The sequence below is a fragment of the Ruditapes philippinarum genome, unplaced genomic scaffold (assembly GCF_026571515.1).
Source record: "Ruditapes philippinarum isolate M1 unplaced genomic scaffold, ASM2657151v2 ctg1839_1_1_1_1, whole genome shotgun sequence".
Classification (NCBI taxonomy): domain Eukaryota; kingdom Metazoa; phylum Mollusca; class Bivalvia; order Venerida; family Veneridae; genus Ruditapes; species Ruditapes philippinarum.
In genome coordinates this window covers 113,721-257,899 of record NW_026860628.1, presented here as the reverse complement: position 1 = coordinate 257,899, position 144,179 = coordinate 113,721, and the positions used below count along the sequence as shown (strand labels likewise).

Here is a 144,179-nt window from a genome sequence, read left to right as displayed (position 1 = left end):
CCCTAGAGAGAAAAAGAAGGGGAAAAAAGAACAATACTAAAAATGGAAACATATGGTATTGAGATGTTGATTGGAAGTATCAATAAGTGATAGGTAAAAATGCTTGAAAATACTATGAATTTGTAAGAGTATGCAGACTATGTTAGCTGTATTCCAGTTAGGGTCTAAATTATATGCTTTACGAGAAGTGAAGTATAACAATTTATAGCATCCCTTGTAAAAAACCAATACTCTATGCACATACACAATTTATAACAACAATATTGTAAATTGCACAATGAAAAATGCAAAGAACACACCACGATGGTTGAGATATAAACGTAAATACATATAAATACACATACATACATATACACACATATATCTATTTATTTACAAACAACACATGTACATCGCGCTCAAGCTTAAACAATTTGTAACATCCCTGTTTTGCGTTACAAACGCAAATCATGAAAACATAGTTACATGTACATTCATAGTGTGTAACGACAATAATTTGTACTGTGTACAATGCACGTGCATGAGCAATTTTTAACTTCCTATTTAACTTTAATTACAAATGTTACATGAAAATCATGCACAAGCATAAACAATCTATAGCATCCCTGTTTTATGTAATATGCGTGTTGTTTCGCAAATGTGACATGTATATCGCGCATAATCATAAACAAATAATAGTATCCCTGTTTTGCGTTACATACCCAAATCGTGTAAACATACACTAGTTACATGTATTTAAATAATTTTCAACAACGATAGTATTAAATTGTACTATGCAAAAATGCACAGGAGTGTAACACCCTTGATAATTAAGATATATTGTTAAGATATATACGTTCTTTTGTCATACTTAGAATATATGTACTCACTTTTAACAATGTATACGTACTCGATCAATTTCTAACATCCCTGTTTAATTGTTTCAAGATCCCTGTTTATTTTTACTTCAAACGTTACATGTACATCGTATACAAACATAAAACAATTAATAACCTCCATACTTTATGTTATGTAAAACACATTCCTCTATATACATTTGTACATGCATGTATACAACTCAAAGTGTCAATAAAAATGAAATTGAACTATGCAAAATTCACTTAGTGTAACAGTCAAAACAAAGTTACATTTTTTTCTCGTGATTTGGATAATCGTTAGACGTAGAAAAGTCAAGGATAACGGTCAAGTCGGCTTCAAAATATCAATAATGGGACGTAGATAGTACAGTTTGTTTATTTAAGTAACAACACAAATTCAGACGTCGAAATGATCTAGGTCACTACTGTTATACGATGAATTCTTTCATCCTTGTCTGTTGCTAATATGACACCATCTGCGGTCCAGCAACCGATAATTTTATGTTTGCTGACTAATGTTCTGGCCGTGTAAAACGCAAAACTACGATCTAGCTGTATACATGTTTTGACGGGCTCTATATGATCCAAATTTTACTATTATTGCTCTGGGACCACAAGGCTGATTCGGTCTCCCGACACGGTGACTACGGTCGATTTCAGACAGGTTCATGTTTACGTCTATTTTTTTTTACACGTATTAAGGATAATCTCATCAGTGTTTTCATTCGTTGGTTTCAGGTATACCCGTTATACGTAAATTGTTACGACGACTGTACTTCTTGGAAGAATCGGCAGCTAGCTTTAGTTGACTGACACTATATTTCAACTCATGATTCTCGTGTTTTAAACTCAGATTTTCTTTTTCAAAAAATTGACTTTTTCCTGAAGGCCAGTCAGAACACCATCAACAATTACACTGACAGACTGGCTAACTGCATCTTTGACAAGATGCGTAATTTCATGTTGAAAGGAGGACTTTAATACTTCTGCGATTTTTACAAGATCGTCCTCACTATATGAAAAGTTTGATGTATTGGTGTCGTCTTCCATAGTCTGCAGATCACGAGTTTTTTAGAGTCTATACTTTCATATATAGGTGATGACATATAACGTTTTTACTGATTTTAGTATCTGGTGTGGAATCTCAAGACATGGGTGAAAACCTTAGCACTGACCTGTCTATAATGTTTTTATTTTTATTTGTTAGTTATTTGCAAGTGCACTCGTACTGTTTTCTGTAGATGTGCTATTAACTATTGTAATTGTCGGAAGTCACTGGCGCGTAAAATTAACGTAAGAAAACTTTGTACATAAAAATGCATCAAAAACAAGCTTTTAAGCAATTTTAAGCAAAATCATACTTGACAGTTGAACACATTAATCCCTTTTTACATTCCAGCATAAATTTCAACCTCCAATATTGTCACTAAATCACATTATTTGCAGTTTTTCAAGCTCACATAAGAATCTAAACTTGCCGCCATGATCACGTGACTTGTTCATTTAAAAGCTTCCTGTAAGTTCACACCGTTTTTTATCAATCGAAATATTTGAAAATGGCAAAATATGTTGTTTTTTATTCACAAAACTAATAAATATAACGTAGAACATATTAAATAAGGGTTGTTACTTGCCGAAATACTGTACTCAAACCTTCACTTCCAACTTTGATCGATTATTCCTAGAATAAAATATACTTCCTTAATACACAAGCGGGACAATTTCGGCTGTTTAATTGGGTAATAATTATTGTATCTTGCAAAAATAATACGCGGACAATTCCCGGGTATTCCATCGAGCGTTTATTGAGTTGCAACACAGACTATGCATACATATAGCAGGCATCCCTGGCTCAGAATGTAAAACAACAGCGCAAACGTAGAGCCAGAATATTTTCGCGCATTGCTTGGCCGGGTGGCAATTTTTACTTAATTGAGACTTAACGGTATTTTATTCTTTCGAGTAACAATGATATAAGTTACTAAAACTTGACAAGGGCCTCACAAACTTGGGTCTGAAATTGACCTTTGAGTGTCTGTGGTTGTGACCATGACCTACATTACTCGGGGAAAGATTGACTTTTTGATTTTCATACTATGGTTGAGACTTTATCGTTACCCTTTATGAATAGTAAATGGTAAGGGTAAATTAAACTAGAAATGTGTCCATAGGGCACGGGTGCCCCCACTTTACGGACAGTATGACAGAGAGACAATGGAAAATCTACATGACACCCCATACCCCTATGTTGTTGGGGGCATAAAAACGACATTTTTCCAATGTTGACATTTTGATTTTCCCAACTGCAGATGCATCTTCCACAAGCAAACCCTAAAGTGAATAACTACATGATGGCCAACAGTCCTGTAATATGTCATGACTCAAGGTCAAATACTTTTAGTGTTACGCGGGACACAAGCAGAATATTCAGAATTTATACTAAGTCAACGGCAATAACTCTAACAAAACTGAATTTATTAACACGCAAAACTCCAAGTGCCAAGCTAAAAATGCCGATCAACAATCTTGTAAAGTTTGTTGATTCTAGCTCAAGCATTTTAGAGGTACACGTGACATAACATTTTGGGATGTTTTTCAACAAAGTAAGAGGTAATTGCTTTAAAAATACTAAACATATATACAAGTAAACCCCAACATGAACAACTACACATGCTGGCCAACATTTTCGTTACATGGAGGGCGTTCGTTGTCATAATTCCAGACATGTAAAGTGTTCCTTTTGAAAACTGCATTGGAAAATGCGAACTTGTATGCCTGGCATTATTACTGTATCCGTGTACTGCAAATATATGCCCATAAATCCAAACTTAAATTCGAAGAATACCGCTTTTAAATTACAAGTTTACAAGTATATCTAAACAACTGACCGGACATGAAAAAACAACAACAAATCTACATATTTATATCTTCCATTGTATATATTTCATAATTATGCAGGTTTGCATACTTATAACCACAGACAAGACAAATATATAGACAAGATGTTATACTCTAATACAGAAAAGTTTAAGAGTTTAAGAAAACGTGTATATATATATTCGTATTAAAACATGCAATGTCAAAAACATTTGTAATAATATTTAATACAATAAAACATAGTTAAAGTGAAAACATTTATATCTTTGACGTTTGAAAAGAATACTCCCAAAATACTTGTATGAAAACGAATATGCTTGTATATTTTCTTTGAAACCTTACTTACTTCATATAGCATCATGATATTGTGTCCCGGAACATTTCATTCTGAAAATTCATGTACGTTAAATAACAGAGACAGTCTATGAAAATTGTTCATAATAGAAAGTTTTAAACACCATGATTTTACTTTTTGTAAATTTTATGATATGACTTTATGAGTTTTATACCCTTTAAATATATAAAGATATCCATGTTTTGAAAAAAATGCAAAAGTTTTGAATATATGAGCCAAAAAATATCAGAAATTTTTTTTAAGCTATTTACGCTATATCTTAGATAGAAATATAGAGTATAAACATGCTACTGTCTTTTGATATTAATTTAATCAGACGAGGCTGATGTGGGCTGTAAGGGGTGAGACTTGCCGATCCCCTTTTGTTCACATCAGCCGAGCATGATAAAATAGATACCAAAGACAGTAGCATGCTTTTCTTTTTATCATGTTTCTCATAAAAACAGTGAAAATAAAAAAATGTTCTAAATAGCGAATTTTATAGAATGAGGCATTTTTGTCCACAGAAATAATCCTTGGAAACAATTTTCTCGGCCCTGAAACTCAATTTTAAATTGCTGCCATTTTTTCTATCGACACGAGTTTATTTTCTTTGCTAATAAATACAACATAACGTAATAAATGAAATTCTTACTTTTAAACATTGTTCCTAATATACCCCTTGGAATTATATAAACCTGACTGCATTTCTTTTTAAATGTAAAATTTAATAGTTTTCTATAATTTAAGTTTAATCAAAGAAAAGTCAAATCAGATATTAAACACAAGCTACACAAACATGCGTTTTATTATAACAAACAAATAACATATAACATTCTGAAACAAGAGGGCCATGATGGCCCTAGATCGCTCACCTGACCCATCAAACTCATCCAAACAATTACCTAAGCATTCTGACCAAGTCTCATGACAGGTGAGTCAAAAATGTGACCACTACAGTGTTAACAAGGATTATCCATATTTGAGCAGTGTTTTCTTACCCAGGTGACCCATATTCAAACTTGACCTAGAAATCATCAAAACAAACTTTCAGACCAATTTCCAGGATACTTGGATCAAAACAGTAGCAACTAGAGTGTTAACAAGATTTTTCTATTTTTAGCTCCGGTGACCTCATTTCACATGCGATTTCGAACTCATCCGATCAATTACCTAGGCAAGCATCCTGACCAAGTTTGATGATAATTGAGTCAAAAATGTGACCACTAGAATGTTAACAAGGTTTTTCCATATTTGGGCGGTGTGACCAAGTTTTTCATCCAAGATGACCCATGTTCGAACTTGACCTAGAAATCATCAAAACAAACTTTCAGACCAATTTACAGAATATTTGGATCACAACAGTAGCCACTAGAGTGTTAACAAGATTTTTCTATTTTTAGCTCCTGTGACCTAGTTTTTCATCTGAGATGACCCATGTTCAAATTTATCCCAGCAATGACCTAGACAAGTTTCCTGACCAAGTTTGATGACAATTGAGTCAAAATTGTGACCACTAGAGTGTTAACAAGGTTTTTCTATTTTTAGCTCCTGTGACCTAGTTTTTAATCCGAGATGACCCATGTTCGAACTCATCCGAGCAAGTACCTAGACAAGCATCCTGATCAAGTTTGATGACACTTGTGTCAAAAATGTGACCGCTAGAGTGTTAACAAGATTTTTCTATTTTTAGCTCCTGTGACCTAGTTTTTCATCTGAGATGACCCATGTTCGGACTCATGAAGCTATCACCTAAACAAGCATCTTGACCAAGGTTGATGATGATTGAGGCAAAAATGTGACCGCTAGAGTGTTAACAATGTTTTTCTATTTTTAGCTCCGGTGACCTACTTTTTCATCCGAGATGACCCATGTTCGAACTGATTTGAGCTATCACCTAGACAAGCATCCTGACTAAGTTTGATGATGATTGTTGCAAAAATGTGACCGCTAGAGTGTTAACAAGTTTTTTCTATTTTTAGTTCTTGTGACCTAGGTCTTCATCCGAGATGACCCATGTTCAAACTCATCCGAGCTTTCAACTAGATAAGCATCCTGACCAAGTTTGATGATGATTGAGGCAAAAATGTGACCGCTGGAGTGTTAACAAGGTTTTTCTATTTTTAGCTCCGGTGACCTAGTTTTTCATCCGAGATGAATCATGTTCGAACTCATCCGAGCTATCACATAGACAAGCATCCTGAACAAGTTTGATGATGATTGATGCAAAAATGTGACCGCTAGAGTGTTAACAAGTTTTTTCTATTTTAAGCTCATGTGACCTAGTTTTTCATCAGAGATGACCCATGTTCAAACTCATCCAACCAATTACCTAAACAAGCAGCCTGACACAGTTTGATGATGATTGAGGCAAAAATGTGACCACTAGAGTGTTAACAAGTTGTTTTTTTCTTGCTCCGGTGACCTAGTTTTTCATCTGAGATGACCCATGTTCAAACTCATCTGAGCTACCACCTAGACAAGCATCCTGACCAAGTTGGATGATGATTGATGCAAAAATGTGACCGCTAGAGTATTAACAAGGTTTTTCTATTTTTAGCTCCGGTGACCTACTTTTTCATCTGAGATGACCCATGTTCGAACTCATCCGAGTAACATCCTGACCAAGTTTGATGATGATTGAGGCAAAAATGTAACCTCTAGAGTGTTAACAAGGTTTTTTCTAATTTTAGCTCTTGTGACCTAATTTTTCATCCGAGATGACCCATGTTCAAACTCATCCGAGCTATCAACTAGATAAGCATCCTGACCAAGTTTGATGATGATTGAAGCAAAAATGCGACCGCTAGAGTGTTAACAACTAAATGTGAACGGACGACGGACGATGGATGACGGCCGACGGACAATCATCGATCCTAAAAGCTGACCCTGAGCATGCTCAGGTGAGCTAAAAAACATTAAAAGATTTAAAGGCAACTTTCAAGCACGTTCATGCCCCAGACAAAACTTTTTCTTAACTGAAGGACATATCCCCAGTGCCCCATAATTACACTCAATTTGTAAATGTTCGTTTTCCCATCCTAAATTTTGATACAGTCAAGTGGCCCTTGTTTCTTTGTCTAAGTGAACCACGTGTACTTATATAACTGTGCTTTATTTGAAAAAAAAAACACACTTTTTCTAAAATGTGTGCGTTACCTAAGATATCTCACTGTGCGTTATTGTCGATATAGCATATCAATGGAATCAAAGACAAATCACCGCACCATGCGATAAATATATTTTAAGCTCTCTATATGATTAAGTAGTATCTTCTTTTTGTTACAACTAATACAAAAGTGTACATGTACTTAATTTCTTAATAAATCAACACCGTTTGAAATCAAAGAGTGGCAAATCATTTTATTTTCCTGATAAATACATTTTATTTGCGACAAAAATGTCTAGATAAAAAGCCATACGTAAAAGACTGCCAATTATTTGAAAATAATTCTTAAATACAATTATTTTTTTTTTGTACAAGTCAAGAGCAACATTGGTATACACAATTTATCATTTATCTGCATAACATTATTCGAACTTTGATGAAAGCAATACTGATTAAAATAAATATGATTGGTCCAGTCTGTTTTACCATTATGTCAATCATTGAAACTATCTTTTTCAAATCTTTAGACTTCCTTAAATATAACATAATTTTGTTTTCATTCAACATTTTAACATATTTAAAAACATACAAGGCTTACAAACAAGTTCACGGTAAACAACTGCGTTAGGGATACTTATATTTACACTCAATATCATTTCACAGAATTTTGAATGCACTTTTTCTATTTCACTAGATGTATTTTTTTACCAAATCTTGGATGCAGAGATTAAGGTCAAACTTAGATTAGAAAACAATACAAAAGTTGGCGGAATTATTCGATTAAATTTATGTCTACTACATTTGATAAACAATATCATACATGTAGCTTCCAATGATGTTCAAACAAACTCTTCTTGATTGAGTGCAAATTAAAAACCTTTTCCCTAAGTAATAATTACAGTAACTGTATATCATTTACAATACTTTGTTTATGTCTTTAAAAGAAGAAATCTGCAGAAGTGAATATGAATTTCATTTCATGAATATAATATCATTGTTCCATCACAGACAACATAAAATTTGGACTTTTACTTATGTTATCAGGTGTGTACCCAAAGCTTACCACGTGAATATAATACAAACATGAAAAGTTATTTATTAACCTTATACACTACTGGTAACTAGATAGAAGAAAAACGTGTAAAATTCACTTCCTTGTCATAAACCAACAGAATACTGACTGGTGTTCCAAGTAAATAGATAAATAAATAAATAAAAAAAAGAATCCGATTACATACATTTGATTTAACTTTTTGGATGATTATATCTTAAACAATTTATTATATTTACACCCAATACTAAGGATATACAACTTTAAACAAAAAGCATCCCGACAAGCACAAGCAAGTACTGTTTTAAAATTCATAAAACACAATTTATATGCTTATTATGACTGATATAATTTTGTCATGATTAGTATAATTTAATACAATAATTGAGACACGTAAAGAACAATTGATCAACGGTTGACCTTTTTTTCTAAATCAAAATTGAGTGTCATAAACACTTTGTCAGGTTATTAGTTTTCTTGTCTTAGAGGTTGAAACATAATAACTTCAGCTATATCACAATATTTACGAGTATTTACATAAATTTCTTCACCATTTTTTAGAAAGTATCTTTCGTCCAGCTATATGGAAAATATCTACTTACAGCTACATATATCACTTAACTTGCATAATGATAAATCTAAAAACTCAACAAGACAATTATTTAAATAGGAGTTATTGCCATAGATTTCCCTGTCTTAATTGAACAACATTTATAGTACACCATCACCAGTTTCAATTTTATCATAATCATGCATAGTTAAAGAGAAATCAGATTCCTGATTTGTATAACATTTTCTAGCAAGTGTTTCAAGTTGAAACTTCCAAAAATACTTAAGTTTTATATTAGGAAAAACACTTTAAAATAAACAATGTAATAAATTTAGTAAATTTTCTTTAAGTAACAAATAAAAAAAAATAGTGAAAACTTTGTGATACATACATCAATTGGTACCGTAATTCATGAGAATTCGGTCGTTTTCTACGTTTTATGGCGTGACGCTGTCTGATCCATTATTGAATTTAACTTATTACGATTAGTAACACCTCAAACTTTTCAACACTGAAATGTCCACAACATTTAAAGTTTAATGTCACAAAGTCTTTCTACGATGTGAATAAAACATAAACTTATAATCATGGTATACACAATGAATTAAAGTTAAATAATTTTCATTCTTTACTATGTCGCAGTGCCAGTCAATGAAAAACTGGTCAAAGTATTTAACAAATGATTATTTGGATTGGTTGAAAACAACAATATGCGTTACAAAAAATAGTATTAAACAAAGAAAATCTTCACTTTACCAGACAAGGAATACAGAACAAATGTCATTCTAAAAAGTCGATAGAGTTAATTTGAACTTGTCCTGTTTGTTTATCTTTAGTTTTTACGGCAATTTCTGTGTCACCAAATATAAACCTTGTTCCGATTTCTCTGTCTGTTCCAAGTGAAGTATCTGGAATAGCTATTTCAAAATGGCCTATTTTCATACAACCCGGCTCAGTGATTAAATAGGGGTCAGGCGATGTTGATGCATATATTTTCCTACTGATAGTCCTTTGCTCGGCAAAAGTTGGGTTTGTGATCATTTCAATTTGTTCTTCCTCTAGTTTTACAGTCTGTCCAATTGTTATGTGTTTCTTGAAAATATCTGAACAGTATAACTTTCCATCAATCGATATTGTCTTGGTCGGCGGATGATTACAAGCACGAGATGTTTTATGCAAACCTTCCTGTCCATATGTGTACTTGCATATTCGCTCGGAGATTGTACTTGGCCGATGACCAAAAATAACGGCCCCTTTCAAAACAGCTAAACCGGCCCCGTCCGGTATAATGACATTATACCTTCTTCCAAATGTGCGCTTGATAGCATCTTGAAGAATATTTGACTCCGAAAATCCCCCAACCATAACAATAGATGTACATCCTCTGTTCATCCGTTCCCTCAATAACGACGCTAAATGCTCTATAATGCTATCTACCGATTGCGTGAAAAATGACCTAGCAATTTCAACATCAACTCTAAGTTTCCCGCTTACATATGTTACCTTTCCTTTGAAAGGTGATGATATCATTTTGTCCTTAATTGACAACCCAGTGGCATCTTTGATAGTATCAGCAAATGAAGGGGGTATACGAAAAGTAACCTTGTCTGATTGACCTGGTGACGTTTCGCGTTTTTTGACCTCAAACGTTCGGAGCAGATCAATATAGTCATCCATATGCTCTTCCTTAAACTGCTGGAATGCTTTTGGACCTATATAAATAGATAAGATATTAAAATGAGCAACCGAGCAAGTGCAACGCTCGCGTCTGTAACCTTTTCTAAAAGAGACATTTCAAATGTTTAAAAAAATCTTACAAAAGAAAATAGTTTATTACAAAAATTTTAACAATGTTGGTCTTTAGACCATACTTCATGCAAAAGATTTCTTTTAATTATACTATAATTAATACATTGTACTAATTTCAGAGCTATACATAAAAAACAAGAAAGTAGGTCACTAGATCAATATCCTGGTGTTTTATATCAAACTTCTGTTCTAACCCTGAAATTGTGCATATGGTCAAAATGTCATAGCTTTATTTAAAAAAAGCCACAGGATGTAATTCCATCATAATTTAGGTCAGCTGATATCAAAGTTCAATTTTACATTTAAAGCTATGCAAATTGCCGAAATTTCATGGCTATATATCAAAGGACAAGACAGTAGGCCTCTTTGTCATGTGATATCAAAGTTCAATTTAAATCTGAATCCGTGCACATGGTCCAAATTTCATACCTGTACATTAAAGGACTAGAAAGAAGGTCATATCATCAAAATCTTGATTAGCTGATATCAAAGTTTAATTTTGCATCTAAAAATGTGCACATTCCCTATATTTCGTAGCTGTTTCTGTTTTTACTATATGTACATAATGGAAATCAATGACAAAACCAACTTTGACCCTAAGGCTATAATTTGAATAATCTTAGTAGAGGTCCACTACGCAATGTTTCATGAAAAATACTTACTTCTAGCCGATGTCAATTAAGAAAAGATATTTTGTTTAAGTTTTTAGTAATCTAACTACATATAAGGGAAACCTATGAACCTCGGGCAAGGCCAATTTTCACCCTATGGACAATATTTGAACACCTTTGAATACTGTATCAAAGCTCTAAGCCTTGTACCTTCAGAAAAGTAGTTATCTTAAGTTTTTACTATATGAACGTAGTAAAAAATCAATGAACCCCGGGGCGGGACCAATGTTGACCCCAGGGCTATAAATTGAACAGTCTAGGTAGAGGTCCACTACGCAATGTTTCATGCAAAATATCTAAACTCAAGCCTTTTTTCAATTAAGAGAAGATATTTTTTAAGGTTTTACATTATACATATAACTCACACCTATGACCCCCGGGGACGGGTGCATTTTGACACTAGAGGCAAAATTTGAACAACTTTTGTACAAGACATATAGATGATATCATTTACCAATGACTTATGCAAAATATCTCTGCTGTATGCTTAGTAAGTCTTTACAAGAAGATTTTTAAATTTATTCTTAAAATTCCGTTTGGTTACCATGGCAACCACATTTCTGCATGAAATCAAATCAAATGCTTTGAACGACTTTGGAAACAATTCACCTAAGAAATAATCCTGCTTAAGTTAGTTGAAACTGGACTAGTGGTATTTCACATACATACATACATGCATGCCCCTCATCGCTGTGGGTTCGAATCCCGACAGGGACTTTAAATACTTTCATGTGAGGGAGCTATCCAGCTAGCTTACGGAACGGCGGTGGTTCTACTCAGGTGCCCTTTCGTGCCTGAAATAATGCACGGAAGGGCACCTGAGGTCTTCCTCCACCGGTAAAGCTGGAACGTCGCGATATGACCTATACTGTGTCGATATGACGTAAAACCCAACACAAACAAAAACATGCACCCACACTTACATACAGACAGACAGACAGACAGACAGACAGACAGACATACAGACATTCAATTTCACATCTACAACCGTGCACATGATCCAAAAAGTCGGTCACTTCGTCAAATTATCTAGGTCTAGGTCGCTTGATATCATAATTCAATTGTATATATAAAACTGTGGACATGGACCAAATTTCACAGTTGTGCATAAATGGACAAGAAAGAAGGTCATTTGGTCGAATTTTCTAGGTCAGATGATATCAAAGATCGATTTGACATCTGGAACTGTGCATATGATCCAAATTTCATAGCTAAGAAAGTAGGTCACTTCGTCAAATTATCTAGGTCAGCTGATATCAAATTTCAATTTTACATCTAAAACTCTGCACATTGTCCATTTCATAGTTGTATATCACAGGATAATTAAGCATGTTTCTTTGTAAAAATCTAGGTCAGCTCATATCAAAGATCAATTTTATATAAAAACTGTGCACATGAACAAAATTTCACAACTGTACATCAAAGGATAAGAAAATAAGTCAATCCGTGATATTTTTAGGTCAGCATATCATATCATATTTTAATTTTAGATCTTAAACTGTGCACATGGTCCTAATTTAATAGCTGTGCATTAGATTATCTAGGTCAGATATCAATCTCAACAATAGGCCATTTCGTAAACATCTAAAACTGATACCAAAGTTCAATTTTACATCTACAACTGAGTGCATGGTCCAAATCACATTACTTTAAGTAAATAAAGAGAATTTCGTTAATTTGACATTGCCTGTCAAGGTCATTTAAAGCTCTGGTTACATATTATTCAATAGTAACCTACCAAGAAGATGCGGATCCAATTATTTATTAATGGTTTGCATTCTTCTGGTGTGAGGGTTTGAGTACTTTGTACGGTGAAGTAATATGCTAAAATATGTCGTAAAAATAGATAGAAATCGTAGATACCTGCTATATCTGCAAGGAATTGTTCGTAAGCTTTGTCTACCATAGTTCCTCCCCAAGCCCCTCCACTAGCTTTGTGTAACTCTCGGAGTTTACCATCTACTATGACTTGATGAACAGTGATATCAATAGTACCCCCTTTAAAATGAACATTAAAATAAGGTTGAAATATCATTTAAATATTTAAAAATATCGAGATGAAATAATTGTCGGAATGTTTAATTATTAAAAAGCAATGTTGAAATGAAATTAAAACAACAGGTTACTTATTTGTATTAATATTTCTAAAATGAAGCATTACGGTGATCAAGGTTACAATGGTAAAAATAATCTTAGAGGCTATTTCTCTATTTGTCCGAGTGTTAAATTACAATATACATTTGCGTATACCAAATAAGAACAAATATAGCTTTTCTATAGTGAAATATCAATATTAAGTACAATGGAAACAAGTAATTCTTCAGGAAATGTTTCTTTCTGCACCTTTCAGGGTAGATAGGGATATAAATTGATTAGATTTCTATCCTATTATATTTTGATGAATAAAATATATAAATTAAAAACAGTTTGTCTTGCTTTTTTTCTGTCAGTCAAATTTTATTTCTCCTGAATTCCGATTCTTTTTTTATTAAAGATCCTGTACTACAATTTTTATGGTTTTATATCATAAATATGATGCTCAAATTAAGATTTATCAATTTTGTAAGTTCCAAAAAGATTTATTTATAAAGGTATTACAGAATTTAACATATCATGTTAATATTGGGAAATAAATACTATTAGAAATTTATTGTCTATAAAGTCTGAGTCAAATTTTTCAATATGAAATGAATGCATATATTTTAATGGATGCATGTAATGTACCCAAATATTTGCAGTACATATTTTACATATTTTTCGATGTTTAAAAGTTTTCTTATGATAACCCCGCATATATATATATATATATATATATATATATATATATATATATATATACATTATCTGTTTTTTACGAAATATATGCAGATATAAATGCAGATATATAAACAAATATAAAAAAATGAAATTTATAAATGAATTAATATTGACTTTGTGATTCATGTAATTTCTATCATTAAGAGGTTAAGTTTTAGCATAATGTGCATGTAATTTGACATGAAAACAAAAAGACAATACCTAAAGTGAAATAAAAAATATAACAAAAAACAACAAATTCTTACGCTTCAATTGAACTTAAAATTTTGATATTGATACGTATCACCAAACCGATGAATGGAAACAGAGTATGGGTTGATACTCAATTAAAAAAGTGTTCATAATTATAAATTGCGTGTTCGATCAATTTATATTTTCATGGTTTGTTGGGCATGACATGTTATCTTATTATTGTTAACATTTCGAGGGGTGAAAGCAAAAGGTTCTAAGTCACATTTTTTTTTTTACAAAATTCACTCTTTTATATATTTGTAACATAAACGCCCATATACATCTTATGTCAAAATATATTAGATTTAGTTTACTTATAACTGGGTGAAATGAAAAATTGTCCAAAGGTTCTAAGTGAAATTAACCTGTTTTTAAAAAGCGAAAAGGTTCTAACTGCAAATGGCAGTTAGAACCTTTTCGCTTTCATTGAGTATAAAATGTACAAGATTAAATAAAAACAACTCAAACTGCATTAAAATAAGTCAGATCAAAGCAATTTTGGAAGCTAAACCTATAATTGCATATTATTAAATAATATCACATAAGAAATTCATTAGTTTCAGAGTAGATGCCTTGATTTTGGAAGAAAACTAAAGTACTTAGAACTGTTTCGCAGTTAACTTCACTCATGAAATTATCGATTTTTAAAAAGGGAAACAGTTCTAAGTGTACAAGGCCAGTAATGATCACACACTATCTCAAAGGGTTTTAAGTGCCTGTGAGAAATTGTGTGATGACATTGAAGGTAGGGCTATAGATGCAGGTTAGAAATCTGATAATGTTACTGACACTTTAGCTAGTTGTAATAAATCCAGGGACATAATTGAAGAAGAAGCTTTAAGCTGTGGTCTCACATCCTGGCAGAGCCTTGGTAGATGTACGGGGATGATCCAGGAACATTACCGGTGTACATTCGTAACTTTGCCTGGGATGATACGGGAACATTCGGTATTCCACCCCGATGGATTAAAGTAATTAATATTATCGGGGAGATACGGGAAAGTATAGCCTTGCTGGTTTTATCCTTAGCCCTTCCGGGAACGACCGGGTTACACCAGGGAATCACTGTAGCTCTGCTGATTCAAACTGGAGATGATCCAGGGTATGATATTGCCAGTAGAGCTACAGTAGAGCCCCGGTGAATGCAAGCAGAGCCCAAGTGAATGCTGGCAGAGTCCCTGTGAAAGCAAGCAGAGCTGGTCTGGATCCATGCTGGTCACAAACGCACTATGTTGGTTTTGTCGTGACGCGGCTCATTTCATCTCTTCTATGTATTATTGCTACATGGGAGTGTCTCAAGTGTGTTACGCATATAATCTTAAAAAATTGTGCAAGTCATATGTAATGCACAATTTTTAAAATATATTTTCAGTTCAAATATATTCTGGGATTCTGTGTGTAACTGTTTATTGCAAAGATATTCTTGAACTTTGAATGAAGTTTCAGACAAAGTAGAGAATATTGTTCACTATTATATGATTTAAAATAGCTGTTATCTCATTGGTTCAAACAGTGGTAATCAGAACAAATTATAAAATCATATTCACTGGGTGTGGCATCATATTTACTGGCTAAATCGGATTTTCCCTATCTAAATTAGAATCAGACTCGTATTCTAAAGAACCATTTTTATTACAGCATTGGGATGCCAGATGAATTGCGTCATTTAAGCACATTTTATTAATGAACATTTTAAGTGTCATTTTGGCGCATTTTAGAATGGAACTATGTGCTAAGAATGACATAATTTAGCTGCTTATAATATTTAAGTTGTTTAAAAATAAATGCATACACTTTTGTAAGAAAATAGTTGTGGATGAAATGACATTAATTTCCATGAATAAATATCTTATTGAAGGTAACCATTTTAATTATGAAAGATTATGAATATTACTGTTTTATTTTGAATATTAAAGAATATGACAGAAAATGCAAGACAAGAGGGCCATGATGGCCCTGAAGTCGCTCACCTCGTAGGCTTAGCGCAAAACGGTTGGTTACTCACTTTTCCCCACAAAATAACATTTTTAACATTTTCAATGTATTTTGTGGTTATGCATATCCTCAGTAAGTATTTTAAATGGATTCTGAAAATTAACAAGTTAAATCAATATTTGTCAAAAGGTTGTATCTCAAATTGCTCTTAATTTTCAGCGCAAAATGGTTGTATCTCAAGTTACAACCTTTTTGCGCTGAAAATTCTGTGCAATGGAAGTAAATTAGCATTCTGTTTGTCTTATTTGAATCATCACATGAAAAGGAGGATATAAAGACAGTAGAAAAGATTTTTTGTTTTGATATATCTAAATAAACCTTAAATATTGTTAAAAAACCCAACTAAATTGTGATTTTATATTATCACATATTATCTTCATGAAATATATTTAAATGTATATTACACTATAGTTCAATCTCATAAATTAATTCCAATAAATGAAAAAGATCCACTGCCACAATCAGCAATTGTTTGATATTAAGTAAATGAAATAACTTTCATATAAGGACAATACAGTTTATAAAATGACAAGGTGGACAGATTTAGCCCCTTATGGATCGAAAATTAGCGCCACACTTATTTTTACAGGGCAGACAAACGTTTCCATATTTTGAAAAATAATGCAAGTACATGTAGATCTAATTCAGAATATCTTCAGTTTATGCTCATAGTAGCAAAACTGAAATTGTTGCAGGCACAAAGTCTGTTCATGGAAGGTATGTCAAGGCCACCTAGCTCAGACCCATAACGCTTCAGAAATGCTTTTATTTTTATTTCTCGAAAACTTCTAAATTTTTGTGTTAAAGTTACTCATGGCAAATTACCTGAACAATCTTTTCATCTTTTGCAATTTTGAAAGAAGTACAGTTACAGTGAATAAGTATTCTTTGTGGAAGTCAATACTGCCAGTGCTTTGATTACATTTTGCTACTTTTATGACAAATCATATTACATTTATCACCATTTTCTTCATGTTACAAGCATCTTACATTCTCAAAAACCCTATTATTATTGTGAATGGCTTAGAAAACTACTATAGTATATTATAAAAGTATAATTAAAGATAAGAGAACGGAAGGGAATATGGGACCAAATTGAAGGGAGGGAGGTGGGGGTGTAATCTCCAACTATACAGACTAAAGACAAACTTTGAAATACAATGAGGATAAACTAAAAAGGGAATGGACAAAGTGGCAGGAACCAAGACCATTGTTAAAATCCCCAAAGAAACCATTGAAGCAAATGACATACTTAAAAAGGAACCATAGAATGACTTGAAACCTTGAAACAAGGAAATAGCAAAAACATAGCTTAAGAGTTTATAATATGAAGCCTTTTAAAAGCTTCTTTCTTAAAATGTAGAAAAGCCTAAAAAAATCCATATTAAACTCTATATCACAAATTCAGGGTAAGACCCAATTTGAAAAGGACCATGTTTAAATATTATAAACATTCAGTTTTAATTCCACAATTAGTTTGTAATGACAATCTATGAAGTCTTTAACCCTTGACATATTGGAACAGAAAATGATCAGTTCTTGCCACAAGTATAGATCCAGGCCAGCCTGAACACCTGTGCAATAGGTTCAGGTTCTTGTACTGTGGACAGCTCAATTTAAGTACCTGTATATTGATTGATTGATTGATTGATTTGATTGACTTTTCCAAATACAAAGCAGGGCAAATCCATTACAGACATTCAGCAGTTTATTTTAAAAAAACAAATTGTTCACTAACAGACAGACAGGGGTATGTTTTTTTCAAACAATATTGACCGTGCACTCTTCATTTGACCCTATAGCCAGTAAATTCGGTAAACTTTTGATCTACTTTTAAATCTTTATGAATGTTTATAATACTGCTTTTCATTGGATAATCGTGACGTTTATATAGCTGCTGTCGATTCATAAAAAAACATTTTACTTTTTTCTCTAAAAAATAATGCTTGCTGTATTATAAATTTGTTATAAAGATTGTTGACAGGTTATATGGCCGTATATAAACGGCTGTTTGCAATAGAACCCTCGCCTAGCGGCTTGGGTTATATTTACAAACATCCGTTTACATAGGGCCATATAACCTGTCAACAATCTTTATATCTAATAATATAACCAGTTGTTAAAACTGAAAAAGATTTACAAAATACATTAAATACTTTCAAAACATATTGTGATCAATGGAAATTAAAAATAAATGTTGATAAAACAAAAGTACTTATATTTAGTAAAGGTAACATAAGACGAAACTTGAAATTTTATATTGGCAATAACCAAATAGAAATTATTAAACAATACAAGTACCTTGGCATTTATTTTACTATAAGTGGGTCGTTTATTTCAACGAAGAAATACATAGCAGACCAAGGAAATAAAGCATTGTTTTCACTTTTGAAAAAAAATAAACATTTAAATTTACCATACGAATAACAGATTGATCTTTTTGATAAACTGGTAAAGCCAGTTTTACTTTATGGATGTGAAATCTGGGGGTTTGGAAATGTTGATATTATTGAAAAAGTTCAATTAAAGTTTTACAAATATATTTTTAAACTTAAGAAATCAACACCTTCATACATGGTATATGGTGAACTTGGAATTTTTCCAGTTCGTATTGATATATACCAAAGAAATATATCCTTTTGGACGAAACTAATAAATTGTTCGAGCGAAAATACCGACAAACTATCTGGTAAGGTTTACAGCATGTTATATGAAATGGATACTTTAAAACTTAATTTATTGCAAAATAAATGTTTTTATGGTCACTTACAAGCTTGATGGTGGGTTTCATTAGGTCTTTAGTCATAGGTCGAAATATATTGGGTTCGAAAAAGCCGTACTAGTAAGTACACTAAGGTTATCGTTATGAGTAAGTACAATGTGATAATTGATGCTGATTAAGTCCGCCATTTTAGAAGAAGAAATTAATTCATAACAATTTTCAATAAACCCACCATCCACCCACCCACATTCAGTATTCAATTTTTTTGACAAGCTATAAACATCAAAAAGGTTTTGTGTTTTTTTTATAATTTTATATACAAATGATTTTTCTTTTCACTTCAAGATATGTGTGTATATTAATTTCATACACAGTTTTTAGGCAAGGCAATATTCTTAGAACCCAACCTTTGATAATTTTTCGGGATATGTGTGTATATAATTTTATATACATTTTTTCAGGAAATGTTTGCTTGCTTTGTATACAATTTTATGTTATATATATAAACTTTCATATCAGCATTGTTTTATATGTTTATATGTCATTTATTATTAAATGGCCATTTTCACAATTTTATGTTAGTTTTGATAACTTTCATATCAACATTGTATTTATATGTTTTTCCGTCATTTATTATTAAATGGCCATTTCAATTTCAAAGTGTAGTTGTTATTCTTGAAAATTATCAAACAGAGAAAACTTCTTCAGGCAAAGATACAACAAATTGAAATGTTGACATAAACAATGTTAAGTCCCAATGGATCGAAAATGTTAGAAATTTGTTATGTTCTTCAGGTTTTTCAGGAGTATGGTACTGTCAGAGCTTTTTAAATGAGAAATGGCTGATTGGGTCAATTTGCCGAAAGTTAAAAGATAATTTTATACAGAAATGGCGCTCTGATATACAATTAACATCAAACACGAATATTTACAAAGGTATTAAAACTGAGTTTGGTAGAAGTGCTTATATCAAGATTTTGTCATCTAGACGAAGCTTATCAATTATGCGTTTTTTACTAGAAATCATAGGCTACCTGTGGAAACAGGAAGATGGCAGGGTATACCTTCTTCTGAAAGAAAATGTTCCTTTTGTAATGCTGATGTAGGTGACGAATTTCATTATTTGTTCAAATGTCAAAAGTTTTTGAGAAAAGAAAAAAGTATTTAAAACTGTATTTTTATGTTAATCCCAATTTTTTCAAATTAGAAGAATTGTTTAGTAGTGAAAATAAAAGTTTACTGAATAAACTTAGTATTTTTATCGAAATTATATCTAAAAATTTGTAACACTGATATGCCTGGATTGCTTGTTTACTTGAAATTTTTTTTGCTATATGTATGTTTATTTGTAATATTACATGTATGATTTGGATATGTTTGTCATTCTCTATTTACATAGCACTTGTTAATATGCCGTCATTATTCACTGTAATTATTATAAAACGATGCTTATGTTGTTTACTTGATGTAAACCTAAGATGAAAATAAAAAGTTTGAAAAAAAATGGTCTTAATTAAGAATCCCTCTTAGCGCAAGCAATAATAAAGCAATAATAAAGACAGTGCTTCAAGACATTATAGACATTATAAACTCGTAGATTCGAATCCTGGTTTAGCCACTTTATTTCTTTTAATTTTAAAATTGCCCTTCTCTAATAACTCGTGCAAATCATTTTTTTTTTGTATATTATCTGTGTACTTTTTATTAACTACATCTGTAGTGTGTACGAGTATGTACTAAACCATATACGTTTGCATAATGTCACCAAGAAACCATTGAAAAATATGCATTCTAGAGAAAAACTTGCGATTGTCCAATGTCCGTATGTCCGAGTACTTACGAAAACATCTTGATAAAATAAAAGGAAACACCACACTACTTAAAAGTTATCCTAAAAGTAGATATATTCAAACAATTTCAAATTAATTCAATTCTTGCAATAATTAAGTAAAAAAAAACACAAGAAGTTTGACTTCATAACGCAGTGTTGGTTAGGAACCAAACCAGAGACCTTCAGATCAGTAGCCCGGCATCTATACAAATATACCTCACCTTACTGACATGTGAAGATAACAACTATATCAATATATTCTTTTAGTACAAGTGTTTATTCAATGACCTTTATGAAAGTTAATGGAGATCAAGGACAATATTGTTGGACAATATTACCAACCAAAATATGCCCAAAAGTAAAAGAAAATTTTTTTGTACAACTTCTGCAAATTTAATGTGAACTGGTCAGTGGGCTTAGGTAATTTAAATGTATTCTAAGATTTTATGAACTTCATAGAAGGAAAAAGTACATGTAATTGATATTATAACTAAAATTGCAAGGTATAACAAGTAGAAATTGATTTATCAGCACTCATCAATTTTAAGCTGTGGTCTCACTTACTCCTGGCAGAGCCCAGGACCAACCCGGTAAGTTACCGGGATAAACCGGGACAATCCCTAGTGAAATTATTGTTGCGGTCACACTAACCCCGGCAGCACTACGGTAATTCCCAACTAACCAACCAGGATACGCTCCAGACTATCCAGGCAGAGCCCAGGTAAAGCTACAGTTCATGTCGGTGCTTCCCCGGTCGATCCAGGCAGACCCCCGGTAGATTGAAAACGTGCGAAAATGATAACATTGATACATAATTTTTATTTAATATAATATCTTTTGTTCCAGAACAGTAATTCATGATGATTTTCTGAAAAATCCTTATGCAATACTGGATAGAAGGGAAATGGGAAGGGTTTTAATACAAACAAGTGCAATTCTTGCAAATTGTCGCGATTCATTTGAAATGAACTGGGCATTGCCGGGGCTGAGATCCACCTGGATCAACCGTAGCTCCATCGTCGTCCTCCGGGGCTCTGCCGGCATTTACCGGGGCTCTGCCAGTATTCACCGGGGCTCTACCGAAGCTCTACTGGCTATATCATGCCCGGGTCATCCCCGGTTTGTGCCAGCAGAGCTACGGTGCTTCCCCGGTGTAACCCTGGTCGTTCCCGGCAGAGCTTAGGATGAAGCCGGCAAAGCTATACTTCCCGGATCATCCCGGACCACCCCGGTGATATTAGATATTTTATTCCATCCAGGGTCGAATGCCGGATGTTCCCGGATCATCCCAAACGTTGCCGGCAGAGTTACGGTTGTTCCTCAGGTAGAGCCAGCGTAATTATCCTTTAAAACATTTTGAAATCTAAAAGATTTTGAATGATTTTACTAAAACTGAAGTCCATTATAATTTTATAATATCAATTGGGGTAAGGATTAAATGCCCAGGAGCTGAAAGGGTGGCTAAACCTTACTTTTTATTTTGAAATACATGTACATGTGTCTAAGATTTATACCATTCTATAGAATAACGTTTATAATTAACCATCAAAAATAATTTTAGCTTATCCCTTAATATATTTCTAAATAAAGTGGAATAGGCTATATTATTCTCTATTGAGGACATTCATTCTCTTCAAACTTATCACTGATTATTCTTACTTTCATTATTTTCATCATTCAAAATATGACTTGCACTTATTTTATAATCTTATTTTATAATGGCTACATATATTTTATGTGATTTAGAAGTAATGTTTTATTTTATCCAATTATTAAATCCTATAAAAAAGATATGAGTTTGAGATACTTCCGTTTTGCACAAAGAGAATAATTAAACTTGAACTTATTCAAATATCTTTTTTCAAAAAATAATTTGCTTCTTTTTTATTATTTTGTTTCTAATTCCTTAACTAAAATGTATATATTTTCCTAAAATAAAACATTTTTATTCATTAACAAAAGTTTTAAAAAGTTTTTTCATGCTCCTGTAAAATTTGCTTGAATTGAGTTACAACCGTTTTGCGCTAAGCCCGCGACCTGTATATAGGCCCTTCGGAGCGGGGCCTGTTTTAACACCAGGGCTTTTATTTGAACAAACTTGGTAGACACCCATTAGAAGATGTTTCATGCTAATCTTTGACCTCCAACTGTGACCTTGATCTTGAAGAGAGGCTATACGTTTTTGCTCATGACTCATCATCTTATTATTGTGAACATATGTGGCAATAGCTTCAAACTCCTTTGATCTATGAAGAAGTTATGGACCAGACACAAAATATACTCTATTACAGACTATGTTAATCTTTGACCTCCAACATGAACTTATCTTTGTAGGTAGGCGACTGGTTTTTGCACATGACACATCGTCCCATTATTGTGAACATTTGTGCCAAGTATTTTCAAAATCCTTCATGGTTAAGAAATTATGAACAGGACATGACAAATGTCCTCAAATAGACAATGTTGACCAGTAATCACCAAGTGTGACCTTGGCTTTGGAGGTAGGGGTCCAGTTGTTGCGCATGAAACATCGTGTGATTATAACAAATATTTGCGCCAAGTTATTTCAAATTTCTTTCATAAATGACATCGTTATGGACCAGACACGAAATTGTGACAAACGAACGGACAGACGGACGAAGCCTTTTTCTATATCCTCCTTTTTCTTTGAATAGGAGGGGGACAATTAAATTGTCACAGCGCTTGTTTCGAAACTTAGTTAAGTTGCGATTACGGTAGGGGTAGTAAAGTAATTTCTTCATAATATCTAATTGAAAGACATACCTCCAGCATCTAAGACAATATATTTCGTCCCCGGTTCAAATGAAGCTAAGGATTTATCTTCATGGCCTTTCTGAACGGGTAAATATCGACAGTAAAGGGAAGCTGCTTCCGGTTCAAGTGCAATCTTTAACTTTGATCCTTGAATACCAACGTGTTAAATAGTTTTTATTGTTGTTTTAAAAAGTTGATATTTTTAATGTTTTTTTAATAAAAAAGTTATTGAATTGACGCTTGATAAAGATTTTGTAGAAAAGTATTAATTTACCAACATGTAAGAGATAAGTAACTTGTACATAATTATGCTTCTTTTAAAAATATAATCGTTTTAACTGACTTGTTCCGCCGCTTCTCTCATAAACTGTTTTGCTCCATCATTCCATATTGCAGGCACTGTTAGAACCCATTTAATATCATCTTCTGTTAAGACATTTGTTAGTTGTTTGTGACAATCTTCTAGAAGATCTCGCTTCAGAAAATCAATTGCAAGTGAGAACACTGTTTTTGCAGGTAATTGTTTTCCTGTTTCATCTTCAAGCATGACGTGTCTTCGCATTTTCTAAATTATAAATATGTGTTTTTTTATAATCGAAACGGATGAGTGTTTTAAAAAGAATCTGCCGTTTCCATGACAATTCTATACCAAGCTGTATTCTAACTACTATTGAATTAGAAATAAATCAAGAGGGATATGTTTCATATCTTTACATTAAGGTGATTGATTTTGTGATATTGCATTTATCTTGAGATACTCCTTTAAAGTTATTTCAGTTTGTTTTCAAAACAAATGCAACATAATATTTAGAAAATGAACTTAGGAAGTTCTGTAAATGATTTCTTAATATAAATGCCAACAAATTTTAGCATAATATGTAAATTATAAATTTATCATTGTTAGGTCGTTTCACATTATATATTTCCCTAAATGTAAGACTTGTTATTTACCTATATTTAATGATGTTTGGATGTATTCAAAGTCGTGACATGTATGCTACAGAGCCATGTTAAAATTAGGGATTTTGTGTCAGGTATTTTGTGTCTTGATAATTTTAATTAATCACTGGCCAAATTGAGGAATGCATGATAGGCATTATCATTTCAATGGTTGGATGAAATCCCTGAAATGTTATTACATTTTCACAAACACACCTGTTTTATCGAAACAGGTTGACATTTTTATCTTGAGAAAGATATGGACAAACATAATTCGTGTGTAACAATAAAGACATCAAAGATGAATATTACGTTTCTTGGAATTGGTCTATGTATGATTTCGTTTTCAAGAAAAGACACAACTTCTAAAGAAACATTCCTGGATATTTAATACTAGTAATATTTATATCTCATCACACAGCGCCTGCCACGCACCGCTTAAGGTTCGAATCTCATCAGAGACCCTGGACTGTTTGGAAGCTATCCATAAAGCGTTCGGTGTGGAATGCATGAGCCAACTAGTGCCTCAATAATGTAGAGCTGGAAAGTTTCCACGTAAACATTACGGTGCCGGTAAGAATTAAAACCCAACAAAACAAACAGAAAAATTCGACATCACATTGCATGCAAATTCTAGCAAACATGCTAAATTAATGTAAACATATCTAAGTATGCACTATCAAAGAAAAGATTATAAAGATTACCATCTGATCATAAAGCATCATTTTAAATCTCCGGAAGTAGTACCATGGCTCGTGAGCTCCTTCTTCTGCAAGTTCCGCATACTTGGTCTCTGCAGCATATCCAAATGAATCCAACGTTTTCCCATCCGGTTTAATCAGAACACATGTTGGTGCTAGAAATGTATAAATTGATGGAATGAAATAAAACAGTAAACATGTATACCAAAAACATACACGGACACAACATCATTATCCTTGTTCATTATTTAAGTACTGCATAGTAAAGAAAACTCTTGGCAATTTTTAAAAGATAAAACAATTTCAATAACTCGAATAGTTTATTATTATTGATTGAACTTTTCTATAGTTATGAGGCATGGCATCTTCCTAAATTTTGACTTATGTCATTACACTATTAGAAATAAACTGTAAATGATGAAATATACCTTTTGCCGAGACGAGTTTATCGCCGATCCAATTTTTGGCGGAAACTTTTGTTGGATCCTTATCAAAGTCATGCTTGAAAGAAAATGCCCATCCGGAATATGTAGTTCCGAAATCAATCGCTGCTACTAGTACGGAACTCATTCTTCAGCCTTTCCTTAAAATAAACATTTATGAAGTTGTAACCTACTGTCAATGATTTGTATTAAAATTGGTTTTAGTAGTCATTCATCACAGTCCCAGTGAAGAGTGTGTTAGCTTTTTTCTGACACGGCTTGCTCTTAGTCTATGTTTAGTTCAATGGACTTTGAAATTGTTTCTCAATTAGACCAATTTATCAGAACATGATACATTGTTCATACAGTATTACATAAAGTTCACCAAAATATACTTAAATATTGCAAAAAATTAGTCATTAAAAGCTGTGTTGAACACCAATACAAGCGTATTTTTGTATTGATTGTTTTTGTCTGAGCGTTCGTGCGACATTAACATGAATTTGTGATTTTTTCAAATTAAGAAACGTCTGCACTTGTGTTCATACGACGGTAAAACTTAATGAAATTGAATTTTGAAAGACGATCAAGGTTAATAAGCCTGCATATCACTAACAAGCCGCCAAAAAGAAATATTTAAAAAGTAGGCAACATATCCTTGAAGTGATACAATAATCAAGTAGGAATACTAGAACTACACAGAAAAATATCAAATGGAAGGCACTAGAAATACCACAAACACAATAACAAGTAGAGTTTTTGATGCTAAAGCATCAAGTCTCCGGATAGAAATATGATTGTATTATCATAAATAAAAGAAAATATCAGTTTAATGGTTTGAGTATAATGAAAGGAGGAACAATAAGTTGAGTAATGTTTATTCATAAACACGTTGTCATGTACTTGCAACAATTATATCTTTCTTGCTATAAACTTTGTAAAAGAGTTTTATGCACTAAATTGATGTTATGTTATAATAAAACATCAAATTTGAAGCAAAATTTGTCAAGAAACTGTTATCATTATTAAATAAGCAAGTATTGTTTAGCAATATTTACCCGAGACTCATTAATTTCCGGGAGGTGTTTCGTTAGTTTTCATAACTTATTATGATTAATGTTAACGACTTTATTGTAAGTATAATTATATGTATATATCAATTAATACTGCTCGATGGCGTTGTGGTTAGTATGACGAAGTTGCATGTAACCTAGTAGGGGCAAGTTCGAATCTTGGACAAATCCTGTTTGTACTTTTCATAAAATGATTTTTATTATATCTTTTAACTGTATGAAACACATAAATTGATAAATCGTGTGTTTCATTTCTAGCACTTTTTTATTTCATAATTTTGATAAATGGTAAAGTTTTGCAAAATACAAAAAATATCATAAAAGAAAACATAAAAAATCACTTTATCGAACATACAGTCTTCAATTTGAAACTAAATGAAAATCTAACACCTTGTCATCGAGGCTTGTAAAGCAAGTGATATGCTTGTAATTCTACTTGTAATTCTACTTTATACATATACCGTTGTACCATACATTGAAATCCGTATGGTTTACTTCAGAATCCGATAATTACCGACAAATAATTACCGATCATCGAATATTTGCAAAGTGAATATGAAAATATATATGCTTAATTTTTGCATAAAACAATGAAATTCTACTGTAACAGTGGTGTCTGCATAAAAAAATATTCTTATCGAAAATATAAATAATTTAGTTGAAATCAATATTCCCGTTGTTACATTCGATATAGTTAACGTTTAATTGCCTTTCTGTGCGATAAACTATCAACAAAAAGATAGTTAATTAGTTTTTCTGTGTATCCAATACGACTCCGGCCCCCTACAGTCATACCGAGATTTTGTAATTATTCATACATAATTACTTTGATTTGCACTTTATCAGCTTCTATACCTTGTGCCAGCCATTCACCTGTATGTCTGTCTTATCAGCCATTTGTTACTATTTATAGATTTTATAACAATAAAATACAACGTGTAGTCACGTGATTCTTACAAAGAAACAGGGAGAAATAGTTTATAACTAAATAAAATAATAAAACAAGAATAGATATCATAAGATATAAACACCCAGATAATTTAAAGTGTCATTTCAAATATCATGCATGATTTCTTTATCATAAAATAGCAACGCTTGACACTGTGAAAAAAGTAAAAGTATCCCTAAATCCAATGACTTATCCATAGGGATACATCATTAATTCATTTTATAAAAATTGTAATGTTGCTTTTTAAGATGTCAATATTTGAATATTTCATTTCATTGAGCATCGTTATTGTATGTTTGAATTTTTGAGATTCCTGAAAATAATTGTAATCTTTGATTGTTGAGTAATTGATATGCTTTTATTTACAGATTTTAAGGCCTTCTCCTACCATAGGTATAATATTAAACAAATATAGTCGCCGGTTTCTACCGGCGACTTATTATGTCGTGCTGAACGATATTCAAGGATAAAACATATATTAACATATCTGAATGAATGTAGGGAGCGACATTTACAGCGACCTTTTCTTCTTTAATAATCAAATCATGAAAGAAAAGTAAAAAAGGCAATTTATTCCCCAAAGCTTGTTCCTATATTATTGAAAACGTCTTCATTAAGCCATTAAATAATCCCAATATGAGTGTCAAATTTAAGTTCTAGACAAAAAAAATCCTATCAAATAAATTTCAGATTGAACTGTTAGTGGACCCGGCATGTAACTTTATGTATCAAAAAGTAATTGACTGAGTATGAAATGTCAGGGACAGACGGGCACAATGATGAACGAACAAAAGAACACATGTAAATAAGAGCAAAAGTGATATGTTATGATCATTTAGGATCTTTGTATACTTTCCCTGTATCGATACACTGCATGATATTATTCGGCGCTTCTTTGTTTTTGTATGTACATGCATTACCGCTATTGAGTTTAAAACATGTATAAATGATTAACCAAAGCAGTCCTTTATTAATGTTTACAGTTTCATTGTTTATTATAAATGCCTATACTTGTATGACAGTACCAAACAATTTCAATCAAAAACTAAAAACATACATTATCATATTAATTTGATATTTCATATAAGAATAAAAAAGTGGCTTTCCTTAACCGTTACTTAGAATATGTTAAAATCTTAAATAATATTTACTGAATTATGTTGCCATCAGTTAATTATCTTTTTTTCATGTTATGCTACAAAAGTATATTTGGAAATGAGTGTTGTTTAATCAGAATTAGAAGGAAGTTAAGGCTTCAATGTGACAAAAACGCATTTTGTGCTACAAAAAATTGCTGTTATTTGTACAAGTAGTGTGTAACTCCTTTCAAAACAACTTATATATGAAAATGATTTGGCATGCATTGTAAGATATCTATTCAAAGTTGGCTTTCTTTATATATAAAGATTATCTATTCAAATAATAAGACGGTTTTCTTTATATAGCGGAAATCGATTTTAAACAAACTGTTCATCTCCACAGTAAAGTTTCGATTAATCTTTTGGACATGTTATAGGTAATTTATTTCCCTTATCGGTTTTAATATGAAAAAATGCCTACCAAATATTTTGAAACCATATCAATTACTCACGTTAGTTTAGTACAAATGTTTCTTATTAGTATCGTTTGTTTATACATGTTGTGTTATGTAAATACGTTGTTATTAATAAACATAAAGTATATTTTATCAATACTTTTAATAGTTATAATGGCATGTGTATTGCTAAAGATATGTAGTGGACATAATTATTGTCCGACTTTTATACTTTATACGCTTTAGCACCAAATAACATGACATAAGTGTAGCAAAATAACTGTACCTTTTGTTATTTATGACATTTGCCCTCTTACCATTGTTAAGTGCTTTACACAAATTTGTAATGATAAATTCAGTCATATGGGTATAAATAAATTGTGAAATGAAATTAAAAAAATCCGAATAAAAAATATAAAAAACAAAGCACATGATGTTTGAAATTCAAAAGTAAAGTAATATTAATTAATAAATGATTCGGCAAAAAAGAAAATGTTCAAAGATAAATTATTTAAAATTTGTTATATTTGCTGCTCTGAAAACAAAAAATCAATATGTTTTTTTAAATATCTCAAAAAATGAAACTTGAAACTTAAATCTCAAAAGTTTTGTTTGATCGAAAAGTGTAATGTCAAAAGCAGTTTTTTCCTCACTGACTTTGAAATTATTCCAATTTCAGTTTTTCAAGATCTGATGTTTAAATCTAGAAATTACAAATTTATAGCATTTTTGGATTTTAATGTTAAAAACCCAACATCATAGCAACTCGTAATATTCTTGGACATGCGCCATCATTATGTACTTTTAACATGATAAAACTTGCTCATTTGAAACAGAACGTTAGCTCTAAGGCTACACAGTTTCACTAAAATTGAAATATCAAAACCTTTGCAAAAACCTTCTAATATTCATAAAAAGTAAAACATATTCTATATATTTAAAAACGATTGATACCTGTCGAAAAATAGTTATCAAACTTTCACTTTCAAATTTAATTTGATTGTTAGTTCCTAGAATATATTAAACTTCCTGTCCGTAATTCACAAGCGGGATAACTGTGGCTGTTTGATTTTCCAACTGTGGAGTCAGTGATAATGCATCGGTCAGTTGTAAACCACAGACACCCGAATATCACACCAACCTACTTAATTGTTAGCTCTCAGTAGCTAGAAACAACCCTGTACAGTAAAGTCGCAATCAAGTAAAGATTTCAGGCTCAAATACGTCAAATATACATCTTAAGGTAGTACACCCCTAATGGGCACTATAAGGAACTGTAAAATTGACAACATAGGACAGTTATATGCCTTAAATGTCACCTGTATGCAAAATTTAAACAAAATTTACCGTGAGGTTTATGAGTTATGGACATTTTTCTGAACTAAAACTTTGCCGTTAGAAGGGCTTTTTTCAGAAATGAGGAAACTCTATATAATCTATAATATCATCATTAGGAAAACTGTTTTCCTATTGCTCATTGTTAAGAAGCAAATAATGACATTTAGGTATCAAATTGAACAAGCAAAATGATTGTTTTTAAAAGAAATGTTTTTAATATGTATAAAAATGTAACCCTACCCCACCCACTTTTAACACTTGTTTGACCATTTCCATGTGCAAAGAGCCTTTTTTAAAATATCCCTAAAATTTTCCACAATGAAGGGCTGTTTTCAAAGTTTGCCTAAATTTTATTAAATGTATATTGGTTGGTCTTGCAAAATATAAAATACTTTTACCGTGTAGTTTTATTTTATTAAACTTTGGAAATATCTGGTATCATATTTGCTATTAAGTTTGGCATTATTTAGTACATAAATACCTAAAAAAAAAAAAATAAAATGAAGCACTTTTTTCTTCCATTAGTGATCTGAGAGATTAATAAAAAAATTTTAAAAAGAAAAAATAAGAAAGAAAAAAAAGTTGCCCTTTCTGGTGTTTGAACCCACGCCCCTCAGTTTCAATACACTTTACAGTGATCCTAGCCTATTTGAATACTCTTCAAAGTGGAGATAGTGCATTAGGGGTGTACTACCTTAAGCCCAAATCAAACATTTGAGTGCACACTTACTGTTTTTATTTTTACACTTTACGGTGTCAAGCAAAAGAACATTGGATTTCCTTTCATATGGAATATAAGCCACATTGTGACACCATGATCGTTTTTTGTTTTTATTATAATAATTATTATCATAAAGACAGGGGCAGATACTGAAAAGGGTTGGCTGGTGGTGACATGTGGGGGTGGCAGATTTTGACAAAAATAGAGAAAATAACATGATTATAGATGAAAAGCGTGTTTTAAGCTTAATGGCCAACATCGGCAATCTCCTGGAATATTCCCCTAAGTTTATCACAATCTTTATTTTATACAGTAATATACTACAAAATACAGAATGAGCCCACTCTATATCACCAGCACCTTGTACATGCACGTGGTATGTATGGGAGGGGGTCCCCTCCCATGCAATGAGAAACAATTAAATCTGAGATTGAAAATAGTGATATTTCCTTGACTTTCTTATAGTTTTTTTTTCGTATATATATTCCGATCTTACACTGAACTAAACAAATATCCTCTATGTATCAATGAAAATAAAACTGATATTTCATTTTTTTGAAACAGGGTTAACATCAATTTGATATTTTTCACTGTTTTTAATTTAAGCACGTAAAGTTATTTCATTGATATACAGCGTGCACAGTACTGGAAACCAACGTAATAACGTGACATCGTAAATGACGACACGTTGTATTATAATTTGGTGCGGTTTTTATTTAGTATTATGTTAAAATATCTTTTTAATCGTTTTTTTTTTCCATATAATAAAAAGAAAATGTGTTTAGTTAAGTGTAAGATCAAAATATATTTCATCACGTGAACACCAAAAGTTCATATTTCATACTTGGCTGCGCACTAGAAAAATTATTATACTTAATATAAAAAAGAATAGAAAAAGTTACGTGACACACTTTAAAAAAATCTGAAAGTAAAGACCATACTCATGAAATGTACAAAATCTGAGATAGGAACTGGAAAACCATGTTCATAACCTGAGATTTTCATAATCTTACGTCTCTAACTACTACGCTTCTCGGATTAAAGTATCTTTATCCACTTTTATTCTTCTAAAATGCAATAAAAATACAAAATGTAATAAATGAAGAACTTGAAAAATCCAATATATCATAATGGTACGACCGATTAATGTAAACGTTATCGCGTTCGACTTATACATCTGTTGACATTACCAGTTGGGTTTCTTATCAAAAGGCAATAAATTACTACCAAGTACATTAGTTTATCTGCGATATAAATTGCGGTCTTGTTCATTTGACAAGTTAGATAACATACATGTACTTCCCTTTTTGTTTTAACTTTAATAACGCTCACCTAGTATGTACCTAGCTATGTTTCTACATGTTTTGATATCTTAAGATATGGTTATAAACAAACATATATCTGTTATCAAACACTTTAAATTTAAATCGCATGGTTTGCCAAAGATACATTTTAAAGAGTACAATTTAGAATCGTCTTACATGTACGCAAATGGTGCAGTCTTTTTTCTACTTGCTCGATGCAAAATTGAGGAAGATGTACAGGGTTAACATACCTCATAACTATGAGAAAAGTTTAATGAATAATAATAAACTATTTGAGTTTTTGAAATGGTTTAATTTTTAAAAAAATGCCAAGAGTTTTGTTTACTATGCAGTACTTTAATAATGTTAAAGAATAATGATGTTGTGTCCGTGTATGATTTTGGTATGCATGTTTACTGTTTTATTTCATTCCGTAATTTTATACAATTCTAGCACTAACATGTATTCTATTAAACTGGATGGGAAAACGTTGTTATATAATCTGATTCTCAATCGTACTCTTTACAATCTTATTTGATGATCTGAAAACAGAAAAAAATCAATATGTTTTAAATATCTCGAAAAATGAAACTTGAAACTTGGATCTTAAAAGTTTTGTTTGATAGAAAAGTGAAATGTCAAAAGCAGTTTTTTCCTAACTGACTTTTCATTTACTTCCATTTCAATTATGCAAGATCTGACGTTTTGAACAAGAAATTACAAATTTATAGCATTTAAGAATCTTAATGTTGAAAACCCCAACATCATAGCTACTAGCAATTTTCTTGGACATGTGCCATCATAATGTACTGTAAGCATGATAAAACTTGCTCATCTAAAATAGAACGTTAGCTCTAAGTCTACACAGTTTCATTTAAATTGAAATATCAAAACCTTTGCAAAAACTGTTCTAATATTCATAAAAAGTAAAACATATTCTATATAATTTAAAAAAGATTGATACCTGTCGAAAAATAGTTATCAAACTTTCAGGTTCAAATTAGATTGTTTGTTCCTAAAATATAATATACTTCCTTATTTCGAAAGCGGGATAACCGCGGCTATTTAATTTTTCAACTTTGGGGGCAGTGATAATGCATCGGTCAGTTGTTAACCACAGACACACGAATAGCACACCCACCTACTGTATACTTAGTTGTTAGCTCTCAGCAGCTAGAAACAACCCTGTATAGTAAAGTCGCAATCACGTAAAGATTGCAGGATCAAAAACGTCAAGCACACATCTTTAGCAAAATTAAAGCATTTGAATGAACACTTACTTACTTTTATTATTTTACACTTTACGGTGTCACTCAAAAGAAAATTGAATTCCTTTCATATGGAATATTAGCCACATTTTGACACCATAGTCGTTTTCTGTTTGTTTTTATAATAAATGTTATGTATCATAAAGACAGGGGCAGATACTGAAAAGGGTTTGCTGTGGGTTGACATGTAGGGGTGGTAGATTTTGACAAAAACAGAGAAAATAACAAAAACATTATAGATAGAAAGTGTGTTCTTTAAATTTGGGCCATCATCGGTAATCTCCTGGAATATATCCCTAAGTTTATCACAATCTATATTCTATACATTAATATACTACAAAATACAGAATCAGCCCACTCTATTTCACCAGCACCTTGTACCTACAACGGGTATGTATGGGAGGGGTGTCCCCTCCCATGCAATGAGGAATTTTTTAAATCTGATACTGAAATAGTGATATTTCCTTGACTTTCTTATGCTTTTTATGGTAGCCTTTTGATAATTTAACAACTCTTTTAACATTTTGTTTATTAATAATTTACATCATAAAGTTGCATTATTATTATTTTTATTATTATTATTATAATAATTATTATTATTATTCAATAAGGAATTTTTCAATATTTTAGATATAGGAAGAACATTACAATTTAAAAAATATTAAAGGCTTATAAATGCAACAGCCATGTAGAAAAGCTTATTAAAACAAGTTTTGTCTTTTTCGCCTTTTCCCAACAGTATTTCAGGCAAATAGGCGGGTATAATTTTCTAATCATCGTTCCTGGAGAGTTACACCAATACTAGACTACCTTCCACCGCGCTAAACTACCAAAGCATCTCACGGGGATCGAACCCACACCAGGGAAGTAACTGGATTAGAAGCAAATGAAAACAAACAAGTCATTTCATCTTACAATTAAGCTATACAAATGTGCTTAAAATGTCTCAGGAGTAGTATATGCGCCGGTTCTACCCCTAGCACTGCGCATGCGTGTCTTCCATCTTGGATAAGAGTAACTCCCGCTCGATAGAACTTCGAAAAACATTCCATTTGATACCCAAATTGACTATGATATGACCATTTGTAAGGAAGAAAAAGAAAATGTTCTGCATTAATTATTTGAGTTTTTTTACACGTTAAGGGTATATATTGTTGGTATCAGCATCTCAATTTTACGCGATTTTTGGTAGGGTGACAATCAGGACCTAGAAAATGATGAACCTGGACACTCATTGCAACAATTAATGTTATATACCAAAATGTTCATTAAAGTCTGTAGTATATGAAACCACCGGTATAAATTGGCAAAAATGATGGCGATCAAAGAAATCCAAGATGGTCGCCAAGATGGCCGCCATCATGGAAAAATTTCAAGAAATATTCTTTAAGCTATACTTTTATTGTAAATTTTGAAATTTAACAAATGGTATCAACCCTTTACATCATTTTAAGGGAGCTTGCATGATTCAAAACTTATTTTGCTAGTTTTCTGAATCAAGGCAGTGTCAAATTTAAGGATAAAGTGAAAAATAATAGAAGATACAGTTCAAAAATGTATAAATTAACACCAATTTCATTTAATATTTTAATGAAAAGAGATGCTTTACTATGACTTTTTTATATTCGTTTTGAATGAATCTTTATCTTATTTCAAAACCTATAAAAAAACATTATGAAAGTTCAAACATGTACATGCATAAAAGAGTGTAGAAACAAGCAGTAACATTATTTGTTAACTAAGTTCTTTTACGTGTATGTTGTACATAAACATGTTTATATAAATGTAAAATTCAGCAAAACCAAAACAAAAATCAGTGGTTCAATATGATAAAATTTAAGGGGTTTTCAATGTTATTCTCTACAGTAACTTTCTATACTTCTATGACACAGTGATTTAAAGAAGATATTGTAATTATTGTCAAACCACAGTCATTGTAACACTTAGCGTTTTTTTTAAATTTCACTATGGACAACCATCATCACGATTATCATTTGTCTCAACATTTGCCAACGATGGCAAATGGATTTGCCCTAGTAAAACCCCTTTGGAAGAACAGGCCATTATGGTACACGGCTATTCATTGCCCAAACAAACACGATCATCACTGAAAAGGTTAGAACAAGTATATACATGGTCACTCAAAAGTTCAGGTACGACTGAAGGTTGTGTCATAAGCTGTGGACTATATCCAAAGTTGATGAAGTGGAGGAATTATTGTTTTCAAAGATGAACGCCATACGAATAACTGAAGTATACAGTAAATAAAGAACAAAGCTATCATTTGTTGGAGGTCATTTCCTTGATATCCAGTTTTTGCAAAGAACCCGGGATGATCAAAGAACATTGAGGGAGGTGCAATGATGTCTATACCAGAGACCAACACACTTAAATGCAGCAGTGTTAGCATTAATTGGAAGTACAAGATCTTTCCTTAGGTCAGTTAGATTTTTAAGATCATTAACAGCCTTACACATTATCTGAAAAGCCTTCCTCTTTCCTATGCTACGGAATGATGAACATGTATCACAACCTTTAAGATAATACACAGAAAGTATGATACTTCACTGCTGTGAAGGCAGGACACTGAAATTTTTACTGTATGTACTGGCATATTTCTTGTCAGGTCTCTGTGCATACCTTTTCTACCAGTTGTTCATCTAATCCTCCTGCTGTATAATTAGTGGTTTTTTCATCAGGACAAGAAACTCATGACAGTTTTCAGCGAGATATCTAGTAAAGAACTTTGTAGGTGCTTTTTTGTCCCCCGCCTTTTCGTGTCCGGTCCATAACTTTGTCATTTATCAAAGGAATTTGAAATAGTTACGAGTATGCACAAATGATTTTTATAATAAGACGATGTGTCATGTGAAACAACCAGACCCCTACCTCTAGGGTCAATGTCACCCTTACTCATTCAAGGTCAACATTGTCTTTTTGAAGGTATATGTCGTGCCCGGTCCATAACTTTCTTATGTTTGAAGCGATTTTGTAAATACTTGCCACAATTATTCACAATAATGAGACGATGTGTTATGCGCAAAAACCACCAACCTCCAAGGTCATTATTAGGTCAAGGTCACACTTAGAGGTAAAAAATTAAGAGAGTCTGTTATATGGTATATTTTGTGTCCCGTCCATAACTTCTTCATTGATCAAGGGATTTTAAAAACATTTTGCTCTAATAGTCACAATGATAAGATGATAAGATGATCTGTCATGCGTAACACCTGTGTCAGGCGCGAAACATGGGTCCCTACCTCCCAGGTCACACTTAGAGGTCAAAGATTAACATGGTCTGTTATAGGGTATATTTTGGGTCCGATCTATAACTTCTTCATAGTTCAAGGGATTTTGAAAATACTTGGCACAAATAGTGATAATAATAAGACAATATGTCATACTTAACATCTGCATCCCTACCTCCAAGGTCAAGGTCACACTTAGAGGTCAAAGCTTAGTCCTGAGATCCATACCTCAATATTTTTAAATAGCACAATTTTATGCTTCATATAAAACTTCCCTGAGGCGGGAAAACTTAAGCTGTTTTGAAAAAAAATCATATTATAATAGACGGTGAAATATGATTTTCTTTTTCAGAACAGCTCTAATTACGTTTTGTTGATACATGTGACAAGAATATGCGCTGGGATTGACAACTATACAATTCTTTTCAATTTTAACGCATTTTGAGCTCAACACTCAAAGTCTCTGTGCAACAAAACTGTCTCACACTAAAACTAACAATATTTGTTTTTTAGACAATTTAGTAGGTTCCTTTCTACTTTTAATGGAAGTTCAACACCACTTGCAATGTTTAAAAGTTGAGAAGGTGGATAAAGATAAAGAAAATGGATCGATAAAGGTGTCACTTTCGAATACACTCAACATCTTTTTGACTTTGTATGGAAAGGTGAATCTGTGTGATGTTTGTTTGAGCAAGAATTATTGTCAGACGTGTAAGCCATGGCATACTTAGCAATTAATGGCCTTGCAAGAAACCAGTGAGAGAGCGCAAAGTCATTATGGGTTAGACCTATAATGCCTCAAGAGGATTCCAGTGCTTTATTTTCTTCAAGGATATACTCAAACTAAACATAATAAAAACATCCAGTACTTAGTTTAGCAACAAACTTGCCATCTTAACTCAATTGTAAATCTGTAATTCTCTAACAGCAAATAGGCCTGAATCTTGAATATATCTTTCTAATGGAAGAAAACAAGAAGGGCAAAAGTATTGATGTTGCATACTGATTTGCTAGCCATAACCCATGCATTGAAGATGCCAAATAATGTTAAATTGGTAAGGAAACCTTTGATCAGTAATCTAAGACAGTGATTAAACTACTCCTTACATAAACAATTTATTCAGAACATGATAAAAATTATTATTTCCCAAATTTAACATATTAAAGACTATATAATACGTTTAGTGTACCCATGATTAGCCTATACTCCATTTAATTGGGGTGGGGGGAGGCACAGGTACACATGCAATAAAACTGCTAAAATATAGAAAAGAGGTCAAGATAGAAAAGAGTTGATAAACTTTACATTTCTTTTCATAAATAATGCATTCTAAAATGATCCAAAAGAATTCATATCTTTGGAAATTAAATAAACTTTTCTTTATTTAACTGAAAAAAATATTTGCCTTGAAAATACCAACGTGCGTTTTTCATATTCTATCATGTTCCACGAAAGAAAAACCAACGTTAAATGTCGATTATAACAATGAATATCAAAGGTGAGCTTCAATTCATATCCAAAATTTTTCAATTGGTAGGATAACATGAAATTCCTGCAGAAATTTTTATTGTTAACCCACTGCTTAAAGCAAACTTTCTTGCGAAACTTCTTTTTTATCAACAAATTTTTATAAGTAAATACAAATCATGCATGTAAATTTGTTTTAAATGATATGTTTAACTTCGTACATTCACTACAGTGACTTGAATATGTGATAAATATTAAAAATGTATCCGATAATATGCAAAATTTTAGCCATGTAAAGTTAGGAGTGAAGTTCAGTATCAAAAGCGGCCATCTTGGCGGCCATCTTTGATTTCTCTGAATGCCATCATTTATGCCAATTTATGCCGGTGGTTTCATAAACTGCAAACTTTTACGAACATTTTGGTATATAACATTGCTTGTTGCAATGACTGTCCCACCTACCCTATTTTTTATCAGACTTTTCAGGTCATAGTCACTCTACCATTACTTTTACTCAATAAATTTGTGCATGACTGTATATGAAAATAGTAAATATTTCACTTCCAGTCACAAAAATGTTTATCCCTCGATGTCCAACTCATAAATGAAATGAAACTCACGATTTTTTTCCACGAGTCACTGAGCTATTTTTAGTCGAAACATTTCACCATTCATGAGCTATTTCATCAGCCCACACGCAGGTGTTAGCAAAGGAGGGTTAACCCCTTCCCGCACCTTCTGACAAATATAGCCGTCGGAAGTAACTCTTAACCAAGATGGCCGCCACGCATGCGCAGTGCACGGGGTAAAACCGGCGCGTATACTACTCTCGGGAATTTTAAAGGAATTTATCATAATAAACAAGGTTACTTGAATTCTGGCATGTTAACAGTATGAAGATACTTGGAAAGTAAAAGAAATAGCCAAGTTTGTAGTAATACCAGTTATTCTGCCGAAATTCCTTTTACATTATCTTAAAAAAAACTTGCCACTTTTTTTATTCCTTAAAATAACACTTTTCAATGAATTTTACAAAGGGCTTTGGCAAAGAAAATTAAGAAAAATACAAACAGTAAATGTAATGCGTAAATCACAGTTTGCTTCTACATGTACTGTTATTTTATAAATTAATCAAGGTAATCAAATATGCCACTTTAACCTTCAAGTAATCCAATCATGTTTTCTTCTAATGATCTCCAACAAACCAATTTTATAAGCGAGTCCTAGACCAAAAACGAATGATAATAATAATCTACTTTTGTAATCGAACACAACAAATTTTCAGATGAACTGTTATAAATTTAGTGCTCCAAGCACTTAAAACACAACACATTTTCATTATGATCAATATTTGTGTTATTCGAAACATTTTGTATCAATAATATATATTGACAGGACATGACACGAAGAGACGGACGCAATGGAGAACGAACGAATGAACACAAGTTAGCAAGAGCAGTAAAATTTTAAGATCATTTCTAGAGGCCATTTAGGTGAGCTTTCCCTGTATCGATATGCTTGCATCGTTTGGCGCTTTTTCGTTAATGAAGACTGGAGCTTCTTCGTTAATGTAGTTTATTCGTTTATTTAAGTCTCTTTCTCACATTTACAAATACAGCTAGTACATAAAATTCATATACATTTAAAAAACATGTAAGACCGATCAATTGAGATTTATAAGAGACATATGTAACCATTATCACATATTATTTGGCTACTTACGTATAAATCAGATAAAAAACTAGAATACTCTTGTTAATTTTATTTTTTTAAAGAAGTAAAAGAAAAAGTATGTATGTATGAAGCACTCCCTTTAAGCACTGAAAAGTTAACAGGTTAACATTTTATTAAAAAACACCTGGTATTAGAGTAACCAACAATTTCAAAAAAACAAAAACAATTTCAATCAGAAACGAAGAACATACACGGTTATAAAAGTACAGGAAAGAAATAAACTGTTTGACTGATGAATATAAAAAAATGGCATGCACATAATTGGCTTATTAAGTGTCTTAATTCATAATATTATCAAATCTTTAAAATTATTAAGTAATTAAAGTTGATATCAGTCAATTATCATTTACATTTTATTACATGCTTTTCGGTGGTTTATAGAAATATATCAGTAAAATATAAAACTGATATTACACTGTTTAAAACAGTGAAATTATCAATATGATAATTTTCAATGTTTTGTATTTTAAGCCCGTTACGTTGTTTCAGTGAAATACCAGTGTACATAGTACTGGAAACCAACTAAATGACGTGACATCGTAAATGACGTCACGTTGTATAAGTAATTTTCTTTTTATACGTTTCTTTGCATTAGAGAACCCAACTTATGGTCTTACTTTTCAATATAATCGCCTTTTACATCAATGCAATTTGCCCCCTGTGCTCCAACTTGTTTAACCCTTCAACATAGAATTCTCTAATTTGGTCGTCAAAGAACTCATTGACCGCTTCCATGACACCTTCATTGCTTCCAAAACGTCTACCACGAAGCTTTTTTTCAGTTTCGTAAACAGGTAGAAGTCAGAGTGGGCCAAGTCAGGAGAATACAGAGGATGGGGAAGAATTTCAAAGCCGCAGTCAGTTGCAGCAGCCATCGCAACTTGTGATGTGTGAGCTGGCGCATTGTCGTGCAGCAGAACGCTTTGAGTCAGTTTGTCCCTCCTTTTACGCACAATGTTTTGACGCAGACGTTTCAATTTGCCTGCATAGTACGTATCGTTTATGGTACGACCTTGCTCAAGACAGTCAATCATGATTATCCCCTGACTATCACAAAGAATTAAAGCCATCATCTTCCCTGCTGGTGGCGCCCACTTGAATTTTTTCGGAAGGGGTGAGCCAGGGTGCTTCCACTGCATAATCTGTATTTTTGGATTCTGGATCGAAATGATGAACCAATGTTTCATCCCGATCCTGTAGATAAAATCAGGTTCATCCTCGTAACGAGACAAAAGATATCTTGAAATGTCAAGCCTGATCCGTTTCTGGTCGTCAGTTAACTGTCTGGGGACCCATCTAGCAGAAACCTTTGACATGCCATAAACATCTGTCAGAATTGCCTGAACTGAACCAAAGCTTATTCCCACTTTCCTAGCAATGGTTCGTAGGTCAAGCCTTCTATCGTACATGACAAGATCGTGCACAGCTACGGCAGTTTCATCGTTCGTGGCCTCTTTTGACCGCCCATGCCGCTCTTCATCTCCAATGCTCTCCCTGTCCCTCTTAAATTCAGCAGCCCATTTATAAAGTGCTAAAAGGAAGGGGCTCCTTCCCAAGTGTATCCATGAAGTCTTCATAGATTACCTTGAAGGCGATTTCTTTCTTACAGAGGTACTTATAATGATTTCGGATCTGATTCCAACTTTCTCCATTTGGTCTAAATGATACACTCCTCTGATCAAAGTGTTTTTTATGTTTACTTATTTGTTAAACCCGGGTTTTAATTGGTAAGTAATCTTCAATAAAGATATCGGTATCGGACGTTTCGTGTGACAACTAATTTTTTTGGGGCCAAATTTTTTGAATCTTGACCCTCGGTAAACAAAACGTTTAATCTGTAATTTTATATGAAATTTTAAGCTAAAATGGCATGGTTTGCCAAAGATACATTGTATAGAGAACGATATAGAATAAAATTATATTATATGGGTGTAGCATACCCTTTAATGTTTGTACCTTTTGTTAATTAATTGCATCATTTTTCTTCTTACTTTACGTAAATATGATAGGAAATTCCGTCAAGTTTGTAGTGCAAAAAGCCAGTCATATTCGTGTCTGAGAGACATTGAAGTTTTATAGAAAAAAAAATGAAATAAAAAGTCCCAAACAAAAATTATAACAGACACAATCAAACCGATTCTGCAATTTTCAAGTAAATTTGTTGTGATTAATGCTTCCGAGGGATCACCCTTTAACCAGAATTTTTACAAGAAACAAGAGTTAAATGTTTCGATATTAATAATTGAACGCCAAGTAATATTATATTTATTGTTACCTAATTCGACAAAAAGAATAGGTAAATAAAAAAATGTTTTGAAAACGAAACAAACAGATTTTAGAGATTATTTTTTTTATTCGTTTTACTTGCTGATCTGAAAAACAACATAACTAAAATCAAAGCACAGAAGGCGCTGAATTTGTTTGGGTCTCAGAATGTCAGAAAGGTGAAGGGTGTGAGATTATAAACCTATTTGTTTTTGTATAGTGCCACCAATGCTTTCCAGCGTTTTAATTGTAATAAATTGGCTATAAGACTAATTGCAACACTGATTTTCAATCCAATGTTTATTTGACTTTAACAATTTGAAAAAAAAATGAGTTGCCTTAACTGGGGTTTGAACTCCAGACCTCTCGCTTCCTAAGCGAGCGCGCAAACCCCTCGGCCACGGTGAATATACATGTTAATGGCAAAACCATATTATTCTAAATTAGGGTTTGTAACGACGCTAACTGTTGTTTAACACAGATGTAAATAATCATGGAGCTTACTTTAAGCATGTATATCTATAAAGAATAAAACAATATTAGAAATCTTCGACCATTCGGGAATTATTTTGCTTGAAAATTAATGCGCCTGTCATTTGACCATCTGAACGCAGTAGTCTCCTCTGAATTTTTCGGCATTAGTGTACAAATAAAGGGAAGTAACCGCTTCAAACAAGCGGACTACTTTCGACAATTGCAATTAACAGCATTAGAGTCTGAAATTTTGCTACCATTACTTGTTTGGTCTGACGACAAAAACAAATAAAAATGTCAAATGGTCGATTTAATATAACTATGCTTATTTTTATCCCGAATATAAGACTTAACCCATAATCTGCTATATTTCTATAATGGATCTGTCTAGCCTTGAATTTGAAACAGTCCATTCAAAAATCATGGGATTTCAAAATCAAAATACAAAAATTGAGCTTCCAACAGTATAGAGCCTGGTCAGACTGCATGAATGTGCAGGCTGACCTGGCTCTATAGTGGTGGCAAAGGTTTATCATTTTTGGGTCCAGCAGGTTAAGGGTTAAAACTTAAGTTTTCAAAGTTGTATTTTATGTAGTGTTATGTCAAGTGGCGTCTGTCTTAATTCACTCAAAGCTGTGTTCTTACTTTGCCCTTATTAATCAAGATTAAACTTGCTTATTTAAAACGAATAGTACAATTTCATGTAATCGAACTATTAAAAACTGTCAAAATGAACGATATGGTTCTATTTATAAAAGAAATCACATGTAAAAACGTATTTCATACAAGTAAAAATAAAAGATTGTTACCTTCAAATCGTCGAATTCAATCTGAATCTTCAAATTTGCATCGATTATTCCTAAAATAGTAGATTTAACAAACAAGCCACAAACACGTAATTCAGTACTTATTTATTGCATACAATTCGGCTATATGCCTTCATCAAACATTATTTTAAATATATATAAAAATAGAATATACTCCCTTAATATACAAGCCGGACAACTGATACAATTGTACATATGCGAGTTATAATATAATGCCTCAATCATTTTTAACCACTACCAACACGACGCGAGGAAAAAGAATGGCTGACACACCGCATGGTTAAAAATTTGCCCAACCGGAACAGCCTAGTATGATTAAAACAAAATAGTTATTACCACGCCATGAGTTTTGGAAATATAAAACCAATACTTTGATGTTTAGTATTAAATAGAAAAAAGAGGAATCCCTAAAGAATAGTAAAATCGAATATGTTGCAGGCATGGTTTAAGTCATACCTTTTTATGTAGTTTATATAATATATTTCAAACTTTTGCCGTTACATTGAATCTTTATTTTAGATATTGTTTATTTTCTTAAGAATAATTTGCGAGTATATCAAGTGAATGCTCAGAGTAACGTAGAGGCAATCAGGCGAGTTAAGGCATCTGACAGATCTATAAGAGATGCAGGAAACTCAACAAAATGGAAGACAATAGTTTACTTGAAGTTTGATGTCAGAATGACCAAACAAAAGCCTTAAGAACAATTTGTCTCCGATGTAAGCTACGTGCAAGTAGGTAAATATCTCCACATAATACATGGAATTATCAAATTTCTAGTTTTTTTTATAACAGTTAATACACATTCTACTAATTCACTGTATATTATACGACAATATTTGTTCTTTGATAAGACTTAATTGATAAACTAAACATGCATCAGAGTAACAGAAACCAAGAGTCACAAATATATTTCTAAGAAAGTCTTACTTAATGCTTTCCCGCCAAAAAATCTATCATCTGTCGATATCGTAATAAATCGGTCATTTCCGGAACGTTATTTTTCACACTCTTCGGTATTCAATGTTTTTACAGTTTATATCCAGAATTTAGTACATAGCGATTTATAAAAGGATGAGTGATTGTAAATAATTTAATGCCCAATATTTCGAAAAAATAACGTTCCGGATATAACCGAATTGCTACGATATACGACGATGTTTTATTTGTTTGGCAGGAAACCATTACAGACTCCTTAATTGTAGAACTAAACCATGTGTTCCTCGGGCGATGCATTTAACAAGAAGAAATAAGTGGGGGTATATTGCTTTGCATTTTGTCTGTCGGTCGGTCGTAGACCAAGTGGTTTCCGATCAATAACTAAAGAACGCTTAGGCTTAGAAACTTAAAACTTGGTATGAGGATTCTTCATCCCTTATTGTTTTTTGGGTTAATATCACATTGACCTTGTAGGTAAAAGCGGTTTCCGATCAATGACATGACAACCCATGGGCCCTTGGCAGATGCATTTGTCTTTGCCAGGAGATAACCCTTATTGATTTTTGGGTCAGAGGGTCAAAGGTTAAGGTCACATTGACCTTGTATGTCAAAACGGTTTCCTATCAATAACTGGACAACCCATGAATCATTGACCTTCAAACTTCACAGATGCATTGTTTTTGGTCAGAAGATGAGTCATGACCTCAATGGATTTTTGGGGTCAAGAGATCAGAGATCAAGATCACATTGACCTTATAGGTAAAAACGCTTTCTGATGAATATCTCTCAACAACTCATGGGTCCCCTTACCTTCAAACTTCACAGGTGCATTGGTCTTGGCCAGTAGATAACTCTTATTGATTTAAGTGTCAAAGGTCAAAGTCGCATTAACCTTGTACGTAAAAACGGTTTCCGACCAAAAAAATCAAACAACTCAAATCGTCATAGTTGATATTTTCTATTAAACTAACAAGAGGGCCATAATGGCCCTGAAATCGCTCACCTGAATATAAAAACTCTCCATGAACAAGAATAATTTTGACAGGGCTTTTATTTGAACAAACTTGGTAAATACCAATAAGAAAATGTTTCATGCTAAATATGTAAGCTCTATCTCTTTGGGTATTTCAAAGATTTTACTTTATACATATAAGAAAAAAAAACAAAGACTCCCACATGTCCCAGTGGCGTGGCCAATTTTAACTCCAGGGCTTATATTTGAACAAACTTTGTAGACACTCACTAGAAGATGTTTTACGCTTAATATCTAAGGTCTAGCTCTTTGGTGTTTTTTTTTTACTATATAAAGAAATTTTTACTATATACATAAATTAATGACACTCAGGGATGGACCAATTTTGACCCCAGCACTTTTATGTTCTTAACAAACTTAATAGACACTCACAAAAGAAGTTTCATGTCAAATATCAAAGCTCAAGCTTTTGTGCTTTTCAAAGAAGATATTTTTTGTATTAACTATGTACATAAAAGAAAAACCAATGACTCCCGGGGCGGGGCTTATTTTGACCCAGTGCTTTTATTTAAACAAATTTGGTAGACATTCATTATAAGATCTTTAATGCAAATATCTAAGCTTTAGCTCTTTCGGTTTTTTAAAACAAGATTAAAAAAAAAAATTACTATATTTATGTATAAGGAAAAGCAATCAACCACAGGGCGAGGCCAATTTGATCTAATGGCTTTTATCTAGACACCCACTAAAAGATGTTTCCTGTTTAATATCTAAGCTCTAGCTCTTTGGGCTTCACAAGAGATTTTTTTAAATTTTTACTACACGTATATACATCTAAGAAAAATGGTTCCCAGGCGGGGCCAATTTTGACCCCAGGGCTTTATTTGAACAAACTTAGCAGACACTCACTAGAAATTGTGTCATGCCAAATATCTAAGCTCTAGCTCTCTTGAGTATTTTTTAAAAGAAGATTTTTTAGTATTTGTTTTGGTTGCCAGGGCAACCGGAGTTCTGAATGGAATTAAATTCTTAGAACAATTTTCAAAGGTAACCACCAGAGGAACATTCCGATGAAGTTTGGATGAAATTGGATTAATGTTTTTTTAGGAGATGTCGTTTATAGTAAATGTTAACGGACAACGGTTGTGCTCAAAGTTTGGTACTTAGTTTGTTCTTTCTATTGTTTTTAGTCATGCAAGAGAAAAAGTAGCCACATAAGAGCTTACTGAACATTGCTGAATGAATAGCATTGTTACCTATTGATCCCATTGCCACCTAAGTATCAATATTTTGTACGAACGGACGCAAGACGAAAAGCGCTCGCAAAAGCTCACCCTGTCACTTTGTGACAAACAAGTAAAAAATGCTTTTGGTATACACATTATAGATGGGAAGCATATATGTTTTACAAATATATCTTGTTGTTCAAATGGCGGGGAAGTTAGAATTGCTGACTGGTCGACTTTATCCGTCAATCTTCCAATAAACTCTGATTAACAATAATTGGCGAGGCGGAACAGCACATTTCTGTGCACGGTTCACTCGCTTGGTGATGATGCAAAGTTTACTGTACATGGAATAGTAAAAAAAGTCATTAATTTAAAGGATTAAATGGAATGAACCACTGTTCTAAGTATTAAATGTAACGTAAATGATATATTTTTACCGCTTTGTTCACCTAGATGATTTGTCGTTTAAGTATTTTGAAGCGAAGCATACGCATAACTATTTTGTAGACTGTTTCTTATGATTTTAGGCTTTTAATGCAATTCATTAGCTTCATATTTGATAGCAAAAATGGATGCCTCCAGCAATCATTCTCAACACTGTGGATAATATTCATAACCGTTTTACCCCGGTCTCATGTAACAAATTGGAATGTTTCCCTTTTAAACTGTGAAGTACTTGTAGTCATTATTGTCTTGTAAGAAGAAAGTTAAATTTTCTAAAAAATGCATAAGGTGGGTAATATAATACATGTTATCCGAACTCGGCAAATGTGATTTTTTTTTACATCTAACCTAAACGGTTGTGCCCAGGGTCTTTCAAATAGAATTTGAAAGACCCTGCTCATAATAACAAGGTAGAAAACGACACAGAATCAGCTTTTCAAGTTTAATGTTACATGATATTGAGGATACCACTGACATGGAACATAGCATAGCTCATAATCAAATAATACATTATCAACGCTTTGAAGTCACAGTATGACCTTTACAGTGTTGATATGCCATTAAACCAAACAAGGCAAATCAAAGAAACGAACTTATTGGAGGAGAACTATTCCAAAGTATAGTTGAAAGCTGTTGATGTAGAACAATAGCTATCTGTAAGACAGCCCGCTTCACTATTCTCAGTGCTTAACAGTAAAAAAATATGGCATAACTCATGTCATAATGTCATAAAGGTAACTCAGGTGTTATTGGGCCATTGCCCATCATATTACATTCTCACAGAGAACAAGTGTGTTTTCATCCCATGCCTCAGAAGTTTTGGAGCTTACACAAAAATACAACCCAAGTGTGATGATGATGATCCCTGGTTGAGTACAATAGCTCGCTCTTTTCATTGAATTGACAAAGTTATAAACAAATTTTGCTCACTTGGTTAAAGAGTAAAGAGATTTTTTACAGTTATGAGTTCTGATTGAAAAGAACAGCATTTCATTTCAAGAGGTTTATTCTGAATTGTATGAAATTATAATCAAACTTTTTAAGATAAACACAGTTCAAAACCATGTAATATCAAACTTGATTTATTTCAGAAGTATGGAAGGTAATAAAACATAATGTTTAATAATTACCAATAAAAAGTAGTGTTAAAGAGCCACAGCTATTTTAACAGAAATGTTAACAACTCTTGATCAAACAGATCCTTACTATATAAAATTTCTTAAAAGTTTGCACACTAATAAGCATAAATGTTAGACACAAGACTAAAGGAGGTGAAAGTTGCCAGTATAATTTGATATTCAGTAAAAAAAAAGAATACAAAGACAACAAAATATCGTATTTTCAGTACAAAATATTCTTCCTTTTCCAAACCTTTTACATAATAAGATTTCAAAAACAAGATATTTCAGTAGATTTCAACACAGCTAATTTTATCCTAATTATATTCATATCTTTCGTATTTGTTTGAAAATGTCACTCGATAAAAAAAAAATCATATAGAGAATGAACAGCCATTTTAAATCAAAGATTGATTATATCCATTGCACATTTACAGTGTTTATTAGCAGGCTGTTATATTAACTTAGTGAAGACAATTCTTTTCTTATTTCTTCCACTAAGTCATCTCTTGATACTTTCCTCTGAAAAAAACAAAAAATATATAATATTCAGTTTCAAAATTAATGACTAATGGATAAATGTGACATGTTATCGTTTTTGCTAGATTTGCTTCAAGATATAACCAATGTTCTTATCATATGCTGCTGGGACTTTTAAGTTTTGTCCAGAGATATATGTATCATATTTTTGTTGACTTCTATAATACTGTGAACTCACTTAATTTAGTGGGAATGAATTTTTGTGGTTTTATCACAAAGAACATTTTTACAGGTTCTTAAATTTGTGAATTGTTTATTTTTTTAAAGATAAAATGTAAATAATGTGATACAAAACAATCTTACAGCAGATGAAATGAAATTCTTTGGATCTTAAATTGGTAGATTTGCCTATCCACGTTAACCGAGAAAATTAGTTCCCCATGAATAACAATAATTTTGCAGTACCAAAGACACTCATTTAGAATCATATAGCTGCTTTTCAGCTGCACAGATTGAGGCAGGTACTATGGTGCCCCCTTAAAATTATTTCACAAAGCGATGACCCTGGTAGAATAACCAGCAAAGCTGTGAGCTAACAAATATCTTAATCACATAGAAATCCACATACATTGCATGATGCTCTATCCCTAGGACATGTGGCTGTCATGTCTAATGATGGCTTAAGACATCACAAAGACATTAAAGTACAAAATTCTGTACAAAAGTTTAAATTGTGAAAAAAGATAGTTGATTGCAAATTCTTAAAATTCCCTTTAATATATCTTTACTTTAAGCCATTTCAAATTACATGTAGCTCCAAATTCAAGGTCTATTATACAAAAGATTAAGAATTCATTTTTTGCAAGCTAATAATATATTACTGTATATTTTTTATGCCTCTTGTGACTGAGGGGTTGTCTTTAGTGGTTGAAGCATAAGAATTGCAGCCATCGTTTATTCCTTCATGATCATAAAAGGCCCCTAAGTGGGTTCGAATAATCTCTTAGCTCCAGCAGGCAAGGTTAGCCAAAATAATTTTTCCGGTTTTGGTGCTATTTGAAATCTATACTGTGTTGGTGTGCCGTAAAACCAAATAAACAAATATTTTTCCTATACAGAATAATACATACATATCTAATAATAATTGTCAATTAATTTATTCTGAAATACACATCAGTTATAAGCATGAAAGACAAGAAATATCGAACAACACATATGCCCCTCTTTCCAGCCGTTGACTCACAAAATTGGTAATATTGTTATAAAAACTTGCCATAAATGGGTACATGGAAGTGTTCAATTTTGGAAAAAAGAAAATTAATGAAAACTTTGTAATATATAGTAACCAAGATAATGAGACATTTTAGGTCCCTGTGACCTTGACCTTTGAACTAGTGACCCAAATCCATTAGGGGTCACCTAATTGTTATGATCAATCAATATAAGAAATATGAGAACTTTGTTTTAAATACCTTTGAAGATAATGAGCAGAAACCATACTATTCAAAAACCCTGTGACCTTGACCTTTGACCTAGTGACTCAAAAATCAATAGTGGTCACTATATGACTGAAATACTGTTGGGCAAAGGCGTAAAATGAAACAAACAAACAAACAAACTTACTAGATATGACCAATCAGTATGTGAAATATTAAGATTTTGTGATAAATAGATTTCAAGATAATAAGAGCAAAAACCATTCTGACATTTAAGGCCCCTGTAACCTTGACCTTTGACCTAGTAACCCCAAAATCAATAGCAAGCATCTACTAGTTACGACCAATCAAAATGTGAAATATTAAGACTATGTGATGAATACTTTTCAAGATAATCAGCAGAAACCATTTTGACATTTAAGGCCCTTGTGACCTTGAACTTTGACTAAGTGACCCTAAAATTAATAGGGGTCATCTTCTAGTTATGATCAATCACTTAGTGAAATATGAAGACACTGTGATAAATAGTGTTCAAGATAATCAGGGGAAACCATGTGGTCTACCTACAGATAGACCGACAGACAGACCGACATTAGCAAAACAACATACCCCCTTTTCTTCCAAGGGAGGCATAAAAATATATCTTACATCTGTAGTTTGCATGAAAGAAAATATATCTTAACAATTTGGCAACTTAATTTTTAGTACATTACTATGGTAACTGATTATATTTACCTCTGCTCTTGTTACTGTATTTTTCATGGTAACACAATTACTTTCTATCTCTGACTGACCTAATATGATGGCTATTGGTATTCCATTAGTTTCACAGTACTGAAACTGGTCCAGTGCTTTAGGATTCTTCTTGTAAGACTGCTCTGTCTGTAAAATATCAATATTGCCAAACAGTTAACAGTGCTACAAATTCCAAATGTCAAACTTAAGTTAAAGGGGGGTAACTGCTGTACAAACTGAAACACTGTCAAGTACATAAATTGTCTAGTGCACTAGATGTGAACTTCAAAGAGCACTTGAGGTGCTCATTGAACTGCACACCAAGTGCACTATGTGTAACTGTTTTGTGTGAATTCAACTGTAGCTACAATAAAGTGCTTGCCTTCATACTTGACAATATAGAGTCAGGTTAGTCTGCACTTCAATACAGTGAGACTGTTTACTATAGAGTAGGATACTCAGTTTTAGTACTTTGATGATAAAAACTCTTTCACATCAGCTTTAAATTCAAGGTCTATAATACAAACATACAACACAATACAAATTAAGCAATAACAACGCAAACAAAAGTTTAATATTCACTTATAATTTTTGAGTTTGAACACACAAGCAACATAATCTTGTGTTATTTCTTACAAATTCTACACAATTCTTTTATATCAACACATTTTAGGCTTTACCTTGATATTGAAATCCATGTTCTCTTAAAAAAAGTTCATTTCAGATAGCCATAACTTCTTCTGACAAAAAAATTAACCATGATATTTTACCTGTATATCAACATCTGTGCTCTTTAACAAAGACTTCAGTTATCCCCAATCATTAAGGTATGAAATATACCCCACTCCCTTACCTTGATATCAGACACCCCACTCCTTTACTTAATATCGTCTTCCCTACTTTCTTACCTTGATATCAGACTAATATTAATATTAATATCAACGCTCACCTAGACATCTTTCCCACTTCCTTACCTTGTTATCATACACCCCACTCCCTTACCATGATATCATCTTCCCCACTTCCTTACCTTGATATCATACACCCCATTGCTTTACCATGATATGATCTTCCCCACTTCTTTATCAGTTATCTTGATATCAGACACCCCACTAATATTGATATCAGTATCCATGCTCACCTAGCTATCATTATACCCCATTTCTTTACCTTGATATCATCTTCCCGACTCCCTAACCTTGATTTCATCTTCCCCACTCCCTAACCTTGATATCATCTTTCCCACTTCCTTACCTTGATATCAGCATCCCAGAGTTCCTGGCAGAGTTTCAGTCTGTGTTCAACAAGGTGTTTCTGAGCAGAGACAACATAGACCTCTGTTTCTGTTGTACGGACCTTTGTATTATTTGCCTGTAATATACAAGACAATATTACACTATACATATTCTATCATACACAATCATTGTTCCTAGTTTGCCACAAAGACCAGTTCAATTATTAAGCATTTAATGTTTGTTACTCTGTGAATAAATAAAAATTGTCTCCAACTCATATCTTATATAATTGTAAGACTTCTTTTAAACAAGCAGGGAAAATAGTAGACAATTCATTTTATTCGAAGGTCACCTAAAAACAACTTTCTGTGATGAACAAGAATGTTTAAAATATTAACAATCTCCATGACAGATAAATACATGTAGTTCAAAATTACCTTTTAAACTAACCATATGCTTTATATTTTGTTTGGATTTAAGGAGCACCATCACAATTTAGATCATATGGTGCCGAAACAGGAAAGATGATTTTGGCTAACTTTGGATGTTAAAACTTAAGCACCTGGGGTCAAAACCACCTCACCTTCTGGGCCTAAAAGATGCATAGACTCCAGTAATTCAAGCCCATTAAATCAATTCTTAAAATGACGCAGGGATAAATATTGACTGTAATTCTGATGCCTCAACCTATAAAGATGACACCTCAACCACAAGGGGATTTATATTTTGTAACTACCAAATTTCACAATCTTATCTATTAACTTTAACACAGTGTTCAGAATCTGGAAAAGGGTATTCCCTCTAAAGTAATGAAAGAACAAGATTATTTGAAATTTCACTTGGTTCATAAATTCTTATAAAGTTGACAATTTTTCAATTAAATGATAAAATCATACCAAAGCTCTTTGTTCCATGATGGCAAATATCCTTTCAATTCCTATACTAACACCAACACATGGTACTTTCTTCCCTCTGGCATCAAACATGCCTACCAGACCATCGTATCTCCCTCCTCCAGCCACACTGCCTACACTGACACACTCTTCTTCCTTACCTTTTGATGCTTCCGGTTTGTGAGCATAACCTAGGAAATATATAAAAACCCTGTATTTGATAATAAGAATAAAGAGACCACATGATGAAAACCTGAAACAATTACACTGAAATTTACATAAAAAATGCATATTGTCACCTTAGTGCAATAATATAATATTTTTTTCTAAATTTAATAGCAGTTAATCAGTTATTGTACTAAGGGGCCGTATAAGTGTGAATCTTAAGTATTATCTTTATAAAAGGTACCGTAATATCATTTGTGCAAGCTAAGGTTTTTTTTAGAATTCTGGTATTTAACAAATTGAATATCTTATGACTTGCTTAGCACATAGCCAGTGATTTTTCTTACTTTATTGGCACAGATACTTGGGGTTTGGAGCTCAAAACGCCTTTAAAATCCAAATAAAATGCATATTTGTCAATCCCAGCACATGTACTGATCATATATATCAAAAAAACTTAATATAAGCCGTTTTGAAAAAAAATCATATTTCAACATCTATAATAATACACAAGATAAAAATGTTCGCCGGAAAAAATCCGCACCCCTACCGTCATAATCACCATGTATTTTATTCCATTTCCAATATTTTCACATAATCCTTTGGTCCATCGACACAGAAGATATAATTCTTCACGATGATGGTCAATTTTAAACTTCAACGGTAATATAAACAACGCAACAGCCGAAATAAACATCAATATTATCGCCTTTTTTTTTCAACGACAAAATCTTTCGATAAATTCAATGGACCAGACGGCTATGAACGAAGCTATCCGATTATGTGGTTCCCAAACTTAAAAGCGCTGCGCATTTTGCACACGGCAAAGCTGGGGCCACATAATCGGATAGCTTCGTTCATAGCCGTCTGGTCCATTGAATTTATCGAAAGATTTTGTCGTTGAAAAAAAAAGGCGATAATATTGATGTTTATTTCGGCTGTTGCGTTGTTTATATTACCGTTGAAGTTTAAAATTGACCATCATCGTGAAGAATTATATCTTCTGTGTCGATGGACCAAAGGATTATGTGAAAATATTGGAAATGGAATAAAATACATGGTGATTATGACGGTAGGGGTGCGGATTTTTTCCGGCGAACATTTTTATCTTGTGTATTATTATAGATGTTGAAATATGATTTTTTTTCAAAACGGCTTATATTAAGTTTTTTTGATATATATGATCAGTACATGTGCTGGGATTGACAAATATGCATTTTATTTGGATTTTAAAGGCGTTTTGAGCTCCAAACCCCAAGTATCTGTGTTTATTGGAAGAGGCCTTAGCCTCTTGATTTTGGGAATTATCGCTAAAATTGCTGATTTGGGAAGTAAAAAGGCTAGTTTAAGTTCAGATTTTTGGGAAAACTTCATTATTTTAAAGAAAATTAAAGAGGCCTTTTCTCGGAGTCTGTTATATAAGTAGGAAAATCACTGATAGCATATCTTCATCATACCACAACATAGGAAAGAGAGAAAATATCAGAGACAATGACTTGCAAATGCCACTAATGTTATGACATTGGTAGAATGTCATTATACTGATAATGAGCATAATAGACTCAATGTCATCAATATCACGGCATCATTAATCTCGCGATATTTACATAGCGCCACCTAGCCAGTATTTACATCTGTCAAAGTTGACCTTTTTCCTGTTTTTGCATTAAAAAAAAGATATTAGCAGCTGTCATGAGTGGAATCTTGGTAAGTAACCCAATAATTAACTTAATAATATCTAATAAATATCAAAGATCACAAAAATATGTCCTTTTTTGTCTGAAAATACAGTTTTATAAACATCGTCTGTCACATTTAAGGGCTGTATGCCACTAAATATTATATACAGACAGCGTTTCCAGGTATGCAACATCTAATATTATTCCATCTTTAAAATTTGAAATATTTTATAGGAATACATCAACTAAATTTTTCCCATCCTTTTACATCATAAAGTTAATGCTCCTGCAATAACTATTTTTCACACTTTCATATTCTTTATTCAGAAACTCAAAACTGGTAGACGGAAGACCTACGATAGATTTAGTTTAATCATATTTTATTGCTTTTACATTTTATACAAAAACAGATACATTGTCACATGTAAACATACTACAAAACAGTAACAAGACATTTACAGTTAATACATGGATGTTATAGATATTATAAACAAGAGGGCCATGATGGCCCTGAGGTCGCTCACCTGTATATAGGCCCCCCCCCACCCCCGGGCCAATTTTTACCCAAGGGCTTTTATTTGTTTATTTGAACAGACTTGGTAGACACCCATAAGAAGATGTTTCATGCTAAACATCTAAGTTCTAGCTCATTGGGTTTTTTAAAAGAAGATTTTTAAAGTTTTTACTATACACATATAGTTAAAAACAATGACACCCCTGGGGCAGGGCTAGTTTTGATCCCCAGGCTTTTATTTGAACAAACTTTGTAGATATTTACTTAAAGATGTTTCATGCTTAATATCTAAACTCTAGCTATTTGGGTTTTTTCAAAGAAGATTTTTAAGTTTTTGCTATACACATATAAGGAAAATCAATGACCCCCCGGGCGGGGCCAGTTTTGACCCCAGGGCTGTTATTTGAACATACTTGGTAGACACCCATTAGAACATGTTTCATGCTAAATATCTTAGCTCTAGCTCTTTGAGTTCTTTAAAAGAAGATTTTTTAAGTTTTTACTATATACATATAGGGAAAATCAATGACCCCCTGGGGCGGGGCCAATTTTGACCCCAGGGCTTTTATTTGAACAAACTTGGTAGACACCCATTAGAAGATGTTTCATGCTAAATATCTTAGCCTTAGCTCTTTGGGTTCTTTAAAAGAAAATTTTCAAGTTTTTACTATATGCATATAGGGAAAATCTATGACCCCCTGGGGCGGGTCAATTTTGACCCCAGGGCTTTTATTTGAACAAACTTGGTAGACATTCACTAGAAGATGTTTCATGCCAAATATCTAAGCTCTAGCTCTTATGGTTCTTTAAAAGAAGATTTTTTAAGTTTTTACTATATGCATATAGGGAAAATCAATGACCCTCCGGGGCGGGGCCAATTTTGACCCGAGGGCTTTAATTTGAACAAACGTGGTAGACACTCACTAGAAGATGTTTCATGCTTAATATCTTAGCTCTAGCTCTTTGGGTTCTTTAAAATAAGATTTTTTAATCTTTTACTATATGCATATAGGGAAAATCAATGACCCCCTGGGGCGGGGCCAATTTTGACCCAAGGGCTTTTATTTGAACAAACTTTGTAGATATTCACTAGAAGATGTTTCATGCCAAATATCTAAGTTCTAGCTCTTAAGGTTCTTTAAAAGAAGATTTTTTAAGGTTTTACTATATGCATATAGGGAAAATCAATGACCCCCCGGGGCGGGGCCAATTTTGACCCCAGGGCTTTTATTTGAACAAACTTGGTAGACATTCACTAGAAGATGTTTCATGACAAATATCTAAGCTCTAGCTCTTAGGGTTCTTTAAAAGAAGATTTTTTAAGTTTTTACTATATGCATATAGGGAAAATCAATGACCCCCCGGGGCGGGGCCAATTTTGACCCCAGGGCTTTTATTTGAACAAACTTGGTAGACACTCACTAGAAGATGTTTCATGCCAAATATCTTAGCTCTAGCTCTTTGGGTTCTTTAAAAGAAGATTTTTTAAGTTTTTACTATATGCATATAGGGAAAATCAATGACCCCCTGGGGCGGGGCCAATTTTGACCCCAGGGCTTTTATTTGAACAAACTTGGTAGACACCCACTAGAAGATGTTTCATGCCAAATATCTAAGCTCTAGCTCTTTGGTTTGTTTAAAAGAAGATATTTAAAGATTTTTCTTTCGGTTGCCATGGCAACCAGAGTTCTGCATGGAATTAAATTCTTTGAACAATTTTTAAACGTGACCACCAAAGGAACATTCCTGTGAAGTTTGGATGAAATTGGCTCAGTGGTTAATGAGGAGATGTCATTTAAAGCAAAAGTTTACGGACGGACGACGGACGGACGACGGACGGACGACGGACGGACGCCGGACGAAAAGCGATCACAAAAGCTCACCCTGTCACTTTGTGACAGGTGAGCTAAAAAGCAAAAGGGTCGGGCCACAAGTTTTGACAACATTAGAGAATTGGCCCTTCCCACAACGTCTAACTTGTAGTAAAAAGATGTGCATAAATTCAATTGTAATTGGAATTCCATAAATGTATATATCAGCAATCAATATGATATTATTTGAGAAAATAGAATTTGATTATAAAAATTGATCAAAGACTAACAAAACTTGAATTAAAAAGTAATAAAGAAAAGGAAAAGAGAAAGGAAGAAAGAAAGAAAGAAAGATTTATTGATTGAATAAATGAAAGAATAAGCACCATGTAGGAGATTGCTGCCCAGTTCCTGTCCTCAGCATTTATATATAAGTTATGGACAACAATTTACAAGCGTAGTTGGAAAATTAGTCATTTTCAAATCTCCTTGAATACTTGATGAAATTTTGAACGTGAAGGAATAACATAATATTGTCTTCATCGCTAAGATGAGTGATACCAAAAAGCAATTTATGGGCACTAAGAGGGTGATAATCACGAGTATTGGTAAATAATGTTAGCCTTTGGTTTTTATACAATGGACATTTGAAAAAGTAATGGTCTGCGTCTTCAGAATAAAAACCGCATTCACAATTTGAATTGTCACGTAAGTGATTGTAGTGCAAATCAGCATTTAAATTGCTACACTTATTTCTTATACGTGTGTGGTGAATTTGTAAAAATCTGTCACCAGTAAGGAAATATATCGGAACTAGAGGCGGCGTAAAGATTTTTTTAATTTTGGTTTTGAACCTACCATAGAGAAAATTTGAAAAGAGCATATGAGGCTACACTCTCTTTCATGTCCGTATATAGAGCCTGAAGGGTATTTCAAGTGCCAGATTCTACCCATAGAGATAGAACAAGGCAAAATGTTTCTGTGGATTGTTTGACTGGAGCCAGCGTCTTTTCACTGAGGAAGAGGAGGAAAAGTTTGTTGACCATGTTGTTTACATGTCAACAATAAGTTATGGGTACTGTATAACTGACCTACAGGTTATTGCTGCAGGTTATGCCATGTCATTAGGGAAGAACTTCGGGTCAAAAGCAGGATAGAGTCAGGGATTAGTTTACTCATTAATTGAAAGATGGGATGATCTAAAGGTTGTTAAACCACAAAAACTGTCTTTGAAAAGAGCAAAGTTTGCATCTGAAGAAACTTTACATACATATTTCAGTGAGCTTAAGAGTGTTTTGATTGAGAATGATTTTATGAATTCTCCACAAAGAATATATAATATTGATGAATCTGGATTCTCAACGGAACATAAACCACCAAAGATTGTATGTGGTTCAAATATCAAACCTCAATCTGTTGTATCTGAGAGGTCAAAGACAGTAACAGTCATAGGTTCAGCAAATGCAATAGGAAATCACCTACCACCCTTTTACATTTTCCCAGGTGAACATTGGTGTGAAAGTCTGTTAAATGGTGCTGCTCCAGGTTCAGATGGGGCTATGGCTGAGAGTGGTTTTATTAATAGGTATTTGTTTGAGGATTACATGTCAGGTCATTTTGCCAAGCGTACTGGACTATCTAAAGGACCAGACAACCCTAAAACTCTAGTACTCTATGATGGACACAAATCTCAAATGTTCCTCACTCCTGTTAATTGGGCTACAGAACACAATGTGATACTCTTTGTCCTCCCACCACAAACTTTGCATATTACTCAACCTTTAGTTGTAGGAATTTTCGGCCCTATGAAAACTTACTACTATAAATAATGTAAATCATACATGCATTTTAATCCTTGTGTTTACGTCACTCGTTATGAAGTGGCAAAGTTAACAGCAAAACCCTATGCAAAGGCATTTTCACCAGAAAACATCTTTAGTGCTTTTGAAAAAGCTGGCATTTTTCCATTCTGTGCTGATATTATCCAGTCTGAAACTGCCCCAGCCACCATTTACCCGCAGGAGATAGAGAACATTGACACTCAAAATAATGAATCTGTAACTGTGGTGATGAAGTTGAAAAAGGTGACCAATTTTTAATGAATAAAAAGATCACTTGTGTTATTAAACAAAGACCAAAAAAGAAATTCAAACCACCCGTAAAAGTCCAGGGTAATTTGCTATCAGGCAAAGATATGGAAACTTTGCAAGACCTCTACACCAAGAAAAATGACAAACTGAAAAACATCTTCATATGTGAAAGGAAAATCTTGTCATGGTAACTCACCAAAACCATCCACATCTGGCATTACAAAGTCAGGCCGATCAATTAAACCAAATAATGCATCCTCAAATGATGAGTCAGATGACAATGATGACGTTTGTTGTGTATGTAGTTCTAAACTTCCCCCACAGCTTAGAGACTTTCCAGGTCTCATTAAATTTAAATTTGGGTCAATGTGATCAATGTGGGCATTGGGTCCATTTAACCCACTGTACTGATGTCAAAGGGTTAAGAAGGGCTAGTACATTCTATTGTGTTCACTGTCCTGAAGAGTAACTTTTTAACTGACCATTGACTGTGAAACATCAGAAATGTGTTATTGATGTTGTGTAAATTGGTGTTTGTGAATTAATTTTTAGAAATAATCTCAAGGGCATAGTTTTTATAATTTAGTACTCTTTGACCTATAATAAATTATTAATATTCAACCTGTAAACCAGTCTACTGCGATTTAACTGATGACGTCAGTATACAAACATTGCTGACACATGGTTATTTTCTGTTGTATTAAATGTGTTATCACATGAATGTTTTGTTGTTTCTTTGTGCAATGTAGCAGAAAATAGATAACAGTTACCGCTGATAACAATTATATATATGGTAAGTTGATTGTTTGTTTTCCTTATTATTTCAAAGCATTAAGAACCGCTTACTTAAAGGAGAACAGTATGATATGCAACAACTTAACTTAGTGAATTAACACATGGGAATGTTTCCCATATATAAGGACACAAACAACTCCTGGCGGTGAGCTTGCTTTTCACCCACAGGGTTTGTGTGCCTTTGGTGGCAGGTATGGGGGATTTAGTCAACTGGTGGACTATAGTTGCCCTACCCAATGATTTCCCAGGCCAAGTCTTTGGACAAGACTTCTTGAAGGGGAAAGTAATGTAACAACGAAAGTAGAATGTCATAATACTGATAATGAAAAAATTGGTGAATTAACATAAGGAAATGTTTCCAATATCTGACACAAACCACTCTTGGTGGTGAGCTAGCTTTTCACCAACAGGGTTTGTGTGCCTTAAAACATTACAGTATATAGCAAGGTTAGCCTGCATATCTTCACTCTATACTTTAGTTGCCTAAATGTAGCTATTTCATATTCAAATACCCCATATTAACAAAATTCAGTTCAAATTCAAGTCACACTATTTCATTCAACCCATTAAACATAAGAATTAGGTTGCAAATCCTTTTATTCTCAATTGCTCAGTATATATTATTAATATACTTAAACCTGAAGATGAACATTTTCTTAATTCAATGAAGAGCTAGTCATTAATATTAAAAAATAAATGAAGAAAGTGATAAAAACTACCTTGTAGACAGGCCTCATAGATGACACCTGTATAATAATCCAGTCCTCTTGCCAAACTCAAATCAAACACCACCTACAAAAATAGTCACCGATTTATCAACCTTTAAAATAACATGCACAACAGTCCTAAAGGCAAGATTACTACAGTACTTTTATTTTTCTGGGCTTTGTTTTAAAGTCACATGGATATAGGGTCACATGCCAATTTGTAACCTAGTCCAGAAAAATATTTTTGTTATTTCATGGGTATTTGTGGAACGTCAAAACTGTTGCCAGAGGTATCAGGGATGGCATTTGCCAGAAGCTGAAGGCCAAGGTCAACAGTTTCAAATGTCATCTCTGATACCGAGTGACAACAGTTTTGACTGTTCCACAAATACCCATGAAATAACTGTTTTATTACCTAATGCTTTGCAATCAAACTATAATGTATATTGCATAATAAGTAATAACATTTTTACAACTGTTTTAAATGTAAAATGTTCACTACTTAATCCTGCAGAGGTCTGATTTTCTTAAAACTACTACCGTACAGAGCTGAGCGACATTTAAGCAGACAGTGTTTACGTAAATACCCGATGACAGGGGTGAAACAGTTGAAAATTTTCAACAGTCAACAGTTCATTGCATAACTGCACATGCACAGAATTTAAGTAGTTCAATTAAACAGTTGTAAATAAGGAATTAGTATTCATAGAATGCATTAGGTAATAACAGGTATTAAAACAGACACTAACTCCCAGTATAGTAATGAACTTTTATAACCTATCTTGATATCCAAAAAATTGATAACAGACAGTTTAAAATATGGAAACTGGTCAAGTCTATTTCAGAAATTCTGCAGTAAAAGGTTAAAAACATAAATTTTGAAACAAACTAATTCTAATTGATTATCTGATAATTCATTTATCAAAACTCATATTATCACAGAAAAATTAGCATGTATATAATTAACTTGTTTTCAAATTCAGACATGAATATATGAATATGTTGAACAATTAAAATACATGTATAGGTAAACACTACTTATTAATTGAACAGATATTTGGACTATATCTCTGCAATATTACCTTGTCTGTCACTTTGTATAGATCACAGTAGGTAAGGAGAACTTTTAACTCTTCCAAGCCCTCCACAGCATCTTTTTGTTTAGCCAGACTCTCATCTTTCATCAGCTGTTCTATAGTATCTATACCACCTGATTAATAAAAAGGAGGCAACTTTTCCATAAACATTATCTATGTAACCTGATTAATATAAAGGATGCAACTCTCCTATAAACATCATCTACTATGTATGTTACATGATTAATATAAGAGAGGCAACTCTCTTATATTATGTTACCAGAGCTATGTAAGGGAAGCATCTCTTCACATTTTTCCTCATAGTATTTTAATGTGTCTATAGAATTGCATTTATGTTTATAGAAATTGCTTTGAACAATAAAACTAAGTTTAATCTTTAAACAATTGAAGCATATAACATTGTCTTTAAAACAATTGAAGCATATAACATTATAAGTAACACATAATATTATAACACCAAATGTCGATCCCAAAGCTGCTTTGATAAAACCACAGTCATGGCTTTATTACTTTAATATGAAGAAATGCTGATAGTTATTCTTTGCATTCATACACTTTAAGCATTTTGTTCTTTTCAAACATTTATATTTTGAAAATGTCTGCAAGAGTTTTTGGCCAGAATTCACTTCCCCTGTAGATTATTATGAACCTTTGTATAACTTTTCTTAAGTTTGACAAAGGGTTATGCTTACAACAAGAACATCGCAAGTGGTGTCAATGCTGAGCTGTTAAGATAACCACTTTTGACGAAAAATACAGCTTTCACAATTATGCCCCTTGTCTTCTAACTTTCTCTTGCCATGATAAGCAAGTATTCCAAGTTTAATTTTGACACCTTTGAATACTGGCCTACATTACAGTTTTTGCCTGACCAGTTACTATTTTTTCGAAGCAGACAAGCTAAAAATAGTTTAAAAATCATACCACTGAATTTAACAAAGTGCCCTATTTTATCAGCCGCTTCAGGACTCAAGCCTTTCTCATCGACCATCTCTGCTCTTACATCATCCCAAAATGTCTGAAATTTACGTGGAAATAAAACAACGTATATTCAAATCAATTAAAATGTTCACTTTAAGAAGGGCCATCATTGGAAATTGCTATATAGATGCCCTGTTGATTGTCAACAATCATTTCAACATTGGTTTGAAATATTAATATTGATTCACTTAAAAGTGTTACAATGAAGCAATAAAGAAATAAATTGTTTTATCCTAAATAACATCCTAGCATTTTTTTCTCTCTTCAAGAGCCTGAAATATATTCATTTTTGCCAGTACTAAAGTTATTAAACCCTTTCCCTGCCATGGTCACATGATGGAATTTGCAGCACAAACTGCAATGCTGGCAAAAATGCCACTTACACATGTTCTAGAATATGAATCTAATTCTAATTTCTAATTTTTAGTATTAGTACTTATTCATCTGACTCTATTAGTACTTATTCATCTTACTGTATTAGTACTTATTCATCTAAAAATTTCAATTTAAGAGCACATAAAAAATAAACAACACATTCTAAATTTCATAAAGGCACAAAATTTAATATCAAATGGCCTGGACACAAACTGACTACGAGTTATACTACATTAAAATATGTCGGTGACAGATTTAAACGTGAACAAAATTTTTATGGTAAAATAGTATACCCACTTTATCAAGTTTATCAACAGCTGAACATATAGTTCTGAATTTATCATCAGGTACCCCACATGCTGCAAACATTCCGTCCAACAACTTGCGGTGATTGATCTGTAAATATTTACACAATGCAATATTAAAACATAATAATTCTTATTATATTATCTTATTTTCAATCAATTTTTGGTCATAGTTAAGACAACTATTAACATTATGTACAGATCATATAAAGACTTTCAGCTTATAGAGGACCCAAGGCGATTTTTAAAATATTTGCTACAACTAATGAACTATAGATCTAATCAAGTTTGCAGAGTTAAAAGTTTTGTTCATCATATGAAAACAATTTTTAAAATAAACCTTACAGCATTAATGGGCAAAATTTTATTTTAGTAGGTATCCCTGATAATGTAGTCATGATTTTCTTATACATTAAATATTTAACAATTTCTTATGATAATATAACTAAAAATAAACATTAATTTGACATGAGACTGGATGGTATAACTGAAAGCAAATCATTTCATGAATGTTTTAAATCTGACTCATAACATTAATAAAAACATGCAACCTAGGTATAAGGGATTCAATGATGAAGACAACTCTGCAATTATACATATTTTACTGAAATATCTAAACTATACCCTAATTTTGAAGTCCCCTATATCAAGTTGTGTAAGAATTTCTGCTACAATCTTTACACACTCGGCATCTGGTAACATTACGTCATATTGCCCTGCTATATCAAAATCCTGAAACAAATAGACTCTGTCAATTACCATCTATACTGAATCAACTATTCATTGCTAGAAATGACTTTGTTCTGAATTCTTAAAGAAATCAATTAAGTATTCAATCCTAAACATCAATTAACTCATTAATCCTAGAAATTCATTCACTCTTCAAACCTAGAAATCATTTTTTTTACTCCACTATCCACCAATAAATTCTTCTATCCTAAAAATCAATTAACTCTCCTGTCTGAGACACTAAATTTACATTCATCATTTTTATAAGAATGTGATAAAAACTCATTTCACAAATTTCATTAATATTTTCAAATATTAATGTAAATTTTTATTTATAAAGTCAATTATATTCATTATAACATTGTTATAGCTTCTTAAATTGCCCCCCCCCCCGCCCATAATTTTCATAAACATGTTATTTTATCTATGAAATTATAAGTATTAAACATTTAAGCTACAATGTACTTACAAAAATCTATGAAAGATGAATATGAACTATCATTCATGTGTGACTCAAAAGTAGGAAAATTTATACAAGTATTTAACAAAAATAATAGTAACAGCACAAAAGTCATCTTCCGATATAATATAAATGATAATTTTAGCCATTTAAACATGAACGTTGAGAAACATTCTCTGTCATTTTTAAATCAATTAAATAATTTAAATATGTATCGAAACTCTATTAAGCAAAAGAAGAACATGTTCAAACACTTTCTGAATATTGAGTTTGGCATTTATGTCATCAGTTTAAAACATTTCTAAAGCAGAATACATACACATTGGTAAAATTCTCGGAATCTTCCTCTGGTCATGGCTGGGTTATCTCGTCTATATACTTTCGCTATGTGATATCTTTTAATAGCATTAATTTTGTTCATGGCTAGATATCTAGCAAAGGGTACCTGAATTTAAGGTCAAGGCAAAAAACACAAGAGCGGCAAAGTAATAAAGCAGTATGAAAAATGTTCAAATAAGTTTTATCATCTTATTCCTTTTCTTCTAAATAATAACTTTTACTTTGTAACTGATAAAAGAGAAGTATAACCGTATTACAAATCTATAATTTAACACTCTGCCTGTTGCTGTGATTTTTCCGCCCACATTCAATAATTTCCAAGCTAGGATTGACAAACAATTCATCAGCAATTTTAGCAACATTCTGATTAGCAAACTTTAGTGTCAGCAATAAGGCTTTTTAACTGTATAAACCTACATATATAGCTATGCTGACTGCAGTTTTTGAAAAATAATACTATACTTGCAAAATACCTGTATGAAGGCAATATGTTTGTATTTTTACTTTAAGAACAGAAGGCGCATGCACAGCATCATTGCCAAACAGTTGAATCATACTTGTGTAGCAGCATCCTATTTTTTTACCAGAACATTAATTTTAATCTATTTAATAATATGTAAATCTGTCATGCATATGAAAATAACAGTAACATTTTATGTTATAAATCTTCCATGAATCTACCGTTTTGAGCTTTAGAATATGGAAACAACATCATTTTACTGTTTATATATTTCATAAACATAATTCATTAGATAAAGCTTTATGCCCTTTCAATCAGATTCAATCAACTCTTAAATAAGTATATACAAATCATTCATAATAAATATTTCTTGCATATCAGATGGGATTATCTACTGTTTACACTGGTGCTAGAAAAACCTGTCTTACACCCCCCATGTAAGACAAGTTGTGTATTTTAAATGACATCATTCTGACATGCTTTTATGAATGAATTGTGTTCTTAAAATGAGGTCATTGTGCCGTTATGAATGAAGTTGTAAATTCATACACCACTGTAAGGAAAACGTGCTAAATGAAAATATATGTTTTCATAATTTCTTTTTGAAATATTATAATATTAATTTATTATATGCAAGAAAAAGAGTCAAACACCAGCTGTGGTAATAGGCAGGAATATCTAGCTCTGGGGTACCTGTTTAGCAAAAACTCAGCAGAACCTTGTTACCCCCGTTAACAGTTACCCTCAAACTAGATATTTCAGTCTGTATTGGCAGTTGGTGTAAGATCCTTAAAATATTATAACTTTATCTGTTACAATAAATATACAGACATAAAGGATACAGTTAAATCATAACGTAGTGACAATAGTTCTCCCCCTTGGTCCTTTAGATCATAGATTAGTTTGGAATCTTCTCCGTACTTTCCTGTTAATGTTTCCTATAAAAAACAAAATTTAAATGTTGTAATAAATGTATATTACTATGGTTATTCAGGGCTATCATCTATGACAACATATGTGCTAAGTTAAACAACCAATTTGATGAGTTCAAGGGGGATACTTTTATCTACAGACCAAAACTAGAACAGATTTTAACCAATGATATGGATTGCTAATCTGTTTATAATGAAAACATTGAATGTTATATGAAAAAGAAATGTAACATTCAGACATCTGTGGTCATCTTTACAATGATATTAGTTATATAAAGATTTTTGATACAGCATTTGTTGAGTAAAAGCAGTTTTAAACTAATACATACAGCAAACAACATTCTTTACCCTGCCAGCAACCTTTCAAAAGCTTTACAGCACAATTGCAGTATACTGCACCATTGTTTAATATTGTTTAAGTAAAAATTGATTTATAAATTTGCAGCAGCCATGCTTATCTCAATGCTTGATAATAATAGAATGAACATTATAAACTTTGTAAAATTGGCATCTCGGAGTTATGGGACCTGTGTCCATCATGTTAGATGATCAAAGAAAACAAGTGGGTGATTAACAATTAGCTTTAGCTCATTCTCTTAGGTAGTTTTGGAGATACCAAACTGCACCAAAAAACTTAAACAGACATTGACACAGACGGAGGGGTGATTACTTCAAATAGTCAAGCTTAAAGCTATGAATGTCACAATGCTAGTTGTCCAATTATTGAAAGTCAAAGTAAGTTACAAACATTTACATGTAGTAGTATTAACATATCTTTAGAGAAAGAAACCTTAGAAAAAAAAATCTTAGATACACAGAAATTTTCCTACAACTACACAATACATGTACTCTTATATTTTTGATACATGTATGTATCACCTTAGTAAAGTTCCTGTTATTAAAAGATGTAAAATATTGAAACATGTATATAATTTTCACTTCTTTGAAATGTGGCATAGTTTAACAATTCTATATCTCTGAAAACTTCAAACATTTTTATAAAGTTTGAAAAACATGTACGAATACTATTCTCAAAGGCTGCTTGCAAATCAATTCATTTTCTTCAACTTTTTACTGTTACTTGTATTATGGGGACTCTGTGGCCCAGCAGTTAGGGTTGCCTACTTCAAATCACTTGCCCCTAACCACTGTGGATTCAAATCCCATCAGGGACTACAGATTCTTTTGCATGAGGAAGCTATCCAAGTAACTTACGGACAGTAGGTAGTTTTACTCAGGTTGTCAATCATGCCTGAAATAATGTGCCAAGGGGTACCTGAGGTTTCCCTCCACTAATAAAGCTTGAAAGTCACATTATAACCTTTACAGAGTTGGTATGACATCAAATGAGCCCCGTCAGAACAAAACCAACATAATGGGTTTGCGACCAGCATGAATCCAGACCAGCTGATGTAGTAATCCTGATCAGACTGTGCGGATACGCAGGCTGGTCTGGATCCATGCTGGTCGCAAACCCATTATGTTGGTTTTGTCGTGATGCGGCTCAAATTAAACAATGTTTTCAGTTGTTATTTTTAAGAATAGATTACCTTTAATTCAAACACAGGAGTGTCAATGGTTTCAGCTCCGTGGCGTTTAAAACAGCTAATGATGGTTTTAAATACCCCCTCTCGTATAGACATCTGTACAGGGTTGTAGTCTCTAGTACCCTATTATACAAGGAATATGATATGAGCCGTGTCATGACAAAACCAACATAATGCGTTTGCGACCAGCATGGATCCAGACCAGCCTGCGCCTCCGCGCAGCCTGATCAGGATCCATGCTGTTCGCTTACAAACCTTATAACAAGTAGAGAAACTGATAGCGAACAGCATGGATCCTGATCAGACTGCGCGGATGTGCAGGCTGGTCTTGATCCATGTTGGTAGCAAACCCATTATGTTGGTTATGTCGTGACGCGGCTCATTTTAAAAACAAACCTGCATAAGTTTTCAGACACAAATATGATCTGTATTTTACTACTAGGGAAATGTTTTGTTCAGATAATCATTGTTTTTTTAAAGCATTTTACGAACATGCATGTTTTTTACTAAAAGAAAAATTACACCAGTGTGCTATTTTTGAGGATTTTTTTCATTTCTACAGCTTGCATAAAGTTGTATTCAGTGTAGGGAATTGTCCTCATCCTTCATTTCCAGATTTGTTGTATTCACAATTTCCCTATGGTCTTGTGGAAATATAATTTTACAAAATCAACCTCTAACAAAAACAATTTCAATTTTGCTATTTTGTTTTTAATTGCCATACATGTGAACTTTTATCAATGATGAAGTAGGAGATTTTTCTGCAAAAAGAGGGAGATTTTAGAGTTTACAATAAACAAAGAAGAAAGTCCTGACATCAAAAAGAGGAAGATTTCTTTAATTTGTGAAAATACGGCTGCAGAAAGTGGGAGTCTCCGGCTTTAAGTGGGGGAGTTCACATGTATGAAATGCTCCTTCTGGTCAAATATTCTCATTTTTTCAGCATATTAAATGTTTCAAGACTCAGGATGTATTGAAAATTTCACCCTCCATAATTTTTTGCTCCGAATTCAGAGCTCGATCAAATTAATTTGTTGAATATTTTAAGTAATGGTAAAAGAAACTTGATATCTGCAAAGAGATATGAGCCGCGTCATGACAAAACCAACATAATGGGTTTGCGACCAGCATGGATCCAGACCAGCCTGAGCATCCGCTCAGTCTGATCAGGATCCATGCTGTTCGCTATCAGTTTCTCTACTTATTATAGGGTTTGTAAGCGAACAGCATGGATCCTGACCAGACTGCGCGGATGCGCAGGCTGGTCTGGATCCATGCTGGTCGCAAACTCATTATGTTGGTTTTGTCATGATGCGGCTCATATAAATGTGAATTACCTTTGGGCATTTGAGGACAAATTTCTTGGGTGCTTCATCTCCTAACTGAGCTTTCAACTCCAGTAATTTGGCAACTTCCTCCGATATCTGAAAACAAATACATTTAGATAAACATAAATATACAATAACTATCTATAAAGCAACAATATAGATAGAGATAAATTTAAGTACATTTGTATATTGTCTGAAATCAACAAATGTAATAAATTCTCATAATTTTCGATAAAAATCCTCCCTGTTTTTCAAATCCTAGTATAGACACTGTATAGACAGCCTCTGCTAATGCTATGTACCATGCATGTTAAATTGAATTGAAATTTTATTTTTTCCATAAAACATGTGGGTAAATTTCATTCTCAGTTTTTGGACTTTGATTTTAGGTTTTCTACATTTTCTGATTTATCACGCTATATTTTCCCCTATATTTAAGCCACAGGTTGTTTTTAAAATTGTAAAAAATCACATAGACATACAGATATGTCATACAGACATACAAATATGTCATAAAATTAGTCCAGTATGTCACACAAACATACCCATATGTCAATACATCAAACACATTTGTCACACAAAATGAACTTTAACCAATATCCACAATATCTGAATATGTATACAACTGTTTCATCATCTTACGATAAAACACTCTTTTAGTGTGAAAAATCATTCCAGTTTTATAAAGAACTTAATCCAAAGTAAATTCACACTATTAAGCGATTTTCGATCAAGAAGAAAACCAACCTTTTTCCTGACAGCAGATTTGTCATTATCAATACATATTGTGTGATGAATATCACCACTGCCCTCCATTTTAGAAATGGCAGCTATATCTACCACGATATTTGACCCTTCCATCTTGATCCCAACAAATTACCCAATCAGTAAAAAGTACAAAAAGTGTATGTTTAATGATTGTTAAGTGTATCACTTCAACTCCGGTACACATTTGAACATAACATGATGAAATTTGCCACTAATTGTCCACTTATGACAAAATAATGACTCTTAACGTCTGGGAAAGGAACATATGCTCTAAATAAGAAAGTGATACCATTCACAGTGTCAAACTAGGTCAAGACATCCATGTCTTTATACTAGATTATCAGCATATTTCACACTATTACATCATTATCAGTATTACATCAGAATCTTATACACAAACAGTGTTTAAACTACGACATATTCAAAAATCAAGACACGCTAAATTTCCACAGAGTAATCTTTGACAATGAATGCTGGCACTTTCAAAGAGCAGAAAATTTAGACTCCATTTCATTATAAAATAACAATGTTACAGACTGTATATGGAAGTATTTGACCAACCAGTTAAAGGTAAATAGTAAAAGTTAATTTAATCTTTTTATAACCTATCTGCAAGTGTTTAAGTTTAACCCTGAACTATCTGAATTTCTTAAATGGACTTATCCAGTTTCTATTTTTGGAATGATCTATTATAAAGTGTGGAAATATCAGGGTAAAATGTCAGCCAGTAGTACAGGGTCTGGTCAGACAGCTTGGATGTCTGGCTGGCCTAGCTCCTTACTGGAGGCAAAGGATTATCACTATAATGGTCCTAGCAGGGTAAGGGACTAAGGGTTAAGAAATTATATGCTATTATTAAGACTACATTTTTTAACTGTATCAAACTTGTAAGCAACTTATTGTTATTATAAACAATCAACTGATGTTAATGTAAATAAGATGTTGTAATATACAAAAAAGAAGAATGGTGTTAACTTGTATTCAGTATTGGTCAAGAACACCCACTTATGTTAAGCTAGACTCCCACCAGGGTGAATTCTCTTTAAACTTTTAACAATATGCATGTTTCAGTGTGTAAATTTTGAAGAAACACTGTACATAATATTGTATGTTTATTTAAAATTAATTAATACAATGAAGTACAATTATAAATTAATAGCTAATAATAAATACATGTTAATCTTATTGGCAGGGACTAATCACAGCACTTTTAACACATTTTTTTAAAATTAACAAAAATATAAAAGCAATATTTTAGGAAAATATCATTCTACAGAAAAATAACATGCTAACAAGACTAAAAACATTTAAATCTTACAAGCACTTGCCATACAATGTACATCAAAATTTTTATCATTCTGCATTCCTTATTGACCATTTTAAATTTTAACTCAGATTTTCAAATATATCTTTTAAAAGACAAAAAAATATAAAAATTTCACATACCTGTGAGTCACAGAATGCACGAGTCCAGGTATGTGTAACAAGCCATTGAATGTGTAGGAAACGTTGATGAAAACGACACAAAGGCAACATCATAATATAGACAGTTGAAGGTACAGGGTAGATATGCAAATGAAGAATAAATCCAATCAGCAAATCTGGTGAAAATAACAAAAACGATACAGCTGTCTAACATAGACAGCTATTCTTTCTGGCTGTCTTTATAGATACAGCTTAGAAAATGCTTTAAATAGTAACAATAAAGATTTGAAAAACATTGTTAGCAAAATTATAATGTTTGACTACAAGTTCAAGACGTGTGAATTCATCGAGGCCTGATATCATTGATATTTCAGTGGCAGTAGCAATCAACTGATATATAAAACTCTTTTAACATCATATTCCAGACTAAGCAACAATGGATTTTGGAGTCTTCCCAAAATTGAAATATTAGTTGAAAGGTAAATGAATCGAAGAAATTGATGGGAAAAAAATGGAAGTGTGCAGTTTCTCTAGAACATGACGACAGCTGGTGGTACGACAGAAAATGCATTGCTAGTGAGAGTAGATCAGGAACATGTGACTATTTAAGTATTTGTAGGTATAACATCATCACTTCCTTATCTATTGTGTGTGATCTATGAAACATATATTTTGTATCTGTCAATAACTGGCTTTAATATAATATATAATATATCATTAAATGTCAGTCAGTATGTAATATGAATTCTGGGTAACTGAAATGTGCTTACATTTTCAGTGTAACACATTTATGAATATTCCTCTTAACTTTGTACTAAAACTTAATGGATGACCAGGGCTCTCAGTAGGGTCAGAATTTCACGAGTCAAAGACTCTGTGGCCAAAATTTTCACGAGTCACATTATGTTTTTCTAGTGTCATTTGACTACATTAATCATTTTTATGTTACAAAAATGACTGTATTGGAGGTCATTTTTGATGATTCCAAGGTCTAAATTGACAGAAAAAAATGCCTAATTATAAATGTCTATACCCCCCTCCCACCCCCCTTAAAAAAAACAAAACAAATAAAACAAAAAAAATGAATTGCTGTGAAAGAATAAAATAAGCAGCAGCTTTTCTGATTAAAATAAATGTATAAAATATAAAAAATTTTTATCTTTACTGGTATGCTATATCATATTAATTTTAAATACCAAAATGTACCAGGAATATTTAATGGAAAAAGAAATAACAAATGCACAGGTACTCCAAGTAAATCAAAGACGTATTATAAACCTTTAAAAGCAATCAATAATTGACACCTCAAGTATGTAATTCTTATCAGTTGTGTAGAGCTATTTTTAGCGCTGTCAAATTGCAGCCACTGAATTGTCGCGCTTCAGTGCACAGGCTATAAACAATTGCCGTGTGTAAAGCATTTTATACACAGCTTATACTGCCTGTTGACATTTTTAATGAGTGTGATTTGAACATATGTAGGATTTGATAGGTAATTAGGGGTGGATTTAAGGTAATTATTATTGCATAGCTGAAAATCCCATGTGGCAAATTGACTCTTGAGCAGATTTTATCACGTGTCAAATTTGTACATTTCCCAATTTTCACGAGTCAAAACCCGGATCCCCGTGTCAATCGAGAGCCCTGGATGACTTTTGAATAAGAATGTTTTGTACACAAAAGGCAACATGAGGGTGGAAGTTAATGTGCAGAAGTGTGTAGTAAAACTTTGTTAAACTATGCAGGTCCGTATTGCTAGCCAAAAGTTTTAGCCATATGTGACTGAGTCATATGACTAGCCTATAGGCACTGTTGAGGCATTTTAAAATAATAACCTTAAACAATAATGAATATGCAAACGTGTGTTTCTCAAAAAATATTTTATTGAAAATCATGAAATCTTTATTAATTACAATATTTTTTTAGCGTTTGTTGATTAATTATAAAGGTCCATGTAAAAATACCAATAGAATTAAACTGAAACATTATTAAAATAATTTTATGGACAATATAAATGTATTACATAAATTTGTAATAAATATTTAATTTTTTAGCTGGCATTGAGAATTTCAAGCTGGTTGTTAAAAGATGCAGCTCACCAGTTTTTAACGAATGCACAAGAATGCTATTGCATCAATCACAGTCTTTAATAATAAATTGACATTAAAGTCCATGGGTCATTTCCAGCGGTAGTTAGATTGTGACTAAGTATTTTTCATAAGTATAACTTGTAATTTAACACCTCACAAAACTTTTTAATTGAAGGTGAATTTATCTCTAAAGTAATAGATAAATCTGAAAGTTCTGATATATCCTGTCATTATTATTATAAATGGCAGGAGATCATAAGTCAAATCATTTAGAAAAAACAACATATATTCATTCTTTGTGAAAATGTAAATAGACCGCAAGTTACTGACTGCATCATTGCATTTAACTTTTTTATTGAAAAAATTCTGAATAACTAGCCTCAACAGTGCGTAAAGGTTATATGTATGTCACTCAAAAACAGCGACTCACACAGGCTTTTTTCCCTTCTATAACGGGGGCTGACATAAGGCCCCTTCACAATTCAAAATTGTACTTTTTTCACAAAGTGCCAGAAAAAATGTTTTTGTATAAATCTAAAACTGTCATCATAATTAAGCTTAAATATAATTATTAAAACTTGACATATGCAAGATGTCTCAGCCTCTGGTGAATGAGATTTTGTCAGGTTTGCATAATAATCTACCTTTTCTTGTGCAGCCTTTTCTGCTTTTAGTTTTCTCACAACTTCACCTTGTTTCTTTATTTCTTCTTGAATTGCAGCACGATCTGCCATTATTTATATATGTTTCAACTTTGTAAACAAAAAAGATGTCAGTCACTCAGTGCCGAGTTCTAGCGAAGTCGCCGGTAAACACTGGTAAAAAATAAACCAACTGTTAAAGTAAATTTTAGAATAGATGTGGTCAAAACACTTAATTGCGTACTGAAATCAAACAAGGTGTCAAAGTTTACACAAATTCACATTAATACTGTTAATATTTTCTTAAATATTCACAGTTTCATCACATTTCACTAGGTTGTAAGAGTGATTTCCCCTAGTACAGTGAGTAAAATCCGTTCAGTACGTTCTGTATCCGGAACGTACAACATTAAAACATAATCTGTAGTAAATGGGCTTAATTCTTAATTTCCCAATACTTGAAGAGATATGTACTGTTTTTGACTATAACGCAAACAATATCCAAGTCATTTTTTACATTTAAGCCATAGCCTACTGCAGTAATCATTTTTCAATTTCTTGTGACACCTTTTAAATTGTTCACTTTAAATAAATAAATAAATAAATAAATAAATAAATAAATAAATAAATAAATAAATAAATAAATAAATAAATAAATAAATAAATAAATAAATAAATAAATAAATAAATAAATAAATAAATAAATAAATAAATAAATAGACACGTGTATTGAATGAAAGATTTCAACGGGTCAGAAATTTCGCGGTATGATTAAAATACGCAACGGAAATTTCGACTTCTAGAAAAAAAAGTCTCATACGCTAGCTCTCTTGCATACACATGATGCATGTATATAATATATTAATCATTTAATTAACACTTAGAGTAACTTTTAATTTTCATGATGTCATGCAGTTTCTTAATTATGTCTTTATTCAGATATTGGATATGATAAGATTTTGTTAAAACCAGTGACGTGTGCTGACAAATAGAAATATATGAGATAATGAGATAAAATAAATGAGATTTCAGTTATTGCAACTTACTGAAACGTGTACATGTGCACACTTTCTGTTTAACTTTAATGTCTTTCCCCCTAAAAGATTCAAATACATTGTACAACCGTACGCGTTATGTAAGAGGATTATTATTTTACTAGGTGAATTTCTTTATTTTTATATGTAATTGCACTTTGAAATATAGCTCTTGAATCGCGTTTAACATTCGGACAGTTCATCATCAAATAACCAAACACTGTTTATATTTATGAACATCTCAATTACTATATGATTTCCCTTACTGTGTTTTCAGATTTCGTCTTTTGTGAATGGTTTTTGGCAAGGCGGGACTGGAAATATTTCTCCGAAATGTGTGTAACATTTTATGTAAGTTTGTTTGAAGCAATAACTTCAGAGAAAAAATTTAGATCAGTTGTTTAACAAATAATTTTTTTATCGTGTTAAATGATTCAAAAATTGAAACCTACTAAACACTTTGCTGAAAAACGTAAAAAAAAGATTTTCAATATAATGTTAAGTATATCTCTTAATTATCTTTTGCATGTTTGTTTTTTTAAATTTTCATTTTAAGTGTTCCAGTTGGCCTTTGTAAGAGTTATTCTGTTTAAGTTTATAGGCTTTTGGACATCAGTTGAGCTCCTTTAAAGTGACAGGGTCTATATATAGTGGAAGGCATAAAGACGATCACAATATCAGACATAACGACAAACCACGAAAGAATTATATATAACCATCATGTTGTTGGCAAGCGAGAGATACATTATCCGATATTACATATTTTTATATATAGGACCTATAGCAGATAATAAAATGTTTCTGAACAAAATTTTATTATCCATCATATGAATGTTCATACTAATCACTTTATAAATTTTGTTCAAGCAAAAATTGATAACAATAACCAAATGATTTCTAGTGTTTTATCAATGTTGAAAATACTTATGGAAAATATGCTGATTGTGGATCAATCCACTTTAACCAAACGTACATTTCTCTCAGAGACATAATTATACGGAGACCTGTGATGAACAATGATTCATAATATAAAAATCCGGAAACAAAGTGATCCCTCTGAAGCATTAATCACAACAAAATTACAAGAGAATTGCAGACCTGGTTTTATTGAGTCTGTACATGAGGGATAATGAATACATGCAACATTCCTCACGCCCCCTAGCACAGGCTTGAGCGGTACTCAATTCTCAACACTTTATAGTTCTGGCATCAATGATCCCGAAGGACCAGAAAAATATAACAACACTGAAGTAAGTACGGGGCAACCTTTTACAGCTGCCACACAGCACTTGACACCTGCTGTTGTGAAGTATAAAAATCCGGAAATAAAGTGATCCCTCTGAAGCATTAATCACAACAAAATTACAAGAGAATTGCAGACCCGGTTTTTTTGAGTCTGTACATGAGAGATAATGAATATGTGCAACATCTCTCACGCCCGTAGCACAGGCTTGAGCGGTACTCAATTCTCAACACTTAATAGTGCTAAAATCAATAATTCCGAAGGACCAGAAAAATATAAGAACATTGAAGTGAAGTAGGGAATAAAGTTTGTGATAATAACATTATTGTCATTTGAACAAGTTACACCACTTAAATAACCTGTTCTTGTATATTTGATATGATTGTCATGTTTTCACGTGTATACTTTTAGGCACCATACAACTTTGTCAATAATAATATGTGCATGGTCACCGCATTATTCGTCCTTAAATCAATGCATTTTAACTGTTTAATTTTTTAGTAACGTCGGTTGAGAAAGATTTTATGCGTTTACAACACAATGAAGGAAAAACCAACTACTAATCTGTTGAGACCATTGCACTTACCCAACCGGTATTTTTTGACATAGATTCGACCTTCAAGTATTTCACGAAATAGTATTTTATGAATAAAACAGAAAGTGAACAGTCTTCCATCAAAGGAAATGTTACAGTATCCCATGAAGAAATGAAACGTTCGCCTAGTCAATCAGATATGTCAATGTTTGTCTACGTTTTTTTTAAACAATACTGTTTTATTTTAATTCTACCACATAAAATTATTATATCAATATGAATATTACCATAATATTCTAAAACCTGTGTATTTAATAGAGAAAACAAAATGGTTTCAGAAAGATTTTAGACATGTTTATTTATGAAGTAATAAATATTGGTTTTATCATGGTCCATCTACCCCAGCCAGCCTTAGCCAATGCATATAAAACATACACAGAGTTGATCTAACGATACCCAATCTGAACTGTTGGAAATTCTGTGTAGCTGACATGTGTCTCTCTAAGACATGTATACACCTTGTGAAGGAAGAAAGATGTTCTTGTTCACTTTGAGGTTTTAAAGTACTCCGACTATTGTCACAAATTCTCTGAGCAACCAATACTGTTTTAATTAAATAGCAATATAATATTGGCAATAAATAATTAACGCACCTGCTCGGTTCACAAATTTAATGGCAGGAAGCGTTCAGCTATATTGAAATTAATATCCAGACGTGCCATTTAGGACGGAACAGGAAATCGCATAAAATGTTTTATATAGAAATAAAACCAAGCTAAACTGAGTTTATGTCATTTTACTGATATTTCTCAAATAATATCATTTTAAAGACATTCCGGAGACTCCAAATCCCTTTGCGTGTAAAAAAATATCATCTATTTTTATTTGATTAAAGTTTTCTTTTTTTGTCGTCATATGCCAGACGTATTGTGCAGAAAATAGCATTTGCAATATGCAAGACAATCAATTATTATGCAAATGTAATATTTTAAAAGAAAATATCTACTAAGAAATGGTCTTGAGAAACACTATACTTTTCAAAAGCAACCGGTAAATATATGTATTAATTTAAAAATTGAAAATGAATCAAAGTGAAGTGACATTAGTCAATAAATATCTTCTAAAGAATATTAACCACCGGTCATAATATTATGAACTCCCTCCGGTCAAAGTATTATGTCATCCCCATACAAAAATGACCCTTGCGAAGAATGGTGACCCCTTTAAATGATACCTCTTGACTTCCTGTAAAATTTACAGAGAAGAACTGAATATAAGTAGAATTTTCATTGGTCATTTTAAAATCACAATCTGAAATCAGGGAATCTCATTGGTCACTTTGAAATTATCAAAATAATATAAAGGATCTTTACACACCTAGATTTTAGTTAATTTCGGATACAAACTATATAGTTAAATTTCTCGAATATCTGAAATCTGTGAATCGTGCTGGCTTCCTCCAATTAAACGTTTTACAACATTTTCCACAGCTTTAAAAATATTATTTCTCGAGTAAAAGCCTTATTCAAGAAATTTTTACTTAAGAATTTACTTACTTTAATTGGCATTTTATAAGTTTTGGCTAAAATAACGAGAAACGGAAACGCATGTATATGAAATACCCATAGGCACCAAAATTAAAAAAACAAAACAAAAAAAAACAAAACAAAAAAAAACAAAACAAAAAAAAAAACAACAAAAAAACAACGCAGAACATTTCTGTTGATGAGATTAAATGATTTTAGATGTTTTCCATTGATATAATACTGTGTATATTAATGTGTACCTTAAAAGTCAGTGTAAGATACATTATATAAACATGACAGTTCCAGTTAGAAACATTAAATGCTATGACGAAACTCCAAAATAACCTATGCTTTGAAGCACTTTACACTCAGTATTTTAACAGAAAAGGGTCCTTTTTAACTATAGAATAATGACCGGGGAGTTACTTATCTTTAATAAAAATGACCATCGGTGATTATATATCTATGGAAGCATAAACCTGCCCTTTTTACTTGTGTCTTATGACTTTTGACTTGTGACTTGTGACTTATGACTTTTGACTTGTGACTTTTGACTTGTCTGTTGAACATGATAATTCGGCGCGATTTTGAATGAAATATGGCAGACAACGAGTTTTTACATAGATTATTTTTGTTCATTGAATTGTGTCAGTTAATCTTAATATAATCTACGTTTTAAGTACTTTTCTCGATTTGTTATAGATTGCGTTTGTTTAATTTAAATGTTGTAACAATGCGTCTGATCATCTTTCCTATAAAGTACCTATGAGAGTGTAACCTTTAGTTAACTATTGCTAAACAGATTCAGATTTATGTAAACTACTAAATTTCTTCACAATGTGCATTCTAAGTTATAGATATTCATGTAATTAAGCTTTGGGTGTGTATTATTAACGTACACACTGCGTACAATTATTTACTACATGTAGTAGCATAAGCTTATGCTATGCACCGTAATTCAATTTGTTATCGTTGTTGATCATCGTATGTAGTTTAATTATAATTGAACAACTTTTTGGATTTTATGTTGATAGTGAAATAAAGTAAATATCAGCAAAATCTTAGCAAAGAGGAGAGACAATGGTATATGTCCTTATTTTTGAAAGAAGGAAGGTGTAGTTGTATGGGTCGTTGTAAGGTCCAATAAAACGAGGGTAGTTCGAAAAGTGTTGTAACTCGACTTTTTTCTGGAAAAACTATTAGAGAATGAGATGTTATAAAAAGTTTTATTGCATTTGTTAGTCATTTATCTTCGTGCTTTACAACCATATTATGTCGCGAAAATCAATGCACGATGCATATCAGCAATTCATATCAGTAGTGGGTATGGTTTATATACTGGGAAAAAAATCGAATGGTTACCTGCAATATTTAAGAATGAAAACAATACGTAGTCTTCAACAGAAAGAACATTCTTTAATGTGCAAAACAAATCTTTATAATATCTTTATTGATTTTCCAGAAAATGGTCATGTGGCAATAATTTTCGAACATCTCTTGCTTTGTTTATGTGTTCCTTCTATAGTTTAAAAAATGAAACAATTAGTTTCAGAAATAAAAGTGAAATCTTTGAGGTCTTTTTCTTTGCAACCAAAAACACCTTTGCATGTACCTCATTGAGGAAGTTGCATGCCAATGTGAGACATACTACTGCCAATGATGCCGTGCCAACGTGCCAACATGACACAAAAATGCACCACAATTTGACAATTCATGAATTGGCCTCTGAGACCTTTGCCATAGAAAGAGGGACATGGGCGTGCAACACATCGTCTATTTATAGTGGAAATTTGAACATCCTATCATCATTTACTCCTTAAACAAAATGTTTTACAAAAATGTGACCTTTTACCTCTAAGTGTGACATTGAACTTGAAGTGAGGAATCTGTGTGATGCCCAATACATCTGGTAGAAGTGAACATTTTTGCCAGGTTATATGAAAATCCAATCATCAGTGAATGACTTATATTCGAGACACGAAACATTACACCACAATGTGACCTTTGACCTATAAGTGTGACATTGACCCATTGACCTTGTACCTTCAAACTTTATATGTAAATGCACCTTCATGAGTTCTACATACCACATCCATTATTCTGTTAATGGTCAAAAGGTCACATTGTGGTAAGTGCAAAGACTTTAAATGGTCATATAATCTAAGTGCTTTGATCTTATGCATTCAAACTTTCTAATATATATACACACTTTGGTTCGGTACTATGACACTCATAATTGACTTTGTTACTTTAAAATATGTGTGGCAGGCATTACTTACCATGTCGCATCATCATCTGCTGTTTGAATATTGTTGATGTTATCTGTTTGAAAACAATTTAAAGAGACTCGGATACTTTGTATTTTTGTTAATGAAACAGGAGCAGGCACGGGCGAACTTTGTTCTAGACATAGATTTAATTAAACTTGTCAGTTGACCTAAAGTCATCGTCATGTTGTAAGATAAACTAAAAATGATATATGTTGTTTGGATTGGGACTTCGCTGTCAAATTTGGTCGGACACATTGATTGATGAATTTCCAATTACATGTATATATTTTTAAATAGATTACATCAGCAATCTTACAACAGCATACGTGGGCGCGCCATGGTAATAAAAATCTCGAAACAAAGTGATCCCTCGGAATAAGCCATATCTGCAATTCTCATATTTTTATATGCAAAACACTAATGACATTGACTGTTCCAGTTTTGAGTTTCTTGTGATTAATCCAAAACACCAAGCTCATTATTGAAATATTTATTGCGAATACATGCACAAGTGTGTATATAAGTACGCTACTACTATGACGTTTAGCCATTTTATTGAATTTGAGGTGCGGACATTAACAAAAGTTGTATATATCAACATTAGAATGATATTATAATTGATCAAAAAACAAAAGAAATCACTGTCGATTATCAATGAGGATAGTCTATTAATGTTCCACAGAAAAAGGCTGTCTCTGTTTATCTTCCTAGCCTTGTAGGAGTACCGGTTTCTCCACTGGATAACAGACCGCTTGGTGCAGATATTTGCGGCACCAATGAGTGCGATATAGCGGTAGTTACCGGAATGGGTTCAGTAGTATCATCTATGTACATTAGATGGAGGGATTTTGAAATAATTTGGCACAAACGTTCACCATCGTAAGAAGATATACCCGGTATGCAGACACATCTCTAACCTTTAATGATAAAGGTCAATGTCAAGTATGGGTCAACACCAAATGTTGACATTTCAGACGAAGGCTGCTTTTGTCCAAATGAAATTTTGTTAAAACATCAAGGCTTTGGCTTAAATAATAAAGAAGTTATAACAGATTAGTTATAATCTGTCCAAGTGACCTTGACCTTCAACTCAGGGTTGCGGCTGTATATAGCGACACCTCGTCTCGTGATGGTGGACATTTGTGATAAGTTATTTCAAAACCCACTCATTCATATAGAAGTGGATGTTTAACCTCTAAGTGTGACTTTGACCTTCTGTGCGGAAATGTGTCTTATACTGGGACACATCTTATGATGGTGAACATTTGTGCTAAATTATTTCAAAATCATCCATCCATGTAGAAAGAACAAAGCGGTGATGAACTATTTCAACCCAGTTTGACAGTGTTGTGGAGACATAATTACATACATTTGTAGTAGCTATTTATATATTTACAGCTGTGTAGTCGTGTTGCATTGTCGTTTTAGTCGCAGGTTGTCTGCTAACCATACCAATTTATTGAGCTCGAAAAACAATTGCAATACCGTTTCAGCGTCATGTGCCATTTGTAAATCCGGTTTCAAGAGTTTAGCCAATTCTTTAAAGTCTTTATTTCTGTTCTTCGGAATTGAATACATCCGTTGACAACAAATTACGTCTTGTATATCGACATTTGTACCGAAATCTAGACTATCAAATAGTTTGGGTAAATAGAACATTACGTCAGGTTTTCCATAATTAAGCTCGTTATTCTTTTGGGGTCTAATAGCGTGAGTATTCCAGTTTTGAGCAATTCAATCAAGGTGTGTTTAAATTAGATCCATGAAGCAAAATTTCAGATTAACAGAGTGGACTGGGTCGAGTTTATCATATCGTCAAGAATCACGCAAGTCTTTAAAACAGCTGAGCCACCACTGTAAATCTTTTTGTCGTAAAGAGCCTAACCAAAGTTCAACTCGCTGATTGGAAGTACTTTTACAAATTATAACACTTCTGTGTTTTGCAAAAGCGTCAATTGCATTGTACCGAAAGAACTGTTGTAAAAGGTATACATCAGAGTTTTCTGTTCTAGCATCACAACGTATGATACGAAGTGCCTTTTCAATTGACTTCAGGGAATTTAAAAAAAAACTTTGAAATGAGGTATGGATTATTGTTTGTATCCGATACCTCTAGCCAGATCAGTCTTCTACTTAATCTATCAATAATACCATGGATACAAAATTCAAAGGGTTTTAACTTGCAATAACCATCTAAATGCCAAATATAGTTGGGATCTTTCGCACAATAAACACGCCTTTTGAGACGATAGGTTCTTCTCAGATCAGGTTAAAATTTCTAGGAATCTATATAATTGCCGCATTGACAACAAAATTTTATGTCTATTTAATAAAAATTCTAGAATCTAGGTGTATTTGAAACCAAGTTTGAAATATTAAATGATAAGTTCGGACCTCTGATTCAAAGTTTGCTTTGGCAAATACGGTAGGTTGGTACAACACACATCACCACATAAAAAGTGCCAAAATCATTGATATTATGAGCCCAATCTTCAATTTTATTTCTGTTCATCTATATCAGTATCTGTCAGCATCTGTAAAGTATATAAAAAATAGTGTTAACAGTCAGGATGATAAGTGCAAATAACAACAATATATCTGGTACTATATGTTCTATGTAAAGAAAAATCTAACATGAATTGTTCATGTTTTTTTTTTGTTTCAATCTTAAACTCGCATGTCAAGGGTTTGCTTTGGATAATACATAACATAATTTATTTAAGTATGATAGTGCAGAAAGATTGGAGCTTTCAGACACTCTCCAGAATCCCTTATAGGAACGTCAGCAATGGTTGTTTAGTTTTTTTGCCCAGTGAAGCACCAGCTAGCACAAACCTAGCAGGATTTAAACCTAGACTGCCAGCAAATCCTCCTATCATAAGTCAATTGTGTGAACCACTCAGTCAGCCTGCTACCCTGAGCGACACTATGCGCTAGCTAGCAAATTGATTAATGTGAATATATATTTTAAAATTAAAAAATCCATCAACCCTCAAATGTATCAGATACTATCTTAATTTACAGGATATGAACAGCTTCCACAGCCGTCATTAAAACAATAAATTGTAAGAGATACTACACGTGAGAGAGGTTTGTATAACACTTACATTTTGAATAAGTCAGGACAGCTGTCGACAATACGAGAAGCTCAGCAGCCTTCAAATCGCAGCTAATCCAGATGATAAAATACTATTTTAGAAGAGACTGTGTTATAAAACGCCTCAATTAAATGGGAAATTTGTTCTAGAATATAAAGCGTTTTCGTCTGCCATATTTCATTCGAAAACGCGCCGATTTATGTCAAACAGGTAAGTCACAAATCAGAAGTCAAAAGTCACAAGTCATAAGTCGCAAGTCATAAGACACAAGTTAAAAGGGCAGGTTTATGCTTCCATATATATCTCATTTTGTTAAGGAATATTTAACTCCCCAAGCATAATAATATAACTCCTTAAGATAAAGTAAAGTGGCACACTCTAATTGTGACTTTCTTCTGACCATCAAGAGCCCTCCAAGTATATAGCACGCACTAGCAATGGCAAAACAGCACTTTAACTTAGAGATAATTTACAAAACATATACTAGTATTTCATCCAATCGGACTAAAATTCAGATCTACTAAGTTATTTCTTGCGTAGCTTTAACGGTAATTAGGAGTTGATTTTAATCAGATAAGTATTTCATCAATTGAATAATGTTCAAATTTGTGGAAAACATGTAGAATATACAATCATGTTGTAGTTTGCTATTCTGAAATTTTAAAACTTACAAAAATACTGTTGAGTATTGTATTTAATCACATATCTGTGCCGATTTTCCGACTCCGTAAAAATGCTGTTCACGTCATTTGAGTTTTACAAACATAGTAAAAAGACGCGCTAGCTAAAATGTTAGCGTTTAACTATGGGCGCGTCAATGAAAAATGATTTCTTTTGCATCTTAAACAGTCCTTATTCTGGGTATGTGATGAAAATAATATTATATTCGAGTAGGGACATTATTTAATTGACTAAAATAATATTTTTTACTCGCCGGAGGCTCGCATGATATGTTTTTTCTTCTTCAACTCCTTCAATAAATTCAGTATTGAACCTACACTTATTCAATATTCTCTATTTCCAATACACAAACACTAATATCAAATAATGATAAATATAAAGTGAAAACATTTCTCTATTTGATTTGAAAACAATGTGGAGAACTTATTATGCTCATCTGAACAGTGAATACCATTGGACAAAATTGACAGTGTCGGTTAATGTCAGTAAAAAGGAATTTAAAACATCTGTAAAATGTTGTCCCGTACTTAATATTAATGTGGTTATATTTTCCTTTTGGATTGTTAATTCCATTTGTTTTACTTTTTGAGGAATGAATGCAGCTTAAACAGGTGCTAATGGGCTTAGGAAATGTTGCAAAGTTTTACTGAACAATCTCAATCAATCAATAGAAACAACAAGAACAGGATTTTTAAGTAAGTCAGCCCTCTCTTAAAATTTAAGTCTGCATATAGACATCAAACTTAGTTTCGTTTATACGAATTTATTTTAGTTCGAATGTGTTGGAAGTTTTAAGCTTATTAAAACACCCTCGATCCGGTTCCTGGAACCAACCAGTTCTAATTAAGCAATGAATGTTAAGTTTCTTGCTGAAGGAAACAACGGCTTGCCATTGACAGATTTTCAACACATGCGGTCACCAATCCTTAGATTACTAGACCGACGCGTTAACCACTCATCAACGCCGCCAATCAAAACGTCAACGTAGGTCAGTGGTAAGGTCAAGGTTACATAAAATCCAAAAAGAATATACGACTAATGTTTCGTTAACTACAGAAGTAGTAAATACATTTTTCTTCAGGGAATCAGTATTTTATAAAAAAAGAAGAGGTGTTAAGACATGTAAGATTAAACTCTGGTTCAGGAAAGCAATAATACTTTCGTGGCTTCGTGTCACATCTGATACAAAATATATAAACATGAATATCTTTGGCATTACAGACTTTCCTTGATGGACCAATACACTTTGAGGGAACATCCGGTATTTTGATTTGGTATGACGATACCGGACTCACAACAATAAAAATGACGTCATTTTGTTTGAGTCTTTTCGATCTTCTTGTTAAACGTTAACGTGACACATTATAAACACAGTGAGTGCATCAGCATCTGGATAATTTCATATCTTTTTGTATCGTTTATATTTTGGCTTGTCTCTTATTCAATGTTGTTTGATTTATGAAATAATGCAAAACCTATGTTGGCTGATTTGGAACACTTTTCTGCGTCGTGTTGTCGCTACCGACAGCACAACATAGCGCCAAACGGTGCATTGTCGCACTGTTTTCTTGTCGTCATGTCTCTAACGATGCATGCCAAACGGTGAATTGTCGTTCGGCGTGTTGTCGCAATGCACATTGTCGTTCGGTTCAAATCCAAGGATTGGCTATTTGTATATATATTAGCCAAGCGACATCGCGACAACCCGCCGCACGACAACGCGCCGCTTGGCGTGCTTTGCTAGCGACAGGACAAGACGACAGTGCGTTAACGCGCAGTTTGGCGCGTTTTGCTAGCGACAAGACGAAAAGACGAAAAGGCGATAACGATATAGGTTGTGTTGTCGCTGTCGACAACGCAACGCGAAAAGTGTACCAAATCAGCCACTATAAAAACCTGCTAAAAGCCTAGAGTTTTGGTGCATTTATATCAATAAAATGACGTATGATAATTTAGTCAAGTCAGAAGACTACAACACATCTATGACAAAACGACTACAACCAGCAATTTTATCTGAGACATTTATTTGAAGTTCACTTCTCTGTTAGACTAATAGAGACGAAAACCTCCACAACAACACCTCTACAAACCCCGCACCACAGCATTTGTAATCCAGGGAACGATGGTTCGATCCTCGTGTTAGGCGACACCGTGACAATTGATCCCGGACATTGAGTCAAACGTCGTACGTCTCATTATCGCTGATTGAGAAAAATCGTGCGGGTGAGGTAATCAGTTACTTGCAGATTCTATAAAAGGAGGTCAGGTGAATTGAATGATTGGTGCCTTTGAAAATGTTGATGACTGCCAATAAAAGTAATGTTGTGCACTTTAGACCACAGGGTTTACCAAGATCTAATCTGTGTATGTTTTTAAGTGTGTTATATTGACAATTGAATATGCTTGTAAGTTCATATATATTGGTATTATATTGAGATAATAATGTTACATTAAATATGTGCTCGTTCCTCGAGCTCATTGCCAAATTCAAAATTTCTGACGGTCTTCCTTCCAGGGTATATACAAAACTTTATAATGCCTGTGTAATTCCTGATATATCATATGGTACGGCTATCTGGGAAACTAAGCACTTATCATGCATAAATCCGGTTCATCATAGAGCAATGAGGTTTTTCCTCGGCACGGGCAAGTAACCTCCAAATGTTAACCTCCAAATGTTGCAGTACAAGGAATGGGTGTTCATCCCATCTTTATGGGAAGCTTTTTGTCGTCATTAGAGTCGTTGTTTTATGACTTATGATATGTAGTGGGGCGGGAAATTGAGAAAATAGTGCAAATGGTGATACAAGCATGACCTTTTCAGGTAATCATCATTAAACCATGCAGATTACAAAAGTGAAGTGGCTCAAGAATATATCTTTGTCATTTAAGATGGCCGCCATTTTCAAAATGGCCGCCATATAAATTTGAAGTACATAAATAGCTTATTCGGTCAAAATTGTTGTAAAGACCTGAAACTTACAACATAACATGTATAAAGTGTCTCCTTTACAAATATTCAATTCTAACAAAATTCCGAGTTCATACCTCTTGTCAATCCAAGATGGCGTCCAATATGGCCGCCGATTTTATGCAAAACTGTTTTATAATTTCTATAGTATAATTTATAGCACATATCATGTTTATTTCGATAAAAAAGTGTTACAACATATCAGAAATAATCAAATCATATGTAAATTCTAATGAAAGTGAAGTTTTTTAAGTTTATGTCTAAAAAATATCTTTAAAGATATCAAGAAAAAAATCTCATTTTTTGCATATTTCTCTTATTTAGTTTTCTAAATCTATATTCAAAATTAAAAAAAGTTACTTTATTTCTTATTTGTCATTCAATTAAAAATAGAGTTTTGTTGTTATCATGTAAGAAAACCATAAAAACTGTAGGTTTTATATCTTATCAAAGTGGGTGGGGTAAATTTATCCGATAATTATAAAAGAAAAACAACAAACTTTGCACTGGTACATGTTATCTGTTTCTATTTCTTCGCTTTTTCTGTTAATTCTTAAGCAAATGTTAAAAAGTATTCTTTATTGGAAAAATGTATTTTTGTTTTTCTTTAGTTTATACAGAATTTATTTTAGTTTGATTGTGTAGGAAGCTATAAAATAAATATCGTTCTTTGGGTCAAGTAGATGAGATAAAATATCAATAAATGCACATACATTCATTAGTATACAATCACTTTTTAAATTTGGTTGCGTGATATTGCTTGTTCAATATCTTGATATTTTTTATTAATTGTTAATTGTAAAGATATTTTAGAAGACAGTAAATCAACAAATATGCTTTACATAGCAAACATGCACATGATTTAGGTTGTCCATTAACGCATATTATTAACTCATTGAAAATATCAAAATTGCTTTAAAGCTAACTCAGTGAGAAAATGATTTTTGCATATAGTAAACATAAGGTTATTGTTACATCATCTCATCTATGTGTTGTGAAACAGATATATCAATGATATCACCTGACCTACATACAGCTTTTGATGATTTAAAATAAAATAATTGTTATTCATAAATTACTTTATATCTATTTTTTATTTCAATAACAGGGCAATGATGACCCTATATCACACACGTCACCATTGTTTGGAAATGATCATAACTCTTTATAAACGTAGGTATTTGGGTGTTTAAATATATGATTTGTGAAATATTTGTAATCGGATGCTTTAAAAGAAACAGCCTCATATGCAGTTTCTCAGAATTGTCTCTCATGAGAGGACTTGAATAACTATTAATATTCCTATATGAGTCCATATAAACTTAGTGATCCCTGGTGCATGATAAATTTTGACCATCTTGTCCATGATTTATCAACTATTTGTAGAGTATTACAAGATTATGATGATACATAATTAATGTCTATAATCCGGTACTGTAGATATAGAGAATACAGATTTATTACTTAAGTCTGTGTAAAATTTCAAAGCCATTTTAACTGCAGGAGCATCATACAATTTTATGCATTTAGTTTAACACTAGAAGTTTTTATTCTGTTTTCCTGTACAAGTCTATAAACTCGGGTGGCTCTTTGAGCAAGATAATTTAATATGTTAAAGACACAAGATGATGAAACATGCTTAGTATCTATGTTCTATGCTCTGTACATTTTGCTTTTTGAGAAGACTTTTTAAACATTTTTACTATGTAAAATCTATGTACACTAAGTGACGCAAAGAGCGCTTGATATAACTTTTAAAGAGGTCTTTTCTACTTGACAATGTTATACCGGTATATTTAATATGTAAGTTCTAAGCATTGTAGTTCTGCAAAAGAGGACTTACATGTGATTTCCTATATAAGTCTTTCAAAACTAAGTGCCCCTTGTGGCAGGCCTTTTAATCATGCTCCTGCAGTCTAAAATGGCTTTCCCTGGTATATTACTTATGTTTGCATAGACTTAAAACTGTCTTAAAAATCTTCTCCGTAACTTAAGTTTACAGAGCAGACAAATTATCATGAAACATCACTTTGTGATACCTCTATACAAATTATGAATTATTGGCATAGGATCAAATCATTAAGTTTATATGGACTCATATAGGAATATACATTTGTAACTACATGAGTCTTAGTGTGAAACAGTTCTGAGTACCTAGATATTGGGCATGTTTCCTTTGAAGCAACCTTTACAAATAGTTCATAGATCATAACTGTATGTGGTGAAAAATATTGATACTCCTAACATGATCTTATCTTACTTCGAATTCTGTATTGAAGAGTTATGGCTATTTTCCTGCAGTGGATCTTAGGTGAGTGGTCTTGGGAACATGAAATTTGAATAATCTTTGACAGACAGTTAGTTTATATTCCAAATCATCAGCAACGTTATGTGGGTCAAGTGATACTATTGATATACTTATTTCACTACACATATCATATGATATGATGTATCAGTGCCTTAATTTTAATTTGTATCTTTTGAAAATACCATGTCTAGATATGCTATTCTATAAACAGTGCTAATTCAATTATACTTAATTACAATGACATGAAAGTAGGCATAACATTGAATCGTACTGTAACAAGCCTTCAGTAAGACTATGATATCTCATGTAAAATTCATTTTTCTCATTGTGTTGGCTTTAAAGCGATTTTAATCTTTTCGTAAAGATATTGTGAGGGAATTAATTTTATTCGTAAATAAGACAATTTAACGCATGTTTTGTTGATGTATATTAATTCTACTATCGTTACAATTAACTGATAATATTAAGAATATTGAAACAAGTTATATCTTGCAAACTCATTTTATAACTGACTGTATACACATGAATGTATACCTGCATTTACTGATATTTTAGCACACCCGTCTAGACCTGAATGAAGACAAACATTCCTTAAAAACCATTACTTTTTAACAGTGAATATTTTCCTAAGAATTCATAGAAAGTTTTACAAAAGTAAATAAATAAAATTAACTTCCAATTTTGATGTTTTTGTTTTTCAATTATCAGATAAATTTACCCCACCCACAAAATGTAAAACCTACAGATTTTATGTTTACAATAAACACATAATATTAATTAGATATCAAAAACACTTAAAGAAACTAAGTAACTTTTTTAAGTTTTGTACAATGACCTATTAGAAAACCATGTTCGAGAAATATGCAAATATTTGCACTTTTTCTTTAGTATTTTTAAAGATACTTTTTGGATAAATAACTTAAAAAGTTTGACTTACATTGTGGTTTACATATAATTTGATTATTTTTTATATGTTTAAACACTTTTTATCGAAATATGCATATTTTGTGATACAAATTATATGACAAAAGAGATATATCAGTTTTGCATAAAATCGGCGGCCATATTGGACGCCATCTTGAATTCTGAAGAGGTATGAACGCGGAATGTGTTCAAGATTTGAATTTTTGTGAAGGAGAACCTTTATACATGCTTTAGTGTAAGTTTCAGATCTGTACAAAAAATTTCACTTAATGCGCTATTATGTACGTCAAATTTATTGGTGGCCATTTTGAAAATGGCGGCCACCTTGGATGAGCAGAGATATGTTTTGGCCCACTTCACTTTTGGAATCTTTATAGTTTAAAGATGATTTCCTGAAAGTTTCATGCTTGTATCACAATTTGCACTATTTTGACAGGAGAGACCTTATTTCCCGCTCCACTAATGATAGAGTCAATAAATCTACATTTGTATGGGCTTTAGATAAAGGGAATTATAATAAATGTAAAATTGGTATTTTATTGTCATAAGATTGAGATAAGCTGAATTTTTACAATCTCTTTAAAAGCATATTCTAACTGGCGCTCCACTACCGTTGACTAGGTTGCATAGAGTAACGGAGCGAAAACGATGAGCTGATTTTAATAAGACTGTATTCACTAGGACTAAACATGTACACTGAATTGCTTTTTTTATTACTAAATGTTTTATTTATGGTTTATATACATTTTGTACTGGTACTCGTATCACACAGCTCGGTCATTGGTCTGAATAGAAATCGCCGGAATAGGCATAGGACGTATTGAACTTTCAAAGAAACCTATCCTGTTGAACACTATTGCAAAAATCATTTACCATTACCTTAGATGTCTGCCTGCTCTAAGTTTAGGTGCGATGTGGCACCAGTAATGTTGGAGACAATTCGATATGAAAATCTTCTGGGAATCTAAAAAATGTCAGTTGTGTAATAGTTATGTTGAATCAGAGCTCCATGTTATACTAAAATGCCAAATGTACGTAAGGGAGAGACAAAAATGTCTAAACCCGATAATGTTTAAGTCAAATGAGTCAGAAAAGTTAATTTTTTTTGTTCTCCAGCCCCGATTTGGTTAGACCAAATGCAAAAACATGTGATAATAATTATGTTGAAAACTAGAAAAAAAATCTAAACAGTAAAAGATCTGGAGAATACGCGATCTCTCAGACGCATTTAAGTAAGTCTTTAGTTATTACTTAAATGTTTTAAAATTATGTATAAATGCTGATTTCTATTATTGTCACAGTTTTATTGTGTACCCTATAAAGTATATTTAGTTTTTAGCTGTAACTTAATGCTTTAATTTTGTATATATACTGAATTCTAATCCATCGTTAAGGTTTTACTTTGTGTTACCAATTGCTTGCTCATCCGTTTGCTACAAGACTCAAGTGGTGATACATGATTTATGTTGATTTTTATTTTCAAATTATGTCCAATTTTCTAATTTCATCCTTTTTAACTTACTACTAGTATCAGTTACCCCTGATAATGTAATTAAGTGACTGTTAGGATAAGCAAGGAATATCTTACCTTTATTTTAAAGATATAATATGCTCATCCTTGGGTAAAATATTTAAATCACAGAAACTTATTGAAATCTATAAGATTCCTACCGAATATTTCTTACTTGAATAAAAGAATGAATAAACTTTATGTATGGGAATCTGCGTTTCCTTTTACAATATAAATGAAGTTGGTCGTTTCTGTAAAAAACCTGCCAGTTTTTTTAAATTTAAACACGCACTTTCGAAAGAAGTAAACATTTGTTTTCATTTCTGAAGCATAATGTGCCTTTAACGTGTCATTTTTTACATAAATTTTGGACCCGCAGATTACAATTTTCTGATATCCTATGATAATGGTAATGTAACATTGGCTCCAATAAAGCTAACTACAAAAATGTTTTCTACTTTTTGTCATTTAGCTGAGATGGCATTTGTTCCATCATTGTCAGAGAATAAAGTTTGAAATGTTACATTCTTCATGGTCTTCATCAAGGTGAGAGAAAAGGACTATTATATGACTCTTTTGTTGTTTTACAATTATTGATCTTCTATCTCAGTTTTTCATTTTCAGTGAGACAAAAAAAGGTGTTGGAGCACCACATTAAAAATTCCGTTTTCGGTATTAACCGGACAAGGCCCTTGAATGATTAAATGCTAAACTTTCGCATTTTCACCCGCTGAAATGCACTTTAAGACGTCTTATTCATCTTTACACACCGATTTTTATACGAAAATTAATGAAAACTATAAGAATCGGCGAAAAATGCGATATTTTTTTTATTTTGTTATCATGATTTCTGCAAGCCTCTATCTAACTGTATTGAGTTCATTCTTTCACCTGCTTTCTTGTATTCCTAAGATGAACTTTACTGCAGAGGCATTCACAAGTAGAGATACTGCTTACATATATTATCATTAATAAATTGAGAAATATTTTACCTTCATAACATTGTAAATAATTGAACACAAATATAATTTGTTATATACACCAATGCAAAATTGTACAATTTTTGTATAACTCAAAATAAAAACAAAACCTTTTTGTTACACTTTTTACTAGTACTAGGAAGTGGACTCCTAACCCAACTGAAGATTTTGACATGACGGGACTAGATTTTGTTTAATATATTTAAGTTCGATATAAAGTCAAGAACATTAACTTGTGCATAAAATTTCAGGTTATCTGCTCACTCCGTTTATCAAGAATAATAATTTTAATTGTGAAGAAAATGACTCAAAATTGAAAAGCATTGCAACGCTTTTCACTCAAATCAGACGAAGAATAAATCAATAATACGATTTTCAATTTATTTCTTAATATATTTCTTGATTATGTTTTGCATATCTTTCTGTTTTAAGTGCCCGAGCTGATCTATGTAAGAAATTCAAATATTATGTTCTGAGTCGTTTGGATCTTTCCAACAACCAGCGCAGCTGAACAATACATGTATTCGATTGTGGCGTTACGCCTCTCCCGTTCCTCTGATTTCCATTTATTTGCAGTTATTCATCATACAAAACCTGGATGGTATAACACAGTACACAAATTCTTTTAAAGTTTTGTACACTTATCAGATAACTCTTCCGAATTCTTTCCACTTTAAAATCAATAGTTAGATCCCTTGACGGTAGGAAACGACTATTGCAGAAATCACGTCAAATTTTATTGAATTTCAAACAAGAACAATAAAAACGAGAATCATAAAGTAAGTGTATATAAAATAGTTTATGTAGATCTGGGGGAATGTTTCTTTATATTACGTTTCTGTAAAAATGAATGGAAGAACGTCTTTCGTTGCAGTGTTTTGTGTAAACGCTTAAAATAAACTAATAATACGTGTTCCCATTTATATTTAATAAAATACTCACGTCCAAATGTTTCATATGCTGTGTACCACAAAAACACGTACATGCAGGTATAAACAATTCTCTTACGAATATGAGTACGTGAATTTAAAATGTAGTATACATTTGCCTTCCCCAACGCTAAAAAAACCAACAAATGATAAAAAAATAAAATAAATGAAATAAAAATGAAATAGTCTAGATTAAATGATAAATACATAAAATAAAAGGAAAGAAAAAACGAACGAACGAACGAACGAACGAACAAAAAACAAACAAACAAACAAACAAACAAAATTGAAATAAGTAATAAAAATACACAAAATAAACTCATTTAATCAATAAATAAAACACCAACAAAACGCATTGCTCACAACTTTACCATAGTTTAGGGGTTGTAAGAATATGGCAGAATCCGAGTAACTCATGACTTCACGTATACAATGGTATAAGGTTAAAGTTTTGTGTAAAACATACTGTACTAGTAATATTTCAGTAGATAATGTACTGAAGGTAAGTGCACGGACCTAGCTATATGCATACATACATATAACACACGTAAGTACAAGTCAAACAGACGGACACTGCCAGGGTTATTATTACTATTTGATGGGAATCAAAGTTATTATATTACTATGATAATAAGAAGTAAGATAAGCTGCATAGACGTTTCTACGATATCGCTGATTGTCTGACTTCTGTTGCGCATGTGCAGTGTACGTAGCACTAACGATTGCTACATCAAAGCATCAAAATATGTTAGAATTGTATTCGGCACTTAGGTTATTCCCCTGTCCCCTCTTACAATTATTTATGGTGTGGACGTCAATTTTATGGATGTATTTGATTATTGCATCAATAACAAAAATCTGAAGCAGTTTTGAAGCTTAAATAACAAGAGATGTTTGTGAAACACCGAAAATGCCCACCCCACCGGCATTATACATTAATTATGGTCAGTAGACATGTAAAGGAAATTTACTTTTTGAACTTAAAATCATAGGGAGTCATCTAACGGTACTATCTGACTGGTATCAACCTATCAAGTATGACGCGTCTTAGCTAAAAAGCTTTCAAACTATAGGCTGCACAAACCGTGGTTGACATATAGACAGATTTGACTGTACTTCTTAATTATAAACAATTATCAATAACCATATTCAAACAATCTGAGTTTTTTTTATTGTATTCTTTAATTCAATTAATCAGATGACCTCTGTAGTTGCAGAGTGACAAAGTAATGGTCCGAGTGATATGTTGGATGTGCATAGCAGGCATGGTATGTGGTTAGCATTTCCAGTGTTAGATATGCATGATCTAAACATGAGACCTGGATATGCAGAATTAACAGAATTTATATTGGTAACGTTAGATCTTCCCATAAAGTCTGATATCTGAGCATTATAAGGTCTTGTGGATTCAATATTAAAATTTCCAAGAATTATTACGAAGAAAATGAACGGAAACTGTAAATACGTGTAATTGGAAGTTTTCTAAGTCCAAGGGGCATAACTGTGTCAACACTTGCTCGCTCGTACCCAAAACAAACCTAATCTACAAATCCTTATGATAAATCTGTATACGAAATTTCATTACAGTATGTGCAACCTCTGTGAAGAAAATGAACGGAAATTGCAAATAATTGGAATTTTTCTAAGTACAGGGGGCATAACTTGCTCGATCGTACCCAAAACAGAACTTGACCTAAATATACTTATGATAAATCTTTCTACTAAGTTTTATTTCAGTAGGTGCACACTTTGCGGAAAAAAATGAACGGTCACTGATGATGGATCGACAGATAGACCGACCGACAGACATCAGCAAAGCAAGGAGTAAGGACATGAAAAATAAACTATTTTTTGTTATCACATTTTTAATACTTGATTCATAAAGTTTCATTTTTAATACTTAATTCATAAAGTAAAAAATGAATCAACCACATAAATATTCCAATAAATGCAACAAGCCTGTCATACTGAGTTGACATATAAACTATCCTTTGCCGAATTTTATCTGAAACCTGAAATAAATAAATAAATAAATAAATAAAACATTGATCTCATTTCCTTATAAGGTTAATGAGATATAAGAATTGAATTCATATTAACGTGCCATTACAAACCCATCAACGGCTATACTCATAAGAAATTATTTTACCGTAACCTCTAAAACGGAGATACTCAAGAACAAATTACCTTTGCGTTCGTTACCACAGGAAGTAGAGTTCAATCTCCTTATAAGGAAAATGAAAGGAAAAAAATCCATAATTGCCCCAAGCACGACTATAAAAACATAAATCTGCTGAAATAAATATCGTAAATATTGATTAACAAGTCAACAATCCATTTGGAATATATAATGGGCCCTTGTATCAATAACACATGTCCAAGTTTAGCGTAAAATACGGACATGGGGAGGATGTGTCTTACAATAAACAACATATTTCATAATGTTTATTGAGCTAGTGACTTCCAAAGATATCGGAGTTTATCGTTGCCATTTGTAATGAAAAGTGTCACGCAATAGCAAAATCACGTACTGCTAGCAGAAATCTCGCGGGAACATATATCCGTTCTGTGAATAAATATTGCTTTGATTTCCATATCATCTTCTCTCAATACAGAATATCGCGACAAATTCATGCGACATTTAATTGATCCTACAATCTCTCAGACATTCTGGCAACTAATACAATAAGACTATCAGTCTTTTAGTCTAACTTTCACTACATTTGGTATTTAAATTACGTTCTTAGAAGTGCTAAGAAAAATCTATATTCGCATGAACACATCCCTTGAATAATTTGGTCTCGTCCTACAATTTCTGTTGCTAGACTCGTAACGTGAAGTCGTTCAGTAACTCCATGCGTCAGATGTGTTGGTCTCAAAGATTTCCAAGGCCGATGTTGACGTAAAATTGCAGTATTTAAGGCAGGTTTCGACGACAACGAACAAAATAATTCCAATGCTCGCAAATCGTCAAACCCGGTAAAATAACTACAGTCTAGATGACTCCTGTAGGTACGTGTGGAGACAATCCGCGCGGGAATCACCGTCTGTCTGCCTTTCCTGTTCTCCTTCTATATAATACAAAGCTGTAAGAGTGACGGTGTCATAAGGGCTATATTTCAGATTGTCATATGCTGTGTAACTTACTTATAGCTCTACAGCAAATATAAATGCATATATAAATCTTATACTTGAAAGTAAACAATAATGATGACACGATCATAAAATAATGAGAAACGAAGAAATATTAACTACCATAATATCCGATAGATAGGTGCTTGGCATGTTTTTTATCCGGGCAATGTGTTTGTCAATTATCACTAATAAAATACAACAATAACATTCCACACAAACACAAAAAGATAAAATAGTTACCGATAAAAAAACCTGTGTCTCAAACTATACAAATAATTCTTGTAATATCAGTCTTGCAGGTGTTTTATAATGATCTTTTTACACGAGAATTTAAAAAAAAAAATAATAAAAAAAAAACATTATAAAAGAAACTTTTAATGGAAGAGCTTTGCCAAACAGGAAACATTATTTTTGTGATTACAAATACAAACCCAAGTTTGATATTTCGTAGAAAGAAGAATATTTAGTCATTACAAAACATTAGCAACATAGCACAATATTCTATAAAATATGTTAATATGAATACATGAATCTATTAAAAAATTACTGCATTCGTCATGATCTGACCAAAAAGCCAAACGTAATTAAAGCATATGTCTTGAAAAATCATATATATACATTTATTTATATAAAATTAACATCCAAGCTTGTTTCAATTGCAATATTAGAATGCAATTCCATTCTGAATACTTTTTACCTTTATTGTGCGTCTAAAATGTTCCGATATTTTTTTATCTAAGCGTCAGTGTGTTTCATTTTCCTTGACATACGGATCATCCATACAGTAAAGCTGTGTTTGTCTGAAGCTGCCTTCAATAGTGCTATTCCCCTTTTGTTATCCCAAACATCTATTTGGGGCAACGTTTTGACGAAGCCATTTTCTAAACAATGCTATATTTGTAACATATACTCTAAATCAAAATAATCCATAAATGTCAAATAATTATTCAACAGCACTACATTCAAAGATAAATGTATGAATTATATTTCAAGAAATTAAAGAAACACCAACTGCCTTATATAATGTCTTGGAGCACTTTCATACGCTTTATAATACGAAATAATATTCCCGTAAATTATCCAACATACATCTGGAACGTATAGGACGGCGGTTAACCAATCATGACAAACGATTTGCCTAATAAATGCACAGTCAGATATCTATAGTAACTGGAAATCGACTGGTATTGTTAAAGGTCATATTTTCTGATTTCAATATATCTTCCTAAAGTGGCTGCTCAGGCATTTATACAATCTAGTCGCCCGTAGGCAAATCAGACTAGAAGTGCCTCATAGACATGGATTCCTCAGTGACTTGCGAATGAATCAACGTCACGGAATCCTTTTACATAGTACCATAATCTAAACTGGCAAAGCATTCCAGACTGAGAAATTCAATAAAGAAAACTCAGTTTACACATATAATAATTCATTTTCAATTTTCTCATGAGAGACTGAACGTTTGTTATGGTGTCACGAAATGGATAAAGAATGGGATAAACTGAAAGGGGGTCTTGTTTTACTTTACTCTGAGATTTATGACGCGCTAAGTATTATGAACGAAACGCTAGGTGACTGCGTGGAACATATACTGTAACAGAGAAAGTATTTTCCAAGGTGGAAATGTGCTTAGAAAGTCATTAATATTTAAATAAACAAATGCATGTGCCCCAGCTACAAGGCAAACGTTTTGTCAGGTCTACAATGATGTAAATACTTTACCTTTATTTTCGTTCTTCGTTATTTCATTAGCTGTCAATTTACTGTAAAAATAAAAAAGAAATATCTGTACCGGTAATATCATCATAACATACATATACCAAAATGGCATGGTGACACAAGAGGAACAACTGTTTGGTAAACGGCATAACCAGCTCTCTTTCTGAACTCGATAAACTTGGGTTAGACTAGGGTGGGTATTGTACGAAACTCAGCAAAACATCCTGAATCTAGCATATTTCTTACAAATTTGATAGGACATCTGTCAGTTTGTGATAAATCATGTTTCTTTAGACTATTAAAGCATAGAAATACCCATCTTATCAAAAACATGATTTTTGTCCCATGAAATTGGTTTTTGATATCTGAGCAAGTGATGGCAAGAATTTTGGTAAAATATCAGCATTTCTTATGGAAACGATTAGTACCATTGGTATAAAATTTGGAAATTAAAATAATCAACTGCACGAAACCGAATAAAAAACAGCATATGTACCATGAGCTTTATCAAGAAAGAAATCCCAAATAATTTTGCTTCAGGCAAAACATCTTTTATTTCTTTAAATGTATAGACCTTGCACAAATAGATATCGTTCTTTGTCACCAGCTAACAGGGCCTGATACATCATGGCACCAGATATATCATTTAATATGCCACAAAATGAAGAAATAGATTGATAAATGATGGAAAATGAGAATACTTGTATTATTTCAAGTGTGTGATGTCAAATTCAATTTGTCATGTTTCGCGTGCTCACGTGCTCATGTTCTCATGAGATCATAGCCCATGTGACATTCTCTTTTTGTCTATCTCTGATACAGTAGTAGTGTTTGTGATTGGCAGAGATTTTAATGTACGTGAAAGCGTTATGTCCTTTGGCATTTTCCTTTAACCTAACTAGAGTGCCATACTGTCACGCAAACATATTAGATGAAAATAGATAATTGAAACAAAACAAAATCCATGATCATCTGGAATCACTTTCAGGTGTGAAAAATACAAGTGAAAAAATACAAAATATATTTAACCTGTATGGAACTTTATTATGTAAACATGTGCTTAATATTATAACTGATGAATACTTACCAACTTGATTTGCATTTATATCATTGCTACGAATGTTTGTGTTTATGTTTCACTATTATTATACATATTAAATTTTAAATAATATCTTTCTGTTCATTAACAATTTGTAGTTGCACGTTATTAACCCTCATTTCAACGGTTAAATATTACAGCATTGCCGGTATCAACAATAACAAGCCTACTACTCTGGACATTCAATCAGGCACTATTTACTCGAATTCCGTTTTTCTCGAAGTGAAATACCAAGTCCCTTGAAATTCGAGTTACCGAGAGTCAACTTAATGGATACAGATGTAATAAACCGATGTATATAAACAGCAAAAGAGATTCAACAACATTTCTGTGACAATATAAACTAATAGATACACCAGCCTTATGTAGAATAACTAAATTCATTAAAATAGTTTACTTGTAGACTGCGCCCTTAATTTTAAGAAAATCTCTTCGTCCGGAGTTTACAGAAAAACAAGTACTTTGTGAATCAGAGATTGCGCACATTATGCTTCAGACTAAAGAGGAGAGGAATGTCTTTGCATCGCAGAAGTCAGATATTAGCTGCATGTAATATTCGTAAATAAGGATGACTCTAATGTAAAATATTAGCGTGCGGCCCAGGAGAGATTTTCCGTTACTGAATCGCTTAATCATACCATGAATAATGGCTATGAATGTTTGCAACGATTTACATATCAGTATGCGGACAGAAATTGATGTTTAAACATTTCTGCCCGTTGCTGGGTAACAAATACCAATTGTTCATTAAGGATCCAAATTACAGAAAATCTCTCCTAAATTGTATAAATACAAGGATTAATATGCTCATCATCTAGCTGATATTGTCTTTATTTTTATAGTATAATTTACTATATATTCTAAAAGAAGGAACAATTATTGAAATGTCGTCAAGTTGAGAACAAATTGATTTTATGAGACGCCGATTGATTATACAAGAGAACCACCGCTTGGTTTAATAATGTACGACATGCAAATATTGAGGGTAGCATTTGAATAATGTTTGGTATTGTAAAGACAGCAAAATATCAAATGAAAAAAATAACTACTTAATTTCAGATTTTTGTAAGTATCATTTAACTATACCAATGATGTAATTGTACCGTACCATACCGTACCGTACCGACCTGTACCGTACCGCCGTACCGTACCGTATCGTACCGTACCAAACCAAACCAAACCAAACCGTACCGTACCATACCATACCATACCATACCATACCATACCATACCATACCATACCATACCATACCATACCATACCATACCATACCATACCATACCATACCATGCCATGCCATACCATACCACACCATGCCATGCCATGCCACGCCATGCCATGCCATACCATACCATACCATACATACCATGCCAAACCATACCATACCATACCATACCATACCATGCCATACCATACCATACCATACCATGCCATACCATACCACACCACAAGACATACCATCCCATACCACATCACACCATACCTCAACACAACACAACACAACACTGCCGGTATATTATTATTTAAATACATGCAAACAATACTAATAAATTAGAAAAACATTTTTTGAATATTTACCAGTTGTTCAGACTAAAATCTTTCTACTTTTGATATTATCATTTTCATAACATGCATAAACAGAAAAAAAAACTTTATTTGATACATTGAAACAGTGCGTTTAATACAACTTTATTCAAATTTTAATGCATAGAATTAAAGTAATATCATGGCATAGAGACACAAAATGTCTTAATTTCAATTAAAATGCATAATATCAGTGCTCTCTCAAAGATCAGAAAAAAATATATCTGTAAAATAGTTATATTCTATTCATATATTTATGCACAAACAGAGACTTATATTACCTTGTGATGGATTATAGCTTTATAGATAGGAAATGATGCTGTCAATTCGAGCCATGTGTCTTTTGCACGACATACCGCAGACTGTAACAGAAATGAGATATGCTTTGACAACGACGCATCTTAGATGAAATAGGAGACCAAATTACTAGATTCAATGTCATCTGATTGATCGCCATTAAAGTGATATTTAGAGAAGAAAATATTATGTTTATGATTGATAGTATTACACTATTATATAGAATATTTTACGACAGTGGATAGAATAAACATATCAATTCGTTATTAGTAAAACAACATCGTGAAAAGTGACGTAGAATTTTTTGAAGGTCGCACAATAAACACAAAATTGTAAATTTTGCTGACTTGGTTAAAAATTGCAACTTTTGCAAATGGTAGCACAAACAGAAGTATCATTGGTATTACTGTCAATCTTAAATTTTACTGGATGGTCCAAAATATTTTTCATCTATATGGTATTTGGAGAAAATAACGTAAATGACCCTAGCCAAGATAAAAGTATCAAATCAGAATACATACAAATTAAAGTGTGTCGCAAGCAATAAAACAATACATATAATATATCTTATGATGGACATTAGGTCTGTGTAAACCGCTCTTTTATATTTCTTCTATGGGGGAAAAAAGTTAATAACAAACTGTTGAACATTATTGTCAGACATACTTTTGTATTTGCAGACTTAGTAGTTTGACATGATGTATACGAGCGGGGACATGGAGCATCTATTGAGCGTTAGAATCATTTGTCTAGACTTGTTTAACAAGAGGGCAATTTATCTATGATGACAAATTTATACTTCAGACATTATGTTCTTTCATGGGTAAGTAATAAACATGATGAAAGTCTGGAGAAATCTCTAGACACACTGTGATGTCCTACTAAAAGGATATATATGTAGATACTTACAAAACATTTAAACAAGTTGGTATTGATTCTGAAGATATACAAATCTCTGTTTAACATTGGGAGAAGAATATAATGTTATACTAAATTATATATTACGGTGCCACAGAGGTGACATTTATCTCGTGCTCACGAGATACTATGTAGTGGCCACGTGGTACTAAGTCGTGCGCACTAGATGATTAAGTTGTGCGCTCTAGATACTATGTCGTGTGCACAAGTTACTAAGTCGCGGCCACGAGTTATAACCTGATACCTAACTAGTTAATTAAGAGGTTAGGTTACGTAAACGTAGTTTAACGAATACCTAACTAGTTAACTAGTGAACTATTTACCTGATAACTAGTTTAATTAAGAAGGTTAACTAGTTACGTAACTTAGTTAACTGATACGCTAAACTAGTTAATTCCAAGAGGTTAACTAGTTACGTACGTAACTAGTTAACCTGAAAATTAACTAGTTTAATTAAAGAGGTTAATCCTAGTTACGTAACTAGTTAACCTCTTAATTAATTAGAGTTAAATCGGTTATCTGGTGGCAGAAATATGCCACCATAGATAATTCTTTGGTCGGTAGAGAATAATTTGTGGGTCGGCAACGAGATACTTATTGTCGTTAATTAAAGAGGTTACTAGTTTATGCGTAACTATCGTTAAACCACTTAATTATCTCGTACATACGACTTAATAATAGTGCCCTGTATGAGGCTTATTCGAAATTCTATATATCAAAGAAACGCCGCTATCTTTCGTACCAATCATTCATATATAAATTGAGACTTTCATGTTGCAATTTAATTTTGCTGTAACGCTCACATATTACTGATACAAACAAATCGTTTTCATCAGTCCTGGGCTTCAATCAATTCCTAACATGAGAACCTTTTGATTAACGATAGGAATCTGAATCAAAAGTAATGATATAAGATTGATTTGATTTGTCTGTATAAAATAAGAACTAATTTGTCTATATTTGTATCTTATTTAATATTGTGCCTGTTGCCAAGGACTGGTTTCCTACAAACTCTTATTGATTCTTTTGTACACATCAATTCACTTTCTGAATCTGTTATTCATAGAAGCTATATTCAAATAAATGTTATGGCTTTTATAATGATGATGATGATAATGATGATGACGACAATGATGATTATAATAATAAAAATAGTACAACATTTTTGATCAGTTTTCGCATAATTTAGGTTAGTTAAAGTATACAATGCAAAGTTTAAACTACTCGAATTGATGTTTTAGATACACCGCCTTGATTTGGCACTAATTAACTTTGTATTATTGTTACATTATCTTCTTAACGTGACACTGATTATTGGTAAATAGAATTGGTCTCAGTTTAATAAAACTTATAAACATGTGTAGATGTTTTATATCAAAATCTATAATATTTCATATCCTTGTATTGAAAATAAAACCACGTTTTATGATGTTTTATTGAATTAATGACGCCAAACATATCCTAGACATCAGTCACATACCAAAATGTACATAATGATTAGAAAACAACTGTTAACAACTTGATATTATACATATTATGATAACAATTCCCATTTACAGAGCACTAAACTCTAAGATTTACAAAGTATTTTCTTGAATTACAAATTTTCATATCAGGCGTACATAAATGTATCTTTATAATTTTGTATTTGTGTTATCATGGCAGACGAAAAAGAAAATCACATTAGATCTTGCCCACATCAAATATTTGAAGACGTTGCGGCTGTATTTATTGCATTGGTTTATTGCCAAAACAGTTAATCAGATATACATAAAAGAAACTACTATCACATTTAACAATGTTCTTATTTGAGATTTTTACAATAAGCATTCGTTCGCAAGCATCGGCATTTTCTCTCTGACAAGGGAAATCAATATTTTTATAGACACATAAATTTCTGTACGAAGTACGTACGGTATTATGCAGATCTTAACTTTGTGTTTGGCGTCTTACCGAAAAAAGAAACAAGTATATTCTTGTTTCTACATTATGTAATAGTATACAATTTCCAAATATGTAATGGAATGTAGTGGATGTGTTTACTGGTTTAAGACAAGAAGCTGGCGCATTACATGTTAAATTTCTTGAATGAACTTGTCTTATTTCCATTGTTTTGGGACTGTAAATTATCAAATTTGGTGATATTAGAAAATTTAGTAAGTCAGCCAATAGTGTAGTTGTTGCTAAGACTGCATATGATGCCTGTTATGGTATTGCTTTGCATTGGTGGCAAAAGCTATCATATCCGGTTTCAGTAGGGAAAAGACTTGATATCCCCCAAGGCTGTGACGCAACACAATTCTCATTACAGTCAGATATGCACGGTTGCTTATCACGTTACGTTTAACGGGTTTCTGTAAGTTAAATCCCACAATCTTAAAATTCCACAACAAAACTGTATTTAAGAAACATAAAAATCATGCATAAATCATACACATAACAAATAATATAATCTTTTTTTACCGGCAACAAGTTTAAAAATTGCCAACTGAAGTTCAAACTCCTTAAAACTTCTTATGTAAATAATTGATTTTGGGTCATAAAAAAACCCCACAAAACAACAAGGACAACAACAGCAACAACAAAAACAACACTAAAAACAACAACAACAACAACAAAACAGCTATAACTAACAAACAACCTGCTATTGGGGATAAAAATAGAAGAAAAACAAAATCATTTCAAAACACAGTTCATACTTTACCGTATGTAGATAGGAAAATAGAAAACAAAACAAACAAAAATTGTTGTGGGAAATTCTTTTTTCAAAACACGTTTTCTACTTAACTGTATCTTAGTATGATGATAGTCACCGGATATAGATATTTATTCAGATATACTGTGATGAAATATTCGCAACTGTTATAAAAGAAATGTATTCTTTAACATTCATTGAGATGAAGTTTAAAGTAAAAAGTCTATCTCCGTTTTTACAAAGAAAATGTCATTAGTAAACGTTTTATAATAAATCATGCTCAAACTACAGTAAAAATAATTGAAATGTCCTTAATAGAAATCATTAAGTAGAAAGAAAACCTGTTGCATAGCATGTGGTATATCACTGAATAAGAATAAGTATTGAAAACATATCTATAAGGTACATAAGATTTACACCATTCTTGTTTCTTTTTGTAACATTACAGTTTCATTTTTTGAATAATTTTTTAATCTGTACGGTAAAGTAAGCTTTGGAAGAAACATATGAAATTTGGCCCACCCAATCTATGTATACTTACCAACATTATTCTTGAAATTTATGGCTCTTGATCATAATTCACGAAATTTCGATTTTTTGTAGGAGATAAAATATTTGCTAAATTTGTTTATCATTGTCAATGAAAAAAGTCAGGTTAAAATATACCATCCATAAAATATGTTTAACAAATATAATTATCTCTGCATGTTAGGGATTACCCATTCCATATTAAGAAATATTTGCTTTGTCTTTACATTAAAATATACAGTCATGAACAGCGTCTATGAATCTACGAAATGACACATACATGTTCAGGAATGGCCTCGCATATTACGTCATATGTTACAAAGATATGATATGCCGAGGTTGAGGCAAAGCAGACGTGAATAAATCTTGCTTAATTATACCGGGTGTTTGATGTACTATCCTCAGAAAGTGTTCCGAGAACAACAGACACATAATTCATAAAGATAAGAAGCAAGACGAAAATACAGAAAAAGCAATGCCTTTGGCCATGTACATGATGTACTTGTTTTTATTCTTGTTTGAGAAGGTATATAGATATAACTATTTACATGCAATCATCATGCACTGCTACGCTTTGCTTTTATATAATGTTATTCCTCCTATGGCACAAGCTCTTATACAATTCATGTTAAATAGGACAAGTAATAACAGCAACAACCATTTTGTCCAATATACTATGAAGTTCAAATTCTTCTAAGAAGTAGTGCTTCTATTGAAATCGTATGCATACAGTTATAACATTCTTAATAAATAATATTTAATCATAATTTGTCCGTATCAGTCAATTTTGTAGAATCCTTTAATAGAAAGCCTGATACTTGTGCAAATTCCTTGATGTACTTTAAATCTTTTTTTATAGGAAATGTTGCCTGACGCATCTTCGAGTAACCAATTATGATGAAATACTGCACGAAATTGCTTGCTTCAAATCGATACCTTCTTTGATTAGGCTGTTCATATAAAACATAAAAATCGAACCACTTCAAGCTACGGTATAAATGGAAATGTCATGTTTATATCATGTAAATTATCAAGATTTCGAGATGAATGATGGCGATATGGCAGGCAAAAGGCAGTTTTGAAAGAGAGCAATCATTAACTTTAAAAAGGACTGTGTTTGTTGTGTGCTCAACTTCAAAGTCCATTCTTCTTTAAGAGTGACTGAAGCTGATATTGGTGATAATACACTCTGAAAGCATTAGCTACAGCGATATTTTGTCAACACTTATATGATTACAGAAAGCCAATTAAGGCGGCAATATGAAAGATGGAAATCATTTATATATAGGAAATAGAAACACTACCACTTACTACATACATGTGACAAAACGAAATAAACAGAATTGATTTTGTCAAAAAATAGTATATTGCTTAGTACATTGCCGAACTCCGCTTTCACACTATACGAGCATATTCCCGGTTTATGATTTTATTACTAACTCTTATATGTCTCGTGATTTCGTCACTATGATACGGCATTCGTGGTCAATCCATACATACCAAAACATCAAAACCGGTGCAATATAGCCGATAAATACCACTCAAAGCGATATCATTTCTTAAATAAAATATTAAAACAATCATTTGCTACCTGTTATTGTTTTACTTACAAATAAGACCAATATGTCTGATTGATCACTACGTTCGAAAGTAACTGAATCGGAAAGAAAAAAAAAAACGGTTTTTGATTGCAGTGATCTCGTTCGGTTCGATTTATCGATCTCGGCCAAATGATTGCAAGATCAAAAGACCAAAGGTGCATTATCAATGCATGCGGCAGCGTTATATTTTATTGAATATCTTCTTTTAGATTTCAACACCTTTAAAACATTTTATTGATACGAGTTTCTGTTGAATGTAACGGAAATAAATTGCCTCAAATTACTTTTAATGGCACACTGACTGATTTATAGCCATGATACTGGCTTTATTTGCCATGAGTTCTTGAAATAAATTGCCATGCGCAATAACAGTGTTTATCAAAATTTCACGTTGCTGGAGCGAGTGTTCTATAAGATTTATTGTCGCACAACGCAATGCAATGTAATAAATAAAATCATCCTAGAGACTGAATATTTAACAACTTTATTCTTCCTATTTGGAAGTTTAATGTACACAACAAAATGGACAACTATCATTTTCAAGATTTGCACAGTATTTTCATTGTATCAGTAATTGTTGTAAAACATACAATCTCTGCAAATAATTATTATAGTAACAAAATCAATTCAAACTGAATCTCAACCAAAACATAGTGATGTGCAATTGAAATGAATACATTCTAAGCAAATGAAAGCGATTGCATTGTTTTTGTTCAATCAGGAATGATTTGGCTTTTTATTCTTCTATATCATATCCATTTCCAGTTTAAATTTACCTTTTATGTGTTTAAATATTACTATAAGCTAAAGGAGTAGATACAGTGTGATAAACTGAAAATTGTCCGCTGCTTACAAGGCTTATAAAGATTTCTTCAAGAATTTTTAATACTTATAAACATAGCAATCAATTTCAATTCACTTGCTTTTTTCTTAGTTCATATAACATAACAACAGTTCATATAAAATGAAAACAGTTCATGTAACATAACTAAATGACATAAAAAGCAAGCAATAGAAATTATAAAAAAACAATAACTTCTTTGATTAAAAGGTTTAAAACTTTCTACAATCATTTACGATTTATGTAAATATGTATTTACATTTTGCTATAGTTACATCTATTTTAAAATTGCAATTTTCAACAGGCGTGTGTGTAATGTGTCGATGGTCCGGCTTCGAGTCTAAAAATGTCTAACTTTTTTTCCATTCCACATGCGGTTATACCTAACCTTAATATATCTTCATTTAAAAGTATTTGTAAAATTTATTGAAATACTTTAAAGACAGATAATAAACTATATTGTTGTACCATTATTTTTACGAATCATAAACATAACACAAGTTCTGTATTAAAATGCCAAGTCTGTGAATATGTCATTTTTAATGTCTAGATATATTTAAACAAGCCAAATGTAAATCAGTAGATTATATTGTACACTGGTGAGACATATAAAAACACTCTTTACATGTGAACCTTTCATGTTCCCGTCTGTTGCCACTTTTGCCAAAATAAACATAAATCTTTGTGCTTAGACACTGCAGTCAAATATGCATCTTTTCAGACAAGGTTTTATGCATTGTTTATCAGATGTCCTTACGATGTATGAGGGTACTAGCACGTAAAACACTTAACTAAATGCAATAGTTGAGATAAACTATCGTCAAAACTTGTTTGCGTTTTTAGGAAAAGAGACGTTTTTGTTTAATAACCAATAGAGATACAGCACGTCATAGCAATTTTTCTTTATTGTAAAACTCTTTGATATTCAATGAACATTACCACTTAAAATGCCAGGATGAGTTAACACGAGCTTTCCAGAGAAAACTGAAGTGTTTATACGATGCAATAGGAACGCTGTATTCGGAGTGGTTCAGACATTTTCCTTTGTTTGCCCATTAAAGATAGTGGATCCGTGATGTCAGTATAATATTTCCGTGAAGTAACATCTTCTGATGTTTTCGGTATTCTTCGGACGACGTCATTGAATATAACACAAATAAACAGTCAATTTCTGTTAATGTCATAAACCTTAATGATCATTTTAAAGATGTTTTATTGATGTATATGATTAAGTTTGGTAAAATTAGGAAGTATGCTTTTCACTCAACGACATTTAGTTTTGAAAACATAAATTAAATGCAATTATACTGCAGGCATGTTACTTGTGTTCAATTATTGCCTTCTCGAACATTTTTTTTCAAACTTCAGTAATAAAATAATTGAAAAGTATACCAAGTATGGTGCCTATTTTACCATCATAATTTTGATTCATTTTATTTGTTTACCAAGTTTCGATACATATCAGTTAAGTATAAACAGGTTTTCAAGATAGGAGAGCTAACAACATTAAAAGTTTTCATTTAAATTTATTCTCAATCAATAATACAACATAATGAGTCTTATACTTCTTGCATCACATGGTGTTTTTATTTTTTGCCTATCCCATTTTATATAATATAACAATGGCTACTTGTAACAGGTCAAAATGGACTTGTAAAATTAGAAATAAAACACAGCACACTTCACTCATTTTTGTTTGTTTGTAGGACATTAAATAGGGTCCCGTGTTTCATCTGCATATATAGAGCAGAGATATACGGAAAACAAACTGTGTTTCATGCCAATAACCGTTGGTAAAAATTTCCAACGCCACATGCTATCATATGTTTGAGACAAAAACTGAAAACATGTATAACCCATCCCATAAATTGTTTTATGCAATGACTAGTGAAAACATATTTGTAACTACAATAAAAAGCAGACTGAAACGACCAAAAGAAAAAAAGGAAAAAGTGAAACATTGCACCATTGAATCAATAAGTTTTATGTAACGGCAATTATTTCTGACAATATAATTATGCAAATAATACCGCTTATTCTTGTGACGGCTGTCTCAGACTGTAACACGAGTCTTATCTGCAGGAAATGCGTTTTTAATGTTTCAGGTAGTTGGTAGTTTATTATTGACGACCTCATCAATTTCATAATGCACCTAATGAAAGTCTTATATAGAAACCACCAACGCGCCGGTAAAGTTACCGTTAAGAACGCAGTTCTTTGAGGTAGATAAATGCTTCAGACGGCAGAGACATTATGTATAATTTGATCCGTAATCGTTCTCAATTATTCAAAATAATGATTTAATTTTAAAAACAAAGTATAAGATGTCTTACTCAGTTCATATTCGGTATAAAAGGTATGATTACATTCATGCCTGCAATGTTGTTTTTTTTTCATATAAAAAGGAATAAAAATGCCAATATTGATTTTTTTATCAAAACTTAACTTGCTTAACAGGCCAATATTTAGAGTTTAAGAGCAATTTAGTTGTTTTTTGTTGATTATCTCGAATAGGTTTAATGTATGTGTAAGTGTAAACTACTTGAGAAAACGACAGCTACAATCAATCGTCTCGAATGGTCATTTACTTCCACAATAACATTTATAGATAACTAACATATAATATGGGACCAATAGATTATATCTAAGAAAATATACAGTATAATGAAATGAATATGTGTAAACAAACACATTTATTATGCAATATTATAAACACGTACTTGTTTAAAATATGCAACCAAAGTTTGTCTAAAGAGAACGATATTATAACCAAACCGTGTTACAGTATAAAACCTCTGCAGAGAAAGTAACAAAAGTAAGACTTCACAACAATATTAAACCTCTTTTTAGCATCAAACAAAAATAACAACAACAAAGGATAATAATAATAATAAAAAAAACACCACTAGCAACAAGAAAAAACCCTCAAAAACAAACACACAATTGTTTCAACAATTTTGAAAAGAAATGAATAATTTCAAAATATCTGTATGAAATAATGATTTATTTAGTTTGCATTTTCCCAAGAACGCAAAACACAACAATACGCTTAAAACCCTTCTTAAAATAGCATACTAATTAATATATTATTCCGGAACATTTTTTCTTCCGTTTACGTGCAATATTTCACAAAGACATTCTTTTTTAAAATCTTTCGTGATTCGACCATAAGATTTGAAAGTCCTGTTGAAAATTATAAATCAACAGATTTGAAAGCTTCCACAAAGAATTCGTCTAACATTAATAACGTTTTTTATGAAGCATTTTTCAAAATGAAATAGGTCTAGAAATTTAGTTTAAATGTTAAAGATGTTATAAATTCCCACGTAAATTCGATGTCTTTTAATGCAGGTGTCGTATTTCCTTGAAATTATTTTTTAGTTTGATTCAGAAGCAACATATTGTATAAGAAAAAATGTCTATATATATGTTTTAAACTGTTTTGCAAAATACCAAAACTAATGCGTCTTAAGTTGGAAAGAACAGGTTATAATTTTTGGAAATCTTACCTTACCAGAAGTACTGATGGTCCCGGCCAAAACTTACTTAATATTTATCTTGATTCGATGAAGGTTGATCCAGTGTCTGAAATAAGGAAAGAATACAAGCATTATGATTTATAAACATTAACAAGTCAGGCAGATGTGCCTGAAAAAGTGCGTGTTCAGGTTAACAATTAGATATGAAGGTAAAAAGAAACTTGTAAGGATTTCCAGATCTGTTATGTTCATAGTATTATTTGTTCTAAAGCTTCCTTCTAGCTTATCATGGCCTTGCAACAACGGATAACAATGACTTATACGTAAAAAAGTAATGAAAAATATAATAAATTTGAATATTCACTTTTTTGTGGGTGGTTTTATAAAACTGACCCTATGATCCCAACAGTTTTCAATTAGTTTATATAAAAATATACGCAAGAAAACACTTAATAAAAGTCTATTGCAATAATCAAATAACTATAATAATATAATTTGTCCGTTTCAAATGATTTTTTTACTAATAACATGTACACAAGTCTGTACTTTTTATTTGCTTACTCAATCCTGTTACATTCATATATTTAATTAAATACCCAAAGGGTTGATGACGACAGATAAATTTTAATACTAGACAAGGCTTGCCGAAGCCAAACATTTAGAAGTTCAATATCCAAAATTGATGAAGACAGAAAAGATATGAATGTCAATAATTGTATACCTCTTTATCTAAATAAATGTTAAAGAATTATGATAAGAGCAAATCAGTTGTCAATGTCCTACTCCCAAGTCTTGAATAAAGGATTTGATTAGTCAATTGTGGAAGACCGGTTTTAGTAATGATGGTATCAGGCAGTACAATCAATAACTGTCATATGCTTGCTCTCAAAGGAAATGATATGAATTGACATTTGTTTCTTTTATGTAAATGTCGAAGAATTTATACAGTTATGCTAAATATAAAGCTTACATATTTTGCATATGAACAGCACGTTATTTACGTAATTTAAAAGACAAAACCTACTCATTATAAGTCGCTTTTCTTAAATCGAACAGACATAAGGTTTAATGTTTGGAAAAGTCTTATTGCTTTTGTCTACTAACGTTAGTAACGCTGTAAGACTGTTTTAATTATTATTATTATTACATTTTTATAATATACAGATATAAATCTTCAATATATCAAGGGTATCTATTTATCAATCTCTATATATAACATTATCATGCCGTACTGGATTTGTTTCTTCTAGTCCTCTATTTTCCTTTACTTAAGAAGAAACGCAATGGAAATGGATAATAATTAAAAAATATACAAATAAAAAATTACTCTGTAAATAAAAAGCTTTTAATTAGTGTATAATATTCAGCATAATAAAAACTGATTTAACTAAAATATTTGACTGATGTATCCAGAGCACTCAGCAATTATTAAATTGACATACCGCAATAATTTCAATAGAAAAGCTGTATAGACAAAAACAATTAAAATCTTACGTACACACACAGACATGTTTTCAACTTCCTCCCCGACATTTTATTTGTATTAGACGATTACTGAGGAAAAAAGAATTATCATTTCATTCATCAGGTAGATATCAAAGGCATAATCCATTTAATGTGACATATCAAGATAAGAAATATTCTTGTATAACTTATCAAATAATCATAAAATTGAGACCTACTTTTTCTATTTCTATACTCCAATACTTTTAAAAGATGTCATGGTTTTCATATACATTGTAAAAAAGGAAAAACAGAAACTTCCGCTCCCATACAATTACTCAATATTTTCTTTTTATTAATAGTCATCAATTTCGTCGAATTAATTTGACTTAAATTACTTTTTTCCCTCCAACATATCATTTTTGTTATCTTTACATACTTTACCTATAACCAATATAAGTTGTTTCATATTTTAAAACTGAAGTATATTTTGCATAGCTTGATTTTTAGAAATTTACAACCGTTTGTTTTACTATTTCAAATTTGTAATCAAACGAAAACGATTGCAAACGAAGAATGAGTGCACTTATGCGTTTATTTTTCCTACAAAAAGTTTGAAATTAGCGCTATTAATATCCATGATCAATGCTCTATTTGCATTGCTTATGATAGATTACAGTCATTGACGTCCGTTGCTATGGAATGAACGGACAAAAACAGGCGTCAGATTGCTTTTAACACCATTTAGCAATTATTCAAAAGTAAAATATCAAGTTCGCATCCACATTTTACCCATGGGAACATTAGATTCAAAGTATCATACATGCAAATTCTATGCTGCTTTGCAAATCACTGCTTGAATATTGAATATTTTCATTCAATATTTCATTCTTTACTCTACTGTATTAGTCTATTAACTTAGTTATAACAAATTCCTCTTGATATTTTTACATGTTATATACATAAACGTTGTGTTGATCGATTTACCATCAATTCATTTTTTGACATAATATAAGAAATTTAGTAAAGTATTTTAAGTCAAACATTTTTGCATGTTTTACTGTCTGTTCTGAACATAGTATCCGGACTTGAGACCGACACTGGATTTTGTAAAGTTAGTGAATGTCAAATGACTTATTTTCACAATGGACTTTGATAGCAATGGACATAATTCAATTGTACTATATCCGATAACAACCATAGCGGAATGAAACGTTGAGAATATTCTTTATTGACACAGTACTCTAACATACTAGTATTGTAGCATACCCCTTAATACTAGAGGTACAAACTTTTCATCGCTTCCTAAAACCATAATAAGCTGCTAATACAAAGCTCAATTATTTAATAATGGTGTTGGTCAAAACTGAAGTGCAAACACTGTTTCTTTTCTTTGGATAATGATGATAACATTGTTTCTAATACCATCCATTAAATGCTATGCGCACACCTCTGTGAAATTCAATATTTGACCGGGTGAGTATTTGAATATGTCCATTTATAACGCCTCCGTAATATCTGTAAAAGGCGTCAAAGGAATAACCGAGTAAATATTGCGATTTAGCTCAGTGTTGTGTATCATTATTAATGGGTCTCCAAATGCGAATTCAATTTGTTTCCGTCAGACGTTTGAACGGAACTCACCTATTATTCTTTTAGCCAGACAGAAACACTTGAATAACGGACAGGAGCCATTTGCAAACAATGTATACGAAATGTACTACAGACGAAAAATATTATTACATGTATTATTATTATTATTATTTTTATTATTATTATTATTATCATTATTATTATTATTATTAGTCATTATCATAATTTGTATCATTATGATTAATATATTCTCCGTCGACATTAATATAATCATCATCATTAATACTGTTGTTGTTGTTGTAGTTTGTGTTATACATGTGTATATAATGTTTTGGCAAAAGAACAATAGGAAAATTGTGCCAACTTTCAAAATTCAAAATGACATATCGCACACGTCTATCTATAATATAAACAACATTTTCTTTACTTGCTATCTCTTATGATCAATATTATTTCATATTTCTAAAGTAAACATCAGATAATATCAACAATTTCAGGAATATATTAATATGAATTTATATTAATAGTAAGGAAAATGCGTGATATTGTACTACTTGAGTTAAAACTGTGTATACAGATAAAATGAATTGCTATGGTTCTGTCCTTGGGTTTAATGAAATTTGCATATTCAGACATTCTAGAAGAAACTACTAGACCAAAAGAAATGTCATTTTGTGATTTCCGGCTTCTTTCTTCAGTACTGAAACTTCAGTAAGCTTGCTTTCAACTATGTTTTAGACATTTAAATGTCCAACAGAAAGAGGGAATAAACACACGTCCATAGTTTGCAATGTTATTTTGTTATGCATAGAACATGAGTTTAAGCAAATCTTCTGATATTCTTTTATGCCTTGGAAAAAAGAAAAGAAGAAACAAAAATCCACTTATTTGAGCAAACATTGCAAATATAAGTTTTTTTTCCAAATTCACCAATTTAGTTAAGTACAACAAGAGTTCAAAATTAAGTGACCTCCTGGATGCTGTGTGTATTGACTTGCCTATAAAGAAGGTTCAATTCAATTATACTGCAAACATTTAAGGAATCAATAACAATTAACTTTAGCGGCGAGCCTCCGGCTGAATTAAATGTTCAAAGGACGATAGATTACTCCTAATTGTCTCACGTGCATTTATCAAATGAAAACAATTAATGGCTAGAGGCTAAATAATGTTTGCTTAAACGTGTATCATTCCAATAAATCAGTGCCTATGTATATTGTGATTTCTGGGAATTAAAATGGTGTCGTTAACACGGAACCGCGACTGAATACAAGTTTTGTTATTATAATTGTAAATATTTACATACGTTTTGAATGACTATAGAACTTACATTGATGTTTGCTTAAAGTTTTTAAGTTCTCTTTTAAATAGTTTATGATGTTTTCTTTTTTTTATAGAGCATGATGTTTGAAGTAAGACTCTTGACTTTTATGTCAGTCCAAGGTTTCTACACACTATGCAAGTCATGTTACAAATTTGCAATGTAGTTGTACAATTTGATTTCTATAAAAAATTTAAAAGAAAACTTCATTTTGAAAAGCCGTGACATAAAATTAACTGTATCTCAAAAGCAAATCAGATAAATCACAATTTGTGACATACAACGTAATTATATTGTTAATTTCTACTTTTGGTTGTGTAAGTTGCTGTTCTATTCCTTTTAAATCTAATTTGAGAGTGTAATTTTACTTTCACGATTTTCTTAATTGTCACTTTATGTGTTTGCTTCTTTTTTCTTGTCAAATTGTACTATTCAATATTTAAATGCAGCTTTTAGGAATATTAGGTTTGATCTGCGGAAATTACACAATAAAATTGGAGATTTCCTAATTTTTCCTAATTATTAAAATGTAAACTTATATTATTGTGTGTTTTAAAGCAGAATAAAATCACAATAAGATTTGGATAATAAGATGCATTTTATTTAGACCATTTTATGGTACATAACAAAATAATGTGCAGAGGTTTGTGTGATATATATTTAGAAGACAACCCAAACTTTTATCTTATATTTAATCCTTTAAATTAAATTGGTAAATTGGTATAAATCATTGTCTATGGCCGATTCAACTTTGTCTAAAGAACTATTGATCATTGATATAATGCAACCTAATTGTTCATAGTACATTACAAATTGTCGTATTTTAGGTCTTCATTTTACTTCAAAAAGATAATAGTATCTGATATAGTTCAACTAAACAAATTAAAATGATGGTTAAAAATGATAAATTTTCAATTTGACAGACAAATGATACAAAGGTATTTTTTTCAACGATATGTTAACAGATTTTGTTTTAAAATGCAGTACAATAATCATTCGTTTCTTTATCGGTTCGTTTACCAAAGCGCTGAAATATATAATAATGTATTTATTTACTATGCTTTAAATGCAACATTCTAAATAATAATATGAATTTTGTCTTTTATAATAGTTGCCTCATTATTGCATCCACATCACTCTGTTATTCATCCGATAAATGAATGGTAGTTTAAATATTATTAGCTTCTTGTATAGAATAGGTTGTAAGATTGTTACTTTTTTATACAGAAATGTGTGATTTTATGAAAATGTTCGCACATCTAGTAATTTTCATGTTCACTGTTGGCAAGACAATTGCAGCAATGTATAATTTTGCTAAGATAATAAGCATGGGCTTTAGACAAGGGTAATTTTAAAATCATAGACAGCAGCAAGTTTCTCAGTTTCTACATAATTGAAAAATTTAAGCAATGTGTTAAAATCAGCCAGAAAGTAAACTAAAGCTTACGATCAATAAATAAGCAATTTAGTGAACTTAAAAGCGTTTAAAGCAATCAACAGAGCTAAAATACTAAGGTTAACTGTTAAGACGTTAAAGTAAAGTAATAAGTTAATACTAATATATATTGTGGTTTAAAATTTTACATTGTTTCATCTGAACTGCCGGACATTTTATTAATGAAATTCTAGCCTTCAACACCGGGATGAAATCAATAAGAAAGGACCAAAGATATGAGAAAAGAGAATGTTAATTCATTTGGTGCCATAATCTTAAACATGTGAGATGTAATCATAACGAATAGAAATACAAGGACATAAATATCTCTAAATTCATTTATTTTCTAGCCAAGTACATCACATCGACCTTTATTCTAACAGTTTCCATTAAAACATCTTTTCAACACTAGGGTTTTCAATATTTGTCGAGGGAGTTGTTTGAGCGTGTCTGTTTACAACTTCTTTGTTTTCCTAAAAAAGCGCCATAGAATTAACACTGCAAATATTTAGATTGAGCCAAGTGTTGGTAATGGATATCACAGTATGGAAACGTGTCTGTTTGTCCGAGGATTATTACTAAAACGAGATACCAGTTACCCCCTCCATATAGTTAAAGAAGAAGAATACTAAAATGCCATATTTAGAACGAAACTTGGATATCACATGCTTATATAATTATATAACAAAAATTTTAGGTTTGAAAAAAAAACACTTAATTTATTGGTTAAATATATTCATTTAAGCTCGATTGTGAAATTAGTTCTTGCAACTTATAATCACTTTCGAGTCTGGAACCAACCAGTACCGGTGTCATTTGAAGAAACATGGTCGTGACCCGGTTAGGATTTAATTTATTCTTTACTACTTACTAATAAATACCCTTTCAAATATATGAAAAGACTTCCAATTTAATCTTTTTTGTATTGATTGTAAATGTCATGTATGTAGATATGTTCTTATGTGACGAATAAAAAATGTTTAAACCAAATATGCTTCAATATTCCAAATTTCTTTGCATTTTTCCTTAGTCAACATGGATATAATATTTCAGTTATGATTACAGCTATGCTTAAAGTCATCTAACATTAAATCTAAATCCAATTTGGCATTCTCTTTTAGAACTCGCACAGGAGACTTTCATTACATGAAAAGCATTTTAGAAAATTTAAGTTTAGAAACTATTTAGGAAAAAAAAAGAAAGAATAAAAAAAATGGGTAAAGCTTGACATCAAAAATTTGCAATCATTACAAGTGTATGAAGATGCAAATGTCGAACAGATGAACTAGTTATTTTAAAGTGTTAAGATTTGTTCTATACATTGTGATCACTGTTAACATGAACTGAGCGAGACTTAAGAAAAAATAAATCAGTGTAAATAAATACTCCATTCCAATCTTCTGATATTACAATAAAAGATCTGGGGGTTTTCTTAGTATGTTATTTCTATCATTTAAAATCTGTCCAATATCTGATTGCTGAGCTAATTCCTTTTTGATGTTATGATTACAACCGTGGACGTTTTGCATGTTAAAATATTTCCGCTTAAATGCATTGTGTATTTTTACGAATATAAACTACCGTTCCGTTGTCGGTAACATGAAATTGGAGAACTTGCTTTGCAAATATTGGCACGAGTATTGGGTGCACTTTATCCAATTATACAGCAAACATTTAATAAATCAATAGCAATTAACTTCCGTTGTGTGCCCTAGGCAAAAGGAAATGTTCAAAAGGGCGATAGATTATATGCTAAATTATCTAACGAGCATTGAATCAAATTGAAATAATAAATGACTATATCCGCAGCTCTGTGATTGTGTTTGCCTCAGTGCAGAGAGATGAAAGATAGCACAAAGGTCTGTATTAAAACTTTATTATTAATTTTACTTTGTCCTACACAACATAGATACCAGGGGGCTCATAAAGATTGATAAAAATCAAATTTAAAGGGTAAAAGTAAAATGTGATAGCTACCCACTTTCATTTTAAATGACAGAACTATCAGATCATGTTTGTTTTATATCAAATTATTAGACACCATTGCAGAAAATATATACATATGAAACGTTTTATGACGTCATGTATTGTCTGTAACTTATATGTACTAAGTTATTAACAACATTAATTCATTATCTTAATGATAGGGAACGGTAACATCTATTATATCGAGAACTCTTGCTGAATGAATAAATAAGATCAAATGCTACATATCTTGAAGTAGGAATTAGATAGGTAAAACTGCACAGAAGTGCATTCCGGCCTGGGCATCATTTTGTGATAGAGATGAAACTTAACCCTCATTTTATTATACAACCTGGTTCTCGTCGGATGATGTTGCCTAGCCCACATTTAGCGGCCTCCTCCACATTTAGTCATACAGGCTGGACCTCATTTAGTCATGCAGCCTGGTCCCCGTTTTGGTAATGCAGCATTGTCCATATTTGGTGATTCAGTCTTGTCCCCATTTGGTGCTGAAGTCCTGTCCTCATTTCATAATGCAGCCTGGTCCTCATTTGGTCATGTAATCTGGCCCTCATTTTGTAATGCAGTCCGGTCCTCGTTTTTCAGTAATGCAGCCTGGTCCATATTTGGTAATGCAGCCTGGTCTTTATTTGGTAAAGCAGCCTTGTCCTCATTTGCTGGGATAGGCGAGTCATTATCGCTGCTAGAGATATAACGAGGTCATGTTATCATCGTTTGACGATTAAATCCTCGCATATATAACTGCCAGTTTGTTGATACCATTTCCAGTAGGACATGACAGGAGATTAATATTGATTCGATTGACTGATACTAAATATTGTTAAACGGCCTATCGTAATGGTCTCATCACGCCTAACTGCGCTTGTCCAATATCATACAGATGATAATTGATTATTGTCTCCCTTGACCGTTACGCACTTTTCTTTGAAATTTGTAATATCTTTCATTACATTTAAAAAAATTCAAAATCAAGCTACTGAATCTAACAGTGTCTAGAAAGACCGCATAGATGATTGTACGAGTATATGCTTTGTTCTATGCTAGAACGTGTAACATAGCCCCATAATCATTATCTTCTGCGCTCAGATAATAATGACAGTTCGGACAACCTCAGAACAGTAATAAAATATATTGTTACATATCCTTATCATTAAAAATCAATGTGAACAAAATCTGTCATAGTAAACCAGGAAACCAGATATCTGAACCGATGGCAATTATCACTTGCATTTATAAACCCATTGAACATGAGCGGCCTGAACGACTAGTAAAAGTACAACAAAGTCATGGTTACATTATTATCAGAGATTTTGCAAGTTTTAGTTCGACAGTTTCATATTTTGTACCTTGAATAGAAATAAAGTAAACTGTTTAAAATGATCAGTTCCCTAAGTTTCAAATATATACAAACAGTTTGAAGATATGTATCAAGTAAAATCATGTCAAGAGATGTTTGTTTGTTTTGTTTTGTTTAATTTAAGTTAAATGGCGCCGAAACAGGAAAGAACATTTTGGCTAACCCCGGGTGTTACAAACTTAAAGCAACCAGGGGGTCAAAACCACCTCACCTGCTGGAGCTTAGGGATACAATGCATAGACTCGAGTAAGTCGATCCCATTAAGTCGCATCTTACGATCACGCAGAGATAAACGAAGGCCTAAATCTTTGAAGGCAACCCATCTGCCACAAGGACTTCAAGGCAAGAGTAGGGATACTAAATATTATATTGTTTTCTCAATCTTTACTACTCTGAAAAATCTTGCATCTTGTTTTCAACGGGGAGAAAAATGTGATCTTTTTTTTTGTTTGCCTCCAAACACATTTATTTAATTTCACCACGTTCTTGAATTTTAATCGTGCTGCAATTCATTTGGGATTGCGAAATGCTTTGTCTAACAGTTTTTACAAGGAAGTAATTGATGTTGGTTACTATGTTTCAATTGATGAAGATTAAACCAATGCTGTTTAAAATTAAAATCACGATATTAATATTTGATATATAATACAATACGACAATAAACATAAAGATACTTTTTCCAGTCTGTACAAAGTAATATTTAGGCATGTTTTGCGTTATTGTTTTCTTCAAACTCTTTTGTCGCTCTGTAATTTGATACCATAAAGCAATCCCTTAGGTGCTGGATTTTCTTTTAAAATTATATCTCGATTATCTTAAGGTTCATAAACATCTTTAACATCATTTCAATTGCTTTTCTAGTAAACAAAACGTGTAGGAAATAGAGAGAAATATAACCCTTTGAAGGTCATTAAAAATTAAAACATTGCATTGCATGCTCCGTTTGATTTAGCCTATGACAAGCCCTGCCGTCCCGGAATTCAACATTATAGAATAAAAATATTACAGGCAAATATTTAAGAATCGTCTGCACAAAGTTCATTTACAATGGCAAGGATTTTTTATTATCTGCCTTATTACAAAAAAGCATATGTCCTATCAGTATATATGCTATTTCAGCCGTTGATGTATAAAGTATAATTTGTATCATAACAAAAGTTTAAGTACATTTAGTTATGTCATGAATACACATTTAGTTATTTCATGAAGACATATTAATAGTGAGATTAGTTCGTGAAACATTGAGGTTATCTTTTAAAAGCTTAAGTCACTTTCCTGTCTGTTACTTATCTTCAACAAAAGCATAATTTTATTCCATACATAGAAAGTATAAAAAAAATTAAAATGTAATACCTGTAAAATTAATCTAGTGTGCATAAAAGATCCAGCATAATACCGTTTAAGAGTTGACAAAAAAATGAAATGAGAACAACGAAATGAATTGTTTTAGATTAGTATTATAGAGTAACATGGCAACTTTATTGTAAGAAGTATGAAAATTCCTGAAACACTTACCACCTAAAAATGCTCACTTCCTATAGTATTTCAAAACGTCCATCGTTTTCATCTGGCTGGAATCTGGAATAAAACAAAATGAGATAGCTCATGACTTGGTTACTTCCCTGATTTACAATATCTTGTAAAGAAAATGCAAATATTAATTGTCTACAGACGTTTTTCCTAGAATTACCAGCATTATGCCAATCCATTAGCACAAAAATAGATACAGCAAGAAAGACTTGGCCTTAATGGATATAAACAACAGTAAACTGATCTGATTCATTTTAAGTTCATAGAAAAAAAAATACAATCGACTTCTTTTCATAGTATTTTTAAGTACAAGATAAATAAGAATAAAAAAAAGAATAAAAAAAGAAAGAAAACCAACTTACACATTTATAATTATGCCTAAATATCTTTGAATATTCAAATCGTTATTCAATCCACTATGATGGAATAATTTTATTAGTTAAATAATTAAAGCCATATACACTGCTGATGCTCAGATAGCATTAATGTTATAACTATAAACATGATATTTATATAAAATAAAGTACACGCTACTAGCAGCTAATAATGTGGCCTAACATAACGTTTTCAGTCATTGTCTGTAAACTAAGCATTCTAAAATTTTAGAAAATATATTACAGGCCCATTATACCCCCATGTAGATGACCTATCTTTTGCAGTTTTTGCTCTGTTGGCAATTGGTAAATTTAAGGTGAATAAGCATTTTGTATGGAAGTCAAAATACTACTGTGGTTACATTTTGCTTTCTTTACGACACATTCATAGATGTTAAGCGCTATTTCTTCACTTGTTGAACATCTTAAATGCTCTAAATCAGTTATTCCAAACATTATTAAACATGTGTTTGATATTTCTTAAGAATTAAAAAAATGGATTTCTGAGGCATAATGTGCCTTTAAAACAGTATCTTTATTTGAATGACAGATATAATATAAGTGTCCGGCCCTTATATCACTTGCACAAATTAGTTTTGTTATTATATGCATTATATTATAATAGAAATTTAACTATTAAAATAATGTTAAAGAATAAAACGTCAATATACATGTCAAATTTGAGACAAGGCTTAAATCGAATTTAGAATAGACTTAATTACTACTATAATCTGATGTGCAAGGATTAATAGATAATTCAAATATACATTAATATATATGATTATTTTCAAATATTATCAAAATTGCTGTTTTCTCTAGTGGAAATATCTGAATATAAGAATACTGTATTTCGTTACATTCTAACATCAAATACATGTATATATGAGCCGCGTCATGATAAAACCAACATAATGGGATTGCGACCAGCATGAATCCAGACAAGTCTGTGCATCCGCGCAGTCTGATCAGGATCCATGCTGTTCGCTATCAGTTTCTCCACTTGTTATAGAGTTTGTAAGCGAACAACATGGATCCTGATCAGACTGCGCGGATGCACAGGCTGGTCTGGATCCATGCTGGTCGCAAACCCATCATGTTGGTTTTGTCGTGACGCGGCTCATATGATGGACCAAGAAAAATCAATCAAAAACGTGTTTCATTTATTTGCATTCTTTGTTGATATCTTTTTTCTGAATATCCTTTGAAGAATTCCGATTCCTTGAACAATCATGAACAAACATTTTAAGAGATATGACTCAGCGGAAATTAAAGACATTTTCAAGACTTCGTTAAGTAGTTTAAGAGAGACTGGTTCGAATATTTTGTACATGTCAGCGACTAATTATTGACAACTTTCAGACAAAAGCATATTTGAGCCGCGTCACGACAAAACCAATATAATGGGTTTGCGACCAGCATGGATCCAAACCAGCCTGCGCATCCGCGCAGTCTGATCAGGATCCGTGCTGTTCGCTTACAAACCCTATAACAAGTAGAGAAACTGAAAGCGAACAGCATGGATCCTGATCAGACTGCGCGGATGCGCAGGCTGGTCTGGATCCATGCTGGTCGCAAACCCATTATGTTGGTTTTGTCGTGACACGGCTCATTTAAACTCGGATAGCGGTTTAATTTACATGATGCAGACAGCTTCTTCCTCTTGTTTAATTAATCTGTTTTAAAATAGTTACAGAACAAAACAAAACAGCTTTACATTCCAGATTATTTTTTTATAAAATCGATTTTCTTTCAATTGATTTATACATAAAAAGAACAGTTATTGTAAATTACAAAAGAAAATACTTTGAAATAAAAACGTTTTATTGATTTACATTAAAAAATATGCCGAAATTAAATAAGAGAGGTTGAAACTAAACCAAATATAATTAAAAAAGGGAACTAATTAAAATGTTAGTTGATTGGTTTCTTAACATCACTTGATCAGAATAAAATAATAATATTCCATATCATTTTTAATTACATGTGTGTAGTTGTTTTCTTACATTAAACTTTAACAATTTTAAAGCAAAACAAAAAACTTATTTTAAATGTTCGCTTTTTAGAATTCGGTTAGTTGCTGAGTAATTAAAACCCCAACAAATTGTATTGCACGATTCCAGATGCAAAGCAAGCAAGGCAAGTATATCATTCGAATTCGGGGAGTTAATTGCTAAATAGAGCGTAATTGCAGGAAATGCAGCTTTAACTTTAACATCAGCAAACTATTGTAATCGCGTGATAACTGTTCCTGATATTGAAAGTGGCATTAAGGATTCGTCTCGTGGAAAGGGAAGTCACATAATTGTATCGAATGCAATTAGATATTCAGTTGTTCCAGTGTTATATGCACTCAGCAGTTTGAATTATTAATAGCTGATCTTTTAAGTGACATTTCTCGAGTTCAAACCTCTGCTCAAACATTCAAGAATGAATTTAAACTGTACAGTTGATAAAGGTTAGCGGAACTCAAACTTTACGCTTTATATTAACCCTGGGAATTCTGAAGGTCAAACTGATAATTTAAGGTATGGCACCTACTGGTGTTCTGTGAAAATTCGGGAAATATTCATATCGATTGATAAGTACTTTTGGGTGGTTTCTGGTAAAAACTGACGCTAACCGGATATCTATACACGGAATATTACGAACTATTACGAATTGTTTTATATCACTTTGATGATTGTTATTCATTAAGTATCAATTACATTGTTATGCAATACTACTAACTTGCGTTTCAATGAAATCAAAATATGATTTGTGATGTATGCCTTCTTTAACACTTTCAAAGACAAACAAAATATGAACACAAAGACATAGACCGCCACGTATCAATTTATTATGTAGTATTTCAGTATTCAATATTGTCGTCAATGATTTTTTCAAAATAATTTTAACTGTTTCTTTATAATCACAAACTATATGAAGAATAAAGATATAATAAGATTTTGAGCCCAAGACTATCGATGATTATACTATACATTCGAAATATATTTGTATAAATTGTATATATATTGTAAGGGAATTAATCGCTATAACATGTAAAGTATTATTCATTCTGAAATATGATATTGTTAAATCATATATGTATTTTTGTTTATTTACAAGCCACAATTAATAAAAAGATGACATCAACACCAGTATATATGTCTAAACAAGTATAAAATATTCTACATAACATATTAAACTTACCATTTCTAAAGTTCTTCTTATCGAATTCCTACGATTGTAGTGACATTGGGAGACCTGTACGCAACATCTTTCCCTGCAAAATATGCAAGAATGCTATTATTATACAAACATTGATTGTTGGCAAACATTAACTACACGTAATTTACTCTCTTGCCTTCTATTCAATGTAGTTTACTAATTCAGCTATTGATACTGTGCCCAAGAAGGTCAACATTATGCAAACCCATTAGCCATCAGTAGAAATGAATCCGCGCTCTCCACGAAAAGGAATAACGCATTCATATTTAGACTAAATTGCTTGGAAACGAACTTAATGAGGACAGTTTTGAGACGATCGTAAATAGACTTGATTCAAATAAAACGAGATAGCGTCTTAAAAGTTTTGCAGATGGAACTAGAACTGCCACTGTCATTGCGTGAATACCCCCGCCTACCACTTTGTCAGAATCAACAGTGGCCATTTAGAGCCCAAGGACAACCTCCCTGCAAAATCTGAGGTTACTAAGCCAGTGCATTGCTAAGTTATGTATTCTACATGCTTCAAATGTGAAAATGTCAAAATCAATACACTGCGGACAGGCATTCTTAAGCATTTGAGCAGACAAGCTTAATAGTAAAATCCATGTGACCTTGACCTTTGACATAGTCACCTAAAAATCAAAAGGAATCATCTACTAGTCATAAACAACCTCAATACCAAATATGAAAACTGTTGACCATAGTCTTCTTAAGCAATTGAGCGGACAAGCTTTTTTTAGTCAAGGTCCAAGTGACCTTGACCTTTGACCCAGTGACTTCCAAATCAATAGGGGTCACCTAATGGTCATGCTAAACCTCCATGCCAAATATGTAGACTGTGGGTCGAAGGATTCTTAAGTTATTGGGCGGACAATCTTTTTGAAGTCAAGGCCCCTGTGACATTGACCTTTGACCTGGTGACCTCAAAATCAATAGGGGTCATCTACTAATCGGGACTAACCTCCATGCCAAATATGAAGACTGTGCGTCAAAGAATTCTTAAGATATTGGGCGGACAAGAAAAAAACCCGACGGACGCCAGACGGCCGGACAGCCGGACGGCCGGACCACCCGATGGCCCGACGGACAAGCTGATTCCAGTATATCCCCCTTACAACTTTGTTGTGCGGGGGTATAAAAAGTGTTCGTATTTTTATATTACCGGTACTTGATTTTTACTCCGATTGTTTGATATCAATAGCTATTTCCGAAGGATATATGTTAATGACTTACTTTAAAATAAGAGTTTTCTTTAATGAAATATCATATATAAATAATCCACACAATCAATCTTACAGTATTCTACCAATGCAACCGATGCGGTCCATGCCGTCCGATCATGGTCTGCACCGTTTGCTATTCAGGCAATACTTATTTTAAAATTTTCCCTAAAATAATAATTTTTTTTGTCCAGATTCAAAGATTGACACATTCAGGTAAGCTATCTATTATCGCTAAAAAAGGTTTAAATTCTTGTTCAAAACAAACATGCAAACATATTGTTTCAACACTTAATACTACTAAATATTGTTCGTCGTTAGCAGAAGTATTGATGTTTTCGTTAAATTGTGTAGAAAGACACACAATTTAAAATTATATCATAAAATAAACAATGTACATTTGTGAAAAGAAATAAACGTATGAAACATATCTCATATGATAAGCACATCATTGACAATATAATGAAGAAAAGAGATTAACAGCAACTCAGCGTAAACCAAACATGGGTTTTACTTTTTCAAAGAATTAAAATATAAAAAGAAATCTCTTAGGAAAAAAAATACAAAATCGCTTTTAAAAAAAAGGCAAAGGCAATAAATCATCTTATTTGCATTGTTATAAAATGACCATACTTTATTGCATCTGTAGTTTCGTTATTACGTTAACAATGACACATTCTTTTTCTAATCAACTAAATATCATTGTTTTTATTTCTAAATTACACAGTCTCATTTCCCAATACGAAGTGTCGCTGGCGGTGAATTTAAGAAATCGTGTTTTTACAGCTATCTCTCGGCGGAAATTAAAGACATTTTTAAAGCCTTCAATTGCACGCAAAAGAGATGTATTTTAAGAGAATCGCAAGGAAGGCGTCTCTAAGTCTATGCCGCAAGCAAATTGCTATTGATCGAAAAACTTAATAAAAATGATTTTCCACAGAATTCTTGTAAAAATGCATGGATTTTAAAGGTCGTTTATCTCTCTTAGTACTTTTATTACAAAAAAATATGAGTCCTTAAGAATATTACCCTAAAGATATCTGATTTCACTTTGATTTAGGTATTGGTAATTATGTAATGTTTTTACTTGCTATTGAGTGTGTTTGTAATTCATTTGAAAGCCTTGTTGTTTTTTAAATTCACCTCGGCCTGTAATTTTAAGGGATAGGGCCTCTAAGAAAAGTTACTGAAAAACAATGAAGTTGTTAGCATATACGTTAAGTCCTAATATTTATGATTATCAAAAAAGTTATTATAAAATGGTTAATTAGAAAGTGATATTAATGTATGCCTACCACAGCCCTAAGCATTACATATACACGAGAATACATCATACGTTATTTAATGATAGCGGCATCAAACATAATCATATCCGGTTAAATATTGAAAATAATAATTGATTACAAGCAAATTCAATAATAAATACTTGTATTAATTTATCAAGACTACAAAAAAACTGGACAGAAACAAAATCACGCCATGAACAAATAATTAACCATTGACACACGTCTTGATTCCAACCTACTACAATAATTTATATTTATCAACGTATATATAATAAATCAACACATAAGACTTTGTATTTATTTCCCTTTTTGATAAGTTTTCATAAACTCTGACTCTATTTTTATATCAGTGATAAACTATTTGTATGTCTTTCATTTTACATGATTATATATTGTCTACCAAAGGTTTCTCCTTTTTTCTAGAACTATTGTAGTAATTTGATATATGGTATATGCCAATATCACTGAACAAATGTGATTGTTTATAACAATACCCTAGAGAATGTAACGTACGTTACGTTTATTCGTTACATTGTGTTTTCTCTGTTAATGTAGAGAACTGCGAGACTTCATAATCAATATCAATTGTAACAAGCGGTGGAAAACAAATCTACAAAGTTGTTCCTATTAATTTTTGATCAGGAGAAGATTGGTAAATATTGGCTGAACACATATTGGTTCATCTAAAGTGCTTTGTTTCTTTAATTGCATCGTTATTACTGGATACAACAGACAAACCTGGTCAACATGAGAAAATACTAGATCTGTCAGTATTAATTTTAAACCTAGGATTACTACTTCTTAATAATATTATTCAGGCTCTTTTCTTTAAATAGATTAAAAAGATTGTAATGAAACCCTGTCGGCATATATGCATGTCTGATTGTAGTTTTCAGTGTTTTAATATTAATGTATATTGGTTAAAAAACAACAATTTGACAGATGATATCAAAGAAAGAAACTGGTCTTGTCCAAAAACGCAGGATAACATATCAAAACTGAACAGTATATTCTGCTCTCGCATTCGATTGGGGAAGAAACAAAGACATCTTCAACGTTGGCAATTAGTGACAACATCGCATTCAGTCTTTAATAGTGAGAAATCTTTGCAAATCTATTAAACAAATATGTACTTTAGCTTGATATTTTTTGAATAAGTTCCATCGCTTGATACATTTGTTGTGCATCAATATGTATCAAAATAATCTACATCTACACAAATATTAATAAGTCCCCAATTTAGTAAGAAACTCGTAAAAGCATCTGCGAAATTTTTCTAGCTGCCTAAACGATTAATAAATTCTTCAAATGGCCCGCATCTGCATCAAATAAAGCCCGGAATCACAACTTGGGATTTCCTCAACATTAAACACCAAAACCATAGAAGTTATTTTAATATCCTGTAATAAACTATTAAGATGCGCAATTAAGCAATCAATTCTGCTGTAGCAATTCCAGGCTGAAATGAAAAAATCCAAATGTGTAAAAATGAATAATCGGATACTGCACACAATAACCGAATTCCTATTAAGTCAAAACGCGAAAAGAAGAACGCGGTGACGTAGCGTTATAATTAATAGCAACAATAATGGTTATGTATTTTTCCGAAAAGCCAGCCTACTTAATTCATAACGAAAACGCATCTTGGTGGGTTCCAAAACGAGTCCAAACGAGAAATTGATAGAGAAGAAAACTCTGAGGAATCAGAGTACAGTGTCTAGATACATCAATTACACACAAGATATATGTGTTCATCTCTGACATTTCTACGAGACTGGCTGCTTGCGGATTATACAAAAATTCAAATGAGGTATTATTTATACTTTAACTTGTAAGGCTGACATTGATAGATGAAAGAGTTCATAGATCTTTAAAGGGAAAGGTTTCGCATTCAGACAAAGACTCTCGTGGTGACTGTGAAAACTCCTTACTTTATTTATTCGTCACAAATCCCTTTTCTCTATTAAAGCACGTCTTCCTATGTTATGAGAAATTCGACAATTTTAACGATAGATTCAACACATGCAATGTTCTGTCTCTCTCGTTTTTTTACAATTGTTACAAATGACCATGTTACAAGCGTATCCGATACAAATATAGACACATCAACAACAGAAGCTTCTACATTTTTTTCAGCATTAAAATGATGCACATTACTTTTAGCCCACAATAAATCTTAATATTCTTATCACTAAGTTGCTGTTAAATCTTTACGACTTTATAGAAATTCCCCATATATAAATGTAACTTAAACAACTTAATTCTCCTGTTTTAATGAATTTAATCAGTCGTAAATTTGTATCTCTGACGACGTGTGACAAGTCGGAAATAAAATCAAGTCCCCTCGGAATAATTCCATTAAAGGATTACTTGAGAAAAACCGTGTCACAGTAATTCACAGCATTGTATAGTTATTCCAGACGAAAAGAAAGTGATAAGATGACGTGTTACATAGATAGGGAAATTATTCTAAATTCGGTCAAGAATCTGTCTACAAGAAAATTTATTGCGTTGACAATGCTTTTTAGCTTCCAGTCGAAGAGACTTTTGTTTAAGCACTTTAAACCTAGAAAATTAGCAAATGAAATAAATCTTCTTGAGGATAAGACGTTAAGTGTAAATGAGTTATATTACGGAATGTTTCAATATAACTATTGGATATAAAGGCAGAATTTATAATTAGAAAAAATAGATATTCAAACGAGCGGCCCTTCAAGACAATACCACATAAATTGAATGCTAACTCGAATATATTTTGATATTACATACGCAGTTGTGAAACGCCATCTGAATTGTGGCTTTATATGTATCGCAACAGGAGATAGATTAGAAAATACACCCCACAAATTCAAACATTGACCAATTCATTTCAATAGACGCAAACGAGTCCCCGGAGACCTGTCCTGTGCTGATGCATTTATATTGTAAATTCATTTATGGCCTAATGGAATACAGATATAATATGAATAGATTATCGTGAACAGAAAATGAAACAAATCACTTCTGCATGAATATTGATCATCAGACTTTAGAATTCCTATATCGATTGATGTGTGTATTTAACTGTGATTTGTATTGCTACAGTAATGACATAAAATGGCGAGTCGAACACAGTTTGGTGTAGTGTTGAAATAGTTTAAGACATTTTCACCTGTCCTCTGCGTTAGTATCAACCTTCAATTTACAGATCTTGCCGAAGTACGGTTTTGTTTGTCCATTCAGAAATAACAGCTCGCTTTTCTATTATTTACAAAAAAACTTCCGATCTTAATACAGCTATGATTTAGATGTACTATCGTGTTTGAATAAGTTGGTAATAGATAAGCTTCAATAACATTATATTATTATACATGTACTGCAAGTTGGCGTCCCTTTTTCATTGTATATACACGGCTGATGTGAAATTATGAAATTATTTCACATTTTCCTCTAAATATGAAGTTTGCTGTATTACAAACTCGTTATAAAGATTCTTGATAGGTTACACGACTAAACGTATAATTATATATACGATTGTTTGCAATATAACCGTTTATATAGTGCCATATAACCTGTCAAGAACCTCTATAACTTATATGATAACAGTTACGATAGCAAGAACTTCCTTCATTCAATTCCAATCATTCAAATTATAGTCTGCAGACAAATTGTTTTCATGATGATCAGTTTTTCTCATGCGAAATAGAGTAAGAAACTTTACTATCTTTAAATACCATTTAATGTATTCTCGTTAACTGAATTCTAAAAGAAACACTGGTTTTCATGATATTACCAAATCGTTTCTGTAACATTCACCAGCTGCATTAAAACACAATTTCAAACTAATTTTTGAAAAATTACTTTCAGACAAACCAAAACTACAAACACACATTCTCGGATTTTAGAAGAAAAAAAAAACACCGCTGAAAATTTCTCTCATAGACGTGTATGCATAGATATAAAATGTGTCTACTTTTCGGTTATAGCTCAATAACTTTTTCTCGTTGCCGTGACATTTATGCCGTACTTAGTGCTGAACGGAATCAGAAACTATATAAAACCCCATTTCTCCTCCTAATAACCATTAAACAACAAATACAGCCTAGATACGGAGTCTCTCGATTAGTCCTAAGGGACTTATTTGACTCATTAATAGCTGGAACAAAACTGATTATAAGATACGGGAATCAATCTCTGCTGAATGCAAACAAATAAAATGTATTGAAAACTGTATTGAGTATTCATCGGAGGCCAACAATAAAAAACCACGACAAAGGGAATTCAGAAAAAAGTACAATACAGTGTAAAATACCATGGTAAGGTGTTTTCATTGTATAGATGTGACTTTCATGTCTATTTTTATCACTTTTATCCAGCAATTCTGTATATGACAGTCTGATAATTTGTTGAGCTAAAAGCGGTTGGAATCCTACAAGTTTTAGCGAGAAGAAGAAAACTGTTAACAGGGGGTATTGATCATGGTTATTCTAATAAAATATAATTGTATTTTTGAAATGAAATTTGATGACATTTTTATATATATATTTAGCAATAAGATAAACTTGCAGGGTCAATGTATTTCAAAACATTCTAATCTATATAATCTTTTCCATAGTTTAAAAGATAATATTGTAAGTCTAGAAGTAATCATTTTATGTATCAATGTGAACATTGTCAGTTGGTTTTCCGTTTATAGAAGAGAAATTAATACACCATTACTTTGTCATGTTTTGCAAATAAGACATCTGCCCTTATTTGATTTTAACAATGTATCTTTTTATACTCCTCCGTAACACGTATGATTACACTGGAAATTTACAGGCTAAATCAGATAACTGTTTTATTACTTTTCCTTTACCATGGCAACAAAGCGTACATCAAACAATAAACAATTTCCCTGAAAACTCAAGAATTGCTGATAATCTTTTATAAATATATATATGGATTTTTCTCCATTCTACAACTTCAAACACGATTCATTTTTGTACCATTCAATGCAAAATCCATTAAGAACATAGTTTTTATTATCCCCTCGGGTCGCTGAACGCCTGCAAACTTAACATTAGCGCGGACTTGTATCTGTTATATTATAGTAACGAATGTAATTAAGTTTTAGTGACACTGTCATCAACAAGAGCCTTATATTCTTCTGAACTTAACATTCCATGACAGTTCTTATTAGTCATGACAATATCAAACCTGTCAAAGTTCTCAGTACTTGCAGACAGGTCGTGTATCAACTAGCCACCTTAATGGAAGTTCAAAAGTTTAGTATGAAATTTGTTGATTTCGACAATGAATACGAGCAAACATAACCCCTCTTTCACATTAAGAGATTTAGATGCTCATTAAATCAAATTTTTAACAATGCTCAAGCATCTGAAAACACTTACTGAAGATCTATTATTTCCTGTTTTGGCGTGTTTTTTTAAAATGCTAAATTGTGTAAGGAAATTAAGTTATTTCAGATTATTTGAGGTCTTTGTGGAATCATGTATGTCTATATGATAAAATATGATAAACAAGATCAGCAACGAAAGGCGGCGTTCAATGAATGCAACCCCCACACGACCCAGCAACAAGAACCCAGGAGGACCCCAAACAAAAACAGGACAGGACGCAAGGCAGAGCACGGACAGGCTAATCAATAAAATGATACAGAAGAAACAATTTGTAACTGATAAGGAAATCAAAGTCCTATCTTAGATCCACAAGTTCATAAATACGGATTTCTTACACAGAAATTGAAAGAGTTATAACCCCTTTTGATTTATGAGAATAAAATTAGGTCCTTATTGTCCTTAGCAATAATGCATGTAAAATTAAATTCAAATCAAACAAAGATGTAAAACAGTCAAAAAATACGATTCAATTTGTTATGAACAAATAAATACAATAAAATAATAATGAATGAACCAACAAGAACGAATAAAACCATAGCAGCAGCGCATCAAACAGTATTAAACTATTAGCTGGAAGGAAAACTATACCCCTTCAGCTATATGGTTGATTTTATTATTCCCTGGTATAATTTACTTGACAGATTGTTTTGTCTGTGATTTGAACAAAAATAGAAACTAAATCAAATCGTTTAGAGTGAAATGTCTCACTAAAGTGCTATTACAAAAGCCTCCATTAAATTTCTCAGAAATAGTTATTATCGTGTCGTATCACCACAACCTGATCTGAAATCTCAGGTATCGAGAATTGTTACTCTAGTTGGTTTTTGTCTAAGCGCTTGAAACGCTTGAAAATACGCTAAAACGTTTGTCTATTTATTTTAGCGCTTGATATTCATTTTGATGCTGTTTGACAACTGCTTCATGGTTTCCTAAAAAGCTTGCAAATTCATCCAAAGCAAAAGTGCATCACCTAGCAGTGACCATTCTGACTGCACCAACGTGCAGACCGGCTTGTAGGGTCTTTACCAACGTGCAGCCCCCACTACATTGCATGGGTGGATAGGCTTAGCCCTGCATTTAAAGGCACACTGACTACGTGCAGACCGACTTAGTTCTTTACCAATGTGCAGTCCTATGTGTAGACCTGCTTAGCCCTGAATATAAAGGCACGGTGACTAGGTGCTGACCGGGTTAGGTTTGCGAAGTGCATTTTTAATAGATCTATCATAAAATTAATGGTACTTAAGATCTTACCAGGTTAAACAAATACTTCACTTGTAAATCTAAATATTTATTCAATCTAACTGTTTCTTCATATATGGAGTAAATATCAGTTTGATTTGCATATTGCATTGAAGAACCTTTCGAATCCGTTCCCGAAACAACCCAGTACTAAGCGACGAGTGTTAAAATTCTTGCTTAAGGAAATAACAACTTGCAGATGACGAGATCCAACCTCACGCAACCAAAAATCCCCATAGATCACCAGAAATCCATAGTGTAACACGAAAATCATTTCAGATCCATAGTTCTCAGTTTAGTTCTCAAAGAATTAGTCTTAAGCTTAAAGACAAAAAATTGACAAATTTCCGTCCTGTACAATGAATCAGCAGATAAAAGAGTTCCGTTTTTCAAAAAAGCTTTTCAAGCTTCCTACTCAATCCGTAAATTTTATTTTATGTAATTTATTATGTAAATGTGTGGTTTATAAATAAATATTGTTTAAACTAAAAGAGTTCCGTAAATTAGAAAACTAGCCGGACATTATCTAATTTATCGTGGAAAATGAGAATAATTAAGAACACATGCTAATGCCTCTGTTTAATTTCACAAAACGTGTAATACCGTATAAAAACTATTTCCCTATGGGTGATCTCGAATTTCTGGAACTTTATTGACGACTGACAAATTGTTTTTAGAACGAGGTTCATGACTATACATGGGTTTGAGACTTTCAAAGACCGGCGTGTATAAATACAATTATGCAAATCGGAAATTTGATAGAAACTAACGTTTTTGGAACAAATGTAGAGAAAATATAACTAAACCAATTTCTGAAAAGTGTCCAAACATAACGAAGAATATATGAAACCGACAAAAACAATATTTATTTTGTTTCTCTCATTTTCTCTCTGAATTAAACTTGTTATTTAATTTTCTGAGTATCAATAACAATGTTTTACGTGTATAGATTTTGAGAGAAAGTTTTCAGGTCAAACCTTCTACTTTTAAAGGACAATTTATTTACATATAAAATATAATTATCGTTTAGTTATTTATTTAACGAAATGTAGTGTCATTCCCTATTCCGATGATATTTAAGTATTATTTCTTCAAATTAAGACGGTTAAATAGTTTTTTTTCCAAATTCAATGTTTGAATATTAAAGTATTTTCAATATATACATCCCTGAAAGTTAAAATGTAACCTATTCATTATTTATTATCTATATGTATTTATTACGTAAGCGAATGAATATATAATTATAAAGACAACTTTTTAGATCGATTTATAATAAGCTTATAGCTTTCAGACCGATTCAGTAGATGTCAACGCTTTTCCTTTTTGCTCACTTCTTTACAGTGCTTTTCCTTTATTCTTTTTCCAAACCGACGCTTTCAAAGGCGACACTTCGAGTCGTAATTCCGACTTCGTCTCCACGTTAATGGCTCTTTGATCAATAAATGATCTGTCTTTTTATTACTGTTCCATTGAGAGAACCTAAATTATTTCATAGCTGTAATACTAGATAATCTTACTTTGATTTTTCTAGGAGACACTCATATATAAAATGAAGTCTAATTGGCTACGGCGCGTCAGCAAACTGCGTAGAAGAGAGTTTTCTCTAATCAGAAACTATTACAAGTCTTAATTTCAATTGTTTACTTTTAGAAAAAAATGTTTTAACATTTATATGTTACAAGGAAGAATGATATAATATTTGGATTCCAAAGCATATGAAATAATAAATTCATAAGCGTCCAAACCGAATTTACAAAAAACAAAACCGTAAAAGATATGATCTTTTAAATGACTGGCAATGGCAAAAGAAATGAGAGAGAATGTTATGCAGTGATTTGTACGACGGTTATAAAATGTTAAAGGGTATACAACTATATTCTTTTGTATGAAATCAGTATGATATTTTGTTTGTAACTTAACCAAAAACTCTAAATGGAAACAAATGATGTTTAAAAAACGCAATATAGTAAAGGTTGCGACATAGCATGCGAAGATGGCATTTGAGTATTTTGGTTCCTACTTGTAGGAAGCGTTTGTTAATTAAGTGTGTGCTAAACAGACATAATGTTTGTAAAAAGTCTTTCTTGATAAGATTATGAGAACTTGTAAATAACGTTGTGTGACGTTGTCGGAACCGTTATACTATACGTCGCCTGCTATATACACCACTTTGAAACAAAAGAACACTAACAGCTTTAGACGCTCATCGATATTCAAAAGTTTAAAGCATGTGCACGTTTTATATTATTAGATATGCGTCACAAAAAAAAAAAAAAGAGAAATATTGCCAACTCTCAAACAACACAAAGTAGTTGTAAATGACTTATTCAGAATTTTAACCACTCAACAAAAGAACCTATAAAATTTTGGTTGGACTTTATGTGCTTCGGCTTCAATCGCGTAACATCGGCAAACATCGTCACTTTCCGAGTGACGAACAGTGACGATGTTTGCCGAATATAAAAGAGATGATAAAGTCTCAAATACTACCATAGTCAATTCAGTCTTGTGTTTAAAACAAATGGCATTACCTTCTCGTTCCATAATGCCAATGATTTTTCTTTCCGAAAGCAAAAAAATCAAATATTACAGTAAATGATTTGATAAAGTCTAAGATATCTAAGACTCTGCAAAATGGTATTACTATTTAAAAGTACATTTCTTCATAAAAACTCTTTTAAAAAACAGACACTAATTACATGGTAACATTTCTCTTTACAAGGACCATATCTCGCATTCTGAATTATCTCATTTATTACAAACAAAACCATATGTGTTCCGGACGACCGTCACTTGCTGAAGAATTCTCTAATCCTCCATTAATCAGTCTATAAAAGGCCTTTCGGAAATAACGGACAAAATTCAAGTTCTGTGTAAATAACGATCGAATGGTTTAGTAATATTAAATATTTACTAAGAAAACAAAGGGATTCCAAGTACTTCGTTTTTCTGACACAACAAAGACCTTTGTCACAAACATATCAGTAATGATGGAAAAAAAAGAAAGAAAAGAAAAAAAGATTTTATGAAATTGATTTAAAGATAAATTGTACTCACGAGGACGAAATGCCAGACATTTTCTTTCACAAGTTATTTTTTTATTTGAAATCCGCTATAAATAACAAGGAATGACTTCGTACGTGCCTAAACATGTTGTCGTCTTTTAAAAAATAGTTGTTGCCTTCTGTTTTATCCAATTTACCAACTCCAAACTTCAGTAGACAAAATTACATGCCAATATAAATGAATTTCGGACTCTGAAGTGTTTCCCCTTTTGGTAGAGTCACGCCATAAATTCAAAGGAAGTTGTATGTTATATACCTGACGTATGTCTAGGGACGACAATTTTCTTTACACAAGACATAGCGACACATACTATCTGTGTTACTGTGTTCGGTATATTTGAATATCTATTATATATGTATGTACATTTTATATTATCATTAATGTCTACTCCTGTAGAAAAAGTAAACAGACTTATTATGTAAATAAATAGACTTATAATGTTAGTACAAGTATACAGACACTTATGAATATAACAGTGATTAGATTGATAGGTATTCGTGATAGTCGAAGTACATCAAACATATCTTATGCCATGTAATTCACTTCAGTGTTGTTATATTTTTCTGGTCCTTCGGGATCATTGATGCCAGCACTTTTAAGAGTTGAACTTTTGAGTACCGCTCTTCTAGCACGTTAAAGTATTGAAAATTCAGTACGGCTAAAGCCGTTGATAGGGGGCGTGAGGGATGATGAATTTCTTTCATTATCCCTCATGTACAGACTAAATTAAACCGGGTCTGCAATTTTTATATAATTTTGTTGTGATTAATGCTTCCGAGGGATCACTCTTACTCCAGATTTTTATAATTACACGTTCTTTCTTCTTTCTTTCTTTCTTTCTTTCTTTTTTTCTTTCTTTCTTTCTCTTTCTTTCTTTCTTTCTTTCTTTCTTTCTTTCTTTCTTTCTTTCTTTCTTTCTCTCTCTCTCTCTTTCTTTCTTATACTATAGTATTTATCACAATGTTTACTAAATACACGGTGCTGAAAATTTGATCTTACAGCGCTCATATGTAAAGACAATATTATTATTTTTTATTCATGGATATAACACTTATGTTTCCAAAAAAATCTAGTATAATCCATATTGTTTATGTCTTAACAAATTGACTTTCTTCATAAAACAGATTTTGTGTTTTTGTTAATATTCCAAACATGAAATTTGAGCATAATACTAAAATAGATAGACTTGAGAAATTTATATGAGATGATGGTCTTAATATCAAGCACTTATTGGAACTCTTTCAACGTGGTTGTAATACATAAATAAGCAGAACCACACAAAAAGCAAACTGATATATTTATGACATAGCTAGTGGGAGTACTAACTTTTATTTAACAGATGTCTTATCAAAGAACGAATTCTTTAAATACTCCAGTAATACTAAAAAACGAAATATGATTCGATCTTTCACTGTTGTATGGTTACGAGTTTACATGGGGAAAAAATCAAACACTACATATCTGAAATCAAATATAAGATTTTTGAACAGAAGAATGAAAACGCAAACAAAAAGATAAATACATGTATATGAAAAGACACAAGTGCATATGAAAAAACATGAGTCAAGAACTGTTTATTTAAAGAAGATTTTAGTTTTTATCAGAGCTTTATTAGAGCTGATTTAATAGTAATAATAAAGATGATGATAATGGTGATGATAATGGTGATGATGATGATGGTGGCAGTGGTGGTGATGATGATGATGATGGTGATAATGATGATGATGATGATAATGATGGTGATGATGATGTTGATGATGATGATGATGATGATGATGATGATGGTGATGATGATGAAAACACTTCAATTAAGAAATATACAAATCTAATTCTTACTTTGTATGGAGTCCTAGGAATCTATATATCTTATATGTTTCACTCTAAACTACTGCTAGCATCTACATAGCTAGTAAAAAAGGACTTAAAACTGTTGAAAGTAAATTTTATTCCAGTGAAAATGTGTTTAATTATGCAATAAAATGTTTACATGAATTCTTCATTAGTTAGATTATATCAAAAGGACGGTATTCTTACAGAATCCAATTAAATGCGCTGGTATTAGTGGAATTTGTAATGAAATTAATGACGGGTAACTTTTCAATACCTAGGGTTATGTTTAGCATATCTAGGGAACATTTGCAAAAACTCTCTAAAAATAAATTAAGAAATTTGTGATTTGCTTGTTAAAGCTGAACTTTCATTTCAAAGCGTGTTTCAAAAAGTAAAAAATCTTTTCTAAAAAGCCACTGTATACAAAAAAGAGGAAAAATAGGAAATAGGCAAAGTAATGTTGTATTACATCTAAAGATTATGTTACAAAAAGTGGCGTTATCATAATAATAAACTCGTCATGCAAAAAAAAGCAGCAAAGAGCGATACAATACTTAATTCTAACCTAACAATAACAAAGATCAATGTGCGTTAGAGGCTATCCGAAATCAAGCATTGAGGAAAAAACATCAAGAGTTTGCTTCAATAAATCACAAAGTGAAGTTTCTATTGAGTTTCCGGCAAATTTCTCTCATTTTGACCCTGTTATTAATTCTAAAGAATTCCTATTGATCCTACGATTGTTAACTAAGTCGGACTCCATTTTCATCCAACTTTCCTCCTTATAGGGAGAAACTCGCTGGTAATTTTGTATGGAAACTTTTTCATTACAATCTAATGTAATTGTGTTGAGGAATTATTTGAAAATATGTCGTTTGTTTAGATGGATTAAATACGCATGACTAAAGCATGTAAAAAAACTGAGTTGTTTGTTCTGTGCCGCTCTAGGAAACATTCTTAAATAACTGAACTAAATATCAAATAACAGAACTTAATATCCTAATATCGTCGTAAAACTGTTCGCCATTACTGATTTTAATACGTCTACATAAGAACTAAAATTTAAAATTCTGCTGTTATATTTAGACAAACAGAATGATGTAACATACTGATTGAATTGTGGGAAAACTAACACGCCTTTTTTAAATCAGGAAAGCTAACAGATTGTATAAATACCAATACAAATATTAATATCTATAGTGCAATTTTTATAAAATTTTAATAATCAAAATACATTTCTACAATTATTCTGGAATTCTATATTTTTCTTCTTATCTTCAACATCGTATTTTCTTTAATGTATACGCTTAACGTTTCTATGCAGTAACTAACGCTAGCACTGTGACTAATATTCCAGTTTTATAATTTAACATGGTCTCTTTAATCCAGACATCTATTAACATTTATTTCTCCGAAATATGATAAGTAATATAACAACAAAAAAACGGATATCTTTAAAAGGTCTTTGTTAAATTAGTTTTGCTACTAGCGTTTTGAAAAATAAATGCAGTGTATCGGAAATAATAATAACGTTAACACACGCAGTTTTATTGAAACATGCAAAATAAAGTCACTCTAAACCCTTATAAAACGACTGTTGGTTACAGTAGGAATGAAATATAATTGAACCGCGACACGAAAAAACCAACATAGTTCGTTTGAGACCTGCATGGATCCAGACCAGCCTGCGCATCCGCGCAGTCTGATCAGGATCCATGCTGTTCGCTATCAGTTTCTCTACTTGAAATAGAGTTGGTAAGCGAACAGCATGGATCCTGACCAGACTGCGCGGATGCGCAGGCGGGTCTGGATCCATGCTGGTCGCAAGCGCACTATGTTGGTTTTGTCGTTACGCGGCTCATATAATCTTTTGTTTGAACTGCAATAAGACAGCTTATAATCGTTCAAATTAAGAATAGTTTCACATGACATTGCTTCACTAGAAAGTAAATGAAACTCGAATTGAATCGTTCAATTTATTTCAAGCTGATGAAAAACCTACTTTCCCTGAAATTAGAGTAATGTTCTGTACTGTTACAACAAATGAATAAATAAATATATTACACGTGAATTACCCTGGTATTTATTGTACATTGAAAATAGTGAAATAAGAGAAAATAGTATAAAATTATGACAGAAATTTTTGATTTTTATGGCTTCTGACTGTTTCTATTTAGTCAAAGAAGAAATATAAATTCCCGTAGAAAGAATAAAAAAAGGAAAGGTGATATTGTCTATAAATCACCTTAATACCTTATTGTAAAGCTTAAATACGGTGAAACCTTGTAGTTACTAATGAAAGTTACAAGTTCTTAGCAATAGTTCATTCACTTATTTAATCATTCAAGATCTGAGAAGGGAAGTACATACTTAAGAAGATATTCATATTTATACAAAATTTTTGTTATGTTTGAAAGGAACATTTTAAGTAACCGTGGTTGTCATAAAGATACTCGTGATTTAAAAAAAACAACTCTAAAAACATGCACTGTCATTTAGAGCAAATCTCAAATGCATTTTGTTCGGTATATCCATTTACCAACATCAAAGGATTTTGAAAAAAGCTAAAAGTTATTTGCTTCATTAAGTTGATGAATCATTAATGAATAATAATTGTTCATTAATAATTCATTAAAGCTTGATGCATGCTTTTATTGCTTTAAAGAGATATATAAATTGATTGCACAAGTAGTTGCATGCCATTCACAAATAGATTCCATTTAATGAAGGAATCTACGCCGATTTTTATATGTAACATGTATAGACGGGTAGTTCCTAGTTACCAGAATGCTTAATGCGTTTATACATTTATGTATACATTTATATAATACATTATATTTCTTTTTTTATTTTCAAATTAAATACAGGCCATGAGCCTAAATTTGGTCACCGAGTGAATAATGAATACAGGACATAGAAATTATTTTGAATCAAATTAATCTGTTTTTTTTTGTCCATTTATTAGCCATTTTGAAAACAAAAATGTTATAACATACAACGACCCCCGAAAGGTAGCTTTTCCCGGTGATAATTAAACACACACATTGTAAATCTTTGAAAAAGACTATAAATTAATGTATCTCAGCAGACGACAATTTTCATATGTCATCCTTGATAGTCTCCAGCTGTTGCAAACCCAACAGTAAAATTATAATTGCCAATAATTTTTCTGTCCTTTTTTAACAACCATTTCCGTTCAATTATATGACAGTCATGTTTGATCAATATGAACGCGGTGAATTTTACAACATATTCCCGCAAACCTCTCCATATGTTTAACTTTTATGAACGTATTCCAGAACGTATAAATAATTTAATGTTGAATAAAATATATCTAAACAGTCAGAATCGTACGTTCTACATGTACGCCAATAATTATGAGTTTTGCAT

General features: G+C 32.1%; 2 protein-coding genes across 4 annotated transcripts; both read right to left on the bottom strand.

Moving 5' to 3' along the window:
• Positions 1-9,495: 9,495 nt before the first annotated feature.
• Positions 9,496-25,870, bottom strand: LOC132712832 (heat shock 70 kDa protein 12B-like). The gene is made up of 6 exons (XM_060695268.1): positions 25,698-25,870; positions 25,273-25,424; positions 23,973-24,194; positions 23,639-23,789; positions 13,122-13,256; positions 9,496-10,490 (listed from the first exon to the last, which is right to left on the bottom strand). Exons 1-6 carry the CDS (start codon positions 25,837-25,839, stop codon positions 9,559-9,561), a joined length of 1,734 nt encoding a protein of 577 aa, XP_060551251.1. The 5' UTR covers positions 25,840-25,870; the 3' UTR covers positions 9,496-9,558.
• A 22,037-nt stretch (positions 25,871-47,907) lies between these two features.
• On the bottom strand, positions 47,908-74,827 carry LOC132712829 (histidine--tRNA ligase-like). Of its 3 annotated transcripts, XM_060695265.1 has the most exons (15): positions 74,618-74,758; positions 71,905-72,059; positions 69,700-69,786; positions 68,366-68,485; positions 66,726-66,821; positions 65,404-65,529; positions 64,520-64,627; positions 63,888-63,986; positions 63,159-63,252; positions 62,220-62,347; positions 61,150-61,222; positions 53,380-53,567; positions 52,503-52,619; positions 51,249-51,395; positions 47,908-49,119 (listed from the first exon to the last, which is right to left on the bottom strand). In XM_060695265.1, the coding sequence occupies exons 2-15, from the start codon at positions 71,995-71,997 to the stop codon at positions 49,057-49,059; spliced, it is 1,539 nt and encodes a 512-aa protein (XP_060551248.1). In that variant the 5' UTR covers positions 71,998-72,059; positions 74,618-74,758; the 3' UTR covers positions 47,908-49,056. The 3 variants fall into 3 exon arrangements, with proteins under 3 accessions (XP_060551248.1, XP_060551249.1, XP_060551247.1); XM_060695266.1 differs by lacking the exon at positions 71,905-72,059 and having other exon boundaries at positions 74,618-74,827; XM_060695264.1 differs by lacking the exons at positions 71,905-72,059; positions 74,618-74,758 and adding an exon at positions 70,438-70,685.
• Positions 74,828-144,179: the final 69,352 nt, after the last annotated feature.

Coding starts and splice junctions, on each gene's coding strand:
- LOC132712832 (XM_060695268.1), bottom strand. CDS start 25,839: ATGAGTTCCGTACTAGTAGCAGCGATTGATTTCGGAACTACATATTCC. Junction 24,195..25,272: donor TGATGCTTTATGATCAGATG/GTAATCTTTATA, acceptor TTTATAATTTAG/AAAATGCGAAGACACGTCAT. Junction 23,790..23,972: donor TGAGAGAAGCGGCGGAACAA/GTCAGTTAAAAC, acceptor ACTATTTAACAC/GTTGGTATTCAAGGATCAAA.
- LOC132712829 (XM_060695264.1), bottom strand. CDS start 70,551: ATGGAAGGGTCAAATATCGTGGTAGATATAGCTGCCATTTCTAAAATG. Junction 69,787..70,437: donor AATCTGCTGTCAGGAAAAAG/GTTGGTTTTCTT, acceptor ATTTGTTTTCAG/ATATCGGAGGAAGTTGCCAA. Junction 49,120..51,248: donor ATACAGTAACAAGAGCAGAG/GTAAATATAATC, acceptor TGTTTTTTTCAG/AGGAAAGTATCAAGAGATGA.